The sequence below is a fragment of the Lagopus muta genome, chromosome 1 (genome assembly GCF_023343835.1).
Source record: "Lagopus muta isolate bLagMut1 chromosome 1, bLagMut1 primary, whole genome shotgun sequence".
NCBI lineage: Eukaryota > Metazoa > Chordata > Aves > Galliformes > Phasianidae > Lagopus > Lagopus muta.
In genome coordinates this window covers 37,472,291-37,616,469 of record NC_064433.1, presented here as the reverse complement: position 1 = coordinate 37,616,469, position 144,179 = coordinate 37,472,291, and the positions used below count along the sequence as shown (strand labels likewise).

General features: G+C 41.9%; 2 protein-coding genes across 12 annotated transcripts; both read left to right on the top strand.

Annotated features, from left to right (window-relative positions):
* The first annotated feature begins 37,349 nt into the window (after positions 1-37,349).
* On the top strand, positions 37,350-118,399 carry OSBPL8 (oxysterol binding protein like 8). 11 transcript variants are annotated; one of them, XM_048938825.1, is made up of 25 exons: positions 37,376-37,469; positions 53,941-54,038; positions 65,463-65,566; positions 69,941-69,977; positions 73,603-73,740; positions 90,412-90,482; positions 93,962-94,042; positions 94,927-95,028; positions 96,206-96,409; positions 100,902-100,986; positions 101,980-102,151; positions 104,045-104,279; positions 105,443-105,627; positions 106,426-106,507; positions 107,070-107,168; positions 107,656-107,752; positions 108,103-108,201; positions 109,464-109,561; positions 110,862-110,951; positions 111,462-111,598; positions 111,866-112,051; positions 113,302-113,389; positions 113,792-113,894; positions 114,308-114,413; positions 114,677-118,399. In XM_048938825.1, exons 3-25 carry the CDS (start codon positions 65,525-65,527, stop codon positions 114,810-114,812), a joined length of 2,673 nt encoding a protein of 890 aa, XP_048794782.1. In that variant the 5' UTR covers positions 37,376-37,469; positions 53,941-54,038; positions 65,463-65,524; the 3' UTR covers positions 114,813-118,399. The 11 variants fall into 11 exon arrangements, with proteins under 11 accessions (XP_048794797.1, XP_048794778.1, XP_048794782.1 ...); XM_048938840.1 differs by lacking the exon at positions 53,941-54,038 and having other exon boundaries at positions 37,350-37,469; positions 73,606-73,740; XM_048938821.1 differs by lacking the exon at positions 53,941-54,038 and having other exon boundaries at positions 37,350-37,469.
* Positions 118,400-118,544: 145 nt separating this feature from the next.
* Positions 118,545-123,485, top strand: BBS10 (Bardet-Biedl syndrome 10). Its single transcript, XM_048948233.1, has 2 exons — positions 118,545-118,720; positions 118,793-123,485. The coding sequence occupies exons 1-2, from the start codon at positions 118,545-118,547 to the stop codon at positions 120,654-120,656; spliced, it is 2,040 nt and encodes a 679-aa protein (XP_048804190.1). The 3' UTR covers positions 120,657-123,485.
* The last annotated feature ends 20,694 nt before the right edge of the window (positions 123,486-144,179 follow it).

Genomic DNA, 144,179 nt, shown 5'->3' with positions numbered 1-144,179 from the left:
CTCATGCATTTCTTTACACTGCTACTTCACTATGGAGTAAAGAAAGTTTCTCCTACCACTTTTTGGCATCCTGATTTTCAAGGCCAGAAGAAAAGTAGGAATCAAAGCCTGGAACTGAAGATTAATTAGAAAGCTAATAAACATACGTAACGGCCATATTTGTAAGGCTGAGAAATTGTTTGTATGTTTCTTTGCACCTAAGTGCAAAGCAGATGAAGTTTTTCAGGATACGAAGAGGATGAATTAATAGAGATAGGGGCAGAAAGAACAAAGTATGAAGATATGCAAAACTCTTTGCCATCCTGTAGCTTGTTATTCTGTAGTAAAGAGACCGTGTAAGAGATGAGCTTGGCCTGTGTTATGCATCACAACAGCAGAAAAATGAGAGGAGCATTCCGTTATCTGTCATGAGTTAACAAGACGAAGGTCAGCAAGAACATGAAATGAATTTTTATGAGAATACTGGACATTTAAAACCACTCGATCTCTTGCCTGGATTATCTCTCTGGCTGTTTTTTCTGTATTTATGTTTTTGATTTCTGGTGGGAAAAATTAAGAAGAAACAGTAAGCCTCTGCTGTCCTGACATAAAATCTACAATAAAATTCAGCCTCTGGAAGAAAAGCTTAGAATCCATCAGGGGAAAAAAATACATCCCCTTGGTAATTGCTTAGCAGAGGCAGAACACTGAGGACGCTCTAAGGATATGAGGCATGAGATTATAGATCTAATAAAAACGTCTGTATAGTAGAAAGTAATTGAGATGTTTTAGAATATATTCAGCAACCATGAACTGACACAATAGGATGAAAATCTATCAGTCTGCTTGAAAGAATGGAACCAGCAACCTTCCAGTGTTCCCTTCAAGGACAATAGGGGGAGGGCATTTTTTCTGTTATACCTTGGAGGAGTTTCCAGTTTTTAAAGCACAACAATGCTGGAGCGAGTTCTGTCAAACATGAATAATTGAATTTGAGTGGAAATGCAGAGACTCTCAAAACACAATGGAAGACTTTTGAAGGCATTCAGAGGGAAATATACGGGCTAGGTTTACTACTCCTGATCTCATTTGTATTGCTAAGCTTGGCCTGTTTCCAATGAAAGCAGCGAACTTACACTGGTGCAAAATTTCAGCAAAAATAGCTGTGAATCAGGTTCAGTATTTGCAGGGATCATTTCTTAAGGGAAAGGAGCAGTGAGTATTGTTGGTACCTTTGCAAGCACTGAAATAGAGAGTATGAGTCCATTAATAGCAATAGGATTATTGAAAATTTCCATCACTCCGTACACTGTGAACAGCCTTTTCTCCCATCTTCCTCCAGTGGTGTTATCACTCTGTATTTGTGCTTACTGCATTAGACACTAAGGAACTTCAACACTTTGTCTACAAGGACATAGTACAGATTTCTGAAGTCTACTGGCTTCCCAAACCGTTCCTTCTTTCAAGAGTTCATTCGTGGAGTGAAGCCAGGTCCTGCCCTTTGCTCAGAGCCTTGTCTTAAGTTGGCAGCAACCTTGATATAGAGGTAGAGATGTAGAAATAGGAACAGAGTAAGCCAAGGTTCAAAATGAAAGAGTGGGTGACTGGGAACACGTGAAAAAAAAAACAACAGAAAAAGAGCTCTGAGTAGAAAGGAAAGAGCATGAGTCAGTAAAGATTTAGGGAACAGAGAGAGAATGGCAGGCAGGGGGACAATTTACCGCCCAAAGCAGGCAGTAAAGATAAAGAAAGGAGGTTATTAAAGAGGCAAAAGGTAGGTGAAGGGAAAAAAAGCGGCATTTCTTACTCACTATCCCTTGAAAAATGTTTAATGTTAACAAGTGTTGGTTAATTGTAAAGTTGCTGTTATTTAATCTAATTTTTGAGTTGTGCTCTATCTTCTCACACACGATGCATACAGCCTATAGGCTGGGGCAAGGGAGCAAGGAAGCAACAGGGTCTCATTCTTTCATTGACTAAGCAGTATTTGAGCTTTTCTGACTTAGAAATGTCAAAAATGGCATCGAGGTTTTGGTCTGTTTCTAGGGTTCACAAATCCCAGGCTCTCAAAAAATAGAAAAGAATTGCCTTTCTTCCCCAGAGCTGCAGAAATAATGTTTCCAAAAACAGTGCAGGCAGAATTAGAAAATCAAGCAACAGATCCTCCTTTTTACCCACGCTTGATGCTATCAAAACTGAAGACTGTGCGCACAGTGTGTGGTTTGTACCATCTCCTGAGAAGTGAGTGATTAAGAAGAGCTTTACGCTCCACGTGTGAGCCTTTCAGAAGAAGGCCTCATGCAGACAGTTCCTTTTACGCGTCTATGTCTGCATTTTTTACTCTCCCACGCTAGGAGAACAAAACATATTTTCTTCAAATTCTATTTACTCCTGTGGGGTAGATTTATTTCACATGAATAATGTCAGGTAGGTGGTCTAAAGGTACATGAGATGCAGAAAATATTCTGCTCCAGCCAGAAAAAGGCCCGAAAGTTTTCCTAATTTGAAAAGTCATTGATTATTGATTTGGGATCAGTAGGAATGGAAGCCAATGCTTCATGTCACAAGAAGGCTAGTCATCCATCCCATCCCTCCAAAGACGTATAGCAGTTTGTTTTCTAGGCCAAGTGCTTCATGAGATTTTGAAAATAAAAATCACATTACTTTTGTTAACATCCTCTCTGCTCACATTGATTCACTTCAATTCTGACCAGTTTTTAATGGCTACTGCCTATATATAATTAGGTTGTCTCATAAGCAGATAGAAGAAGATATATCCACATAAGAGAAAACTAAAGAGTAGCAGAGAGACAGGAGAATAAGACTGAAAAGGGTGACAAATCATCTGTCTGAGCTGACCTGGTGTGAGGCAGAGTGTAGGGCTGGAAGGAAGAGGGAAGCTCCAGGGTCCCTGAATGCAGCTCGTCGCAGTTATGCTGTGATGGTGTTGACATTTGGCTCAGGTGGATCCTCTGAGTGTCTGCTGCTCCACCTGTATCACGTACCACAGAGTAGTCTCTGATAGCATGTAGAAACTGCAACGCCATTAGTACAGCAGGCAGAAAGCCTCAAAAATTCACTGTTGCTCAGAAAGTGAACAGAAGACATGCACAGCACTGCCATTAGCTGAAATATCCCCGGAGAATTTCGAGCAGATGGACTCCGCATCATGCCCCAAAGGAAAGGAAAAGCTGTTCAGTCTCTGCCAATCTGACACCAAGGAAAAGATTAATCTTTACATTAACCCCAAATCTGTCAATTTGCTTAGCCCGAGGAATATGAACAAGATATGGCAACTGGCAACCTGAGAAGTCTGTCAGATTGTTGCCCTGACCTAGCTCTAATTGTGGCCAATCTATGACGTGTCTAAGAAAGCAGATCCACAGACTTTTCTCTCTGCCCATACCTGGCATCACAACTGCCTAATATGCCTAATAGAGGATATTAGCAATATGGAACTCAAATTCTGTGACATATACAAGATAAAGTTTTTCTTTGTTTGCCTCCTTCTCTCCTGTTCAAGATCTGACATGTGAGCTGCAGCGCTCTCATAAGGCTAGCAGGGGAGTGGAAGATTTGTGCTTTGGCCCCAGAATCTTGTTCTGGTGAAATGATTGATGATGCAGTGACTGCTGCACCAACACTACACCTGAGACAGTCTGTGTCCCTTTCCCCATCACCTAATTGGTCATTTGGGAGCAGGAAAGCTTCCTAACAGAGTTCTCTCGAGACTAAATTGTGGCAACGCTTACCCAGGAGTCTTCTAATTCAGATATCGAAATCTACCTTGCACACCAATCCCGGCCAACCCAAGCAACCCAATAAAATAAAACCAGCCCATACTTCTTTTATGTACAGTCACAGCCTTTGGTTCTCAACATGCAAAACTGAAACCATAAGCCCAACATCTGTCTTCACCTTAGGCCATCATTCCCCACCCATCACACCTGTCCAAGTAACATATTCCAGTGCTCGCCCTTTAATCCAGTCTGAAAACTGCCCAGCTTAAGGCTGCTCTCCTCTCTTACTGGCAACATCGTCCCTCCAGCTCCAAAGGCAAACACACTCTTGATAGGTAACTTCTAAGAGTAGTGAAAAAGGCCAGAGTCCTTTCCAGATCTCCAGATTTGAAAATATGAAAGTTTGAGAATCAGACAGACCAGCCTGACACCAGCCTACATTTTTCTTCCCTAAATTGTGGTATCCAAACAAGGACAAGAAAGATGAATTGTTGGTTACAAGTACAGATGAATAGAAAGAGAATCAGCATGCAATCACTTTTCTGACTGAAGTAAAAAGCCAACTCTTCAATGGAGCCAAGATTTCACTTGTATGGAATAGCTCAAGCAAGTCTATGTTAGATTTCAGCTATGATCACAGCCCAAGGTGAAGTATCACTTCAGTAATTGAGACAAGGATGTCTTAATTAATAAACAGACAAGGATGATGCTGTACTAGAGTTTGGTTTTATTATAAGAACTTGAGAAATCCATTTTTTTATCACAAAAATATCAAAGAATGCCAAGATGTGATGTAATTTCATGTCACTCTTTACCATCACCATCCTATTTCCAAGCAGCTTGCTTGCCATTAAACACATTTATGTGGTCTCTCTAGATTTATTTTCTTTAGCAAATTCACTGCTCAAATTTACCGGGCACACCAAGCAAAGCAATAGAGGAGCTGGGCTCCCAACGGGGAGCAGTTAATAATGCTAGCAGACAGTTAATGTCAGTTCTGCATCTGGTGAGTCCCGTAGCCCTACTTGGAGGTAGCCCATTTCTACCAGTTCTGTATTTTAAGGAGATATGTATGTTTACTTAAAGGAAGGGGACCAAGAGGAAATTGATAGGGTAGATGAAGAAACCAGTGTTACACTTCCTGAAGGACTTCTGTTATCTGCTTTCCCAGGCAATGACCTTTTCTACTCAGCACAGAAATAGATCTCCATTGGAACGCCTGCTAGATGCACTGCCCTGTCACTGAACAGAGAAGAAAATCTCAGAAATTAAAAAGCATAAGAGTGGAGCTGGAAAGGAAAGGAGGAAGTTGTAGCCTGAACATGAAACTCTTTATTTTAATACACTCTGGAGAAGTAGAATAAGTGCTTCCTAATTAACTTGTATTTCAGTTGTCGTATTTATGGCTGTCAGTGCACAAGTAGACCAATACATGAAGCATTTTACTAAAGGGTCTCCAGAGAAAAGCATCCAAACCTGCCAGCAACCATGTTTCAGATGTTTAACCTCTCCAGCCTTAATGGTTCAGTTAATGTTCTCTCTCCATGCATGCAGATTACATCATCCTACTGAGCAAAATGCATGCTTGACTCAGGTAAATACCTTCCCTATTTAATATACAATGTTTTCTATTTGTGGTCATGGTTTATTTGGTTTGCTCATAAAAGTTACCAAGTTAAATAAAGGTATGGTAACAGAAATGCTTAATGTAGCTGTTGAGTAGGGAAATTAGATGCAGCCAGCCACAGTGCTCCTGACCAGAAGACAACTGCATACTGAGGAGCTGGTGGTCCATGTAAGAGTTTGCCTGAACAGGCAGAGGCGTGTGCCACACTGCACTCATCTCTTGGCTGCAGGACAAGCTGAAGACAAATGACTTTACCAGAGGAGCCTGCAGACAGTTCCTCCACTGTACCCACCATTACACCACCTGCATGTCCTTCCCTTTATCTAAAACTGCAGCAACACGTTCCGATGTTTTGATGACAATATAGAAATGATGAATAGGGTTGTTTTCTTGTAAGAATATCATGTAACTGGACTGACTGGCTGAAAACGGCGTAACTCGTCCGTGGTTGGGGTCTTTATGGCAGATCAGAGTCCTGTTTGATGCTGCACAGTTCGGAGCTTCCAGCATCTGAAGGGACATGTGGTTAGCTGTACTACCTTCTCTTTCTTTATACTGTTAACTCTAATAGGGAGACTTTCATTTTGGATTCATAAGAAACTATCATCTTCTGGTGCAAAACAGCAACTAAGAAAGTAATATCCATGTCTCTGTTCTTAACTATGTACAGGACTGTTGTCCTTGTGCCTGCACTTTTCTTATCAAAGGATAAATAATCAGACTGGGAGAGTTATATCTTGCTTGAAGTGCCTCTCCATCAGCAGGAAGACCATATACTGGAAGCACCACCCAGTATGACTTCCACACTGAATTTTTGGTAGGTTTTGGTTGCCTTATTTCCCCCAGTTTAGCAGTATTAAGACACAGTACAACCCTAGCAATCTCTCCTTCTCTCCCTCTCAGGTGTATTATTGTTTGCAATGACAATTCTTTGGATCACAGATCTCCATCATCTTGCTGCCCTCCTTGCCAAAAAGCATGGTGCTTTGCTAATGGCTCCTCCATTCTCCATGGATATTCTTGGTTGCACAAGAGCCTTTTCAGCACTGATAGGATGCTCTGTTTTACTCTGAGAGTGAACATTTTTCAGTCTGTTTCTCCTCTTATTCTCTACTAAACTGGAATATACAGACATTAGATATTTGTATCTGGCCCTAATTAGCAAGTACCACCCATCAGAGTCGCTAAACATAACCTTGTTTCCAAAACCCTGTGGAGGGTTTCTGTATCACTCCATGTAAGCTCTGTGTTTTCCTTCCAGATTATTCCTGCATTTTCTCCTGTGGTGGAGCATCATCTCTTTTAGCGCTTGCTTTCAGCCAGAGATCCCCTTAGGGAGTCCCTCAGATGCTCCTTCAGAAGTCTCTTGGTGCTGAGCAGCCCAGTGGTGCATGTGTGCTGCTGTGGACTCAGATCCAGCTGCATAGAGCACATCCTGAGTTCTCACTGGCTAATTAGCTCTGCTGAGAAACCAGGTACATTAAATCTCAGCAAACAGCACCATACTGCAGATAAGTGCTTCTAACACCTAAGCATAGTGCATTTTTTCCCTAGGCAATAAAAGTTCCTACCCTTTGCTTGCACAGATTTTGGTGCAGTTTGAGCAACTACTTGTGAAAACATGCTCTGAATATTGTCTCTGTGCTAATTATTCCCAAACCCACCGGTATGCATTGGACCTCTCCTCCAAACTGAAATATTGTTTTTGGGGAGGGAGAGGTTGATTTGTTTTGTTCTGTTTTTGTTGTTGTTGTTGTTTTGTTTTTTTACTATCTCCTCATGAAGTACCTGTAGCAAGAATGTGATCAAAGTAGCCAATGCATTTTCTCTTTCTCTTGCTGGTTGCCATTATGAACATCCCAAGTGATCTGACAAGAAAATTAGAAGATACCACTAGCTTTGTTTTTCCATTGCATTAGCTCAAGAAAAGGGGAAAAGAAAATACTTACAAAGCGTTACTAAGCAATAAACTGAAAAGATGGCTTGGTTAAGAGGTGACCCAATGTAGCAGAAATGCTGAGTCACAGCCTGAAGCAGTGACTGAGCACCTGGTGGGAAGGCAGGGCCAACCCATGGGAGCTCAGGTGCATGCAGTGCACCTCAGTGACCAGAAGGGGTGGAGTGAGGATCCACCCCATCCCAGGCCTTGTTTAAGAGTTGGCAGAGGAGGTGAGGTTATCTTGTTACAGATCCCTGTGTAGCTGAAGCATTTTCAGGCTAAGAAGAGGTTTTTCTTTGTTTCTGTGTCCACTGTTGTATTTAAGCATGTTGTCACTTGCTGTAGCTTAGAACTTTGCTGCTTTGCTGTTATTGCTGCACTGGCCATTATAGTGTTATAGTCAACAAAGAAGGCGTTAAAGATCTGAAATGTAAATAATAATAATAATAATAATAATAAAACAGCGCTTTTTAAGCTGGGGAGAAATTAATGGAATCAAAATGAGCAAACTTCTTGGAACCCACATGTAATTAATATACCATTATTTGTACATGGTAAATGATGACATTTCATTGCAAGAACTGGGAAACATCCAAACTGCTTATTGCAAGCTGTAGTGGCTGTGTACAAACAAGAGATGAAAGATTTCTGCTTGTCATTCTGAAAACATACCATGAATCATCCTCAAGTAAGCCCCATGCTGACTAAAGCAAAAAGGGGAATGTAACCTGAATCTCCAGCAAAGAACATGAAAAATGTGCTTAGAACTTCTACCTCTGGCTTTGGCTTACTGCTTATATTGGTTTTAAGGACCTCAGATTAAGGATTGCTTCCTCGGAACAGGGAGAAACCAGGGGTGCATGGAGATTTATTTTTGCTGAAAGGATGGGAAATATCATTTATTTCATAAACTGAAATAAACCATGGAAATGTTGAGTAAACTTTAGACCTCAGCATCTAAAATGAAATGTGACTGCGTGCAGTTTGAGAAATCACCTGACGAAGTTTAATCACATGGGTGGCTCTGATAAAATTGGATGAGTGAGGTGGATCTGTGCTGTGCATGCACAGAGAAAGCAGAGGGCAGCCCCCATCCATAGCAAAGCTAGCAGTCTCTTACAATGATACCAAAGCACCTTTGTTAACAACTTTAACAACTAATTTACTTTTTTTCTTGTATTTTAATAAAAATGGACTTAGTGGAAATTGGGAAAAAAATAATAGAGGAGCACTATTCCAATAAAGTCATTATCTCAAATCTCAGAGTAACTCTTTTTGTTATAACTCAGAAGCAATCACCTAGTCATGTTATTATGTTAAATACTATTATGTTAAATGTCACTGACCATGGTACAAAATTGTATTTACTAATGAAGAGCAATTCTATAAACAATGCAGATATTGCTCTTCAATACTGTGTACTTAATTGGGGTCTTGGTTTGAGAAGTTCTCCAGCTGATAGTGAAATAGGTCCAGCGTTACCCTAGACGGAACTCCACTGCATTTTAACTCCTGTTAAAATGCCAAGGATTTCTTCAGAATCTCATCTGCTGCTTTATTTATTGTATTAGATAGGCTGGAACACAAGCACAAGCCTTGGTAATGGAGAAAACTAGAAGAGCCAGCACCACCTTACAGAGGATCTGCATACGGGGGTGAAATTAAACGATCTATTCTGATGCTGTATTTAGGCAACTCTATAAGTGGGCCTAGATAAAATTCATCTGTTATTGAGAGAAATGTTTGCAAGAAACCAAGGATACTTCCAACAAATAAGGGAATAAAATCATTGTTCTTTATTTATTTACCTGTAATTAAAATCAGTGTGCACGTTGAAGGGGATCCAGCAGTGAGGGACTTTCTGACAGGATGGAAAAATGGAAGTACATCTCAAGTCACAAGGGACCTCTGGAGGTCACTTGGTGCAATTGCTGGCTCAGGGAAGATAGAGTAAGAGCAGGCTGTTTAGGGTACTATCAGGTCTTGGATATTTAATCACAGAATCACAGGATGGAAGGGATCTCAAGGATCACGAATCTCCAATCCCCCCCCTACAGGCAGGGCCAACAACCTCCCCATTTCATACTAGCCCAGGCTGCCCAGGGCCCCATCCAGTCTGGCCTTGAACACCTCCAGGGACGGGGCATCCACAGCCTCTCTGGGCAGCTGTTCCAGCACCTCACCACTCTCATAGTGAAGAACTCCCCCCTGACATCCAACCTAAATCTTCCCTCCTTCAACTTAAAACCATTTTCTCTTGTGCTGCTGTTATCTACCCTTTCAAAGAGTTGACTCCCCTCCTGGACATCTCCAAGGACAAAAGCCCATAACACTCAGAGAATCTGTTCCAGCGCCTGAGTACCCTCAGCCTCAGAGTGCAGCACTGTTGAGCCCAAAGCCTTGGGTGAATCCAAGGCTAAGTCCAAACCTTCTGTTGACTGCAGCCTTTCCATGTTACTGTGATAGCATGAAGAACTTTGAGTGTTGCCTTACACTGTTCTCCCAGTTAGTTTTTGTTATTTGTATGGTGTTCGTCATTCTCAAGACTCCAACCTATGTCTTTTGCCTCAATACATATGGACAAGGAAAAGCTTAACTAAATGAATCAAACTCCTAATTGGTCATTTCTGCTAAGGATGGGAGTGTGTGGGCACTCATTTCCATTGAGGCATCATTGAAATCTTAGTAATTATCACATCCTTACAGCTGTGGGATCCTTTCCTTCTGGTATACATTTCACCAGGAGCAGAGGGGCAGCAGATCTGCATCAAGCTGTCTGGAGACACCACTTCTGTGTCTGCAGTAAACCTGATGACTCCAAAACTGCTGTTCTGCAGCTGGTGAGTGTTGATAATCGCACTTAGCAGCCCTTCTCCCGCTGGGCCTAGATCCTGGCAAGATGATTCACTGACCCTGGGCATTAATTTACCCCTGGCAAAGGACCTGAATGTGGTCCCCTCTGCTCTCTATTGGTTATCCCTTGCTGCTGAGCACTGTGGCCTTACAGCTGACACCAGCCTCCCCATCCCTTACAGCCTCCTGCTGACAAAACAGCCTGCCTTCTGACTGCTATCTGGAGAATGGCATTGGTGCAAATGCCACACTCTTCCCTGTGCATTAAGAACTCCACTCATCCCTCAGGACAGCCTGCACCCAGCACACACTTACCTGTCTCTGTCTCCACCTCAGAGGTTGGCAGCAGCCTGAAGCATGGATCCTATGCAGAGCCTGGTCCCCGGGCTTGTACTGCCTGGCCACAAGTCCATACTCCCTGGAGCAGTACAGGCACTCACTCACTGTGATGGGTAATGCCAACAGCCACTCTCACCTTTTCCTTACAGGATGCACTTCTTGGCTTTTATTCACCTCAGAAATTCTCCCATTGGTGTAATTCTACAGGTTACTGATGAAATGAAGCTGTATAATTCCCTCCCCCCCCACTTTGCAGTTCTCACACTGTGAGATGTAAAAAGCGTTCTGCAGGTCATTTCATTGTTGATCTCTTGTTCCATTCCTTGGGGGATCATTGCAGAAATGTCCATCCCTTGTTCTCATCTCCCTTGGTCCAGATTTGTTCAAGAAATCACTAGTTGGATTTATCAGGCTCTCTGAGGCTTTCATGCATATTTTCTCAGAGAAGTCCAGGAGACAAGCACTGCTGAAGGAGGCAAGGCCACAGGTTTAAGCTTAGCATAGATATCTTCTGAACGTGAAAGTTTCCATACTCAGAGGAAGGAAGTGTTGCCATATCCTGGGACTGCCTGTCAAGTGTGCGCAGTGCTTCCTAACCCCATGTGCCACCTCTCTTGCTCCTTACAGAAAGGAAGGAAAGAGAACAAGGGCTCACAGCAACTACAAAACAGGTCCAGCTCACCAAAACCCTTCCTGACACAAAGCCCCCACTGCTCCTCCCCCACCTCCATTCTTCACACCACTGCTCCTGCAGGAGGGTGTCTCTGCTCTATCTGCTGCTCCTCGGCACAAGGGAGCATCTGGTCACCATCATCTGATGAGTCACATGTTCCAGAAAATTAGAGCAACCTTTCTTGCACAGATCTAACAGCCAAAGGCACGGAGGGTGCAGCTGAAATGTGACACAGAGACATTCTCCAGTGAACAGAAGTGCCTTTTGGCACCATGCTTACAGCTGGCTTTTAGTTGTCTGAGTTATCAGACTGTGTTTAACAGCAACAGTGGTATTTGTAGTAGTCAGGCGGTTTCTGTAGCTGCTGCTGTAGAAGTTTGCACTCAATACTGCTTGAATGAATACCAAGTTTAAATTCAACCCAAATTCAACTAAAGCCGTGGGTGAAGACCTAAAGCCATCATTGCTGAAAACACAGTCTGCAATGTCTTTAGAAATATTCCAGCCGGAAACTCAGGAGTCACCTTAGGCAGTGTAATTTCAAAGTGCCAGAATGGCTGGGATTGGCAGAGTCTCTGTGTCCATCTGCTCCAACCCCTGCCCAGCAGGGACTCCCAGAGCAGGGTGCCCAGACCCATGTCCACGTGACGTCTGAAGATCTCCAGGGAGGAGTCATTGCAGCCTCTCTGGGCAGCTTTTGCCAGTGCCCCAGTCCCTTGATCTTGGTGGCCTTCCACTGGTCTCTCTCCAGTATGTTCATGTCTCTCTTGTACTGGGGCCCAGACCTACACACAGTACACCATTTTTCTGCAAGGTTACCTAACATTTTTCTCCAATCTGTCTTCTTTTCCTCCTTGTTTAGCATTAATTCAACTCCTCCAATACTATTTACCTTTATTACAGCTTTACTCCTAGTGTAAAGGTGTGACAATGGGGTTCCTAACAGATACGATGGATGGGGACCTCAACAACCTGATTTAGTACTTGATCTACTGTCTGTCCACCCTGCCTGTGGCAGGGGAGCTGGAAGTTGATCCTTGCGGTCCCTCCAAGCCATTCCATGATTCTATGATTTGGAATTTTAATAAGGTTAATATGGTTAGTTTTTTGAACCATTCTCCCCAGGATTTCTACCATTCTGCCAAAATGCTTACTCATAACAAAAGCCAAGATGAACCACAAATAACCCAAAGTAATTTATTAATCAGTGATTAAAAGCTTGGATGACGCAAGGCTAAATTGCCAAAAGTAGTATTTTGTACCCTTCCAGAAAGTCGTGGTAACGCAAAAGTGAACATTTCAGAAAACCAAGAAATCAAAAATGAAGTGTCAAATCCTAAATTCAGTAACTCATCCAGATACCTACTTTAAGGTATCCTACATAAGAGGAGAATATGCAATGCATTAAAAATACAGAGGCCCCAGTTCTCTATGTGGTCACACCAATAAATTATAAAAGCTCCTGGCAGCATTCTGCTGCCATAAAACCAGCACAGCTTTGGTAGGCTTGAGAAATGTCTCTCATTAGCTGCATGTTTTCAACTAAGTTTGCCATTTGGCTCTTCTTTATACATCTCTGCTAGTTAAATACCGCTGTGCTTTACTCTGTTGAGCACACACATCAGCTCATTCCACCTGTTGAGCCACGCGTTGGCCCAGCAGAGGCCCAGGCAGCAGTGGCAGCAACCTGAGTGCCAGACTTCACTCAGAGGTATGGACTGCCATAGGAGATGCTGCCAAGCTCACACTATCTCTGCGTAATTACAGCTTTTAGTGCAGTGGGGTGTGATTAGCTCAAGCTGTAACTCATTTAGTGCACTGTAATTACGGTGCACTCAGCTTCATAGTCAGTTTTGACCTAGAAAGGATGCATTTCTGGGGTTATTTTTAACAAACTGTCAGCAGTGCTCATAGGTACTGCCAAGCCTCACAACAAAAACATTTGAATTTCGACAGGCACTTGACAGTCTTGTTAGCGGATGCCAACGTCAAATGTGTTTGGACATCCCTGAGTACTGGGAAGTACCCTTGTTGCTCTCATTTGTGTGCCTTTACCTGTCATTTCAAGACTGTGTCTTCTATCAGAAAGAGATTCCCAGTGAAACAAACCCAAGTACTCTGTTGAACACTCACTGCAAAGGGTTCGACTTTCAAAAATTGTGTATAAAAAAGTGATTTTGTTTAACTCCAGCATTGAAGTCGCTTGCCAATTTTTGATCAGAGTTGTCAAAAAGATGAACACGCAGTAAGTGCTGGAGTATGGAAAACAGAGCCATTATGGGAGCTGCACTTGGGAAAAGTCTCATCTCGTGGTGGGATGCAATTACTGCAATGAGAGCAACTGGTGCCTTCAAAAAACACAGCTTCCACCAAAAAAGATTATGTTACTTTCCTAGTATAGGTATGTATAAAAGAAATGGCAGGAAAGCCACCCTCAAAGGACTGTCCTCTTTTGTTTATTTATTTTATTGCATTTTTAATATTATTATTTATTACATATTTCAATGAATGTTACTGCACAAACATTACCAATGTGTAGGACAGCTGCCAGTTTACCACATTTACGCTGTAGTGGTTTGGTGATGCAGAACCCCACGTGCCAGTCACAGGGAAGGATCTCTCCTTTATTTGTCTATGCTAAAAAAAGTCTTCTGGACAATCTCTCTCCTCTGTGCTGCTTTCACCAGGTATTTCTGGGCATGCGAGTGGTGCTAGAATTCTTCTGCAGGACCAGAACTGCTTTCCACCTGCTAGGAAGGAGGAATTGGTTACTTTACCTAGAGGAAAAAAAAAAAAAAAAATCAGCTGGTATTTCTTTGATCAGTAGGAAATGAACATTCTATATTCAGACTAATATGGAGAATTGGTCATTGCTTTAAATCACACATAACTGAAAACAATGACCTGAAATATCATGAAAGCCTGGTGCACTTCCTCTTGTTGCTTTGTATGTCTTTGGGCTGCAGGCAGGGATGCAGATGGACCGACATGGATGGGACTGAGTTTGTCTGCAGCAGAATGTGTAACAGATACGCCGTGCTTCTGTTTCAGAAGACAAATACTGCACCTCTGCTGACATCAAAAATCTCCTCTCCATGAAAGAAGCGGTGCTGAAAATCTACTTTGCTGGAGGTGACCTTACTGTAGCTGGATGTTCTCGGCTGGTGGGGAAATGGGAGAGCTCAGATGCACGCCCACTTTTCTTGCAGTGTGATGCAAGGATAAGCAGCTTGCCCTGGAGGCAGCAAGCAAATCTTTCTGATCAGTAAGCAAACTGTGCTCAGTTGTGTGCCCTCTAAGTGCTCAGTCCAGAAGAGTGCAGAAACCTCTCAGCAGCACGGCGGAGGTGTCCAGCATGTCAGCAGAGCACTGCCTGCACCAGGCCATGTCTGCCTTAACCCAGGGTTGCAAAGCCAAGCTGCTGTGCTTTCCTGCACAAACAAGTCAAAAGAGTGCTGTCAGGCAGCCTGCCAGGGAACCTGAAATGTGAGCCAATGACCTCCAGAGCGCCTCTTCAAGCTATGTGTGCTTGTGCATGCTGAGCTGCCTCTCCAGCTAACCAACAGCATCAGTGCTGCTAACTGCAGTGGGAAACCAGTGTGAGCATGCTGCAGTGACACAGTGATAGATGGAGGCTATGGGAGCAGTACTCACCAGCCATCCACCAGCATAAACACAGTGGCTACTGTCTGTACATCATTATGGCACTATTACATGTTCCAAAGAGTAGGAAAAGCTTCTAATCAAAGCTTGTCCTACTCTAGCCCAGCATCTGCTGTTTGAGACATCTCTCAAAGAGGCCAAGTAGGTCTCCTGCAGTTCAATGTACGCATCATCATAAGCTCAAGTGTGCCTCTGTTTGTCATGCTAGGAAATGCTGTGAGCAGTCAGAACAAAGAAAAATTAGGCTTTGGAATCCTTATCACAGGATGGACTTGATTCAAAGTAATAATAGATTAATTCCTCCTCTCTGTTGTTCCCTTTATTCTTCCATTGTCACTTCCCTATGCTACTACTTCACAAATTCAGTTTCTAAAGCCAGGACAGAAAACTGATTACAGCACTGTGAAACACTGCACATGGCTGATTTTATTGCTAGAGGTCCCAAGCTCCCACTAAAATGAATGAATAACTAAACAGAGAGAGTGTGGTTCTTCCCAAGAAGAGAATAGAACAAGGCTAGGTATTAAAACACCAGTGTGTGTTAATTCAGACAGTGTCACCCACTAGATGCCATTTCAATGACTTTCCATTGACTTTCAATGATGGATACTCTTAAGTATTTGTAGTATGAGCTGTGTTCGGTACAAGGTGGTGCACTGAAGTCAGCAGAAGTTTTGCTGGAGTGAAGCGGTCAGCTTCTCAAATATCTGCAGCACCTCTAGAAATGTGGTTTCTGCAGTTTCTGGGCCTTACGCAGATGCACTGAGGTGTCTCTTTTGAACAGGCTGCCCTGAGTAAATAACTCTTCTCTAGAAGCGTTCACAAATCTGTGTGCTAGGACACTGACAGCAAAATAAAAACATAGAAATGACAATTAAAAAGATTCTCTCAATTTTCTTATTAGAGCTGAACCAGCAAGCATGCAGCAAAGATGAAGAAACCCAAGGCAGGGAACCAGAAAACAAGAGAAAACATGAATCTGTTTGCATGAAAAGAGGACTTGATTTGAATGGTACAAAGACAGGAACTCACTTCCTACCCATCTTTCTCGTCTTTTCTCTATTTCCAGAGAAAAGGATAATTTTCATCTATGTTGTGCTCCTCTTAATGAGTAAGAGGAGGGTACCCAAAAGTCAGGTTAGGTGCCTGTGAGAAAAGGGAACCTGTCCTGGCATTAGGAGAGAGCTGGCATTTCAGGAACACTCCCTGCAGTGTGTAAACTTGTGGCTCTCTTTTCTTCAGCCCATCTTCTTAGCACACAGCCTTCTTATTCCATTTCTGAATTTCCAGCTCCTCATTCTGAGGGCACATGTTCCTTACTTCAGGCATGGATTTGAAGATCTGCCTCTGAGTTTTGTGGATCCAAGGTCTTTGAAGTAAGAAGAAATACATAAAAATGACAGACTACTTACTTAGGAGACTATCAGGAGCCATATTAAAAGCAACTTTCATCCTCTTTGGCCATCCTGCCATACATAACACTGCACAAAGGCCCTCATAACGTGTAACTGATGAAAGCAACTCTTCCCCATGTGAGAATAGTGGATCATCTCAGACCACTGCAGACTGACTACTGTATTTCCTGCAATCCTTTTTCTTTGAGTGATAAGAATTTTCCCCTAATAAGGGAGGTTAGTGCCTAGTGCATCTGCACTCATGCAAATTGCCTTCTCTTTGTCACCTTTCTGGAATACATTCTAGCTACTCGCTCAGTTTCCACTGACTTGAGTAATGAGCAGTCTTATTCAGCATCTTGTCTGCTCTCTGCCTTGAGTTTTGCTTTTTAATGAGCTGAGAGGGTCAGATGATTAGCATGAAACTGCTCCAGTTGCTGCTGTGACTATCCATACCTTCTAACAACAGCACTTCACTGGTGCCAATTACAGATGTTCTCCTAATTTTCTCTTACTTGCCACAGATACAGACAGTATCCCACTACGTGCTGACTTCACAGAAAGCTCCTGTGCATATCTCTCTCCCCAGCAGTTCTGACCCAATCATGCATTCTTCCCCAGAAAGAGTCCAACACCTCCATCTTATGAGCTAATCACTCCCCAACTTCCTTCACCACATAATGAAGTCATCCTTGCTCCCTGTCACATGCAGGACTCAACCCAGGCACTTGCTTCCCTTGCTCTGCTCTGGAGAAGGGCAGGCACACATGGCGTGGATGCTGCCCTCTGTCTGCAGAGAAGGAAGCCTTTAGCCCTGGACTCAAAAAGTTGACACAACAAAGAGAGAACGGGAAATGAGAACCTCCTCCACACCCCCCAGATAAAGACTTAATTTCAAATATGAGGCAACAAAAAGACTAAAAAGCACAGGCCTTTGTTAGACTACGATTTGAAGTGTCTTCTAGCTTGACTTTCCTTTTTTAAGTCTTTCATCGTCTATCTACAGAAACACCCCCAAATTCAGAAGGGGTTAGAAGATAATTTGTAGACCACATTAAGTCATCCATTGATTTTCTGTACTTATACTATAATCTTCTGGGCATATTGGTTTTAGTCTTGTATCTGCACTTGAGCACATGATACCCTTCCTTACTCACGTCAGAGGTGTAACTGAGCTATCCATCAGTGTCACATTTGCTTATAGATCTGGCTATCACTCAGCCAAATGTGCTCCAAGGAGGCATCCTTTTGGCAGTTACAGCTTTTCTTTACTGACTGTGCCTTGGCAAAAACTTGCTGCTAATTTAGCAGTAATTGTTCCTTTCAGACATATGTGTCTCTAGTTTATCTTTCCACTGTATCGCATCTTTCTTAATCCTTGAAACCTATGTAGGCATATAACTGAATATGCACTTGTAGATTTGTTAACGTTCTCTCTTTAGAGAGTAGAATAACCACTGCATCCAGAAGATGCTGATGATTTAAGCTGGTTTCTGTGGTAGATGGAATATGGTAGATGCTTTGGGTTGATGCATAATGTTTAGTGACAAGTAAATTGTATGGTCATAACACAACCCAAACAAGCAAAAAAACAAAATAAACCAAAACAAAACAAAAAACAAACTGAGATATTGATTAAGGTGTAGGTGGCTGGACGGGAGAGAACTGGCAATATTAAACAAACACAACTTCCTCTGACAGAGTAATGTAGTCTTCAGTTTCCAGACAAGGAGGAAACGTTAGTAGAAGATGGTGCTGCCAGACCTTAGCAAATCTAGGTCTACTGCTTGTTTAAGCCTGGAGAGGTCACTCAGCGATCTGCCAAGAGCACCACGTTGCTCTTTATTAAATTGAAATGTACACAAATTCTTGTCTTGTCTGTACTGAACATCCAGAGATTAATATCAGATCGCAACCTCATAGTTGTTATTGTAAAGCCTTTCCTCCAGAAATCAGAGAGCCTCAGAGGTACTCATGGGTGAGACCTGACTGTATTCCTCTGGCGGGAGGAATGAAGGAAAAGTGAAGTGCAGAAGCAGCAGTGAGCAGGAGCACTGTGAGCTTCTGCTTTCACTGAAAGGTGTGGTGGATCTGCAGGTCCATTTGCCGTTTCTCACAGAGGCCTTTTAGCAGCAGCAAACAAAACAGCAGCTGCAGGAAAAGGTGCCATGCTCTGATATACTTTCACAACAGGAACACTGCTGCTTTTGAAACCCTACTTTTGATCTTGGGCTGTATTGCTCCATCCCTATTCTCTGCTGTACGGGACAATGTTGGATTCCCTATGTCCAAAAGCACAAACAGCTGAGCCTGCCACAAGGAAAAAAGGCTGAGCAGAAGGCAATCTCACATATAAGTTAACCACACAAACAGTACTGTTTTGGCAAGTCAGTAGCAGAACCTCATTTTTCTTCCACATATTCCACACAGGCACAATTAGCTCAGATGCCCACTGTGAAGAAAATACGTATTTGAGAATGCTGGGGCTCTATTCAGCTTGACTTTGTCTCCGGTTGAACCAGTGGGCTAGCAGCAAGGATGAATCTTCTTGTGGTCTCACACAGGGAACAACAGAGTGCCAAATCAGGTCGTTACATGCTAGAGTCCATTTTCACTTCTCTCTTTGTTCTTCCCTTTTCATTCTCCACTTCCCCCTCCATCTGAGCAGTTAATTTTGTTTAGCCCTTCCGCAAAGAGCTCTACACAGAAAGAGTAATGAAACTACCAGTAGCCTGTTAATTAAACTCCCTTCCTTTGTTCACTGTGCCTGGAGCACTCTGAAGTAAAGGGAGAAATCTGGTGATTTTATTGATGACTGAACATTACCGGTTCCTCTACATTGTTAACACTATAAAAGAAATCACAGGCATAACTGTCCTACAACAACAATTAATGTGGGAAGCTGGAGGGCAAATTCTTCTAGAAAGAACAGTTGTACAAGAGAAGATACTTATGTAGTACACTCATGTAGGTGTGTAGGAGTTTGCTGTTTCTGGTTGTACAGCAGGTCTGTTAAGGGCTCATGAGAACACTTGTCATCTTTGTGTTTATTTTTACTAGCCCTGACCGGTCTTATATTTTAAATTACTTTCTTATTCCCTGTTCCCTGCTCTGCCTCTCAGTATCCGGATGCCTTGAGCAACATCTTTACAGCTCTAATTTCTTGCTATTCTGACTTCTGTTTCTTGTATCCCCTACTCTTTAATTTCCATTACTGTTCCATTAAAATTATTAGGAATTTTGCTTCCTTCCCTTTTTAAAAGTTTTAAAAGCTTTTTGGTCTTTCACTGTTACATAATTACAGTTACTTTTCCTTAGGAAAATCTGTTTTCCAGCATTTCAGTCTCTTCTGAAAGCACCTGAAAGAGCCAAATTCGTTATCTTTTCCATCATCTGAATGTGTTGGCCTTCTTCCCATAGCTCCAGTCTTCATTCTCATTGCTGCCCTTTTTCACTCCTCTCTGCCATCTCCTCATAACTCCTGGCTGTTCTCCAGTTCTTTTCCTGCTTCTGTGATTGCTCCAGGAGAAGGAACACAGGTAATCCCTGTGGGATTGCTCGGCCCTTGTTGCTCCCGGCCCTGGTGTCAAGTACCACAGAGCCTTCATCAATCACAAGCAGCTGCTGCAGGGCTCTTAGTCTCTGTGCTGCAGCTTGGGCAACATATGTGCTTGCCGCAGATCGCATTTCCTGCGAGCATGGGTACCAAGCTCTGACAAGTCTTTATGGAGCACATATTAGCTGAGCTATCACAGAGATTTATAACCTTTTCAAAATGGGCTGTTGTCAGGAGCCATGAAAATGGCACATTTTTGACATGAGGTCATCCTCCTGCCAAATATCAACTTCCATCTCTAAAGCAGGAAGGCACCAGAGAACTTTTTATTTTTAGTACGAACCAAAACACATTTTCCATTATTCTTGTTCTCAGAAATGCGCCTCGCTGATTTCTAAAGTACTGTTGAAATTGTTTACATATTCGTGCTGCTTTGACAACAGAGGTATATAACTGGCTACTTGACCTCCCCAGATCTTTAGGCAGCATAAAACTTGTCTCTGTGCTCCAATCTGGCCTCACTAAGTGCTCTGCCAGCATTGCAGGTCCCTGGCTATCTTATACTAGTTTCTTGAGGCTTTGTCAACCCAACTAATGAAAGCTGCTACAAGCTGCTTGAGGACATGGAAACCGTGCTCAGGGAGATGGAAGTGACCGCTTTGGAGCTCTCAGTATGTTCAGTGCTTGCTGCACATTGCTGTAGATGGTATCTGTCACGTTTTGTGGTCACTAGGCTACACCAGGGTCAACGTCCTCAGTGATACCAGCAGTATCCAAGTTCTTCTTTCACTGAGGCCTAAAAAGGCAGAGAGACTCCAGTGAGGAAGTATCCCTGTGCACAACGGTAAGCTGTTCCAGTGAATATCAGCAGGCATGATGGAGACAAGGCCCAGGAGACAGCAGGCCTCAGCAAGACCTCTCTGAGGTCTTCTCACTCATTTTATCATCTTCTCACTCAATTTATCTCCTTTTCAGAAACACACTCCCCGATGCCTTCCCATCTTCTCATCACAGTCACATAAAATCTCATCATTAGGATATAATTGGTTGGTGGTTTAGTAATGTACCTCAATACCTAGGGAAAATAAAAGTGAGCACTCAAGTCATTCTTTCTGTGCATGGCTGTATGGGAACTGCTGAGTCACAGCCTGAACCTCTGATTGATCACCTGAGGCGAGCCATGAGTCAGCCAGAGGAGCACAGGTGAAGGCAATTCAGCTGTGCTGCCGGAAGCGGTGGAGCCTGGCTGCCCCCCTCCTAGACCTATTTAAGAGCTGGCTACCAGTGGGGAGGGATCTTGTCTGGAGATCACCTCTAATGGTGTTTTGTGGTGAGCTCAGCATAAGGGGAAGCCTTCAGTTTGTTCTCTTTTGTTATCATAGTCCGCTTTGCCTAACTCTCTTGTTTATATTGTGATTGTAACATCTTGATATCCATTGATTATACAATGGCCAACAACTTTTCTATGAAACTTGGATCTGTGAATCCAGCTGTGGCAGAGAAGACCTGAGAGGAATGGCAGCTTCCTTCAGCACCCCACCACATGTCTGGCATAGGTCTTGGGAGGTGAAGCACTGAGGGAAGGAGTGCCTGGATGGAAACTATGCATCCATGGCTAAGAGAAATCAATTCAGTACATCAGGCCAGAGCAAAGGTCACAGAATCAATAAATATTATTTATTTTTAGAGATATTCTTCCCAAGTCACTTCCTCTGATCGCTCTGTGAGCTCCTTCCTTCTCCCTGCCTCCAGCTGTATCCCCAGGCACAAGAAGACACACCTCCAGTTCCTCATTCCCCCTCTTCTTGTAGAGAGCATGGTTGTGCTCACAGCTGTTGGGCCCAGCAGCAGAGGGGTCAGCGAGTTATCTCAGCAGTGGGTTATGCCCAGAGGACACAGCAAATCCACTTTCACCCTTCCTCCTCCTGGTGAGGAGCAGTAGATTGGTTTTTATTTGTTGGGTTAGCTGCTCTGGCCAGACAGGAGATCCAAGCGGAGCCTATGCTCTTCCCTTTGCAGAGATGGAGGCAATTGCATTAACAGCTCTGGGCATGCATTAGGTCACAGCAGTGTCCTTCAGATCATACATGAGCTTCACACTTCCCAGCACAGTCAGTATATGGCTTCAGTCATAGACCAGCTCTGCATCTAACCCTATCTGCAGGTCTCTGAAGCTGTTATCTCCTGCTGTCTGCCAGCTCCCATCAACACCAGCACACAACAGAAGGATCCAAATGTTGCTCTTGCTGTTGGGGAAAGCAGCAAAATCTTCTGGGGCACATAATTGCTGCTGTAGGTACAAAGGCAACAGATGGAAAATAGGTTTAGAAGCTCTGAGGATGTCTGTGATGCTCAAGGGATTGCAGATAGCTGCAAATGTTTACAGTAAAGGCAGCTGGAAAATTACTCAGGGCCTCTTTACCTTCCTAGAGCTGACAGAGTGACTTGGCCACCTCCTATACATTACCCTTGGCAGATGGTTGAATATCTATCCACTCAGAAGTTGTTAATATAGGGAAGAGTATGGCAAACCCTAATTTGCAAATTTTAAGCATGTACAAAAGATAGAGAGTAAGGCTCACCCAGAAACAGAAGAGCATGAACAACACCTCCACATCCATAGAGATGAATTAGTTCTTCCTTACCCTCACCACGTACGGCTCAGTAGAAAAATGAGGGAGCCAACTTTCAGTGAGTTTATCTCTGCTCCACTGACCTTGGTTTTGAAAAGAATGCACGTGCTCATGCAGAAACCACACTGCCTTGTTCAGTCCTCTCTGACTGCCTTCTTGAAAAGTGGGAAAACGTTCTTGAATTTCCATCTATTTTAAATTCTGCTTGCATTGAGAGAGCACAGACAGAAGCTTTGCCTTTCATTGAAGTTTCAGCAAAGCTCAGACTCAAAAGCTGAAATTGCCTTCTATCAGGCACATTTTCTTATCTGATATCCCTAAACTGCATGTTAAAGCTGGGTGGGAAGACGCTGTCTATGGGCTTTCGCTTATATTCTGGAAAAGATAAGACATGTAGCTTAAACCTCAGCTGCACAGACTAGTGCTAGCAGACATGCCAGGTACGCTGCACATTTCTTCCAGCAGCTTAATTTTATTATCCTAATTCCCCTAGAATTGCAGGAATCTACAAGTCAAAAAAGGCCGGAGATAGCTTTTCAGAAATAAGGATTTGGGTGATTTTTCTTGCTGTTGCCTGACTGTAGCTGAGAAAATCCTACCATCTGCTGGAGAAAAGAAAATCTGCTCCAGTTTCCATAACTAATTTCATCTTCCTGAGTCTCATGTGCCCTTGTCTCATTTTTGCTTTGGTTCTCCTTTTCTTTGTTTCATTATCATATGTGCACAGCAATTCGGTTGTGTCATTCTGTGTCAGTGTCTCAGTTATTCACTCTACACTTTAACTCCTGCTGCTGTTCCACAGTGAGGCAGACAGCCTCATCTCATTCGTACTAACTAGAAGTTTTGTGTGGGGAGAAAAAGCTGACTTCATCATTTTTTTTTATTCTTGAAATATAAGGTGACTTGATCCAGTGTGTTTCTGACAAGCAGGCTTTTTGTGCTGGCTGGAACAGGTGATGGTCGTGCTAAGCCAGGCCTGCCAGCCTGGTGCCTCAACATAGTTCATATGATGAGAAGAAAGAGCACATAATGGCAATCCCACCTTAAGACATCAAATTTCATAAACTGATTATAAAAAGCAGAAGGCCAGCATATTAACCTGGTTTAGTGCACAGTGGTCACATCCTACATTAGACATAGGGCATGATTCTCACATGCAAGTATACACCCATGCCTCCAAGCTTGTATGTGCATCATGGCTCCTGACAGGGCTTTGATGGATGCACTGGTAGGAGCCAAATCAACGATTCTGACCCTCCCTTCTCCAGGAGTATCATCCTCACTTCTGCACCAAGACCAAAAGCAAGGGCACAACAGGGGTGGGGTGGGGCTGCTGGAGTCTAACTGAGTTGTGCAGTATTGCAGACATTTGGTACAGCTCCATCTGGTTTTTATGCATGTAAATCTCCTTGGTGTTTCCCCTTACATAGAGCTAACTTTGGCCTTTGTGCTACAGTAACAAACCCATCACTGACATTCCGGAGAGAAGCTTTCCTCTGTTCCCCCTCAGTTTCACTACTCAGTGAGATAATATGTCATATAACATAGAATCATAGAACTGTAGAATGGTTTGGGTTGGAAGTGACCGTTAAGATCATCTAGTTCAACCCCCTGCTTACAGGCAGGGACACCTCCCTCTAGACCAGGTTGCTCACAGCCCCATCCAGCCTTGAATGCTTCCAGGCAGGGGCACCCACAGCCTCTCTGGGCAACCTGTTCCAGTGTCTCACCACCCTCACAGTAAATAATTTCTTCCTAACATCTAGTCTAAATCTACCCCATTCCAGTTCAAAATATATATAATCCCGAAGTCTGACTCGTATCTATTTAGACTCACAGTTTTCAAATGCTATTTATAATCAATACACTGTATAAAAGCCCAACTCTTCCAGAATTCTGTAAGTCACAGGTTTAAAAAACAAAACAAAACATTATTTATTCTACTGTGTGTAAGTAAAGAAAACAAAAGAAAAGTGACCTGTATTTTGAATACTGTTATTCTGCTTTCAGTATAGGCAGCAACACCATCAAAAGAAACAGAATGATAAAGCCTAACAAGTAGCTGTCTGCATAATGAAACAGTAAAACAAAAAGCCAGGAAGGTAGCAAAAATATCTTTGATCTTATATATTATTTACCTCTTTGAGTACATAAAATAAAATAGGAGGCTTTGCTCTGAATTCTGCGCATTTTATAACTGCAAAGGGACTAACAACCCCAAATCCTTATTACAAAAAGGTGAAAATCGTCATCAGCTTGTTCCTTCCTGGACAGGCAGGGAAATATCAAGGACAAGATCAGCTCTACAGCGTATCCAAGGCTGCAGAATTTGGCAGATTGCTGAGTTCACGGGGTATTTTCTAAATAAAGGAAGTAGGAGCTGCCAGAAAGTGAGGTCTGTGAGAGGTTTTGTATGAGGCCGTAGCCTGCAGCAGTGTTTGTGGGGCACACCTGATACATGGTAGCAGCCACCCAGCAGTTACCACAACCTTCAGACTGACTGAAATGTATTGGGCATGAGGTAGAACATTCTTGTTACCAGTTTGTTCCTGCTGCTGTAGATTATAATTTTTTTGCTTCGTACATCCAATAAGGATTATAACGCTGGAATCCTGCGATGCTTAACGTTCTAGTGGAAATGAGCTTTTCTGATGTGAAGCCATACACAGGGATGAAAAAAGTGCTAGGAAAATATTTGTTTGCACCAGAATTAGTCCCTCAGTATGCACAAGGTAGGCTAAACAAGAGCATCACACGTTTTCTCAGAGACTGTCAGAAAGCATCAATGCGGTAAATAATTTAAATGGCATATGCCTAGTTATGAGATGCTGTTGTATATGCAGGAGGGTGTGTGAGAGATGCAGGAAAAACAGAACAAAAAAAGCCTGCAAGAATTATAACACATAATTCCCATGATGTTTGAGAATAGAAAATTCACACTTGAATCTTGCCTGCTGAAACACCCCTATTAATTCAGCTAAATTGGGATGTAAAATGATTAATCCAGTGTAACACTCCTCTACAGACACCCACATTATTTAATCAGTTGTCCTTTATCAATTATTTTCTGACTTTTTTTTTTTTTTTTTTTTTTTTTTTTTTTTTTTTGTCCAAAGAAACAACTTAAGGATTTCTGCATAATGGCCTGCACTGATCTTCTCAAACTGCATCTAAAAATGTCATCAAATTCTGTGCATGGTTAAGATTTAAAATATCTCACTTGAATGTAAGTGATCAGAATAGGAAAAATACTTCTGATGAGTGCACCTGTATCAGTTCCATCTTTCTGGAAACGAGTTAGAGAAAAATGGATTTTGTTGCCAGTGCTCACATACCTCTGAGTGAAACGACTGTAAGCACACTGATGTTTCACTGCTAATACAAGACTTACCATGTAGAAGTGAGAGAGGGAATGGGCTGCATTCATTTCAAAAATCATGGAATCACAGAATATCCCAAGTTGGAAGAGACTCACAAGGATCACCAAGTCCAACTCCTGGCTGCACACAGGACCCAAAATTCTACATCTGAGAGTGCTGTCCAAATGTTCCTTGAACTCCTGCAGGCCCGGGGCTGGGATCTCTTCAGACAGCAATGTGGTGAGCTGTGAGAATGTATCTCCCATGGCCACTTTGTCCAAAAGGTACAAAGAAGCCAGAAAGCTTAATGCAAGATGAGAAGCAAGAAACAAGCCACAAAGAAACCTGTGTTGGGCTAAGCGCATGTGATGTGCTTCACCTCAGCCTGGGTTAAACCTGTCTGCACACTGAGTGAGGGCGCAGCAAACTGCTGACAAGGAACAAGTTCTTATGGCACTTCTTCAGTGAGAAAAACTCTACCATCAGAACACAGGTCTCTGAAGGACCAGGAGTTTAAAAAACAAACAGATTTTTAATGAATAACAGTGATCTGATCTCAGAAAACAACTGTGAGAGGCCAGAGCAACTCAATCTTGTCCTTCATGGAGAGATTTTTTCTTGCCATGGGTCACTCCATCAAACAAAGGAGACCAGACTGATGTGACAGCTAGCAAGCCAAGGGCCATATAGATGTATTCCTCTTCCCCTGCCCTCACCGTGTTGCTCCTTGAGATACCTGGAATCACACTTATGCACACAGGGCCAAACACTGCAAACACTTGTGTCAGAACACACGTGCATGGCAGGACATGGCCTCTACACAGTGTAATTTCAGATCAGACTTGTGTCTGACGCAGCAAAGAGGACATACCTGCTCAGGTATAAACTAGCAGTGAGCAACAGCAAGTAAACTTTCAAGGGTCAAAACAAGGATATCTTAATAAGCTACATATTGTAGTAGTGACATTCTGGCACTGGAAACCTTCATTCAGCTTCCAAATCGACTTCAAAAGATTAATGTCATTAAAAAACGTGTAAAGCTTTTTAATTAGGAAATACACCCATAAGCAGAAATGAGAATTCTCACCTGAGAGCATGCTCACCACTTCCCTGCGGTCACCATTGTCCACAGCACTGTGCTTGGCTGTGCTCCATCAAGAAATGTCTTCCTCTCACTCGCAAGCTCTTTTCCTCCCAAACCCTCAGGGTTTCCGGTTAACTCTCACTTTTTTTCCTGTAGCCTTTTCTCTCTCAGACTGCATCAGCCTGTGTTGCTCTCTTTCTGCAGCTGAGCCTGTTTGAGTGCTTCCTTCACCTGATGTCTTGCAAAGCCCACAGCCAATCTGCATTTATTATAGTCATTATTATAGAAATCTAAAGCAGAGCCTTGAATGCTTGACAAACAGCATGAAAATACCTACTTATTGCCAGCAACTAAGAAGCTGCAAATGCTTTTCTTTCTTTCTTTTCTTTCCTTCTTTTTTTTTTTTTTCTTTTTTTTTTTTCTTTTTTTTTTTTCTTTTTTTCTGACAGGACGTTATTTATAGTAAGCAGGAAACTGGGGACTGTAAGTGACTCTGGGCCAAGCAGAACGATGGTGAAATCTGTCAGGATTTCTGTGCTTGCAATCATTCTCTCTCACTGTGAAGTGCAGAAAAATAGGGAGTGAGGATTTCTTGTCTGATACCTCAGGCTCTCAAATAGCCTGTTCTCTACCTTGACAGGAGTTTAAAATAAAACAGGCATTTCTTTCTGCAAGAGAATCATCAGCAAAATGCTGACGCGTGTGTTTTCCTGAAGGTTGAGTTCAGTGCCTCGTGCTATTTGGCAAAAACCATTGCAGCTTGGGATGAGCTTCTCTGCTACCTCCTAATGAGTTATAATGCCCAAGATGCAGAAAGAAACAGCAGACAGATGGAACTAGTGATTTATGCATAGTCAGGAACAGAAGATAAGTGAGAGTGTTTATTGGAGCCATCTGCAAGCTTTATGCGCTGATCTTACAGTCTATTCATTATATCTTGACTTCACACCAGCAAGAGGATTCTTAATACACAAGTGGCAGTGAGCAGAAATGTAATAAGGTCAGTAGTAATGAAGATTTTAAGTTCCCTGAGAAGCGTAGCACACCTCAGTTTTCTGCTGAAAGAGGAAAGTCAGTCCTGCAGAAGATGCCCCAGTGTATGACTCAGACATGCTTATTGGGGCACTGTTTTCCTATGCTTCTGAAGGCAGGGCATTTTGGCAGCCAGTGACCAGCCTCAGACAGTGCCAGGGCTCCCTCGTCAGTGGAAGGGAGATGTCCTTGGCTTTGGGATCAACAAGGAGGATGTCTCTGGGGCTGTGTGGCACCAAGGAGGATGAAGGGTGAGTACTGAGGAGGGCAGAAAGCAGCCACCACACTGTCTACCCTGCCTACCATCTAGGATGACTGAGTGTAACATGAAGCACAACAAGAGGCTGTACGGGGCACGGAATGTTGAGCAAAGGAAAGATGTTTCCCAAAGTGTTTGTAATGACTTTTTTCTCCCTGTACCCAAATCAGTAAGAAGTTAGTGTTAAAATCCCCTGAGTGGAGTGCTTTACCTGCAATGAAACCCAAATAAGAATCTTCAAACCTAACTCCCTCACCTGCTCCCTGCAGTTCCTGGAAGTTCAAAGTTGCTCTGTGCCCTGCCATCAGTTAATCCCAGCAATGGATTAACTGAGATTCACAAGAGTGGTCCCTTTCCATCACAGAATCATAGAACTGCTCAGGTTGGAAAAGATCTTAAAGATCATCCATTCCACTTGTGCAGTCCTACCCTTCTCTGACCCTCTGTCAGACAGGCTTTCTCTTCTCCTTGCATTTGCTTTCAGGTCTCCTTTCTGCAGATTTTGTCTTGTGCCTATTCGTATGCCTCCCTCTGCTGTTGCTTTTCATTTTGTGCTTCACAGCTGTATCATTTGTATGAAGTATTGCAGAGCTGCCAGAGCAGAGCACATTCTCCCAGCAAAGGAGCGTGGAAAGTGCTGCGGAAGGGGTGGTCTTTTTTTATTCCACTCACAGTTACATTTCAGTGAATGCACGGGTTGCTGGAAATAATCAGCTAGACTCAGAATCAGCGTTTTTTAGTGATGAATTTCATTATTCAATTGAGCTATTTGCTAAGTTAAAACCTTCATGAAAAATATCAGACCATGAAATTCTGGTTTTCAGCATTTTCTGAAGGCAGTAAGCTAGAATTTGGATGCACTTGCAATTTACTTGTTCAATTTCTGTGATACTGGAGGATACAGAGAGGAATCAGGTTAGAAACACACACTGGAGAATATGTAATAAAGTGTCCTGCTGCAGAGGAAGAAGGTCTTTTTAGCACTTGTTGAAATGAATGTTTTGAACACTTTTACTGAACATGGTCAAGTTTGTTCAAAACTTGAACTGTAGGAATAGTATGCCTATGTTGTGTGCAATTTCACAGTTCCACCTACCCAGCAGATATTCCCAGTCTTCCTTTGCATTCTTTCCATTGATTTTCCTCTGGAACTGTTATTATTAGAAATTGGCTTCTGTTATAATAGCAAAAGATCATAATGCAACGAAACATGTAAGTAGATTTCAGTCTTCTTCCATCCTAGTTTCACAGAGCTAAATAAATCTGGTAGATTTCTGTATGGCTTTCTGTTTCTGGTTGGACTTTGTTCAGGAGAAACTATTAAACACTCTGAACTGTTATAAAAGCTTAATAATGTTTATTCATTTGCATTAGGGTCATGTAATTCTCTCTCTAATTTTATATTAAGCATTTGTGAGATCATTGTACCACATATGAGAACTGAAAAAGAAAAGTATTACTCTCTAATCCCAACCAGAGTAAAAATAACTAGATTCTAGCTTTCACGTTTTTGAAAAGAAGAACTACGCATTTAGGCAAATCAGGTACCAAAAGCTCCTCCTGATTAATGTAGTGATTAACAATAACAGCTAGAAAAAGTCATTTTGGAATCAGAAATGAGGCATAAAACACCCATCATATTCCTGAATGCCTGATTTCCAGATACAGCCTGTTTATCTTCAATCAAGTATGTACTGCAATATTCCTGAAGTAGGAGTATCTTTTAGAGAGGAACAGAATATTTTGCCCCGTCCAAAAGTCTGTTCCTGGACCACTTGAGCATCTAGAACATTTACAAGCTTCACTAGAGTTTTTTATGCTACTTGAAACTTCCAGAAGTGTTTTCTGATGATTTTTTTTTTCTTTTTCTTTTTTTTAATTACAGTTCTTGGAAAGACTCTTTGTTTGAGATGAACAATCACTTCAGTTCTACTCCTGTCTATTCCTGGACTCTGCCTTGTTCAAAAGTGTCTTTCACAGCAACACCTGCCCAGTGGAAAACTGATTTAATATCAATTTGAGTTGTTATTTTCCATAATTTAAATGTAATGATGGAGGAAAATTAAAGCCAGAATAACTGTTATTGCCAGAGAATTTACAGATTTGCTTCAAAAGAAAATATGCAGTCAATGGCATTGTCACGTCTCCTTTCCTTGATCCCACAGGAACCACTAATATTTTTTCTAGGTTTAGAGGTAGCATTATATCTATCCCTTCCTTAGGAAGCTTTATTCAGACTGTATTTTCATACTTTCTAAGGTATTACTAAATTTAAGATCTTCACATTGCTTTCCCATTCAGAATGTTCCTTGCACAGAGGAAATTAATTAGATGTGATTTGTTCTGATGTATTAATGTCAGCTATTGCTCATTACTCTATTACCTTTTGGTGCTCACAAGTAGATAATTTATTCTTCCCTATCTCTAGAAACAGAAGGGGCACAAAACGTAATTCCTTTGGTCAATTCTTCTCACACTCCTTTCAAAAATGGGAACTGTGCCTTCCATTTTCCAAGCCTCCAGAATTTCCTTTATCCTTGACGATGCAATAAATACTCGCTCCAGCAATGCTGTTATAGCTCTGCACACACTGCTGTTGATAGGAAGGCTGGTTTATTCTCTCCCTCACAAAAATCTTTATAGGGAAGATATGCCATAACTTTCAGATGTTTGGGAAGATTTGAGTTACTGTTACTTTATGTTCTTCTGAAAAAAAAAAAGGGGATCAAGTCTTCTGGAATGTGCTCCATTGTCAAGGTTCATGACAACTGTAACATATACAGTGACTACAAGGAAGTGACAGTTCAGATATTCAGATATTTTGTGAGATGGAAATCCAGCTAAATTCATAGATTACAGGGTTTCATCAGAGAGGAATGACAAGAAGTTTCCAGTAGCTGGGCCAGTGATGAGCTTCACACATTGTATTTCATTTGTTTGTAACTATAAAATACATGCCAAAATGGAGGGTATAACTCTCAGCTTACCAGAGTCAGCCTGTCAAGGTCCAGATGTGAAACACTGGCCTTTAATATACGAGAAAGTAATAAAAGTATAGTTAACAATGAAAAGTAGTATTGTATAACATGGAAAGGACCTAGAAACGGATGGGATGATTTGCTTCGGCGTAGATTTCTATATATCAGGCTTTCTTAAGATAGAAATAAAGTGTCAGATAATGGAGGAGCTGTGTGGTACAAGAACTAAAAAAGAGAAACATTGCTTGACTTGCTTTTCCCTGATTAGAAAATGTTTCTGACAGCCTGGAAACCACATAATCACAACACACATTTGCAGAGGTGGATGGAGTCTTTATTCAATTGCCCTGCTAAATAACAATCTCAACAAGACTGTGAGAGAGAATAGAATCATAGAACGGATCATCACAGATACCGGTGTTTTGCTCTGGATTAATGAATTCTTGACTGTGAAAAAAAAATCAAATGTGACAGTAGGCCTTTTTTTGACCAAATCCCCCAAGCACTGACTAGATAACTACCCTGAACGGCTGAGATACTCTCAGTTCAGAGAATATGTTTTTAGTAATGACGTGCTAGAGACCAAGCATTTACAGGACAAGTGAACTTAGCTATCTACCAAGAAGATGAAGGAGCTGAGATGTGCCAGCAATCCATAAGATTAGGATGAGGCCTGGAAATAGAATATGCTTTGAGGATTATGTATTAAGGAAATAAGGATAAAGACATAAATAGTACACACATTATGGGTGTGAATTCAATTAGCAATCAAAGTTTAGGAGGGAGCCTTGTAGCAAGATAGAAGGTTTCGTATGCAATATGCTAAGGATCAATTGAAGTTGCCACATCACCTAAAGCATCAATCTCAGCAATCAGTCACAAAGGGACTGTATTTGTAGCTGTCATGAGCTAGCTGAATGGCATTGCTTATTGCCAACAAGTTTAAAAGCAAGGAGGGCCTTGACTCACTCCAAGTTACAAGCACTCCATTCTGTCCTGAACAGGCCACAGATGGTATTCCATCCAGTATAATAGACAGCTGGTGGAAAAATAGGGGAAAGGAGACAACCCGGGAAAAAAAAAATCACAAAAGAACACCAAAAACCTTGTTAAAAATCCTGTTATTGAGAGAAAAGCAGATACTGCCTACTGACTCAGTGACAGACCAGAAAATTCCCACAGATCTGGAGGTCCCTCACTTTCCCTACAAGCAGATAATCTCCTTTTGGAAGACAGATTCATGACGTTGAGTATGTCTTCTCAATATCCTGCACAAGCTTTTACACTGAAGAAGAAAACAAAAGGGAGAAGTTCTTGATAAAAAGGCACACTTACTAAAATGTGTGCACATCTTTCTTCTTTCCTGCAAAACTGGCATGAGATGGAGGAATTATGTGAATGCAACTCCTGTAACCCTACTGATCTGTGTAGGAATTGCTGCTACATACCGCTGACAAAACGTGCAAGTATGCAGTGAGTACTGGATTTACATTCCTCCCAATCTAACATTCCAAAGATTTAGACTCAGGATGTGGTGAGTAAGTGAGGGTCTATGTGATAAGCTTGGAAAGAACAAATATTAGGACTTCTTGCCAGGAGTAACCACCTGAGATGGATGGAACACGTGGATGACAGGGATACCCTGTGCAGAAGATGAAGACTGCAGAGCCACCCAGGTCTGGTTCTGACTCCCAGCTTTATTGCCTGGGAGGATTATATTAATCATGTAGCTACTTTTAGGCAGAGGAAGAATTCCACCTACGAACAACTGACAGTGATATGTGATGGTGCAGAACAAGCCCTATACTCTCCAACTGCAAAGTTCTGAACTGGATTTATTAATCACTTCATTAACAACTGCGTACCGTTGGCCAGAACAGGTCAGTAGAGCCAACAGCCAAATACAGCTGTACTATAATTGGTAATTGCATTGGTTCTTTTCACCTTCTCCCTCTTTGTTCTTCTCTTCTCCAAGAATCTCCTCAATATGGAGTTTCCAAAACAAACAGTTTCACACCTGGGGAGCAGCTAGCCTGACAGTGCCACTTCGGTCTGATGCATCTGATGTTTGCAGAGAGCCTTATAGAAGACTTGGGAAGGTCATTACTGGAAAGAATTATTTCAAACCCAGGAAAGACCTGACTTTCTGCATGAAAAGTACCTTTACATCTTGCATCCTTTCACATTTTTTTTCACAGTAACAGACATTAACACCAAGGGTTTTGAGGAGGCATGCAAATTACATAGGAGGTAAAATGTGCTTTAGGTCTCCTTGCTGACAAAAACTTCTCAGCAGGATTACTGGATTTGAATCCTACTCATACAGATAAATATAATCTTATCAAGCTCAGCTCAGTGTGCGTGAGAAATGAGAGGTTCTCAACACGGAAGTTGGAGGCTAAAAAGATAACAGCACTCAGAAAGAAAATGGAAGCCACAGAGATGTGTGGAGAGAAGGAGCTTTCCCAAGATAGCAGAGGAGCTGATACAGCAGATGTTTAAAGAGGACTTGTCAGACAAGAGCATACTGAAAACTGAAAAAAAAAAAATACAGACAAAGCAGACCAGGATTAAGAATACTTCAACACTGGGGATGCAAAAGAATAAAAATAAATATTCTGCTACTTGACAAAGTGCCTGAATTGAATTAAAAAAAACATAATGCGTTAACATCATGTCCTAAATAACTAAATATAACACAGAAGAGCAGGACTGACATATTTCACAGAGACAAGCTTAGATCAAAAGGAAGGAAGAACATATGCAATGGCATTATGGAGTGCCAATGCCTGTGACAGAATGAGCAGTTCTAGAAGCTTACAAAAGGAAAAAGTGATCCAACAGTGGAAAAAAAGAAAAACGGACTGTCATATTGTGAATAAGTGGGGAAATTTATGTAGTAATCTAAATAATTTTAAAATTTCAAAGTTTTTATTCAGAAATGCCCAAGCATTACCAAACAGTGTGATGAAAATGATACTATTAATGTTGTCTTCCATCACAGTCTTCCCGGAAACATATAAAAACTCTTTCAAATTTTTAATTCAAATGCTGATGATGCCACAATGCTTTTAAGTTCTCCAAAAGAGCACAAAGGGAAACGCGGTGAGCGGGGCGAGAAGTGCTGAGAGGCAGCAGAACTGAGCTCTACGAGCGATGCCGAGGCTCTCCTCTAGAGGGCAACGGAGGCTGTCTGAGAGTCCTCGTAACCCGGAGGCTAAAAACGTTTTCGGTGAACGTCAAGTTACAAGTCTTTTGCTATTCTGCCTCCGTCCAACCCCAGCTGCTTTTTAGTTATAGCCAAGCTTTTTTGGACTTATAATCAGTTATATCAAGCTTCGCTGTAAAAACCTTTTCAAGCTGAGAAAAACGCATCTATTCTCTTTGAAAGTGCTGGGAAGGTGGAATTTCTAGAAGAGGAAGGAAGAAATAGCTTCCCTGAAAACAGAAAACCATTCTTTCCTTCATATCAATGGTTCTTAATACAAGATTTTTAGTTCATTTATCGGTGGGATTTTTTTCCTTCTAATTTTGAAGGTGTCCACCCCTGTGGATGTGTCAGGAAGCTGTCCTGTGTTCCTGAGAAAGTGAAAAGAAGTCAGGGTGCCACAAGCTCCCTTGTTAAGACTGCAAAAATCTTGCTTTACTTCAAACTCTGCTGCTGCTTTGAGACTTCCTCTGTTTTACTTTACCAGTGAAGCCCCATGCGGTATGTGTTACCACTAGATGGTATGATGACCCTTAAAAGGATTACAATGAATTATCCTCTGGTGACTTTGCGAGTATGCTATCGGAGAATAATGCAAATTTCCTTAGCTTCTTTTCTTTACAAAACCTGTTTGTGCTCCTGTGCCATCTACCATTCCTAATCATAGCCCAACCACAAAACAAAGCACTCTGCCCTCCTACTGTTCCCCTTACACTGTAAAGTGCTTTATCTTGTTTTCCGAGCAACAGCAGAAGATACACAAACCTAGAACAGCAGAAATACCTAGAAAAACCTAGAAACAGCAGATACACAAACAGCAACAGCAGAAGATACAAAAACCCCTCAGGTGGGGGCTGCTTCTGCCCCCAGATTTTATTCTATGAAACTGAGCCCTGGCTGTCAAAGCTCCTACCCTGCCAAGTGTGTTATCCCCTTGGGCACCCAACTCACATTTTCTTGGGGAGCAACCTGCTTGTACTCTTCTCTGACTATTTCAAACACTAGGCCCACCCTTAAATTCTCTGTATCCTTGCAATTTCAAAGGAAAACATGCCCTAATCAAAGCCTGGTATCAAAGATGGAACAGAGCTTGTCCAATTTTACACAGCAGTTTCCATCTCTTCTTTCCTCTGCCTCCAGCTAAGAGCGTTGGTAGCTGTGGCCTTCCTACAGGAAAATTGGTTCTTTTCTTTCCTACTGCCATTCATGATTTCCAGGGACATGCAGTGTGGGCAAATGCTTTCACCACTCAACATATCAGTGGTGCCAGTCATGTATTTCTTCCACTTGAAGCCCTAATGACTGAGATACAAACTCCTATTATCCATCAGCATTCTAGGTCCTCAAACATGAATATACAATAGTGCACAGTCATTACCTCCTTGCTATAAGAGGCCAATTACCACAATTTCTGTGATGTAACCTAGGTTTGCACAACCTAATGAAACCTATGTCAGCATTTATTCAGTTCAGTTGACATCATGTGATCAGAGAACTGGGCTTCTCCATAAAAGATTGCTGTTTTGGCATGCTGGCAGCCTCCCCTCCTATTGCAGACTGAAATACAAGAACTGTAATGCTAAGAAAGCACTCTAGGAGATGAGTAAGAGGAGTTTACTGGTGACCTCCAGGAGAGGCAAAGAGTGCGGCATGGATTCAGCTGGTATGCTCTCAACACAGACCAGTTCCTAGCTGCCCGAGTGCCTGGTGTCATGTTCCTCACACATCCGACACCGTGAGCTGCCCATGGTTGTCCTGTGGGACTTCAGGCGCCCTGTTTCCTTTCTACAGCTCTCTTAACATGACGGGGCAAACATGATGATTCTGAAAGCAGCATTATAAGAACTGCCCTCTGCCACAAGGCCAGAGGTGATTGAGTCACAAATTGCACACAACCACCTCCCGCTGCCAGAGCCAGCCCATTAGCTAGGCCACAGCCTTGTGAGTTAAAGCTGAACGGAGAGAGCCTGCGTGTGTACCTCTCATCAGTGAGAATAATCCCATCCTGGTGCCTCCTTCAGCAAAAAGTGGTGTTCAATCATAGAAAGCTTTGTGCAGAAAAACTCCAACTTATTTCTGAGAATGTAAACAATTGCTTGCTGCATTCTTCAGCATTCTGTACCTAACAGTGGAGGGGAAAAGCAGTGTTCTGCAGCCGGAGATGCATGCGTGTATTTCTACAGACCTACGTGAAAGAAAAAGAAATGCTGCTGGAAGAATACTCAGCCTTTAATTAACTCTGCCTATTTGAGGAACAGAACAAAAAGACTGTGAGTGGAACATTGGCCGGAGATAATGGACTCCCAGTGACACTGACATAATGAGATAACACTGAAAAACAGATGGAGCTGAAGTTGTACTTTCAGGGTTGGAAGCATTCATCCTTTGGCCATTGCTGTGCCACTAGTTAGCTGGGCAGCACTGGAGGCACCAAACGTCTTCTGTCTGTACTGACAGCAATTCCTCTTGACATAAGTGGAAAGAGGATGCTCAGCATTTCCAAAGTTACTCAGCAGTTCGCAGCTGCTCCCAGTTATAGCAATTGGCAGGCGATGAAAACCCAAGGTACAAATTTGTTTTATTTTAAATATGGCAACATGTGCTGTGGGTTTATATTACCAACACATACACAGCTAAAACTGCTATGAGAGCACGCTGAACTCAGTTCCATACAAACATGAAGTGCTCCTTCGCTGTGGGGGTGACGGAGCACAGGAGCAGGCTACCCAAAGAGGCTGTGAAGTTTCCCTCTGTGGAGATACTAAGGCCTCGCCTAGACGCCTATCTGTGCGACTGCGGGGAGCGCACTTCAGCAAGGGTAGGACTCGATGATCTCCCGCTCCCCGTTACCAGCCATTCCCCCCGTGTCCCCATGGCGCGGGCAGCTCCCAACGCCTACCGTCGCCCCCCCACCCCAGCCACCAACGGCACTCGCATGACAGGCCGGCGCGCGCGTGCGCTCGGGCTGTGGCGGCGGCGGCGGATGAGCGGATCAACCGGCGACCGGGCGCGTGCGCGCGGCGGGCGGGGCTGCAGCTGAACGAGAGGGGCGGGGCGGCGCGGGGGCGGTGAGGGGTCCCGGTGCCGCTCCCGCTCCGGCCGCACTGGTTGGGCCGAGCCGCGTCTCCCGCCCGGACCCGGCCGCGGGGACAGGTGAGCCGGCGCCCCGCCGGGGTCGCAGGGCGGAGGGGTCGTCTGCGTGGCCCCGCGGTGCCGCCCGCTCGGCCGGGGGTGGCGGCTGCCAGGCTGCGGGGTGGGCCGGCCGTTGGGGCGGTGCGGGGGTCCCGCGGGGGTCGGCCGCGCCGGGAGTGCCGCCTGCTGGGCGGGCGGAACCGCAGCCCCGCGGTGTGCGGTCTGCGTGGGGCTCTGCGCCCGGCGGGCCGCTGGCAGCTCGGCGGTGACCGACACCCGGCGACAACCAACTCCTGACGCGGGCTGTGCCGCTCTCGGAGCGCGGTCCGAGCGAAACGAGCTCTCGGGGCGGAGGGCGGGAGGCCTCTGCTCGCATCTGGAAGTTTTCCTAACTTCAGTCATTTAAACTGAAGTACAGAAAATATAGATCTGTTTGGTCGCCGTTACGCAGTTGAGTCGCTGCTGGTGCTTGTTCGATATTAACCTAACGTTCAGAATTTTGGGGAGACAGCCGTGGGTATTGAATTGAAGCTCTCAGCCAACGTCAGTGTAAGAGAACTGGGCACAGTGCAGCTCCCATCACGTCTGCCCTACGGTGAGTCCGGCGCTGCTGCAGCGCTGCTCTGAGAGCAGGAGGAGAATGGCTCGGTGCGGCTGACACCTGGTACCTTCCAAAGGCACTGAAGCAATTCTGCGTGCTGCTCCACTTCAGAGTTCCCTGACAGCTACTAAGGGTGTTTGCTTCTTTGGTTTCATAGTGGTTTTGCGTTGCTGCTCCCGAGCTTTGAAGCAGTTTGTTTCCTGAGCAAACAGCTTTCTAGAGCTCCTTTCTGAGCTCTGACTTAACGCAGTCTGTTTCAAAACTGAAGCACTGATCTGCTCACTTGTGGGTGCTGGCTTAATTTTTGTCTTGTTGGGGAGTTGCTTAGGTGCAGTAAGTAGAGTGAGTTGCTGAGACTGATATAACTTAGAATACAACGAGCAATGTATGTTTTTCTTTTCCTTGGTCAAATGTGGTTAAAGGAAAGGGCTCTGTTTAAACATGCTTTCATGTCAAATTACTGTAAAATGAACTTCTCAGAAAATAACCGTGCAGCTCTCGTGTCTACACACAGCAGTGAACTTCTGGGGGTACTTCATGTTCTGTGCTTGAATTGTCATCAATGTTTGTTTAAAGTTGTTAACTTTTACTATGGAAGGAAGAATTTCCCGAGGCTGCAGGAAAAACTGTTGGGCTTGTGTGCTTCTTACTGGGAACTGAACCAGGGTGAAAGGCAGGCTGATCTACTAATGGTTTTTCTTTAGATCTTACTGTATTGCTTCAGGGTTTTACACCTGGGGGAGCTGAAGTGCTGGAATTAGTAGAAAATGGAAGTTTAGGATTGCTGTGTTTTGGGGGCGATAAATATTCTGTTGAACTGGTCAAGAAGGGCCAGGGAATTACACGTAATGCATTCCACTTTTTTTTGTCTGTTGTCAAGCTTTCAAGGAAATGCTCGTGCAGCCACCCAGTACAAGAACCTATGCACACTTGTGCCCTATGGAGTTGTGCTCCAGCTGCCTCTCCCTCTGGTAGATCTTTGTGTGGAGCACTTTGCCAGCATTTAATCAACTGTGCTGCTGATTTGGCTCTCCTCTGTTCCCTGGTGGCTGTTCCACCACCTGCCTCCCTATTGCATTTCACACAACTGTTCTCTGACACCTCTTTGGGTAATTTTCAGTGGGGGTTTCTCCCTTATCCCCCATGTGTATCCCCCATGTGCTACAAAATCTCTGTCATGTTAGGCTATCCTCCAAGCAATTCCTCATGTTTGTCTCTTGGGCTTTTGTTTTGGAACAGAAAATAAATTTGATACAGAAAACACATGACATCATATAGATAACTATTCCAAATGAGCCAACTGGCTTTTCTTTTTGAGCCTATATCAAGCCCTGAGGTACTCAGATTTCTGATTAAAAGCAGAACAACTTCTAATGCACAGCGGACATGATATTAATAAAAGAGAACAGAAGAAGTCCATCAGTGAAGAAACAGAGCTGTTTTCTAGGAATCAAAGTAGTTAAGACTAGGCGGTAAGTTACCTGAAAGTGGGGATTTTTCTGATGTAGCATTCAATGTAATGAAGGCAGTACAGAGGGTATGGTTGTGTTCCCAAAATGGTACAATGTAAATCTTGGTCAGATCTCGCTTCCATGGCAGGTGTGCTTCTAAGGAGATGGGAAGCAGCTGAAAGCTTTTTGAGATGGGTCCTTACGCAGCCCCTGCTGTTACATGAAACCAAGCAGTGCAGCTCTTCACCTACGGGGATTCAGTGAATTGGTGAGGAAGTAAGAAGCCCTGCTGCTAAATGTCAAATGGTGCTGTACTGAGTGACACATTGTTTCCCCCCCGCCCCCCTTTCTTATTCTGTGCTCATACTGATATTGAATGAGACTGCCTTTCTAGTTAACTTCTATTACAAGGCATGTAGCAATAGTAGTAGTAATAGTTAACAACACATAATTGATAATTATATGTTTCAGCAGTCTGTCTTTGAGAGATGCACAGTCTTAGGGGTCAGAAAGATTTTTCTTGAAGGCTTTGTTTTCTTTTAGAGGGCTGCTTCTGGATTTTGCTTGAGTGATTTATTTTGCTGTTATGCTGTGGATAAAGTTGATAACCTCTCTGTTTACTGCCAATAGTTTGCTTCCTTCCCTCTGCTGCTACAGCTCTTCCACTAATGCAGAGTGAAGGGCTTACAGCTGGAGCCACTTGAATGGGCTCTTGCTTTCCTTTAAAAGGTATGAGGAGATATTGAGGCTAGTGTGGCTTTTACAAGTTTTTCGGATGTCAGAAGGTCTAATTGTAACCAGAGAGTATATTTAAAAAAAAAAAGTTATTTCCTCTGAAAAAAATAGTATTCACTTTCACGATCTTTGGAATTAAATGGAAAATACGTTGTTACTTTGTGCACTTGCTTTGAGCCCAGACTTAAACAATCTGCATCATTTTGGAGATGTTTTTTATAAATCAATTTCTGATCAAGGAAATGGTTTCTCTACCTAAAAGGTTGATCAATTTAAACTCAGTAGAAGCTGCTGCTTCTGGCTTTATCTGCAGAAAACACTTGGCCAATAGCAAGTTGCATACTTTTCCAGTAGTTTGTCTCAGTTAATTCACTTTTTTGTCATTTTGTACTGTAGACTTGAAGGAGCTTGGTGTTTTGAGGACTAACCTTCACCTCTAAGAGGAAGGTATAAATGCAGCACTGAACATTATAAACTGAGGGATGTTTAGGAAACAGTTCTTGTAATAAGGCGCTGTTTAACAGCAGATATGTTAGTATGAAGTGTTCTGTTCAGAGTAGCTGGTTCTGGATTGTACACAGTTTGAATTCTGCACGGTATTTTGGTATGTTTGTTATAAAACAATGTTTTATTCCATCTGGACTCTGCAACAGGAAAATCTGTTGCAGATGTAACGTATATGGTAGCATAAAAAAAACCTCTTGAGAGCAACTAGAAGTGTCTGACAGATGGTAAGAGGCATTTGAAAAGTGAGATTTTCATTTTGAGGAAGTAACGTGGACTTCTGATACAAGATGAAGAAATAAGCCTCATTTTCTTCACGCTGTTAGCAGTAGATGCGAGTTTGAGCCTAGTTTGCCTTTTCCCTCAATGTGTAGTGTTGATAGTGCAGTGAAACCGTTACATCTGTGTCTTTGCAAGCTCCTGAGTTTGCAGTGACTTTGACACAGAACTGAAGTGTGTGTATCTGACCTTCCTCCCTTTTTTTTTTTTAATTCAACCATTTCCCTGCACCGTATCTCATTTCATGTTCTCATAGCATCTAGGCTTGAATAAATTCATGCACTATCTGTACGTTCGTGTATTTTCCAGTGCTGTAATCCTGTCAGCCAGCATTTGTATTGAAGTAATGCAGAAGATGTTGATATGGCTGTTCAGTTGAGGCAAGGGAAAGCAGCTTGGTTCTTTTTGTTATCTTTACCTTGCCTGCAAGCAGAAGCTGTGCTATTCTGAAGACCAGCTGATTGTTTTTGTTTTTTAAAAGGCTTGGAATTCACAGGGTGGCATGTTACTCCTAATTTAAACACATCATTTATTTTTTTAAATGAAAGTATTGTTACACAACTTAAGGAAGTGTGTTTGTTGAAGGAACTGTGCATCAGAAGATAAGTTGGTTTTGGTGCTCGTTGGTTTGAAGCTGATAGCAAGCTGATGCCCAGTATACTGAAGAGGATACTTGACTTGGTCTTTGTCTTTCCTTAGGAATAGCTGCAGTAAGCTCTGTAACGTTTTCCCCTCTTCCCCCCACAAAGGTAACAGTACTCATAGATGATTTACTTGACTCCTCAAGTGACAAATGGCAGAACCGTCATTCCAACACTGGGATTTTCCAAAGTACAGGAGGCTTTTTTATGAATACCTATGGAGTGCCTCATCTCAGCAGCTGGCTTATTTTCCTCAGAAAAATGTTCTTTACATATGTGTTTATAGATGATTTGGAGAGCTAAGGCAAACAGCGTGTTACTTAAAATAGATATATTAAGTAACATGGGCGTCATTCTTAATATGAGATTTGGGCAGTGAATGCTGGTTCAGTTGCTATCTAATTTGTGAATACTGACGGTTCTTGGCAGCATCCTGTAGGAGAAATATGATTCATTTTAAGAGGCATGGACACTTTTTGACAGGTACACACCAGGTTCCTTTGCGTGAGATTTTCTGTGGAATTTTTTTTTCTAATTACTGTTTCAACATGTAGTAATAAGGATAGTTCTGCAGGCCACGTGAGCACTCTCCTAGGCAAAGCACAGGCAGCGTTTGTTCAGGCAGTGCACTGAGGGTTCTTTCTTGCTTTTTTTGGTTAACGTGCTCAGATTGTACATTCTTGCAGTCCTTGCAAGTTTACAGAAGTATGTGATGATGCCATAAATGTGTGATTAGATACTCATCAAGTGGTGCTGAATTAAGAAACATACGTTTACTTGAGAGCTTAGCTTCCCTCTTCCAGCGGTGAAGTAATGAGGAAGATCACTCAGTATGGGGATTCAGTGATAGAAGACATTTGCAGTGCTAAATAGCAATTTTTTTTCCATTATTGCTGCGTGTTAAGCTGACCAATGGAAGTAGCTGCTTGCAGGTCACAAGCAGAGACTTGCAGAGACTAGAGAGCTCTGCATGGTGCACATCTGCAGGGACATCAGTGCTGTAGGACTGGTCTCCTTAGCTGAGCCAGGGCACTGACACATCACACTGCTGCAGCCCTAGGGGCTGCTGTGTGGCAGGTAGCTGGGCAGGAGGCCTGCTCTGTGTGAGGTGGGGCGTGCGCAGAGAGCAGAGCAATGCGGCTCTTCTTTCAGTGTGGCCTGCAAACCTTTACCCTTTGTAAAGCAAACACTGTTCTTGAGCGTGGCAAGCATAGCTAGGATATTGTGTGGACATGGAAACATTTGGGCTAGATAAACTACAGGTCTTTGTTTTGTAGTTGTGGGGGTCAAAACTGCACTGCTGTATTGTACCAGGGGAATGGGTTTACCATTGTTTGTTGTTGAAGGACTGCTCAGAGTGCGTGCGGCCTAAAGGCAAATATTTAATGTGGCCTGGAAGATCACCAGTCTTCCTCCTCACATGACATTACCTTTGTCCGATAAGAGCTGCATTGTAAGGCCTTCAATGTAAGTTCCTTTTTGCGTTGTTAAGAGCTCTTGTGATGTTTCTCTCTGTATTTTTCCAATGGGAAGCCATCATAAGAGTTAGTTTATCTGTTGCCTGCTGAGAGCTGAGATGGTTTAGATAAATGTTTGGAGTGGTGTAAGCAACTACTGAGAATGGGTACTAATAATATAGAGAAAATGCTAGTTGTTTAACTTTTACTTTCCACTCATTCCCACTCTCAAATGTATCATGGAATAAAGGCAACCCCCATTTACTTACTGGGTTCACTTTGTGCTTTGGTCCTTTTTAGAGAGTGTAGCAATGTGCTTCCAGGCTTGTAGAAGGGACTCTCAGCAAAGGAGGATGGCAGTGCTGTCTGCTTCCTATCCACATTGTCTACACTCTGTCCACTGGAAGGATGCAGCACTTATGCACATGCTTTGCTCAGCACCCCTTGCCCTGCTTTGCAAATGGTTGCTGAGAAAATGGTATCTCTGGTCCTGTAGATTGATGGGCAGGGGCAGCTCTGTTGTGTTGCAGTCCTGCCCAACAGAAGGGAGCCAATGGAGCCAGCTGGGCGTGCTGGAAATGGACTTCTTCTCCCCTAAGAATTGTCTGTGTGCAGTTTCACTTTTTTTGGAAGAAGTCACTTGCTCTGTGCTCTAAATTTTAAATCTTACTTTCACATGATGAAGTTCTTACAGAGCCACAGGACTTCTGTGCAAATAATGGCTGTGCCAGCATTGCTTCCACTCTGCCACGCACTTGCCCAGGGTTGTAAGGTCTGAAGAAGCTGTGCAAGATGTTGGGTGGAGATGTCAACTGCATGATATTTGCTGTTACTGTGTGAACTTCTTAGAAAACAGCATGATGGTCATTATTGAGAGCAGTGGAGACAACTTTTGGAGATTTCGCAGAAAACTTCAGATTCAACTCTGTTATCTTTTTCCCAAGCATTCTGTATTTTGGCCAGATGTACTGCATGTAACATGTGATCCAAATACAGGTTATATTCTGAACGCATTTCCAGTGCTGTTTTTTTTACTGCTTGTGCATGTTCTTGTGCATGTTATACATCAGATGTAAAATCGTTAGAACTGCTGTCTTCTGAAGTGCTTAGAAAAAAGGGAAGGCTGTGACAAGGGAGAAGAAATTAGCTTGTGAGAGCACTGGTATACCTGTGTTGGTGTATTTACCAGTTTGTGAGTGCTGCTGCTTTGATGATTTTGGCATAATGCTATGAAGCTCTTTGTCTTCAGTGCCAACTTTGCTGCTGTTGGAATTTGGTTACTCAATACTTACATGTTTTAGAAATCGTGTCACTATTGTTCTTTTTTCCCGACCCCACAGTATGCTTTATAAAATTGCCATGTGTTAATTAAAGAATCTCATAGTAGTGAATGAACTAAAAATACATATGCAAATAATTTCAGTGTAGTTGATTATCTAAAATGAATCCAATTAGTCATGGGCATTCTTACAGATTCTAGTATCTCATCTACTCAGTTTTGTCAACTACACTTGATTACAGCCTGTGTAATTAAAACAATAGCAAAAAAAAACCCCTCAAACCAACTGAAAAAACCACTCATGACAGAAAGCTGAGAACAGTGACTGACTGGAAGGCTGTGCTGCCATTCTGGAGATCTGGACAGGCTGGAGAGGAAGTTGGCCGAGGTTCAACAAAGGCAAAATGTGGAGTCCCACACCTGGGGAAAAGCAATTGCATGCATCAGTACAGATTAGGGGCTGAGCTGCTGGAAAAGAGCTTTGCAGAGAAGGAGCTGGGCGTCCTAGTGGACAGCAGGTTGGCTGTGAGCCAGCACTGTGTGCCCTTGGAGCTAAGAAGAACAGTGGTATCGTGGGGTACGTTAAAAAGAGCATGATCTGTAGGTTAAGGGAAGTTATCTTCCCTTCTGCTCTGCCCTGGTGAGGCCACATCTGGAGTGCTGTGCCCAGTTGCCCAGTTCAAGAAAGACAGGGAACTGCTGGAGAGTCCAGTGGAGGGCATCAGAAATGATGAGGAGCCAGGAGCGTCTCCCTTATGAGGAGAGACTGAGGGAGGTGGGGGCTGTTCAACCTGCATAAGAGAAGACTGGGGGTGGGGGTGAGGGGGGTTATCAACAGTTGCAAATACCCAGAGTGAGCAGGGCCAGGCTCTTTTCAGTGATGCTCAGCAACAGGAAAGGAGACAACAGGTCCTAACATCCTGCAACACAGAAGTTCCATCGCAGCTTGAGAAAAATCTTTACTGTGAGCACTGAGCAAGCTGGCCAGAGAGGTTATGGTGCCGTCTTCTCTGGAGATGCTCAAAGCCTGCCTGGACATCTTGCTGTCTAACCTACTGTACGGAGCCTGCCATTGCGGGGGGTTGGACTAGATGATCTCCAGAGATCTCTTCCAACCCCACAGTTCTGTGATTCTGTGAGGAAAAACAAGTCCCACCCAAGCAAATAAAACACAGTTAAGTCCATTTTTGCAGTTTGGCAAAAAGAGTTGTTGCAATTCATTTTGTGTAGGTTCCTTGATGAAAACAAAGTATCAGGAAGTCTTTCCAGTCAAGATGAATAAAATTTGTGAAGTATGAAGCCTTTGTCATCTTTTTAAATAAGAAATTAAAAAACCCCTTTGTATTAGATTAGTACTAGCGCAGAACACAAGCAGATAACTGTGAACTTTATACTGTGGAGGCCTGTAGGGGTTAGTGGTTTCAGTATATGGCATATGTAACTGCAGCAAAACTGGTGTAGCACAGTCCGCACTAAATAGCGCACAGAGACATCCAGGTGCTACCTCAGAGGAAAGGGTTTGTGCTTTATGTACTGCCTTACAATGGGATGGGCTGGTACCAGCCATCTTTTGCTGTGAGAAGGCTCGTGGCTTGTACAAAGAGTAGAGGTGCTTTGCCTCAGTTTTTCAAAAGATGAGGAAAAACAGATTAGCTTATAAGTGCCTTGTAATAGGAAAGGTAGGAATGCCATCTATACTTCTACACAAAATGTTTTTCAGAATCTGTTTGGGGATAGAAGACTAATGCCATTGTGGGCCTGCTTTTCTACAAACCTTAAAAGCTATGGTTCTACTCTTTGAGAGGTTATTGGGCACTGAAGATTTGTTATTATTGTAATACCATCTGGAAGACTTAAGAATACGTATGTACTTGGAAGGCACTTGATTTTTTTAAATTAAGGTGCAGTCCAAGTGTAAATGAAGAATACAATACGCAGAGATGTTATGTTGGTATGTGGAGTGTGGTAAGTAAGGGAAGTTTTATCTTTTCCTAGTATACTGGCCTAAAAAATACGGGAGTATTCCCAAGATGAAATACTAGTGTGATGAAAACATCAAGAACTGAAAAAAAGGGACACAGCTGTTACTCCTTTTAGCATATAATTGTCACTAATCTTTGAGCACTTATTGTTTGGTTCAGGTCTAGATGAAACAAAACTTGTGCATGAACTAAAGCAGAGTTAAAATAAAGCTTAAACCAAAAAAGACTTTCTGAAGATTCAAATAATAGCTAGTAGGATTGGGAAGAAAAATTGCAAAGGAGTTCTGTGGGTGCTGGTCAGGAACATGGACTGGGTGAGAATTCGGTATTTCTAACAGACTGATCTCTTTTCAGCTGACACTGACATAGCGGAGCACTGTTTATTGGCTGCCCTGCTAAAATGAGGGGCAAATACAGTGGTAATTTGACTTTGGCCAGTGTGCCAGGGATTGTTACATGTGCTGTACAGCCAACATGCCGTTATTCTGAGTGTAGTAGACCAGGTTCGTTCCAAATTTTGAAAACAAGAATCACTAAGGTTGGAAAAGACCTTGAAGATCATCCGGTCCAACCATCCACCTATCACCAGTAGTACTCACTATACCACGTCCCTCAACACAAAAACGTCTTACATCTTGTTATTGTGGGTTGTATGATTGAGTAACAGCTTGCATCATCAGAAGTTAATACAGAAGACCTTTGGGAAAGAGAGGGGTCTGTGTGTTAGAAGTCGTACATGTCATGTGTGAGGTGTGCAAGAAGAAATTTCAGGATCAGTGCTGGTGTTCAGATTTATGTGTCTTCCAGTTCTCTAGATACCAGTCTCTAAGATGTGCTGTTTGCTTATGGTGAGAAATTACAGTGCTCTGTCCTCCTTTGTGGCATGTTACCTTTTTTGTCTTTTCTGTTTGGAGCTGTTATGAAAGGTGGGCGACAGAGGTGGGGGCAGGTGGAGGATAGAGCTGTAAAAGCCGTACCTGAGGCAGTGTGTCTGTCAAGGCAGTGTGACTGCCCTCCTGACCATGCTGCTGGTGGCTGATACGTTTAATACTTGAGGTGGATCTAGCATATGTGTCACAAATGGAGGAATGCCATTTGTCAGTGCAGAGTTGCACTTGATACAGTGGCTGCACGCACACCTGGTGGACAGTTCTCTGCCTGAGTTGAGATGGCTGTTTTGCTTCTACTCTCCTGCTGCCTGAACAGGATGCTGAGTGTCTTCTGCATGTTAGTTTTAGTTAGGAAAGGACATCTGGGATGGCTGCTTACTCCTGTGGTGTATGTCCTGTCTACTTTCTCCTGTAGTTCCATCTAAACTGCCTGCTCTGGTTTCCTTGATTACTTCTCATCTTTCTTCGGCCTTGGTCTCCTGCACAGATTGTGGTTAAATGGCTGCAGGGAGATTTTTGTCTTATTTCTTCCATCTCTGGGCACCGTATGACTAACCGTGGCCTTAGCTATTTTCAGAAGGATATAGCTTTAGAAGAGGGAATAGTCATAACCTTGTATTCCCTCTGGACAGCTCAGACACTGTGGAGGGCTACTGGTTTGAAGTGAGGGTAGATTCAGTTGTGTTTTTGTTTTTTCTAAGGTGGTATGCTTGCAGGTGACATAGTGACAGTGGTATGTGCTATGTGCCTGTCAAACAGACAGTGCATGTGAAGCATCTGCCTAACTGCAAGGACTTGCTAAACCTGTAGAACATAGTCTGCATGTAGGGGTGCATCTGTTTACGTGTGAAAGGGAGCAGTACTGGTAATATATCAGAAACAGATTCCTTTCTGTGAACTGACTGTCATCTGTTCAGAGCCGTTGCCTTCAAATAAGCACAACAGAGCAGTAGGGGTAGGCTACACCTGAAGTCCTTCATATTCTTTGCAGCTTCCTTTGGAAAAATGAGGCTTTTGTGTGGGTAAGCAGAGCAAATTTGTATAACCTCTCTGATGCAAATTGAAGACTTCGCAGATAACTCTTTGCTTTGATTCGTGTCTCTTTAAAAGTCTAAATTGAGTTTGCACAATATGCACGAAATTGCAATTCTAAGCCAGTAATTCTGGATTCAGAATTTATGCTGCAATGTTACTAGATTGACCATTTTGATCTGTTGGAGGCTGAAAGACTCATGTAGCATTACATTTCTCCTGTACAGGAATTACAATTTTTGTGATGTTTCTTTTGTGATCAAATGAATATCTCGTCAGGAATAAAAATGCAGCCTTTGTGCTTGTGGAGAGAAGCCAATATCACATGAAGCATGCTTTGTAAGTTTAATTAAAGGCTCCAAGTATACCTTCCTATGAGGATGTGCTGCTTGGCGTTTGTCAAGATAGTACTGTGATTCAAGATTGGATTTATATGGAACTGCCCTGACTGTGCTGCTGTGACAAGAGTGGATAAATCTCAGTGCAAACAGCTACCTTATAATGCCTGTAGTAGAAACTCTTCAGGGGAATAAACAAGCTTCGGGCATATGATCTTTAAAAGAAAAGTGCAGGTTCTATTTATTTGAATAACTCACAGAAATACTTGTAAGCGCTTTAGCCTGATCTTTGAAATCAGCAACCAAAAATAATGTTTTTCTTCAGAAAAGATTCTCCTATCATTAAAAAGAGGAGCCTCACTGCGGTAAAGGAGCTCCACATAGCACGCTTATGCTTGCCAAGCAAGGTTAAAACAAAAAACAAAAACCAGAACGAAAAGCAATAAGATGCCCTATGAAATTAGAGAAAAACTGATGGAAATAAATCTGAGTGCACGGACACACTTGTCATCAACTCCAACTGGTTCTCAGCTTGGAACAGGTACACATGCTTTTACTTTATGTAAAGAAGGAAGTGTAAGGCAGTGAGGCTTGTGGTGCGTGGGGATGGTTGGTTTGTTCTTCATTTGTAGAGGGTCTCTCATTTGGGCACTGCCAGCCTTTCAGCTCACAGGTTACAAATTGTGTTGCTTCACATGTAAGAAGCATTTTTTTGATGAATTCTAGTTTAGTACTTTTTTTCAGGTTTTGGCATATCTTTTTAACTCTGTTTGTTAATTATTCTATATAATAAATTGTGGAATCTTCCTTTCTGTTTGTATGTGCACAGAATTCTTTAGATCTCTGAAATTCATACCATCTTGGCAGTTTTCATGCTGTGAATACTTAACAAGTATATTGCAAGTTCTTCAGCAGAGCTTGCAACAGTGATTTGTTCATCAGGTTACTGAAGATCCGTCTCAAAAATTAAACTTCTCTATGGCTTATTCTGCTTTTTGAAAAAGACCAGTAACTTGTCAGCAACATAATTGCAGGGTATTGCTGAGTAGGAATGGGAGCCTTAGGGCTCTTGAAACTTTGAGTCTCTCCGTTTTGCTTTTAGTTTTAAACTTCAGGAAGGCTTTGCTGCATCTTAGGTTAATGGTATAAAGGGTAACTCAATTGTTATTCTTGAGAACTATGGACTGCAAACTGAGTTTTATTTTTTTACTTTTAAATCTGAATGTGGAATGCTGTCTGGCAGCTGACCTTTTGCAGAAACAGCATGTACAAAAGCACTGGTGCTGGTAGTCACGGCAGAGGAAAAGGAAGCTTGAGTGACAGAGAGCTGATGTTACTGCCAATGTACTCCCAGTGTCCAGAAGTGATAGCTGAAACATCTGAGACATTGCACGAAATCCCAACTGTTCTTCATTGTAAACATTTTTGAGGGTTTCAAAAGTAATGCTTATAATTCCAGCACTAACAGTCAACGTAATTTCATGAGATTAAAAAAAAAAAAAAGTTTGATTCCTGTGGGTGAATGAAATGTAAACTGTTGCCTTAGAGAATATTTCTGTCTTAAATTCAGACTTGAGATACTTAGGTTGTCTCTCCAAGGATGAGTAGCGTCTGTTGTGATTCATAATATTTAAAGATGTTGGGGGATGTGTTGTAGAAGCAGCCTCTTCCCTCATAACGTGAATTTCTGAATGTAGCTCAGAGTCTTCATTGAGGTGACTGTTGAATTTCTCTCTTTATCTGTGAAGTCTTGGAGGGAGGGAAGGAAGTGTGACTTGTTTCTTTGTTTGCTTGTTTTTTCTTGTTATGTTGGGTTTTTGTTTTGATTTTTGGACTGAACTGCTCTTTGCTTCCAGTGACAGTTTACTTTTTAAGGAGCTGGAGAGTTCATTGCAAAACATCCCAGAGTTTGCTGGGAAGGCCACTGCTTTCTGGGAAGTATGTGCCAGGATTCCAAGCACACTGGAGACCTAGAGGATTTAGATCATCATAATAAGCTCTTTTTGGCTTTGGCCAGCTGAAGTGAGATGTCTGAGGATGCTCAGATCACGTACACAGGAACAGTCTGTGGGTCTTGTATGCAGAAGCTGCACCTTCTTTCACTCCAGGGTCAAACATTGTGAAGGATGTTACCTCAGCTGCAGTAACTTAAATTTCTGTGATGGATCAGCATCGAGGTGCAGGTCCTTCCTTCCTCAGGGGAGAAGGAACTAAGGTTTTGCTTTTCAAATTGATACATCTTGTATACTTATTATGGACAGTAAGTTCTGCAAGTGCTTAGATTGAATTTTCTTGCAACAACCTTGCAGTATATCCTATATATTGCACTATTTAACTAAAGGTAAAGAGGTGAGTTGCATAAAGTGCTGCTATCTGCAGCACAGCTATGTGCATTAGATATCAAGGATAACTTGACAGCATTGAGGACTGCTTAGATACACACACAGATTAGGGGAAACAATATTCTGATGGTAGAACAGAGTAGTAACTTTTAAATGGTGATAAGCAGCTCAGGTTCATTGCAGAATTAGAAATCACCTTACCTTGCAGAATTAGAAATCACCTTACCTACTTTTCCTTCTGTCAAGAGAGTTATGTCTCTGCCTACTGTTTTAACTGCAAAAACAACAACAACCATGAATTTAATTAGTACCAGAGTGAATAACAGTGATGATTAATGAGAAGGAATAGATGTAATGTTCAACTATAAAGATACACAGATTTTACCTCTCTGATTGTAATGTGGCAGCTTCTATACAGAATAGCATGGAAAAAGTTGTGATGTTACTAAATGAGCAGAATCTCATGCCTGGTTTAAAATCTTATAATGTGAATTTTGAGCTCAGGTCACGAAGGGTGGAAAGCAGGAAATGATAGCGATTTGTTTTTTAAGCAAAGCTACAGAGTGCTTTTCTCCACCTGTGACAGTATTTGTATTTTGACATGCAAAATAATATTTGGTCAGGTCTGTAGACTCTGAAATGCTTGTGTAAGCATATGGGCAGCAGTCTGTTATAAGCTTTTGTTTGCTTCAGTGCTTAGGGATATGACTATAATCTTTGATTCCCTTCATTATTTGGGGATGTGGTAATAGAATAACATACAGGTTGCTCCAACTTTGACAAAACTAAGGGACTGGAAAAAAAAAGCCTTAAGCTACAGCTGCAGATGCACAAGCATCTGAATTTCATGGCAAGACAACGTTTGGTTTATGTTGTTAGAGGAAATATGACATCCACTGTAAAGATCCTAAAGATACTTTTGTCTCGATGAGATCTAAAAAATCCTACCATTATTTAATAGAATATTTTAAAACTTCAGAACCATTTGTAATCAGCTTAGAGCACTGTCTAAACTGGAGTGCTGCCACATTCAGAAATATTCTTGAAAATGAATGACTGCGTGTGGTTTGGGATGTTTCTGTTATCTTAAAGCTAGATGGATTACAGAAGTAATCTCCAAGGAGACTCCACCATTCTGAAATGTTGTTTTTTAATATATTTCTAAGAAGCTCTCAATATGTAGGCAGCTTTTAGCTGGCTGTGAGGTCTGCCTGAAGCCTTACCTTGCAGTTGAGCACTGTAGCCCAACATTTTCTATGCTTTTCATTCAGGAAAGAGCATCAGAAAAATGAAAATTTCAGATCCATTTGTCTGCCGTGCTGTTCTGCTCATTTAAAACTGTCAGCCCTAGAAAGGCCGTTTCAGCAACATAAATCTTAAGTATCTTTCCTTTTCCTTTTGATCTAGAGGGCAGAATGAGTAAGGGCACCCTGCTGGGGAGAATGAAGTTAAAGGCTAAATGAAATGCAGAGCATGCTGTGTGAGCTGAGAATGAGCCCTTGGCCCTTATTGATACAGCTGATGTCTGTCATTACAGATAAGCACAAAAAGACAGCATCAAACCTTGTGACTCACTGAACTCTTTCCTTTGTTTCTTTGCCTATATATTTTTTTTGTTAAACCTTCAGTTTTGTTAAGATGGGTGATCTGTATCCCTGCATAAATCTTAAATGTTTCAGGGTTCTAAAGGAGATCTGAAGAGTTGTTCAATTATTTAAAAGCATGATGTAGTTAAGACTTTTGCTTAAATAACCAACAAATCCTTGATGCTGACAATTGTACTTTTCATATTTTTATTGAATGCAGTATGCCATTTTCTAGTCCCAAAGTGTATAGACTACTTAGCATTTTAATTGGTTTTCAAGATGAATTCAGCTTCAGTGTTCAAGGCCAGAGACAGGGTTATGAAGGTTAATTACACTTATCAGCGTTTGCAAACAGTCAGTCTCATTATTTACGACGTATTGGCACAGAACTCATGGTGTGGGGGATGGTAAATGGCTTTTATTACTGAATACACGAGTGTTTGTGTTGGTTAGGTGGTTTGGGTGGGTAAACATCTTGGTTATTTTACTGTCAGTGCTCTTAAACAGCAATTTCCAAACAGCCATTCACTTACAGTCTGGAATTTATGAATTTAATAGCATTCTTAGAGTTACCAGATTGTAATTCCATATTGCATGTGGGTAGCAGATAATCTGGACATGAGAAATAAAAGCTTAATCTGTGAACATCAGAGAATTTGTGAAAGCTATTGTGGGAAAGCAGAACATGGCATTGCATTAAGAGCTACTGATTTATCTTGGTTTATTTTTTTTCCCCAAGTTGTGATCAATAGGAGGAGAGGGCAGTTCATCTTTCTGAGTTCTGCTGAGGGCTGCAAAATGGAGGAAGGAAATACTTTCTCATAGGAAAAGTTACACATGCCAAGGTGGTTTTGAGAATAAAGGGCTCTGTATGTTTGCTGCTTTCATTAAAATGAATATTACAGGTACTTTTCCATGACTACTTGGGGGGAAAAAGAGAGCATGTTCATTATGAAGCATCTTAGAGAGATCAGAGTACTGTGTATCTGCTGAACTCAACAGGTCTGTATTTCTGACCACTGATTTTGAATACTCAGTCTGGGCTCTCAGTAAATGAGTGAGAATGCAGGGTGCTACAATTTTCTGGTTGTCCCTTTTAGCGCAGCTCATGACTGGAAACGTGTGGTTCCAGATATATAGCTACCTCTGCAGGCAATCTAAACTGATACATTTGGTTTTCCTTCTTCTGACTTGTCAGTGCTGTGTTTGAAAATAAATGTCAGACATTGTATACGCCCAAAGAAATGGAAGCTCAGCTCTGCCTAATTCAGGCCACATGTTTCTTGTTGAGTTATGTTTCTGATACCTTAGCTGTTGCTACCTAGATTAATTTGCATCACGAAGAATGGAAATTAGTGTTTTATTCTTCTCCTAGGTGCTAGACTTCAAAATACACGTGGAGTGCCCTTTGCGGGAATGTGAAGTGCAATGTGACACTTCCAGGTGCAGTTAACTGCTGTGGCACAGATACAGGTATCAAATTGCTTTAAGCTAATATTATCTTGGTAGTTAAGCAAATGTTATCTCAGTAGTGGGTGCAATTTTCTATATAAAACTAAACAATGACATGCTATTAGAAACTGATTAAGAACTGATGGAAACAGATCTGACTGGAGTCCACAGTCATTGCAGCCTTTTGTCTGGGTGTTTGTGTTTGCCTTCAGTCTGTCCCTGGCCTCCTAAACAGAAAGGTATCTTTCCAAAGCCCACCCCACGCTGTTCTTATTTTACTTATCTAGCTAACTAATTAATGATCAATCCATTTTACGGCAGAACAAATTCCTACTATGTGAGTAGACTAGATGGAAGGGAAGAAGGATGTTCCTTGTCCATTCAAGATTCCTTGGGCCTTGAATTGAAGAAATGCTTCCTTTTCTTTATTTGTTTTATTCTCTGGTGCATCTCAAAGAACTTCCAAGGAAGTCTCAAGGCTTCGTTTTCCCAATTGTGCAGCACAAAGCAACCTTGCAACCATACTCAGGTTGTAAAGGCTCAGAACCCTGTTATCCCAACCATACTTTCTTTTCTGCTTGAATGTATTTAATATCTTCTGCATAAGCCCCTAAGGGAGAACATCAAGTGTGTTCTGATAATGCTGTGAAGTTGTTGCTACTTGTTGCTATTTTACTTCTGTGCTTGAGGATTGGCTTTGAGCTCTGAAAGACTCTGAAAGTTCTATCTTCACCATTGGCAAAAGCTGTTTTTATATACTTATTTGTTGTAAACAATATGAGCAGTTGCCTCACTTGCATTAAAAAGGAATTCACCTCTCCTGTGAAGAAAGGTTGAGGGAACTGGGCTTGTTTAGCTTGCAGAAGAGAAGGCTCCAGGGAGACTTCATTGTGGCCTTCCAGTATTTGAAAGGAGCGTATAAGCAAGAGAGGCAACGGCTGTTTATGAGGATGGATAGTGATAGGACAAGGGGGAATGGTCTTAAACTGAGACGGGGAGGTTTAGGTTAGATATTAGGAGGAAGTTTTTCACACAGAGGGTGGTGATGCACTGGAACAGGTTGCCCAAGGAGGCTGTGGATCCCCATCCCTGGAGGCATTCAAGGCCAGGCTGGATGTGGCTCTGGGCAGCCTGGTCTGCTGGTTGGTGACCTTGAATGTAGCTTGGGGTTGAAACTGGGTGATCATTGTGGTCCTTTTCAACCCAGGCCATTCTGTGATGTTTCTATGATGATGATGAGAAATATCAAGATGATTTCTGAGGAGGACTGTAAATTGCAGGTACATTGTCATTTGATTATGCTTGTATCTCTTCCATTATTGCTTTCATGGAAGATTCAGTACTTCTCATCACCTAAAGAAATTCTATGGGGAACAGGCAATTTAATGGATAGAAGTGAATAGGGAAACAGGAGGTCTGTCCAAGAAGCAAGAGCTGGGCAACTTGACAAGGTCTGGAATGCCACAGTGTGGTAAGCAGCTGCATCACTTATTTTGTATATACTATAATTGTTGTTAGCATTGTTGCTTGCTCTTCCATTTTTGTCTTGTTAAACTGTCTTTATCCCAGCCCATAAGTTTTGCCTTTTTCTGACTCTCTCCCCCATCCCACAGTGAACAGCTGTGTGGTGTGGAGATGCCTGCTGGCTTAAACCACAAAGCCAGCTTATATTGTGCCGTTAGTTGATGTTGTCACTAAAGGATGCATGACATTCATGAAGTGCTTCTATATGAAAGTTGCTCAGTTGCTTCAGAAAGACAAACTTGAATTTTTGGCACTAAAAGCATTAGTTCTGCTAAACCTATGCATAGGCTATTTGAAATATTTGTTCATGACTTAAAAAATAGTAATGAAGAGAAACCCCACAACAGAAAATAAAACTGAAGAACTCTATGACAGATCCCAAACCGCAAGCAGGTAGAATTGCACTGACACATAAAGACCCAGAAGTTAGGTGCATCAACTTATTTTAATTAAGCAAAGAAAAAAAACTTGGCATAAACAACGGAAATCTAAATTAGACTTTCTAAATCTTTTTAATAAACCATGATGTGTAAGCGAGATGCTATCAGATGTGCAGCGAGATGCTATTGAACTGCTGCTACTTTAAGTTACAATTTCTAGGGTTTTTCCTTTTGCCATGCTCTTCTCTGACCTTTTGCTCTTAAATTCTATTGTAGGAACTACCTTCTAGCACTGGCTTAAAAAAACCCAAAGGAAGGCCGTCTCTTATGTCACTGACTCTATTTTAATATCAAGAAGAGACACTGCTGCTAAGATACGGAAAACTAAATTGTACCAGAGAACATGAGGTTCCCGTTTGAAATGATCACCGTGTTTAATACTGCAGATCATCCATCTCATGAAAACCTCCTTCACACAATGTAACTGTATTGCAGCTATGCACAGCTCAGCTGAGATGTGTGTTGAGGCTAAAAGCATGAAAGAGGATTCACACCTTTCACTGATTTTCTCTCATGTGTGTCTCATTTTAGATCTGAAATTAGGATCATAGCTGATGTTAATGGAATCCCTTGGAAGTTTATGGTTCTTAAAGCAACATCCACAGACGTGGTTAAACTAAATCCTTAGGTGTAGAAAGGTAATTCTGTACTGGTAGGTTGGGTAGCTCTGGGTAAGGAAAGATGGATGGTCTGTTTTTTTATTCTCTTTATATTAAAGCTATTCCTTAACAGTGCTTACTAATAAGGGGAACAAAAGAAAAAAAAGAAAAAAAAAAAAGAAAAAGCATTACCACTGTTGGACTTTTGGAAGCCTGTAGTCCAGTGGTATTTCGAAATGAATGCAGTGAAATGGCAGCACACTCCAAGTTACAGTCGTCGTACTCTTGTTGCGCGTGTGTCAGTGAGTCAGCTAACGTCATTTTGAGGGTATTTTCACTACATAGAATCACCCACCCACCCCTTCACGTCCTTTTGTGAAGCTTAGTTCCCTTTTAACAGGGACAGAAATCTGTTAGAAAAAGCGTTACAATGGATTTGTCATCCTTTTCTGTTCTGGGAAGTGGCAAAATACACAGTGCAGAGGAAAGATGAAAACTTTACACTGACTCAGTTTTGGAGGAATATTATTCATTTTATGAATTTCGTTTTCTACTTTTTGCTGTAATGTGCATTAAGATGATTCTTCTCCCTTAACTTTCTTGTTAGTCAACAATTACTGCTTATATTGCTTTGAACTTGAGAAGCCTTGTTGCGTTTGGATCAAATTGAATTTAATAGCATACAGATAAAGAACAAAGAAATAGTTTATGCTCTAAGGAGCCTACAGTCAAACACTGACAACTATTAGTTAAGAGATGCAGTAAGAAAAGTAAAGATTGTTATCTTTTTCTGTTAGTTACTCTAGTTACTGGGAAGGACCTCGTGTACAACTGAACATATGATACTGTAATTCATTTCTAGTTGATTCCTTCTACATTTATGCTCTTTGGAAAGGATGTGTGTATGTTCATTTTTTTTTGGTTACTTTTTAAGTTGAGTATGTTTGGCATATTCTGAGTTTCGGCCTTTGCAGCAGGGTGATACTCCTGGCTGTGGTATTAATCTGAATTTGCTTTAGTTACACTGAGTCATTGTCCATTGTCAAGAGTGTACTGAGACAGATTTGATTGGCTTTGTTTTCTTTTGAGGAGAACTGCTGTCCTGTGTTTGAGTTATCTGAAACTCCTGCAAAGATGCATGAGAGGCTGTGGGTGAGAAAAGGATGATTCTCCTTAGGTAGAGGATTGTGTAACAACTTGGATGCAGACTTGGAAAGATGCTCTTGTCCATACTCCAGCAGTACAGATTTTTTAAAACATAAATGGTATTGCAGTGTAAATAATACATGTTCTAATGTCTGAGATAGTTGCTTGGTGTTTGCATTAAAACCGTAAATTAACTCTTAGGAAGCAAAATATGTTGTACAACTGCCTGACTAGTTATGCTTTCTGAAATTTTTACAACTGGAATCCTGCTTGTGTTTGCTTGAGTCAGGTCAGAGAGAAGTGACACTGGAATTCAGCTGTGATAGCTTTTGTTATGGTCCTGATGATAAGTATTTGTCCAAGCAAAATCACTTCCACTTCAGAAGGACTGAAACTTCAGTGTAAGTTGTCGTGTTTTACTTCATTTCTGCTAGGTAAACAGCCCTCACCTTGTCATTGTTCATCATGCAATTGGCAATTCTCTGTTCTGCAATGTGATTCCTTGCAATTAATTGCATGTAAGAATAGTTTTCTTTGAAGCTTTATTCCTTATGAAGTCGATGATACTGTTGACTTTCACATGACCCGTAAAATAGTTCTGTATCTATGATTGTATTGTAACTGAGATGCTTAGAGGGTTTCATCACTGAAAATAGTATTCTGCTTCTTTTGAAGTATTAAAATAGACTTACAGCATCCTCTCGTTGAGTCTTTTTCAAGTCTTATACTTAGTATGATAAAAGTAGTTTTCATAGGTTTGGAATAGTAGGTACCTGTCTTTTTAATTTTTGGCTCTGTACCTGACAGTTATGTCTGTCAAGGGAAAACCAAAAACAAAAATCCTTTTAGGAGAAACAAGGTTGGATTTTGTTTTGGGAAGTTCCATGCAAAGGAAACTCAGGTCTGTCTCAGTTTATCAGTATGGTGACTGATTCCACTTTGGCATCAGAAACGGAAGGAAATATTCAGTCCCCTATCCATCTTGTCAATGGAAACATCTCTGCTGACTTACCTTTCTTTTTCATTTCAGAAAAACCTTTCACAAAAACACTACTTTTTATTTTCCAGTGGCTTGACTCCTTTTGTTTCCTCATTGGTTTCCAGCCAGTGTTGGATGGGTCTATAGCTGTAAGCACAGCCCACGTCTTCACGAAGCAATGTGGCAGAGGCTGAAGCTCTGTGCTGCTGCCATGCTGGATGTACAAGCAGACAGGCATGTAAAAAGTCACTTGCCCTAGCCCTGCTGAAGTTATCTGCCTGTGTCTTTAAAGCAGTTTGTCATGATGTGGCTGGCTGGGCTGGGAGCACGTCCTGTGTATGCAGGCCACTCTGGAAGCAGCCATCAGAACCAGCCCAGTGTGGAGGGGGAGTTAGCTTGGAGACTTGTTCCACTGTGACCACAGGGGTTGTCCTGCTGCAGCCTCATGCAGGTGTCAAAATGAGAGATATGAAGACATAGAAAGTACCAGTCAGCATCAGCACAGTGCAGGATGTACTACTGGGAGTGTCTTGGCTTCTAATGCAAGCCTCTAAAGAGATGAGCATGAGTTGGGTAGCTAATGTGTGTGTGGCACTAGGAGTAACTTTACAGTTGGGAATGAGAATTTCTAACACTGTTAGAAGAAAGGCAGGATTCCCTAAAATTAAAATGATTGAACTTGTCACTCTCCTAAAACATTTTCTAACTTGTCATCTTTGGGCAGGAGAGACGCAAGGCCAATGTGCCCCAGGGTGGGGTTCTGAAAGGTAAACAGCTTGAAAGGTGTCTAACCGTTTTGTCAGAGTGCATCTTTTTTTCTTCAAAGGCTGTCCTTGAGCAACATAATCTCTTTTAAACAACGATAGTAGTGATAGAACTGTGTCTGCTGTAAGGTCGGTGTGGTGTCCACTTGGTTATTTTGCTGGTTGGTACTGCAGCATCTTGGCATAAAAAATAAAGTAGTAGATTTGCCTGTGAAAGGTGTGATTCAGCCTTCTTTCCCTACATCATCACAACAAAGCAGGACAAGTCCTTTGGATATTTTATAAAGCTTCATAGATGGTCTCTGTTTCAGTTTTAGTAAATGCAAAGTACTAATAATATTGCCTCTCATGTTCAAAAACTAGATTTAGCCCTCGATAAAACTGCCTTGTGGAGGCAGTGGGACTAACGCTCCGATAACTGGACATGCTTATGCAAAGAAATAGCCATTTTTACCACCGAGACCAACAATAACTTTGAATCTTGGGAGCAGTCATGCAAAATGTGCATCATGAAAACTGGGACAGGCTGGGGAGCTTTGAATAGCTGACATAATATCTGAGAGGATGTTAGCATTGTTTTACCAAAACAAGTTTGCCTGTGGGATGCCTGTTTAAGGTCGTAATTCATTAAAGTTGCAGTGGCTGTTCAGAAGCTTGGTATCCTTTTCTTGGCATTCATTGCCATCTACCACTAACAAAGTATAGCTGAATTATCAGAACTGTGCATCTACTTTCCAAGTTTTTGCTAGATGAGAATTTTTTCAAGTCTTTCTTAACTGTTTCACCCTTCCTGTTTTCTTCCTTCTGAAAACAGCAATAGAGAAACAGGGGAAAGAGCTTTCTTTGCACGAGTTGTTTATTCAGGAAATGAGAAGGCAGGTGATGAAATTGACAGTGGAAGGAAGCATTTCAAAAGAGTGTATTTGTTGACTTAAAACTTTACATGGCCACAATATATGTGGGAGAGCACATTTGTTGAATTTGGTGTTTAAACTTTATTTAAAGTTGTGGTTCACAGGTAACCATGCAGTTACTCATGTACAACTTCCCCTAGATTATCACTAGTTTTGTCAAGCATTTGTACTTGGCCTGGCTTTACAGTAAGAGACATGGAACTGCAAGGTTAATTCATCTCTCAGATTTCTCTTTTACAGAATCGCAGAGTAAAACCTCTCTCTAGTTCTTACAAATTCTTGTTAGCATGCATAATGTGTTTAATTTGGTAGCTGAAGAAAATGTGATTTATTTTTTTTTTTAACAAGGTCTTCTACTCACTTTTGACCTTTCTGGACAGCTGCCATTTTTACTCAACTTCAGTTTCTGTTTTCTCGGAACTGCTCTCAACAAACATGCGGTCCTTGGCGTGTGGTGACATTGTGTTACGTGCAAGAAGCTGGCCTGGTCTTGTTAATAGTGCACGCTCAGTGTGCACTCATGAACTGAAAGAGCTGCTGTGTGGTCTTATGCTGCTTCCAGGGTGCTGTATTTCTTCTGCTGCACTGAATTCGGACATTCAGATGTATATCTTCTTCAGAGTTCAGTGTTCCTGCATGTCTCCCACTGCATGGACCAGAGTGGAAATGCCTTCTCCCTGCCATATGGCTGCTGAAAGATACTTGAATTATTTTTAAGAAACTTATCATTATTTTTTTTAAGCACCTATACTGTTCTCAAGGGTACTGTTTTAAGGTTTCATACAGGCTTTGCTGAACTGAACCCGCTGATAACCACAGCTGAGAACTGCTTATGTGGGGCTACCTGGTGATCCTGGTGGACACCAAATTTACTGTGAAGGAGAAGTGTGCCCTTGTTGCAAAGGAAGACAGTGATGCTCTGGGCTGCAATAGAGCGCTGGTCAAGAGAGGTGATTATTCTCTACCACTCAGCACTGAGGCCATACTTGAAGTGCTGTGTCCAGTTCTGGGCTCCCCGGTACAAAAGAGGCATAGACATACTGGAGATCAGCAAAACTCCTCAGAGGAGGAAAAAGCTGGGAGAGCTGGAACTGTTCATCCAGAAAAAGACCTCTTGGTGATCCTGAAGGCAGGATTCAAAGAGGATGGAGCCAGGCTTTTTCCAGGGTGCCCAGTGCCAGGACGAGAGCCAGTGGGCACAAACTGGAGCACAGGAGGTTCCCTCTGAGCGCCAAGAAGCAGAGCACTGGCAGAAGCTGCTCAGAGAAGCTGTGGAGTCTCCTCCTTGCAGATCTTCAGAATCCACATGGACATGGTTCTGGACACCCTGCTCTGAGTGTCCCTTCTGAGCAGAGGTTGGAGCAGATGGACTCAGGGACACTGCCAACCTAAATGATTCAGTGATTCCCCATGGAGTGTTTCTTAGGTGCTGTTGTGACTGCAAAAAGGACTTAGGTCAATTCTTACCCTTCCTGATGCCAATGCAAACAGCTAGGTTTCATTTTTTCCAGTGTGCCTGTCTGTGTTTGTTGCCACAGTGATCTTTGAAGTCAAGTAATTACACCCGTGTCATCATAACAAAATTTAGAATATACTGTTAGCTGATAACCATCTTGAGCATTAGAAGTGCAGTAACTTATTCTAGACCTTAAAGAAAGAAGGCAGGTGTCCAACAGATTAGCAGGTCTGTTTTGAGGTCAGAGCCCTGGAGGATACTTCCCCCTTGGGCAGGCCAGAGCAGTGCTGGGTATCCATTTCAGCATGCACTCTCTGGGGCCCATTAGCGGGTCACAGTCGGGGCTGTGCACTTGTCTACGAGGTACTGTGTTGCAGTGTAAACCCTGATACTACAGCAGATGAGGAAGCAGCACAGTGCAAATGGGATATCTAATGACTGCAGGTGACAGTACTTAAGGACAAAGCTAAAACCTACCTAAATATGGTCTGCAAAGATTCAAATAACTTGGTCCATTGATGAAACAGCAATGGAAATGGAGTAGAGGTGTTAGCGTGACAGGTTGTTGGTTGTGTGCTAAGTTGGATCTCTCTTTTTACTTGAAATGTTTACTTGAAATGTATGCTTCTAAGCTAATCACCCTAGATTATTTTCACAGTTGGAGAGAAATAGCTTGTTTTATAGCATAATTTGTCCAACTGTTACAGCTGCTTTAAAATGAGCAATGCCTTTCTAAATGCCTGTTTGAATCTGTTGTTTATAAAAGAAACAGGATTAGCTGGGCTATCATAATATATTTATCTTGAAACAGTTTCAGTTTGTGAGCTCTTCTGAATGTTTAATCTCTTAAGAGGTGTGATTATAGAATGAGAACATCTGTAAATTAAAAAACCCAAGGCAACCAACCGGGCAGAGAGATTGTCAGTGTTGGTGTACATGAAAGGGTGGTGATTTAAAATTGGGGTTGTATTTTCCTTTTTGGCAATATCCTTTTGCTAGGGATCCCTTTTCCTGCTTTGGTATTTACTTTGGCACATTCAGAACCAATGTTGTATGCTTTCAGCCTCTGTTTTGCCAAGAGAAGTAAGTGTAGCCCAATATCTGCTGATCTGTGAAACAACGTGGGAGAATGCAGTCCTCTAGCAGTTCTGCACCTGCTCTATTCTTGCAACTGTTCCAACGTGGGCAGGCAAAGCCTTCCCTCCCCGTAACTCCACAGTGGTGCACTGGGCTGTGCTGGATTGTCTGCTGCCTGGCCACCACAAAAGGCAGCAAATGCCAATAAGTGGATATGAGGGTGGGTGTCATGGGTACCACCTTTGGGACTGAAAGGAGAGAAGGTGAAGAAGGGGCTGCAGTTTTGTGGGCAGACAGAACCAGAATGCATCAGGAGTGTTACCAATAAAAATCGTAAGTCAAAGACATCTGGTAAAAATAGAGATCTGTTTAAAACAGCTTTAGGGTGAATGTTCCAGTGTCAGGAAAGATCTGTTTATTTGGATAACTGTGCGTGGCAGCCAGTTCGTGCAACTCAGACAGCTGACTAACTGCTTTAGGTATCAGTGTGTACATCTGTTTGTAGTGTCACTCCTTTTTCATCCTGTTTGAGAGTGCTTAGCGTTTCCGTAAATTGAATGTGTGTGCAGCCATCCTGGTGCTGTTGAATGGCCTACTAATAATAGAGCCCCAAATGGGTGTGGGGTGAAGAGATGAAAAGGAGCGGCCTGCAGGAGCGTGAAGCCGTTGTGCCTCAGTGGCCTGCACCCCGGCTGCCCCTGGGGAGGCAGCACCGCTGCGCCTGCTGCTCCTGGAAGTAAAGCTGTGGGGATAAGTTCTGCCCATGGTAACATTATCTTTCACCTCAGTAATGGCGATTAATCCCTTATAATAATTTCCCTTCCAATGGATCGTGTTTTTAATTTAAATGTGAACATACAGGCGCACAGTTCCCAGTTACGTGTCATCTCAGTACTTGCTGAGGTCCATGAATAACGTCTTCCTTGGTTCTCGAGCTGAGTCATGGAGAACAATAACCTTTGCAATTTCTTAAGCACAATGGCAGACTATGACTTTGTTTAAAAAAGTTATCACTTTCTTTTGTGTTTCAGTGGCGTATGTTATGGTAATTTAGTATTTCAATTTGCTATAGTGTGTTAATTCTATTTGCTCTGCCTAAGGGAGTTCTAATTCTAATGTGCTTTATGTAATACAAGAACAAAAACTATGGTAATAATGGAACAGTTGAACAAATGCTTGTTCTTTCTAGCGAGATTTTCTTCCACAAGTGTGTATTTCCCAAGGCAGGCTTGGAGCTGCACAGCCAGGTTGGTGTGCTCTCCCACTCCTCTTTTCCCATCTATCTCCCTGTTCTCCTGCAGCCTCCAGCTCTCAGAAGGCTGTGGGAGCACCTTCCTTTCTGCTCAGTTACTCTTTCTGCTATTGCTTGAGCTAAAGCTACAGCTTCATGTGTACCCCAAGCACAGTGCGCTAATACTGTAGCTTAAAAAAAATTCCACCGTCTTCATGCTCTTCTTGTTGCCCAAATGTTCTGCGTCTGGCTTCTGACTCAGCTTCTTCCTGCCCAGCCCTTCTTAGAAAGGAGGAAGAAAGTGTCCTTGGGCTAATACTCTGCTGAGTGCTTGCTCTGGCGAGAGGGCAGGCAGTGTGAATGTGCTTTGAGGCTGCTTGGACAGCTGGTTGTTCTCCTGTGGGATGTTGCCTTCCTCTATTCTGTATGGGCTGGCTTGCAGCCCTCACTTCTGCTTCTGTCTCTTCTCTGAGGCCGTGGAAAGAGGGGCAGAGCCGTGGGTGGAGGTGGGCATCTCTGTGCTCATCCCACCTTCATCTGCTTCCCTCTTTGAACCCACTAAGCACATGATTAAGCCTTCCCAATGAGTTCTGTTTCCAAACCCTTTTCTTGTCTCACTGTTGACTTTAAATGTGATGTAGTACTGAGGTTGTTTTTTTTTTTTTATAGCTTTTGTTCTCTATCAGAGAAGTAAATAGGAAATATCAAGAGAATGAGGCATTGTTTGGCAGATTCCAGGGCAGTGACCATGAGCTGAATGCCCAGGCGTGCCACAGAGGTGCTGGCTGGCTTGAATAATTTGATTTCTCTGTTGTGGTTCCATGAAGTCAAATGTGGCTGTTTCCAAAGTTAATCTGAGAAGCTCTTTGTCTCTGCTATTCCAGAACAGCTCCTATATATTCAAACTGCTTATATGTGCTTGTGTCTGCAGGGCAGGAGCGGTGTGCTGCTGCTGATGTCTGGAGTGAAGGAAAAATACAAGGGAAAAACGAAGGATTTCCCTCTATCTAGCTTTCTTTCTTTTTTTTTTTTTTTCTTTTTTCTTATATTTTTGCAAGTGTGACTAAATGTCAAGGCTTGCCTTTTTGAGTGTATCTGGAATAGCTTTTGTTTTGGCCATTTTTTCAGAAGCTGACCTCTCCTTTCACTCCTGAAAGGCTGAGTTTTACAGGTAGTGTGTGCATTTTGCAAGGAACCGTAATACAGAGGGCATACAGTAGAAGACTCTTTGTTCTTTTAAGAGAGAATGTGAGAGATTTTTAATGGATTTCAGACACTGGGCATTACTTTTTGTTTTGTTTTGTTTTCTCTCCAGGACATTGTGTGGCAGGATGGAAGAACTGTAGCTGAAGGAGAGACACAACACGCTCTTTCAGCATGGAGACTGTTCTGGCTGATGGGGAACTTGACAAAAATTCAGTGAGTAACTTAAATGTGGCTTCATGTATTCAAATGAAAACAAAGATGTTTTTCCTAAGAGAAGGGTCAAACAGCTTGAATTGTTTCTGTTGAGTCAATACTTTTCTGGTAAATGCACTTGGTGCATTATGTCCTATCCACCACAATTTGGTAGACTCTAATGGCAAGAGGGCTGGATGTCAAGAAATGTCTGGTTCTTGAATTTGATACTTCATGCATCTGAATCCCAAAAGAAAAATATGCCTGTCAGTCTCACTTGTTAACACTTTATCAGTTGCTTACTATGGACAAAAAAAAAAAATATTTCTCAGTGGGATGAGGGGCAGAAAAGAAAGGGAGAGAGGTAATTATGTATTTTCAGGCTCATTTCAGGTACAAAAGTTGGTTATCTGTGCAGATTATAAATGTTCTGAAGCAGTGAATATCCCAGCTCTCTTTCTAAGCACAAGTTAAAAACAGGAAAAGCACAGAGGGTGCTGTGACACTTAGTCATCATCAGGCTGTCAGAATTATTTAAGAACTTATTTTTTTCCACAAGCTACGTTCTGTGAAAGCACTCTAATAACTGAAGTAGGAAATGACTTTTTCCTTCCAAAGTTGTTATCTGATACAAAGTGCAGCCTCCAAAGGGCAAAATTGGATTCTCTAAATTGAGGTGAATATGAGGTTTTAACAATTAGGAACAAACTTTTTTTTGTGATGGTTCAACTACCACATGAAGTTATTCATTTGATAAGATAAAGGCAGTAATAAAATACTTTTGAGAAATCATTTTGAGATTGTATTACAATGCACTTAAAAAGTTGTGGGTTTTTTTTCCTGTAGTTAAAATTTCCCTGAATTGTGCAGGACAAATATGTGTACATTCCATGCACGTAAATACAGCAGACATGCACAATGCACTTCAAGTATTATCTACCAACTTTCTAATAGGACATTTTATTAAAAAAAAAAAACAACCATCAGTTCAATTGCTGTGCTCCTTAACCTAAAAAAAACTCACTGTAATGTTGAAGGTAATAGAAATTTCCTACTTCTGTTTTTATGACAGGCCTTCACAAAAGCATGTTTTTTTAAAAAGGTGTCCTGAAGTGAAGCTGTGTACATTTTACTACACAGAAACCTGAAGTTGGGCAGATCCAGCTCAAACTGGGATAAAAGTGATCATCTTATATCATACTTTCATTAAGCGTTAAGCCTGACTTCGATCAGTAAGTACTTCAAATCAGTGGTAAATTTTTATTCTAGAGCATTTCAATAGGAACTGCATGATTTGAAGCAAAACTGTTTGCTGCATTGGAAGCCAACAGGCTATATCTGAAATCAGGAATATGTACTTTTATTTAAATGCATCAGCAGATGGCAAAGTAACTTCCCCCCCCCAAGTTTTAATTTATTGGTCCTTTTTACTGATCAGCTCTGCAGGCTGGGTTAGTGGTCCTGAATTTAATTGAAACATGACTAATAGTGATTTATATGTAATAAAGACAGCTTCTTGAAAATGTCTCTCTTCAGCAGGCTAAAAATTCTAATTTGGCTTTAAAATACGTGTTCAAACTCTATTAAGAATTTAGTTGTAGGTTTAGATTGTAAGTTTAGTAAAGATTTTTAACAAATTGATCTCTTACAGTGTTAGATTGGGACACGCTAGCGTGACATTTGCTTTTGGCTAATCTTCAGCAGGAGAAGGATTTCATTTTATAGGACAAGTTGGCAGATGTAATTTTAGGCTTAGTGGCAGTTATTATAAGCTTTATCCTAGAGAAATGAATGTCTAATAATAATGCTTTTTTGAAGCACAGAGCAGCTTTTGTATGAAAGTATTCTTGCTGCTATTGCATGAGATGGTCAGTGTCGCTGTTCTTCATTCCCTGGTATTGAATAGCTGAAATGTTACTTGGAGGAGTGCTGAGCTTTGTATGGTTTGGTAGAAACATTTTTAATTGAATATGCCTCAGCAGAAACTAAGTCATTTAATGTGGGGAACCTCCCTTGTCAGAAGGTTTACTCTGTAACTGAAGCGTGTCGTCATTTAAGTAAATGTGAAAATACAGTGGGCTGTGTCTCTGGAAATAAGTGCATATTGATTTCTCTTAATTCTTTGTATTTAAAATAAAAATCATGGGAGATGAGGAACAGGAATGCCCTGAGGGTGCATTCTTTTCAAAGCAGTCACCAAGGTAGTAAAACGATCATTTTTTGTTTCCTGAAGGGTTTGAATTGCTGATCTGCAGGGATAGGAATTACAAATCATTGAGGTTCCAATAGGCTATTGGAAAAAATAGAGGTCTTCTTGACTGAGATAGTCTCATTTCAGTATTTTAATGTCTCACATCGTGTTCAGAATATTCATTTGGTTTTAGGTAAATGCACAGGCCCAGTTTTTTCTAGCGAAGGGAACGCTGACCAGCAAGGAACGTGGTTTGATGTGTAAACAGAATGTTTATTGGGGAAGATCAGAGTTAGCCAGGCTTGTGTTTCAGTCCCTGGCATGGGAGCTGTTTGTACCGGTGCATAGGATTAACCAGGCAATGCTAAAATATTTACGCAAAAGTCCCTGCATCGTCTCGGGTGACCGGTTGCCCTGCTCTGTGGTGTCATGTTGTATCTTGGGCAAACTGCTTGAGAAGCAGGCAGTGAGGCAGAACCCTCTGCTGTGCTTTTTCTCTGTGTTTCTTCAACACGTAAGTATGTGCTGTTAGCAACCGTGCATCAGAAACTTCTGATCTGTGTGCCTGTTAGTAATTTATTTTTCCAGTTCTATTCTCTTGCTTTCTGACTTGCAGTGTGAAATAAAGCAAACCAGCACTGAGCATTGGCTTTTCAAGTCCTTCCATCAGCTGCTGGATCTGTTACTACATCTGTTATTGCTCTCTTGTCAGTAATTCTCTTCAATCTGTAAACAGCGTAGGGTAGCACAGTTACAGTCCAAACAGAAGTTTGGTGTACATTGCTAAAAAGCTGTACCTTGAAAACTGTTGAGTTCTTGTATGCATTTCATATGCTGGTACTTAAACTTGTCTGGTAAGTTCATGGGTTCCTTTAGGAGTGTTTCCCTCTGACCTAAAGTGTCTGACAAGGGGCAGAAGGCTGTTTAGCAAGCACACTTTATTTCAGCTTCCTCTCGTTCAATCACATCTACTTCCATGAAGTGCAACATTATGAAAGAAGCGTTCCCTCATCTGTCCAATGATTTGTCCTGCAGTTTCAGAATTCTTGTTGCAGTATTTTAGGTTTGCTTGTCACTGCATGTTGCAGTGATGATTTAATGCCCCTTTGCAGCTGTGAGGAATAAAAATCTGTGTTTTAAGATGAGGAGTGATGAGTCTCCTGCTTGCAAAGATTTTTACTTCTTTCAAATTTGCTGTTAATTAGTCCTGATAACAGAGAAGTAAAACTGAATGCTTTACAAAGCAGGACAAAGATTTCCTTTCTAGATGGAAATGGAGCAGAAGGTTTTTGTCTGAAGTATAGTAGGTACAGCTTTTTTGGATTTATTTTGGTGTTAGAAAGGAAATGGCATTTCATGCTGGTGTGCTGGCTTTCACTCCTCTATGTTTTTTGTGTGTGTCTCAAAAGTAAACCTTTTGAGACATGGGTGGAACTTATCTTGTCTCTATACTGCTAAGCACAGAGGGATCTTAAGCCCATTGTGGCTTTGGGTAGTAGTGACTTTGAAGTGATTCCAATTCCAATGTCAGAAAGGTGCCCTGACTGTTAGTATGTGATTGTTCTCCTGCAGTAGCCGCATTTCATGTATCTCAATGGAGGAAGATAATGTTTTAATGCAAGTTAGTTCTTTGGGTATATTTTGATACAAAATGTGGCTTCTAGGTCAGTGTTTGCCTACTGAAGCCATTGGCGTGGATATGGCTTTAGTGCTTTTGCGCTTGTTTGCACACTAACGATCAATTAAGAGCTTTTTTATTTCTGAAACACCTGTCTGAAAGTGGTCCAGTTTTGGAAATAAACGTTATTTCAACTTTCTTGCGAGCTTTAGCCTTCTGAAAACGCTTCAGCTGGAAATTTCTTAGTGTATGTTATATATAAGTCATAGGAGCAGTGGGAGATTCCACTCAGAATTAGCAGCATGGTCAGTTGCTCATCATGTACACTAACCATACACAGCAACGACTTCTAATGGCTGCTTTATTAGTATATGTGTCAGTTTTGTTGCTTTGACTTTTCTAAGCTGCTAATTCTCTTGAGGTCTCGCCTTTGGTATTGAGGTGCACGTTGTATTTTAGCCATGAACTAACTCTGTTTTCATTGTCCTTCTTCTTTCCCGCTGCTGCTGCTTTTGTGCACTTGCTTCTTCCTGGCCTGGATCTTTTTGTTTGCTGTTCTTCGTTCTTCAATTGTATGTGTACACAGCATCATGGTGATAACAGAGACTCTCATGGACCATCAAGTAAGTGAACACACCTTTACTATGGTATTTTGGACATATGTGCATAATAGGTAGTCTCTTTCATTGTAAGTGAGCCCCTAGGCTAAATATTTGATTTGCTTCTGTCTTCAAATCCAGAAGCTGAGATACAGTGGAAAATATACTGTTTTGAAAAAAAATCCTTCAGAAGCTACTGTAGTGTGGATAATAAAGGCAAGGAAATAGTGGTTCAGAGATAAATTCCTTTTTACAGTTTTATGTTTATGGTGCTGTATGGTTTGTTTAATTTCACTAAGTTATTTCAGTAAGTCATCTGAAATCAACTGGTGCATGAACTGTAATACTCAAAGATTGACTCTGCTGTTTCAATAGAGAAAACTTCTGTGTGTTCATAAGCATGCAGTCAAGGATCGACCAGTGCCACTGCTTCATGTGCATGATTGGCAGAGTAATTTTGCTTGGGATTTAGAGTCTCTGTATGTGAGGGAGGGACAGGTGCAGGCATGAACTTTGTCCTTTGGAAAAAATCTGTGCAGAAGCTATGATTTTAATCAGTTTTTGTGGGCGGTCCATGTACCCCATACAGGTAGGGGTTTTCCCTTTATGAAGAACACATTTTGATGAGGCACATTTTTAATATTAAAATGATATTTAATCATTGAAATATTTATCTTTTTGACAATGGAAAGAGTTCTTCTGGCATCCGACTGTTCTTTTTTCAAATTAATACATGTTGCTACTTCCTGTGATATTAGATGTACAAAATAAACTTATTTGAGGTTTTTAACTCTGTCTTGCAGATTAATGTACAGGCTGCTGCTGGCCTCTTGTCTGATTTACGATATATAGTTAATGGCATCCACAGCTTCTGTGTCTTATGAGCTGTAGATAGCAGGTACAGTCTCCCAGACTTTGACTGCAAAAAACCTCACAGTCTAATGTAAAAATGTGCAACTTTCTCTAAGCGTATCTGCTTGAGCAAGGAGATAGAACAGATGAGCTCCAGAGATCCCTTCCAACCTTGACTACTCTGTGATTCTTTGAAAAAAATATGAGACAGCTGTGCTACATAAATGTTTGATCTGAAAAGCAGGCATTTACTAGAGTGTACTCATGTACATGCATAGAGTTCCCAAAGCCTCTTTATCCCACATTTGGAAGTTAGTTTCTGATATTTTTTTTTTTTCATTGAACAAAGTAGCCATGCTAGGTGCTAGAAAATTCCTGAACAGAGTATTTAAAATCTTACTGCTAAAATAACTACCTAAATAATACTTTTAATTTACCAATTAACAATCTTCTGGATTTTCTGTAAGTGGAGCTACTGTTGCTACTTAGTAAAAACTACTGCAGAACTGAATTTGTATAAACCTTTTCCTATATCTCATGTTCTTGTATTGTTTTTAAGTGTGTAGGCACTTTGATATGATATGCTCATTATGGAACAGAAGAATTGGCAATCTACCACTTCAGTTATTTTTTTTTCATAACTTTATCTGATGAACTGAACTGGCTGTAAAGACCTCAATTTGTATTTCTTCTGATACATAAATCTTACTGACAATCTATAATTAGTAATTTGATTGCTAGTAGTGAGAAATAGAATGAAGTTTGAATTATCATCCCTAACAGTTCTGTTGGTATTCAAATGTGCCCTCCAAAGATTCACAAAGAGACTTTGATGTTTACTACTTGATGTTTCTTTTCTAAAATAGCATTCTGCTTAGCTTCAAGGAGATAGATCAGATGAGTTTAAACCCGTTCAGGTAAAGGATTGGGTGAACTAAGATCTTCTCTCTTTTGAATGAGTGCTCTGAAGCCTGAGCTGAAGTCTAAAAATACATAACCACTTCAAGGCCATTGAGTGGAAGGAATGGTTGGCAATGCTATTGTAGTGCATGCTGAGTATGTATCTACTAAATCTATTTCTCAAGTTGCAAAGATGACATGAAACCTAAGAATTAAATGATATGTAACTTGGGATCATTAGAAAAATCAGATTTTGAATGTCCTTGCCATAAAGACCTGATTAAGAAGCTAAAGCCGTACTCTCTAGAAAGTTTGAGTGCTTTGAAGATTAGTCAGCATTTGAGTGTGGGTTTTGAGACTTACAGCTGTCATTAGTTTGCCAAGATTTTACTGCAGATACATGTGGACACCCAAGTTTAAAACTAAAAGCTTCAGTTTGGTATTTTGGGCAAATTAGAAATAACACGTTTGACTAGGAACATCGTTCATTCATGGTAAACTTTCACAAGTGAGCAAGACACCAGAGTAAATGACCATTGCTCTTTTTATGAGAGATAAACCTACTTTATTTTGTGAATTTACTGAAATTGCAGGATAAAATCATTTTTTGGAGGAGCATGAGTTTAAATGGGGAATCTGAAGCTTGCTATGGGTGTTGCTGAGATAATATCATGGAATTTAGTTCGTGCTTTTCTAGAACTTTACTGCAGAGCAAATATCATCTGAAAAATCATTGCATCTTGATAGTTAAAAAACCAACCGAACAAATCTGTGTAAAAACCTTTGTAAAAAGTTAAAAAGGGACACGTTTGAGCCCTGAACTAGGAAAATGAGCTTTTTGCTTCCTTTTCTATCTGCTGACTTTTCTTGAGCAGCAGACATGTTATAATTTATCTGGAGAAGAGCTCTAGATGGTTTATCTTAGATGGATATCTTAGCATCCTTACATTCATCTTAATGCCTTGTGGTTTTTTTAGGCTTTGCTCGAGAAGCACATTTGAGCTACTATAATAATAGTAGTAACAAAGCTAAGGAGACAGCCTCTATACCTGCAGGTTCTATCTAGAAAATTGAACTTATTTTGAGTACATATTCTTCTGGACTTTTAAAACTATTTACAGGAAAGCTGGGTAACTCTTTAAAGTGAGCAGCATTGTAAGTTAGAATTTTTTAGGCAGAATGTTGCTTAGCAAGCATCTTCTGTTTTTTTTTTAATCTCCTTTTGCCCATACATCTAGTTCCAAAGGAGAGATGTTACTGAGTCAGCCATTCTTCCCCTATCAAAAAACTTACAGTTCTGTTATGTGCAGCTTAAGGATAAGTACGAACAGCATAAACAGGATGGCTGGTCTAACTATGAATAGCTAGAAGAGATCAAACAAATGCTTTTCCAACTGATAAGGTTCAAGGAGAGAAACTGTTCCACTTTGAACCTTTCTCTTGATATATTCTCTACATGATCTTTATTAATAAGATGCATTTCTTTGATGTTTATGTATATATTCATTCATCTTAGCTTTCTGGGATGCTACTATAGCTTGACCTAGCAAGTTGTTTCCTGGGTCAACTCTCTTGTGACTAGTTAAACCAAGTATAAAAAGTAGCAAAGAAATCCTAATTTCAGAATTTAAGTAACAGCTCAGTGCTGTGTCTGTATTCAGTAGTAGCCTGCAGCTTTCATACATCTACTAGTTTTTGTTTCCATCTTCTGACTCATATCTTAGACCAGTCTTTCTGGCTCCTTTCTGTCATCCCCTCCCAAGCAAATCTCTGGTTTGAAATCTTCATTTTATAGAAAGAAGTATTTCACAAGACAGCATTCAATCCCTGTTTCATGAGAAGCATTGAAGTTGATATAAATCTGCACACAAGATTGAGCGTCCATTTTGTATTTCAGCAGTGGTAACAAACAGTGATGAATCGCAGCTTTTAACTCCAGGAAAAATGAGCCAGCGCCAGGGGAAAGAAGCTTATTTTACTCCAACCAAAGAGTTACTCCAGCCATCTCTCAGCCCAGCAACTGCTCACAGCCATGGTAAGACAAAGCTTTTTCTTTTTTAACAGAGATTTTGAAGAACCTAAATGCTGACATTACCTATTTCAAATATTAGTTCAAAAACACTGCCCTCCACAGCAAAGAAATAAGGAAGAAAGTGTATTAAAGTATTGCAGGTAATTTCTTTTGTCCTTACATGTTAATCTGAAACAGAAAAAAATTGCCACATGATGCAGTACTTTAATGAAGTGTGCTGTGACCTGCGAGAGAACAGCCCACATGATGGAAAATCATTATCTGTGTATAACCCTGTAATTGATGGTCACATTAATATCTCTGGTATGCAGAAGTGTTACAATGCATCGCCTAAGCCTGGAGCCCTTGTTCATTAATTACTTCTCTAAGATCCTTCTCCATTTGAAAGGTAAAAGTCTCAGCTCTGCCTGCCTGTCTTCAGCCCATTCTCTGCTTTGCTAAACCTGTTAAAAACAAACTCTCAGTAAATCTGTGTGAACTGATTGGATCCACAGTGAAACATACCATTAGACCTGATGTGCTGATAGGTTGTTTAAAAGCAAAAATAAAAAACAGCTGCAGTTGCTCTCCTTGTACTTATTTGAATTTGAAATTGTTTGTCTTACAGGCTAGAATATAATTATAAATGTTTGTGGTGGTGTATACAATTATTTTTTTTAATTGATACTCCTTTTTGATCTTGTCAGCTGTGTTAATCAGCTATGATTACTCCAATTATCAACATGAGTAGTGTTTCTGAGTCGACTTTGTAAAAGCCTCCCAAACTCCTCTAATGTGATTTGTCCAAGTAATGATGTTAGTCATTGTAATAAAGCCTGATTCTGAGGCATCTTTGAATCGCTTTGCTGTTTTCCCATTCCATGTCATTGACATAACAGGGGAAGTACTTTTACATCAAATATAGTTGTTACTATGTTGAATCTAGTAGGCTTTTGTTGTATTTTAAGAATTACAGCAGTATTTCCAGTGATACGCATAGCTAGCTCTGATACATTTTCTAAAAGCTGCTCTTATCTCACTGGAGCAGCGCTTGATGTTTTCTGGCTTACACCGTGCTTAGTCTGGAAACATTTTCTGTAGCATATGTATATGTAACTTCTTTGTAACATTTACTGTTCAAATAAATGTTGTGTTATTCTGTGTTCTGTGTCAGATCCCTTACTTGAAAAGCGATGCAGTTATTTTAAGTTTATTTATGTATTATGGTAAGTGCTTTCTTTTACTGTATAATACACCCATGGCACTGTGTGATGAGGACATGCAGAAATATAGGAAATGTTTAGATACAGTTTTTACAGGCATTTCTTACAAACTAAGTGGAGACACGTCTGGTCAGTTGTACCTGAATGCACCCTTAGGAGAGGGTAATCTAAACAAACAGTCTGAAAAGCTTACTAGGCACAGCACAAAAGAGAATCAGAAAATGTGTGATCTGGTTGAATATATGTAAAGGGAAGCTATGACATGAGTATTTTGGCTTCTGCTGCTGGATGGTTTATCCACCATTGCCTAAATTACCATTCTTACTGCCTGAATAAAGTCATTTTCATGGCAAATCCATTTTTTTATAAAACTTGTGGCTAAAAATGAATGAGTTGAAGCAGCTAGTAGACATGCTGGTATTAGTGGGCAAAGAGGAACTGGTTGACGAACACGATGTGTGTCAAATTCTTTGGCCAACCAGCAGTGGTCCAGGGAGAGGAGTAACCTGGTGCTTGTCCTTGGCAATCTACTGGAACTAACTTGATTTGTGTCTTCTGTTCATGTCTTAAGATCCTAATGGTAATGACTACAAGTGTAGTTAAAATCGACGAGAAGTTGTATCTTGATATATGGGAGCAGAGGTAAAGATTTTAAATGTTCAGTTATTTTTAGTCATTGGCCTCCTATTTGGAACAAAGAGTGAGCAATATCACGTACCACTGTGAAGTTTTAAGTGGTGTATATTTCACAATTTCTAGTACTGTCCTGTATAAATACTGGGTCTTAACTTACATGAATGTCATTCTTGATTTCAGAAAGTTTCTTTTTTCCTACACTTGGCTTCTTAGTGTGAAATACTTCGTCCTTCCTCATTCCTTTCCAGTGCAGATCTGTTTTGCTAATGTGACTGTGGGAGTTATGCCTGCATGATCTCATCAGTTTAAACTTCAGAAACTTCTGAGTTTCAGTGCTGAAAGTTTAAGTCAGCTCTATGTAGCCTTGGTCCTAAGGTTGACTTGTAATTTTAATTAATATGGATTCGATTTCTTTCTGCCATGCCCATCTTGCTATCTAGAGTGTCAGAATAAGCCAGTATTGATTGGCTGCAATTATATTTTGTTCTGGAAGTATTGCACCTCCAAATGTTGTGGCATTAAGTTGCATAGTACACAAAAGCCAAGTGCTATCCAGCATAAAAAATGAGACACTCATGTGCTGAGGTTCAAGTGACATGAAAACAAATACAGAAACTAGCCTGTTGCCTCTATAGCATGCAAGAGATGGTTTAAGTCTGGAAAGCCAGCAATGCAACCTGTTGTGGGAGCTCTAAGCTCAGTTGCACAGATGAAGATATTCTGATTAGAGACATTCTCAGCATCGTGACTCAGGAACCACTTGTGACTCCATGTGGAGTTGATCTTGAAGATGTTTACTGATTTCCACCCTCCCCACCCCCCACTTTTTGTTGTATATGTTTAAATAGCCATTTCTAGATTCCTTCATTCAGCAGCTTGCTCAATAAGGCTACATTGCTTCTGAAGTCAAGGTGGGAAGTGATCAAAGAGAGAAAAGGATTTGGTAATTATATGCACGACAAATTTTTTAAAGCAGATCTTTTTTTCCTTATATGATCTTTAACAGTGACTTTTGAAGTCTGTGTCTGTACTCGTCCTTTCCTAATACTGCCACATTGGCCCTGTCTGTGACTTGTCAGTGTTGTATATGGAAACTTTGGGGTTTTTGCTTTCTTTCTTCTACTGAACTATCAGTGCAATAGAAAGGAATCTTTGACAAAACTATACTATTACAGTTAAAAAGGAGCATTAGAAATACTGAGTCTGGGACTGCATTTTCAAAAACTGTAAATCAGAAATGCACTCGCTGATGTAAGCTGTTTATGTTGTTACACAAATTATCCCTGCTAAATTGGATTCTTGTAAATCTTGTTAACTCAGACTGACATCAGCATGCCCCTTTATTTCTGTTTGATAAAGGGGACTAGATAGAAATACAGATCTTTTAAAATACATGAAAAAATCAGAAGCCTCCTCAGGAAGGGGGCACCTTCCAACCTGTAAATATGCAGTTAAAACATTTCAGACTTCTTTTGAAAATAAAATACATACAGCTTAACTGATAAGTTGTTCTTGTGATAAAGAGAGAAATTTAATTAAGGTAGCAACATTAAGCATTCCATAAGGTGTTTGAAAATGTCAGACTTTTAAAGGAATTATTATTGTCTCTCTATGGCTTTATTTAATGAGAGCTGTGCTGTTGTTTTTTGTGTACCACTGAGTGTATGTTACAAAGCATATATGGTGAAAAGAAATGTTTTTTTTTTTGTTTTGATCATGCTGATTGCATTCATGTGTGTTTATTTACTCAGGAAGTAGTCTCTGTGTTTAACTTCTAAGAATGTGAGGAAGTGAAAATCCACAAAGAGGAATACAAAATTCACTGCACCCATTTTTGGGAAAATTTACCATTATGGATTTTAGTGAATTTGAACTCTTGCAGGTTGAACAACTTGGAACAACTTGCAGGTTGCAATAATGGGAGCATCATCCCAACCTGAACAATAGCAAATACCAGTGGTGCTTGTGTTGACAGTGTTCTAAGTTATACTTTAAGGCTGTCAACTCAGCAGATGATGCATTAGGAATTTGGAGCTCAGATTTCTTTATTTCCTGTGGTGAACAGTGACCTGTGCAGACAGCCTTCCTGGCTCAATTTAATTGCATCAACACTCAGTATTTCTGTTTCTGTAGGAGGCATCAATGAGTGAAAATGTGAGTAGTATCTAGGAAAAGTGTGTTACCATGATAAAGATTAAGGAGGAGATATTTTACAATAATGTAAATCTTTGTTCTCGATAAACAGCTTCCTGCTCTTTGTTTGAAGTCTGCTGCCTGCTACATTATTTCCTGGAGCGTGTAGTTCATGAAGAAGTTGTTTCAGTTTGTTGATTAGGAGTGAGGGGAGAAAGAGAGAGATAGCACTTTGTGTTGGATTTTAAGGGCTTGGTTGTTTTAAAGTGTTAAACTGACGTACTGTAGGACTAAGTGAATGCTTGTCACATAAGGATAAGCCCTGGACGAAGGTGTCCAGAAGGAGCTTGAACTGAGCTAAGAAGCAGGATCCGCTCTTCCTTTCTAGTAGAGTAGTAGTAGCTGTTAGTTCATTTTGCACAAGGATGAATGTGTATTGTGTGTAACTGAGAAACAGATTGGCTTAGGTGCAGGGAGATGGGTTGATGGTGGAAACAGAACGTTTGGGTTGTGAGTAATGATGATGATCGTAATGAATAAAAAGGAGACGTTGATGCTCCTTTCGCGGGAGAGTAAGAACATTTTTGGCTGTGCAGAGCTTGTGCTAAAATACTGCTTGCTCTCTAGTAAATATCTAAAGGACGTGGTAGGATTTTAATCTGTAGGGAGCTTTGGAGAAAAATTGGGAGAGAAAATACAAATTTCATTCTATTTTATATGAGAGAGAAGATGGTGAGTGAAAAATTAAACGTTTTCAAGCACTAGTTGCTGAACAACACTTGCTAACTCCTGGAGGGATGAGATGCCTTTGCAGCTATACTGACCAAGAGAATGTAAGACTTACACAAATTGCTGTCTACCTGAGCAGCTGACAAGTTAAAGGTGGTTCACTGTAAATCCATACAACTTGCAGCTTTTAAAACCATTTGTTTTCAGGTGGGTTGGCTCAGCTGACAGCTTGATTACATGGCAAGAAATACGTGGCACTCCAGACTTGGGATCCCACGGAGGCGACTGTTGTGACCCACCAGCAGGTAGCGTCAGGAGGCTCTTGAAATGTAGCATGTGGGTTACTGTGATTCAATGGAAGGAAAGGTTCAGTCCTGTGTTATCTGAGTTGAGCCTTTTTAATTCACTAGCAGCTATTTCTGAGATGGGTGCTTTGTTTTGGACCTTTGGGCAGGTTGGTGAGAGCTTGTTCATGGGCGTGCTCAGAGTTGAAGCAGCAGCAAAGGCGGTCTGTGCTGGAGTTGGAGAGAAAAGTCCTCTGTGCCCGTGTCTCCAGGCATATCAGAATACAGGGATTGGGCTGGATAACCTCCAGAGGTCCCCTTCCAACCTCTGCCATTCCAGGACTCTAAATTCTGATCTCTGATTGAATGACAGCTTCTAGTTTTCTTTCAGCTAGTGCTTTCAAAGTGTTAATACTGCTTTTTGAATATGATGCTTGCAGACGATGGATCTTCCCCATCTGCCTGGTTCCAAATCAAATTGCTTTCTGGGCAGTGGGGTTGTATTGAATGGTTGATAATGATTTCTGGTTTTCTTCTTATGTTTCCTTTGATTTTTCTGCTGTATATCCAGACAGACTTAATCATGCAAATAACTTCATGCAGTCTCCTGTTTCACTCTACTGTATCTATCCTTTGAACAGAGAAACTGAAGAATGACTAAATAATTGATTACAGTATGAGCAACTTATTATCAAGCATGTCATGTGAAGTTTTTTGTTTGTTTTTAAACTTAGTTCATCCTCACTTAAAACTGACTCAGCACTAACAAGGAAACTGCTAGAGGTTTGGTGAGACTCGTTTTGTTTGTTTTAATTTGTTTTAGCAATTCCATGTTAACAGCAAATGGTACTTCTGATGCCAAGCACCTTCTCTTTTGTATAAGTATAGCTAACATCTTAGAAATGTGTTCTATAGCCACATGATTATTTCTGCCTAAAATCTTTTAACCCTTAGTACTTTGTCTTGGTTTCTCTTGCTGTAGTTTGTCTTACTTTGTCCTTTGATGCTGAAGAAGTGTTTTGTAATCTGGAATGTATAGAAACCACGTGGACTGGTGGTTCTTCAGGTAGTTCTGGATTCGTATCTGTATATTGCTGCAGGCAGGCACAGGTAACTGGCCTCAGTGACATGAGTGGTCATTCTTCAGCTTTGTGCATAGCATCATGCAGGTGAAGCCTCTGCAAAATTGCACCTCTTACTTGGAGTAGCTTCACTGATACTTTTGTCAAAGAGGATGTTAATATGGCTCTGTTCACAGTAAAGAGGGGGAGGGAGTTTGACCCTATGTAATTTGTTTTCAGTTTATGTTGCCAAACTGAAGGTGAATATGTTTGTGTGCGATTAGTCTTCTGAATGTATTATCTTGATGTCCTCCTTTCTTACTGTAATGCACGCTCTGGCACATTCCTCTGCAAGTCATTGTGTATTTAATAAAACTTGCCATTTCTGAAATGCTGCTCCACCCAGCATTTGTGGCTTGGGTAAATTATGTGTGCTCCTTTCTCTGTGACTTATAGCTTTGTGAAAGAATAGTGCTGGGTTTGAAGGGCACAGTAGGGCTTATTACTATGAAACTTCTCAGACGAGTTCTTTTCCTCCATGTAAATCTCAGGAAAGCTGGTGTACTTGAACCTGAACTGTGACCTTGAATTTTGTAAGTGCTGAGATGAAAAGTGCTGAAACCTGAGCAGCGAGTGAGCAAGGCTATTTGCTTTGAGTGGGAGGAGCTGAACAGGAGCCTTAGCAAGCGATGAGGTGGAGGCAAGTACAGTTGCCAGCAAGGCGCTAGGAGTCTTGGTGTTATTTCATAAACCATTCTTAGGCACGCCTCTGGAATTACTCCTCAGCTAGACTGCACTTGACCTGGAAACAGTAGAGAACAAAAGAAGATTTAGTGAAAGACATTTGCCACTGAAAACTGCCATCACAACGTGTAGCCTCATGGTTCAGATGTCATTTTTATTAGTCAGATATTGGTATCTGAAGGCAAGTACATCTTCTTTTTTTTTCTTAAATAGAAGAAAAACACTTTTGCTTAAAATCCACGTGCAGAAATTGTATGTTGGATAAAAGTTATTTGTAGGTATGGTAGCCTAGCAGTTTGCTCTTACTGTTTTCTGCATACTGTACAGAATGTGCATATACTACATGTAGAAAATTATTTACAATGTTTTCATTTGCTGGACTGAGAGGAGAAGCCTGCTGGAAACATCATGTTGTTGAGCTGTCAGAGCAGATTATTGTCAGACTTGAAGAGTGAGTGTAAAAAGCTTCCAGCTTCTCTGCTGTGCTATCAGTTTTCCTTTCTCTTTCTTCTCCCTTCAGCTTTTACAGAGTTTGGTTTTAAGATTTTTGGGCTTCGCCTGCACAACTCTAAGAGAAAATATTTTTTGCTTTGCATCAGTAGATGTACTCAGAGTTGTGTTATTACAGCAGTATGAATTTGTTTAAAATCTTCATTTTAAGTTACTAACATCTGTGTAAAAAATAATTGTTTACAGTTCCTCAGTACGATAGTTTAGAATATGGTTTGAGCTTTAGAATTCAGCTTTCATGGTTGGCAATTCCTACCAATGCAACTCCAAGGAGTTTTTCTGTAAGTCTGTGTTTTATTTCAGCACTGAATATTTATTTTTTTAATAAATATTTTAAAACTATAACCATGCTTTATCAAAAGTGCTCATGTGTTGTTGGAAGTGCATGCATTGCTTACTTGCTTTTTAGAGTTTGTGTGTTAAGATTTAAGGCAATATCCTGACAGAGTGCCTTAAGCACAGGACAACAATGTTTTCAGCCAGCATTTACTAGTAAAGAAGCTCTGATTGAGTAGCTGATATGAGAAATATATTCTGTCCTTGAGAAAATATGAACAACGCATAAGTTTTCCTTCTCTGAAAAGATGTTCAATGGTTTATGATTAGGAATGGATTTTTTGTTTTGTTTTTCCCTTGAGATAGATCAATGAAGTATTCCAGTCATGGACTTTCTCTTCTTTCTGCTGATGTAGCTATTACATTAAACAGAAAACAGAAGATGTTTTCTCCCTTTAAGTCTGCTTTTATGAAGTGCTTAACTTTTGCACTGGCATGCACCTGAATACATTTAGACCAGAGTGTGGCTATTTTCCTGTTTACATAGACATTGATAGTTATCTACTGTCTGCCATTGGTCTTGACTGTAGTTCTATTTGGGAATATTTGGAAACTGTTAAACTTTCAAGCTTTGTATGTTAGTGCATTTTCTAAGTATACCATTTATTAAGGCGCTATGCACTGAATATATCAAAAGAATAGAAGACTTCCTGGGATGTTAGTTTAATGAATGATGCGAATTCTGTTCATATCAATAGATTGGCTCATTCTGTATTAATTTATGTTTAGGTTGGAAACAGGGAAAAAAAGGATTTTGTTTAATATATGGTGGCTTATGAAGTGCGCCTTGCTGTTGCTGTATACAGAATGTGCAGATAAGAGTGCTTCCAAGCAACTTGAAACATCTTTGCAGGCTCTTTCAGGAATAAAATTTGTTGCAGAGAATGAAGAGGGTTTCTGGAAACTTAGAGTGCTGAGTGTCTGAGGAACAGAAACCTTTTTAATACTGCAGGCTGATTCCCAAGAATGATAATAAACTTTCATTTACAGTCACGCTATAGAGAAGAATGCTCATTTTTAATCAAAAGTTATAGATTTCTTTTGGTCTAACAGCCTTTTGTTGTGTGTCAGTTATCTGCTTCTGCTTTAAAATAATTGGCCATAAATGTACAAGTATTAGAAGCCATAAGAAATCACAAGCTGTTCCAGAGGTGGAATTTTTATAGCCAAAGCCTGATATGAAGTGTCCTACTGCTGCATGAGGAAGTGAGATATGAGGATGAATTGGCGAGAGGGAGATGAACTACTTTTTCCCCTCTCTGTTGTAGTGGTGAGATGGTCACCTTTTGACAAAAGGCTCAGAGCCTGCTGCTCCTGTGCTGCTGTTGGATTAAAGCAAGAGCTGCTCAGTTGCAGCTTCTTTGGCTGGGAGGAAACTTCAGAGAGGAGAGATGCAGCTGTAACATTATCACAATTGGAAGGCTAGCCAAAGATTTTAGTTTTCCTTCTAAATGGAAGAAAAGGTGTACGGAGAAAGGTTTTAAACTGTACTCTGATACAGCTTGGCAACATGAAACAGTGCCAAGGGACTGAGACAATGTGGCTGGAAATGAGGGATAAACCTTCAAGATTTTATTGTTTCCCCCTGGATATCTAGCCACTTCTCAGTAAAATGAACATAATGCCTAATTTCTCTGTTCACCATGCCCATAAGTTTTTCACTTCCCATACAAAATAAGTGAAGGTTACATATCATGTTTCGTTTTTCTTACATTGCTTGAAATATATTGGAACATTTTTCTGGTAAGAGGCATGAGGAAATTCTAGCAGTTCATAGCATCCCGGAAGCTGCTATGCTTCATAATCAAAAAGTTAGTTTTCAGAGATTTCTGTATGTATTTTAGTATATTCATAGGTACAAATACACAAACATTCTGCACAATTTAAACCTGTCATGGAATTAAAGAATGTTTCTGTCTACTGTATTATCTTTAAGCCAGTGCAAACAGAAATTGCTTATCTGCAAATACTACATTTCTTTACACAAACAGCTGGATTACACAGGATTATTTAAGAATTAGTGGAATTCACATTACTGATTTGATTTAGGGTATGCGTTTCACTTTGTGAGAAGAGAAGACCTCCTGTACCAAGTAAGGGAGCACATGAGACTTTATTTCAAGGCTATTTTTAGCGTTTTATTTTTCTCCTTTCCAGCTAAGAAAGCAGGTTTCAAAATGTAGTTTGTCAGAAGTACGGTGTGAGTCTGTCAGATCCAGGTGATGGAAGAATGGAATTAGTGGAAGCATGTGGAGCAGGGCAGAGAAACAGCCAGTGAAAAGTGGGGTGCATGAAGGAGATTAGGGAGAGCTTATCTAGCTTCATTCTGCTACCAGCAGTGAACAGTTTGGATCATCTGATTCGTAGTCTTGAAGCATAATTTACTGGAATTATTTTTGTGTTTAAAATTTAGGATGATTAGTTTAAGTGTTGTATTCATTGCACAGAATACTTGGGCCAATGAAAATAATTGTGGAACTTATTTTGTGCAGCTCTTCCAGGAGTCAGACATTGCATAAATAAATGTGGCAGTGTGTTAGAGAAGAATATGCTATCACTTCACCTTTTAAGTAAAAGTAAGAGATGAAGATGTAGAAGCCGTAATAATCAGCTGATGAAAATTAGCTAGGTAAGTGCCTGAACGGGGGAGTTCAGCATGGCTGCATAAAGCAAACATTGGCTTCCTTGTTAGGTTCCCACTGTGTACTGAAATATCAAATAGGGAAGCCACATTAGCTCCTAAGTGCAATTTCAGTTTGGGACTTGGAAGACAAACATGAAGAAGATTTGATTTAATGAACCCTTAAAACCTAAGTAGTGGTTGTTTTAGTGCTCTTAGAAAGCAGAGATGAATAGGACCAAAGCTGAGATGTAAAAAAAATGTATATGTGGAGAAGAAAAGCTGAAATGCAGCTGTTCACCTTTAAATGTGGAGAAGAAAAGCTGAAACGCAGCTGTTCACCTTTAAATGTTCTAATGGATTTGACGAGAACAGTATAATATTGCTTGGCTTGCTGCTGATTTGGCAGCCTCTGTCTCTTCACTGCATTTTTCATGTATGCCCTTCGTTTGTTTTTTTCCTTTTGTATCTTACTCATCAGAATATGAGGTAGAAGGCTGTTACTGCAACACTCTTGTTCCAGCCAGCTAATGCTAACCAGCTTTCACAGAGAACATAATCCTTGTACAAACATCTTAACTCATGAAGGAAGAGGGTGCACTGCGACGTAGGTTTTCCTCATGTGCTGGGATTTCATCTGTGTTTTCTTCAAGAGCTGATGGCCGAAAACTTGTCCGGAATGCTTCCTTTGGAGGATATAATGAACTCTCACCTGCTTCACCAGGTTTGTTGTTCTTAAAATGTACAGAACATAATATAATTTCCAGTACAGATTTTTCATCTTGAATGAAAGTAGTCTACTGAGATATTGGTAGAAACTGTTAACAGAAATCAGAAAGAATATTGTTTGCGTGCATTGAAGTGACAGCTCTTTGTAGTAGCAAGAGCTGTTGTACATAGGCAAGCAAGGTAATTTATCCTACAGCAGATAACTGTTTAAAAGTAGTTTGTTTACTTGATACATCATGGAGTATTTTGGTTTGGTTGGTTGTACTGTGATTTATAAATCCCTTTCTTGTAGTATACGTAGTGACAAGATAGAGTGAGTTAAGTCTAAAACATAGCCTCACTGAAGGCTGTACTGCAAGACTTCTTTTAAGAAATTTAGCATCCGTAAGGGCTTGAATCTCTTTTTCCTCAGATTTGTTGTCTCCTAAAATCAGTAATGGGATACTGAAGTGAATTTCTAGAGGTTCGTTGTCTATCATGTGTCTTGCTGATGTAGGTACTTGAATTTCAGTAGTTTACTTCATGAAACTTTGATCCTTGGAAATACAAGGTCACCTATTTCTGAAAAGCAATGCTGTGAAAATTGCACATTCTTACTGGAATTATTCTGCACGTGTGATTTGTCTTGAGCCTGTGCAAATGCACAGTTTGTTGTGGAGCTGGAATGTTGGGAGAAAAAACACTTTTCTCTTCTTACTGTGTGCCTTCTAAGGAACAACTCACTCAGTTGTTAAGCTCTGCCTCTGAAGCAATGAAAAAGAGTCAGGGTGCAGTGCATGCAGGAGGCTGTGGGCTGCTGATTTCTCAGCTCTCCGCACCACTGGCTCACAATGGCTTGCAGAATTGCTGGAGCGGCATGCTCAGCTGCTGGCAGCTGGGTGCTTCCTCAGAACACCATGTTCTGGTAGCCCTCCTGGTAGCCCTCCTGTTTTACCATAGAAAATGTCCTTTCCATCTGCATCAGGAAGTGGCCAGTCTTCTACCGGGAGCCTTGTTAAAGCTGCTCAGGAAATGAAGATGTCAAACCTGGAAAGCATGGAGTTGGCAGATAGGCAGAACCTCCCTATCTTCAAAATGAATTAGATAAAATGGAATAGTATTCTTACAAGTGTTTGCCAATAAGCTGCTGAAAATCACTCAGTCAAAAACGCTGTTGTCTCTGATGTTTGAATCTGAAACGACTCTTGCCTTTTTTTCTGCCTTGTTTGTTAAATAATGCTGGTACTTCTGTCTCCCACAGATTGTAATTCACTTCGTCCTTTAGAAGCATATCCATTTTCAGCTCAGGAACTTTTTTTCAGAACTGTACATTCATGCCAGTAATCAAATCAGTCTGTTTCTTGCTTTTCGTTTGCAAGTCAGTAATATTGTTACTTGGCTTGCTGTTTGTGATCTTTTTATGCATTCTGTTACTTCTTTTCGCTTGTTCTTTGGGCTGTTGGGAACAAAAATAAGCAACAAACAAACAACTCTTCAGTCACTAGTTATTTTTTTCTTAGGTTTTTAATAAAATAGTATTAAAAAGTAACATTTATTTTTTTTCTTTCTCACTAAAGTATCCTAATTGTAGATGATAATTGTTGAGAGACACGATACCAGTACTTGAAATGCAGAAGATGTTGCATGGTTGTTCTGCTTTTTCTTTCTTTTGGTTGAGGGACAGACTGTAGGTATGACTTCAAACAGCCAATACATGCTGTGCTTCAAAACTGAAGTATCTTAAACACGTTGGTTTTAATTGTACCCTACTAAAGGCTTCATATTAAAGATTCTTGAACACTAATCTCGCATCATTCCTACTCATTATTTTTTGTCAAGGGTGATATTTTGGGAGATTTTTTTTTTCTTTTAGTGTTGACAGTGTGCTGTAGCTCCATCTCTGAAGAGTTACAGAATCATAGAATGGTTCAGATAAGCAGGAACCTTAAAGATCACCTAGTTCCAGCCTCCCTGCCAATTACTGATCAGTTTTGTTGTGAGGACAGCTTACATGTATGAATTTCTGGTTTTTCAAACTGTGTGCAGTTGTCAGCCTCCTCTCAGGTCCTTCTGAAAGTTCAGTGTGAGTTTTCATCTGGACTTGCCATGTGCCCTCAATAAGAATGTAGTCCTGCAAAGTTTCCCTTGGAGTCTAAGATCAGATCATGAACCGTAGCTTGCTTGGTTTTGGATCAACTTTCAGAGTACGGGGCTGTGATGTTAACAAAACAAAGCTTGCAGTGGGAGAAATTTATTAAGACGGTGTTGCTCTGGATACAGTTTCTACTATCGAAAACTGCTTTAGAGGCTACAGCAGAGAAACTTAAGATTAAAAGAAATACAACTGCAGGTGCCTTGAAGAATACTGGGTGCTCAGTCTGCAGCTCTGAAGGCTGATTCAGACTGCATTTGCTTGCAGTTTTACCTGAAGATTGCTCTAATGGGTTTAAATAGAAATCCGTAGAGAAACTTTAACTGCTATCAGGAGGGGGGAAGACTTCATCTTATTTCTGATTCTATGCATATAATTGTTTTGGTGGTGTTGACCAAATATTTCCATGGCAGAGTGTATATTGTCCTCAGTTAGGACTCATACGTTGCTTTTGGTGATGTTTCAGTACAAATCTGACACTAATTAGTCTCATGCTAATGTCAGAAGAATCAGGACTACTTGGGGCCTGAAACACCTCTCCAGTCTGAGGCAGCTGGGCTTGTTCAGTCTGGAGAGGGGAAGGCTCTGGGGAGACCTTATTGCAGCCTTTCAGGACCTAAATTAAAAAAGGGCCTACGGGAAAGCTGGGCTGGGACATTTGCAAGGTCATGTGGGAACGGGACAAGAGGTAATGGTTTTAAAACTAAAAGAGGGCAGATTGGGATTAGATATAGGAAAGAAATTCTTGGCTGTTAGGGTGGCACAGGCAGCCTGGAGAAACTGTGGATGTCCTATCCCTGGAGGCATTCAAGGCCAAGTGGGATGGGGCCCTGGGCAAGCTGATCCACTGGCTGGCAATGCTGCCCATGGCAAGGGCGTGGAACTGGATGGCCTTTAAGTTTCCTTCCAAGTCAAACCATTCCATGATGGTGACTGTACATGGGTTCCCTCATCTTAATGAAGATGCAGGAAGGCTGTGTCTGGGCTAGCACCTGAATAATGCTCTGTTTATTTATTTTTTTTTTTTAAGTCATTCATGTTGTCTTACGGCAGAAGGGCCTTCCGTCTAGTCTGTGTTGGCTCATTCCTTCCACTGAGAGGGGAGCAACAAGGATAGCACAGGATATGGATCTGACTGCTTGGCTTTTTGTCATAAACTAAGACAACGTACTGCAAAGTGACCTAGAGCCTGCAGTGCTGTGATTTCAGCAGCTGGATTCACTAGCAAGCCCTCCAGCCATCATTTTGCTGTTTATGTGACCAAGAGAGGGAGCGCAGTGACATATTGTAAAGCAGCAAACGTGTGCATCTCTCAGGCAGGAGGCTCTGGGAGCAAGAAGGTGCAATTAAGAGAGACAGCTTTGGTCTTTGTCTGACACTCCGACTATAGAGCACTCCTTGCTTTATTAGTGCTTGGTGATACCAATGCAAAGCTTGTATATGAAAATAAAAATGGGCATGTTAGATAAGGATGTGCAAAGTCCTCAAAGTCCTTAAAGCTGTTGTACTGCAGAAAGTGAGCTGCTCTTCTGTAATCCCAACCCTGATGCAGCACTTCCGTGGTAATTCCCATCACTTTTGTGTCTGTGTTTAAACAGATAAACGAAACACGGAAAGTGATTAAAATATCCCTGCATTACCTTTTCAACAGAACTTAATTCCTAACTGGTGATTGCTTTTGGCTGTGGGATGAGGAGAAGACATTGTTATTGTGATTGTAGTGCATGTTTGACTGCCTAAGACTGGTATCAAGTATAATAACTTCTCATTGAACTTAAGTCTGTCCTCTAAGACTTGAGGTCACCTTTGTTTTCTTCCAGCACTGTGGCTTCCAACTTCTGGATCCTGATGAATCTGTTTGTGGTGATTTTTTTTTTTAATTGTTTTTATTATTTTTTATTTTTTTGCTGCATTGTGTAGAACTACATATCTTCTGCATGTCTAGGTGCTTCTTCTCTGAGGTCAAACAGCCTGCTGGATTATGCCTTTTTTTTTCCTTTTTTTTCTTTTTTTTTTTAACTGAACAAATTCCTCACAGATGTGTTAGGAGAATTTCATAAGGAAGGGTTTAATGAACTGTCTGCAGAAAGGCTTCTGTAAAGATATGTGAAGTTTTATTTGGGTTGACACAAAATGAATTGTATTGCAGTGCATTTTTTCTTTTAATCTGATCTTCAGACTGAATCTCTACAAAAGGTAATAAAGTAAAAACAAGAATAAAAAAATAGGGCTACTGAAGCAAAGCAGGAATCTTGGATTCCTCGCAGAGCCTGAAGATTGCCCTAATGTCTCTAATAACTCAGAGCAACTTCCCAAGGTGTGTATTTGTGATACATGAATCAGTGCTGTGTTAAACTTCTGGGTTTAGTGTGAATTGTGGAAAGGTGAAGATACTATTCATAAAAAGAAAAAATAAAGTCCCGCGTTAAACAAAAAACACAGCTGCAGAGACTTGATGAAAGTTCTCTTAAACCTTACAAAGTACCCATTTCTGTGGCAGAACACTGGGCTGAATTGTAGCAGGGGCTCAAAGTAGCATCTGTCCATCCGTCTGCCCCATCTGCCGTTTCTGCGTGGGTCTGGTGCCCTCTGGTGGGCCGGGCGGCAAGGCAATGTCATAGAACCATAGAATCCCCAAGGTCGGAAGAGACCTCCAGGATCATCCAGTCCAATCATTACCCACCACCAATATTTGGCCACTAAACCGTGTCCCTCAGTACAGCATATGAATGTTTCCTGAACTCGCTTTTTGCCGTTGCTTTTTGCTGTTTTCTTTTTTCCTGATATTCACTTATGCCCTTATGTCTGAAGGGCTTGTCAGCGGTGACGTTATAATAAAATAAGTGCAGTGAGGTATTTGTTTTATTCCCATTTATAAGTGCCTATGCTAGAGCCAACTTCTTCAAAGAAAGCAAATCACTGAGATGTTGGCTCACTTTGCTCTTTGGATACTGTGAAAGTGTGGGGTTCACATTATGCATCATTCACAGAAGATAAATATAGAATTTTGGTGACAATATAAAGCCATGTAGTTACATCTGTGCAGTGTGAAGTCCAAAGTATAAATTCAAGGCAAATGTGGGCCATCTTTTCATGTACTTGTGACAGATTGACTGGCAATCTCAAGCCATGTTATCTATTTGCTTTCAATTGTATGGATTTTAACCATTATTTCTGGCTAAAGAAATGAACAAACCAATCCCAGCTTTCCTTAGTGTTCCGCTGTGTTCATGCCTGCATATGCAGACAGCGGAGGCTGAGGACATAAAAGGATGACAATTTGCTGATCATGTTTTCAGTTGGTTAGATCTCTGAATTGGGTGCAGCACCATCCAAATACAGTGGACTGTTCTCACTTCTTAGCAGGTATTAAATCAGACTATGCTGTGGTAACTCATTTTCAACTTACATGAAGAACTAATATATATGAGCTGTTTGAAAATCTGGTTTGCTTGCACTTTTCAATGGTAAATACTATTTGCAAGTTTATTTCAAAGGCTAGCTTGTGTTAAAGCTACTGCATTCAAATAATGTGCAACAATGCTGTCTTTTCTTTAAGGTTTTGACAAAGGGAAGGATGATGCCTCACAAAGCAAAGAGGATACAGCACATTCTATGTCCAAAAGCAAGGTAAGGAAAGCTGCCTCTGCCTGGCTTAAAAATGTCAGCATGCAAAGGAGTTGAGTGCCTGCTTTAACAAATATATTAGACTTTCATTCAAATTCATAGTTGTATTATACTGATGGTAGAACCCTTTTTGTCTCTGAGAAAAAGGTTCACTGAGATGCAGTGAAAAATGAGAACACACCAAACTGGGAGACAGCAATCACCAAAAATATAGCATATTGAGATGGCTGAAGTTTAAAGAGGAAGAAAACTTGAACTGCTTCAGCAATCCATAAAAGACTGTTGTTGTGTAGTGATCCCATTTTTTTTTCTTTGCAGAGTTTTGTTTTGTTCTAATCAAGTTTATCTACATGAACACTTTGCAATAGCATCAGCATTCAGAATAAAGTGTTCTTTTCTGCTGGTCCTGATGTAGAATGAACCATTTGTGTAAAAAGTCATAGTAATGCAGAGAAAAATCTTCCTTATTTATTTATTCCTTTCTTAAATCCTTTTAAATCTGTGCATAACAGTTAGAGAAGCTTTACATTTTAAGACATCGTATGGGCTGCTCCGATGCTACTTTCTTTAAAAATTGTATTATTGTAACTCTTGGAGTGCCTGGCTTGTCAAAGCACTACATTTTCATCTAGTGGTCTATATATATTTAGAATGTGGAATTCCAGAAAAATATTTTTAATTGAGTGTCTTACAAAACAGATGTCTTTTTCTCATCAAAACTTTAAAGAACAGGCAGATGCCATTTTGTGGAGGAGAAAGTTTTGTATGGTTTGGTTGCTGAATTGAGTATCTATGTTAAATTGGTTTTCTTATGTAAGCATCACCACTGGCTAGATTTCAGATCTTTAAATGATCCCATTACATGGCTGTGTGGGGAGGGCAGCGGCCAGGAGCGCAGTGCTACCACAAACGGACAGGGTGAGCAGAATGAGGCTGGTAGTGTAGGCCAGGCTCAGCTGACAGCACCAATCTGTGGGGACAAGGTAGATCCAAAGCCAAGCTGGGGGCTGAAATGGGTCGGCTGCTGGGTCTGTTAGCTGCACAACTAGGCACAGCTTAAGCTGGTTTGGGCTGGGACCAGGGGCTGGGAAGCAAGCTCCTGTACGTCCATCTCCTGGGTGAGATGGGGAAGAGGACTGCCTCCCACTGAGCTCCCACACAGCTCTACTCTCAGCATTCTGATCCAAGATTCCCTGAGCTGCCCCAGGCACAGGCAGCCTCAGCCAGAGGAGAGGGGGAGTGCCATCCAGGCCTTCATAGAAGTTTTTCTGCAGTGTTTCGTATGTCTGAGTCTTCGAGAGAAACATCAAACAGGTGCTGAACAAAATCAAGCTGATGTAAAGACTATGGTAACATCCCCTACTTAAATGGTGTGTTCAGAATTGCATTCTGGAAGAGCAGGACTGTGATTGGTACAATTCCATGATGTCACAGCTGAGCAACCCTTGGAGTCACTGTCATCCACCTAATCTGAAGCCACAGAACTGTGTCTGTAGGCTTTAACGTATCCTGATCAAACAGATCAAGGAAGCATACTTAATCATCTGGCTTATGTCTGGTCAAAGTATTTTTTATTGGTCCAGAAACCTCTAAATCTTTTTCTGTCTTGGAAATAAGTCAGCATGGTCTGTTTTAACCCAGATGAATTTCAGACTCTATTAATAATTTATCTTTGACTAACCAATTTGTGTTTTCTCTTCCTTCTATTTATTTTTTTTTCTTGGAGGGGTTCTTTTTATTTCCAGAATCATAATTCTTTTCATGCTTTACTGTTTCTTTTGTGATTTTCTGCTATTCAAGAGGAGACAGATACTCCTACTTCTCTTAATATATATAGTTCTTTATCCTTATTTTTGCAATGGAGCTTGTTAAGAACAATAGCTCCTCTATACCCCACCAATAAGCTTCAGGCTAGTAGAAGACAGTTACTGGCTGTCCCAGCTATGGAGGTGAAGCAGCACTCTTTGTTTCTAACTAAGGAGGTTTTTTCTTGTAAATTTTGATCCCACATGCAAATGAGAAGATCATTAAAAGTATCCTCTTCACTGATCTGTCCATAATCTGTTGGATAGGCAAATACGGACTTTCACTCAGTGTCATGTTAGTGAACTTTATAACTGAGAAAATGAGTCTTTGTAACCTGGGATATTTACTGGTTTGGGCTTTATATGTGTGGACTTTAGATTGCATTAGCTTTCTGCTAGTGAGCAACTGGAATATTTATGAATGTTTCACTTGCGTTACCCCATTATACCTTGCATAATGACTTCATTAGCTCTTATGTGACAGTGATAAGCATTTTTCCTTTCTCTTGTTATTATGTTTAAAGTACTATCTTTAACTTCTAGGCTGGAATTAAATTTCAAGGTGCATGCTTATCTTATATTTTCGTGTTAAGGATATAGCTTTAATATAAAATGAAGAGATTACCTTCCTTCTTGCAAGATGTACATGGAAGTTAAGGAACATTTACTTACTGCTGAAATAATTTTGATTTAAAATTACTTTTTGCCATTTGTTGCACGTGTGTTTTTGACAATCCAGTTTATATTTCCTTGCACAAAGAAATACAACTATGTAATTTATCTGATATTTTTGTACAGTGGGGTTCCCATACAGTGTTCTCTTGAGTTGGAATAGAAATGGTGTGTGATAACTCAGTGTACTCTTCTTGTGTTACAAAAACAGCCCTGTAACCCAGGGTGAATCTTTGGTGTCTCTAGTTCCCCTACAATTAGTAGGCAATAGATGCCAAGAAGTAAACTTTGAACCTCACAGGAGGTGGGGGGGAGTGACAGAAATCACGTGGTGCTGAGGCAGCATATTGTCCTGCCATGAATGAGGACTTGGGTTTTATAAACAAACCTGAGTTGCCTTCTGCCTATTGCCATGGTGAGCTTCTCTGAGATTATTTGCAGAGTAACGAGAGCGTGGCATTAGGGAGGAAGCAGGAGAACAAGTGCCAGCAGTGGTCAGTAGTACTCTGGTAACTTGCAGAGCATTGAATTCTAGGTTGAAGAGGCTCTGTTTTCCTTCATGGGTCATGGGGTAAGTGCCTCTATAGCAATCTGTTTGGAGGAACTGTGAAGTTAGGAAGATGTTGAGATTCACATGTCAGACACAGGAATGACTCCTGAGTTTAAATAGCAGGATTCTCCTGAAACCTTCTTTCTCTGCTGAAGTAATGCGTACCTAGTCAAGACTGTGACATGTGAAGCAACAGGATACATGGCCTAAATATTTACTGTATTTACTTCAACTTCTGGAGGAATCTCAGATTTGTTGCCCACAAAAACTTTATGAAGAAAAGACTCTGTGGGTGATGAATGTTACTGTTACAAGCCTTGTTTTACTAATTGGGATAAACAGCAGAAAAGAGGAATGGGGAGTTTGGAAACATAGCTGTACACTTCAAGCACTGAAATAGTAATATGGCCTCATATCTATTATCACGTGTTTATTCTATGTTTTGTTAATTTCAGTCTGAATCCAAGCTTTTCAATGGCTCTGAGAAAGACATCTCATTATCTTCAAGCAAACTTACCAAAAAGGAATCTCTCAAGGTGAATTACTGTCTAAAAACTTCTAATGGACTATAAACATGCACAAAGTTTTATCGCATTCTTCTGATGAGAAGAGAAATGCCAATCAGTGAGGAGACTTCTGTGGAATATCCATGTTGTGTGAGAATTAATGTTGCTGGTTCTCTTGGGTTTTCAAGCCTTACTGTACTGTTACGAAGTATGGGCTTTCATAATGTAGTCTTTGAGAATAAATAAGATTATAGGATAGCTGAGAAGCTTATAGGATAATTCAACTTTGCAAGGACCTCAGGACATACACGTGTGATGAAAAGACAAAGTGAAATAACAAAGCTATGGTTTGCATGCTTTACCAGTGTTACTTACTGATTTTTTACCTCTCTGTTGTAACAAGACTAAAATTCCTCTGTTTGTTAAATACCATGTCAGGGGAAACAAAACATTATTTGCCAGTAAAAGAAAAATATATATTACGTTGAATTTTTGCTGTGAGGGAAAGTGAGAGATGGATGAAAATTGATCACACAAAGTGCCAATAAAAATCTGAATCTAGCCCTAAATTTGCTTTTGTACCATACATTTGTAAAGGAAGAGTATTTTTGTTTGTTTAGGTTCATTCCATCCCATCTCACTCCATGATTCTAAGAGGAGTTTCCCAGTTCTCAGTATCAAAAACAAATTGTAGAAGAGTGTGAAGTTTTTATGTTGGGAGCAGCTTTTGAAACAGTATGGAATGGTTGTTTAGACTTTGGGTTCAAATACTCTTTTAAAACTGCTTATCTCCATCTTTCTTGCAAATTCAATTTAGCAGTTTTTACCTCAGTTTGTACTAGTAGGTGGCTTTTTGTGCTGTGATTACTTGCTTTTGCCTGTGGCATTATAAATATTTTTATTATTATTTACAGGTTCAAAAGAAAAATTACAGAGAAGAAAAGAAGAGAGCTACAAAAGAATTGCTCAGCACAATCACAGACCCATCAGTTATTGTTATGGCTGACTGGCTGAAGGTCAGAATCTAAATGTGAAATCTAAGTTGAAGATACAGCAGCTGCCCACTGATTTCTGACCAGAATAGAAAAGGCTCAGCAACTGAAGTTGCTGTTAATGTTTTTCTACAAACAGCAGATACTAATTGTGACTTTGTGCTTGCTTCCTAGGGGAATAATGGAGGAACCTTGCTCCCACTTACTGCACTCACCATAGTCACATGTGTCTTGTATGTGCAGATTGTTAGCTTCACATGAGCTGGCTTTATTATTCCGATCTTGTCCTTTTTATTTTGCACTTTGAATTGAAGCTCTGTTGTGTTTGTTACTAACTGTGAAAGTAGTTTGGTCATATTAGGTATATATTTATCTATGTTTCTTTCTGGCAATTTTCCTTTCCTCTCCTAACAGTCCACTAATACTTGTAGGGAAAGTAAGAAATGAATTTATTGAAGATGGCAGTCAGCATCATAATGCCTTGAACGTGTAACATACTACGTGGAAATCCTGCTTTTATATTTAGCTGCAAACAATAGCTTATCTAGAAGAAGTTTCTCAGTGTTTTGCAAAATCAATGTAAACAGGTTGAAACGTTGCTTACAAGTTGTTTTGGCATTTAGTCCTACAGACAAAAGAACCTAAATCCAGAGTTGATTAAATGATGCAAGTAGTTTAATCAGATGTGCGGAATTCAGGGACGTGAAGGGGTCTTATATAGCACATGTGGGTTGAAATTAACAGCTCCTTGTGAGAGGTTTTATCTAAGAAATTTAGATCTAATTTAAATAATTTATTTTGTGAACATATCCTATTTTTCTTATCAGATGTCTGTCCTGTTTTCAGAACTGTGTTTCCAAAGATTATCCTCCCTACATACTAGAGATAATGTGTGTTTCAAATAAAGCAACCCATGAAGTCAGTTTCAGATGACTATCCACATTTCACAGATCTTGATGTGTGTATATTCTTCTGTAAAATAAGTACTTGTCAAGACAGAGTAAAAGGATGAACACTTAAATTATGCCTTTTTACTACATTTGATAAACATGGATGAACTTGAATAGACTTTTTGTTTTATTGGAATAATAAAAAAAAACAAACACTAATAAACATTTCTAATTTTGATTTCTGTTTTGTTGAAGGGGATGGTTTTTGTACTGAGTTCACTGGAATGTAACTGTAACTGTTTGTCTTCTAGATTCGGGGTACCTTGAAAAGCTGGACCAAACTGTGGTGTGTCCTGAAACCAGGAGTGTTGCTTGTTTACAAAACACCCAAGAATGGCCAGTGGGTGGGAACAGTGCTCCTGAATGCTTGTGAACTCATTGAGAGACCTTCTAAAAAAGATGGCTTTTGTTTCAAACTTTTTCACCCTTTGGAGCAGTCCATATGGGCCATAAAGGTTAGTGGTAGCACGTGTGGTTCTTAAGGATGACCAGTAGTAGCTAACTATGAGTTAAGACAGCTGTAACAGAAAGTTAAATGGTCTGTTATAACTTTCAATGGTTTGTTTATTCTGAATGTAAAATTTGAGCACGTAGTTTTCTTCACTGCAAAAAAGCATATGCTTTTTTTCTGCTGTATATACTAAAATAACTTACAGTGTGCAGAAGTGTGCCACAAAGAGGATAATGCCATCATGGTAGTTATGTAAGTGGAAGGAATGAGTATATAATGTTGTATTCTACATCAGTCTAATCTAGGAAATTAAGGAGGAAATTGACTGAAAAAGATGAAAGTATTCAGATGCATTATGAAAATTTCTTGGCTTCCAGCTCTATATTCATGTAATGTCAGCCTGGTTCAATTTGCTTGTGATAGTAGAAATTCAACTAGCTTCCTTATACAATAATAGCATATATTGCTAATTGTACTCTTTGGATTTGGCTGAAATTTTACAAAGATAAATGTTTCTCTTCAGTTCTGATGACTACTTGCTTTGTCAAACGTGGCACAATGTTGTTGGTGTTAATAATCATGGTGTGTTCTGCAGAGCAAAGGCTTATTTCAGGTTTCTGTAGTTTTTATTTTAACGTTCACTATTGCTCATTGTTTACTAAACTAACTGCTGTAGTCCTTGTTCTGTGTTTACACATGGAGAGCAGGCGTGGAAGCACAGCACAAGTGATCATGTTTACCTCCTGAATTACTTTAGATGAAATCATGATAGTGTTAGAATCCTTGTCATTAATTAATTGTGTTCTCTGCACCATCTCAGCACAAGTACTAATTGTGAGATTGTATTGTATGAGACGTTAATACCAGTGTGGTGCTGTCACATCTGGAGAATATGCTGCAGTGTTTTTTGTTTCCTCCTTATCTCAGAGTGGGAAGTAAGTCAGCTAGTATGATCCTTGATATTTGTGCTGTTCTTGCTGAAGAACTGTCATTATCGGTATTATCTGAATCTACCAAACTTAGATCAAATCATTTGTCGTGCCTTTTGAATGATTTCATTTCAGTATTGATATTTATTTCAGTATTAGGAGGACTTTTCCCTAATTAATTGTGATCTCACATTAGCAGAACACAAAAGTCATATTCTTTTTCAAAAACAACAGAGTTTGGTGTTAATGTGATTGAATTACTTACGAACTTGTATGTGTACATTGCAAAGTGGTGGCCTGTCTGCAGAAGATCACAAATCAATCTTATATTTCTTTATTGTTTGGCAATGAGAAATGGATTTGTTTGTTTTTTTAACTAGATATTTAGAATTTAGAGGACATGCCCCTCCAGATTTTTACTTTTTTAAGGTAGGTCATATTTTGAACCTGAACAAGTTGATATTGTCCATTTTAAATGTGCTGAGAGCTGGAGTGGCGTTTGTTCATTTTGGTATGGCTATTTGCAATTGAGAATTACTGGACTTAATTAGATGAGAGGCCTTGAAGTTTGAAACTATTTTCTGCCTTGTGTTCCTAGTCAATTATAACTTTCTAGTAATAAATTTATTACTGTAAGGTAAATTTTCATGAACATAAATGGCAATTGACTGAATTGCAGAGTAGATAATCCAGAACAAGGTTGAAGTCTAAGACAAAATGAGTTGTGTTTGCCGTCAGTGTAGGAAGATGACATTGCAAGAAATATTTACACAGAGATAAGTACTGCAGGACATTTTCTTGCTTAAGCACACCTTCTGTAGGGTGTCCTTCTGGCAGCTTGTAAATTCTCATTGACAGTAGTTTGCAGTCAGTCACTTACTGTGCTCCCTTAAGCCTATTGTTGTGGTCTGTGATGTTCCTTCTGCACTTTAAGGTACTTGATGCACTGAACCTTCTTTCCTCCTCAGATGCCCAATCCTAATGCCATTTCAGTTGTTTACAATGTTAACTGGAGAAGTTAGCACAAATGACTTCTCACGAACAGATTTAGATTTTAGTGTGACTGCCTGATTTTGTTGTTTTCTATGAATATTTGTGGCACTTGAGTTTAGTTGGCATGAATATTCTGTTGAAAGTAAACTTCAAAGTTTTTTAATCTAGTGGAATTTTTAATTTGCCCATTACCTCATGTTCCAGTAGTTGTGCAATCAGTTTAAATGCAGTTATCTAATGAGTGAAAACTAACTAACATCTGTCTTGGACACTAATACTCTGAAAATTGATTTTGAAGTCACAATGGCTGATAACAATGAAAATGTCAAGTGCTTTTGAAACAATAGCCAATTAAAAATGCACAAGCAAATATTTCAAAATTAATCAACCTACTTAAATGTTCAGTCAAATGATTAACTCTGTGTTAGTCAGTACATTGTGCAGCTGCCCATGGGAGTATAGCTTTCTCATACGCACTAAAATGCAAACCATCATTTCTTTATTACATCTGTTTGGTACAAAGTGATACATCCTGTATGCCCACAGCATAACCTTAAAGTTCTCAAGGGAGGAGTGCTGCCCTTTGTATCCTGTAATCGGGCAATTTTGAGGACTTGGGATAGTGGAGGCACTTGCTCGGTACACATGTGCCCATGGAGCCACAGCACAGTACCATCCCCCTTGTGCAGTACCCAGTGATCTCTCCCAGCCCTTCTCTCCCCAGGGGTGCAGTGAACTCTCCCTTGCATCCCCCAATGTTCCAGACCCTTAGTGACCCACCCTCAAAACCAGGAGCGCTCTGCATAATGTCTCCCACGGGTCTTGTTAGCTCCAATCCTCACGTGTCACCTCACCAAACACCCTGCATAGATGAGCCTCTCCAGTCACTGGAGGAGGCTGTAACATAGAATCTTAATTTTAACACCCAAGTGGCTTCTACTCTGTATGCATTCAGAAGTTTCTGAACATTGTTTACCAGCACCAGCTCGTGTGTACGGGTATCTAAGCACCACCAAGACTCCTTGTTACCTGCCTCTCACCCTCAGAAATGTTCTGGCTGTTTCATACGCTTGCTTCTAAAATATCTGCCATTATTTGCTTTTGCTCAAAAATTCTGCTGGCTTTCAAATTCCCTCTTCCAAGCCTTATATTGGTTTTCATTAGGCTTCTATGGGGAAATCAGTCAAGGCCAAACTGTGATAACTCATGAATTAGGCAGGCTTAACCCAGCTTTCAACAAGCTTCAAGTGTGTTAAATACAGCCCTCTTTGCTCATCACTTACTTTAATGTTCCCATGGGTAAATGTTTTGAAGAGACATTTAAATGATTGCTTAGTATTTTATTCCAAAGCAAAGCTTTGGATTTGTTTTAAATTCCAAATGTGAAAAAAAAACTTCATAATGAAAGTTAAACTTTGGCATTTAATGTCCTGTGTGTTTCTTTTGGTTGAACTCAATTCTTGGTGTCCTGCTGATTCTCTTTGTAGAAGGACTTAAGCATCTGAATGTCTTTTATGGACTTAGCTATTATCCTTATCATTTTAATTTTTTTTTTTAAGCACCAAGTCTACAGGTAGGCATCTAAATACAGTTAGACACCAAATTTTTTTTAAGGGGATTTACTGACTGTTGGGTGATAGAGAGGTTGAAGGGAGAAGGTGGGAGACAGGAAGAGTGGGTTCCTATTGCAAGACGTAGTGTTCAAGTGGGAACAGTTAGCTCAATTTTGTGTAGATATTGATCGACTCATGTCTTCTGAAAACAGCAGATGCCATGCAGTTCTGGAGTGTAGGATGCAGTTGAGATAACAAACATGTTCTTGTGTAAAAGAAGCATGAAGTGGATCACTGAGGAGAGCCTCCTGCTCTCTCCAGTGGTTTAGCTTGCTCTTCTGTCTTTTGGGGATTTCTGAACCATAGCATCTTCTTAGGAATTGAGAGGAATCTACTCACATCAAGAGAGGATGAGGACCAGAGGGGAAGGGTTAGTTGTTTACAGATGTGGAGTCTTCTGATAGACAGCTTGTGTTGTAAATCAACCCTCTTAAGATACCTCTCCCCCCCTCCCCAATATTTTTTGTTTCATACTTACCTGTTTGTCTGAAACGCAGAGTTGAAGAGAAATAACTCATCCCTTCTGATCTCTCTATGCCCATCTGCAGTCCCTTAAAAAGTGAGGGTGACTCCCCTTGTAGCATTCATTTTGATGCTTTTGTCTTTTTGCTTTAAGTGGCATCAGCAGAGCATTTCTAAGCTACTACACCAAGTCTGATTTACCAAAAGCAAACAAGCAAAAAAAAATCCCTCAAATGAATACAAAATAAAAGCACCAAAAATTATTTAAATCCTAAAGACTGTTCTCTTTAAAAGAAAGAGGGTTGAATTGGGAGCTATACTTAAAATGATGTCTTTGAAGAAGAAATCCAGTAAAAGAGGGCTGTCCATCTTTCCATTCATATCTTCATTAGATGTTGCTGAGTGACAGTAAATAGCCAGCAGTGTGTCTGCTTGTTACGTGAATGGTAAACTCTAAAACGGAATTAAAATATATGATGCTTGTTTTGTGTATTTCAAGGGTCCAAAAGGTGAAGCAGTTGGTTCTATAACTCAGCCACTACCCAGCAGTTACCTGATCATCCGAGCCGCTTCAGAATCAGATGGTAAATAGGCACTTCAATATTTTTTCACCAAGACAGCAGTCAGCCGTTAGAAAGACATTGCTTAAGTTGTCTTACTGTCTATTACAGCCCTGTGATTGCAGTTCCATGCTTGTAAAGGCTCTTCCTTAACTTGGTACTTTGTTGTATTGGAACTAGCAATTTTTCATGTTTATTCAAGGAGAGTATTGAATTGAAGAAATTGTCATTGAGCTCCTTGCAACTAGTTCCTTTCTTAAATGCTGCTGTAGACTCTTTCTAATGAACGTGTTTGTGTATTATAAAATTCAGCAGTTTTACAGAGCTCTTGTAGTAGAAATTCCCTCAAAATACACATTTTTAATGCTATCGCTTAGCGGAGATAGGGATTAATATTGATGCAACCATCTTGGAAGGTTAGAAAACAAAACCAAAATTTAAGATCACTGTTTAGACTTCTTAGTAGCTGCTTTCCTTCTACAGATTAATTAAACATACCCTTGAAGTCCTTAAAGTTAAGACTCGTATTTTCCTTCAGATAATGATAGAGTTACTTTTAAATACAGTGCATAGAAGAGAAATAAAAGTCACATTTTTGTATTATTTAATCACCCTTAGATGTAAATTTGTACTATCTTCATTGTTATATTTTAAATGCTTTTTTTATTGCTTATGAAAAACTATTAGATTTGAAAATGAATTAAATGCAGGAAAATAAATAAGTGAGGAGTGAAAAGAGCACGTAATTTTAGAAAAACTGTATTGGAATGTCCAATATTGAATTGACTTTTATATTGTAATTTCCATACTGTAACTGTATAACATGAACAAATTCTGCCAAGTGATGCAATTATGTAGTCTTCAAAAGTGGAGTATGTCTGCAAGCACCTTTAGAGGAGTTCAGTAGGTAGAGCCTTCATGGAGCCATTAAGGAAGAAATGCTAGAATGTGCTCTAAGTGAATCATTCACCTTGGTCCCCTACCCAACAGCATCTCTAATATTAAATTTGTCTTCAGGCAGGTGTTGGATGGATGCTTTGGAGCTGGCTTTGAAATGTTCAAGTCTACTTAAACGTACAATGATTAGAGAGGGTAAAGAACATGACTTGAATTCTTCAAGTGACAGTGCTCATGTCTCTCTCTATGGCCTGCTTCGTGCTAACAACTTAAATAGTGGAGACAACTTACCGTAAGTAAATTAATTACTAAACCTGATTGCTTTTCTGGCAGAACCATATAGTAATAACTTCTCCAAAGTTATTGTAGTTCTTTGAAGAGAGGATCTCTCTTTGCAGTTCTGCTCGCTTCCAAATTCTCTCTATAAGACTTAATTGCACTGTGTTTTTATACATGAATAAAATGAAAAACACGTATGCTTTATTTCTTGAGCAAAGCAGATACAGCGGGCAGCTTGGCCCAAGGAACTCAAAGCTGAGTATTACACCAGTAAGTTAAAGCACTCAAACTGTTACAGTTTAATTTTTTTGTATTGTGAAGTTGGTCTCTCTTGTTTGTTTCACCTGAAAAAAGTTTAGTTCATGTTATGAAAGTAGGCAGGTGTGAATATAAGTTGCTTTTCTTTGGTCAAATTATAAATAACACCAAAACTATTTAAATGGTTGTCATTTGCCTCATGTTTGAATCGTCAAGTTAATCAATAATGCTTCCATCAGCCTATGAAATTAAATAGTACAAAAATTGAAATCACCTGTGTCAAATATTGGAGGGCCCTTGAGTCACTGTTCATTTCAGTAAATGCTCTCATCCAAATTTTTGTGAGCATGGTCTTTCCTGAAAATACATCATTAAACAAGCACGGTGAATGTCTAGTATTAAATGTGGAGGTTGGTGGCCCTGCATGTGGTCGGGGGTTGGAGCTTCATGATCCTTGAGGTCCCTTCCAACCCTGGCCATTCTGTGATTCTGTGAATGAATGTGCTTTCCAACACTTCCAGTTATGGCATCAGAGTGCATTAGAAAGATATAAAAGATTTAGTCATTTGTTTGAAATAATTTGGTCTGAAGCTTGGGCTTTGCACTGTTTTTCTCTCTTATCTTCCACCAGTTGAGTATACTGATAGACTGACATAAATGTCTTTGAATAATCCTTCACACGCATGAATACAGCTGCCCACATCTGTTCTGGGTGGGTGGGGCTTTTATACTGCTGTAGCTGAGATGAAAGTACAGGCCTGACTTTAGATAGTCTGAAACACTGAGAAAAAGCAGACTATTGCCTTATTGCCTCCAGTCCAAATTCAGGGCACTATCCTGATGACCAGGCAATATTTTGTCCAGGTACAGTTTTGCTCCTTCCACAATCCTAAGGAAACAGTGAAACTGCAGTGTACAATTCAACTGCAGATCTGTAGTCATAATTTAATATCATCACCTGACCGAGATTACAGTCACAGCAATTAGCTACAATCGTTATGTCTAATTAAGAGTAATAGTTTAATTAAGTAGATCTTTGGATGTGGTGTATTGTAAGAGTATTCAGTGTGTTTATCTCAACTATAGACATAGTTTTAAAGGGGTTGGCAGGAGAGGGAGAAAACATGAAAGCAGTTTTAACTCCAGCTGGGAGCTAGCTTTTTACATTTCTCAGTGATGTCACAGCACAGGATGCCTTGGTCCTTCTGGGAATGTGTACAGCTGTGTAACCTTGAGAAGGAAGCATGCTGGGGAGTTAATAAGGAGTTTAAATCAGTATTTATTTACACTGCCTTAATGAGGGAAAGGAAATAGTGTTCTATACCTACAAATTACTGCCTTGTGTGAAGTATCACTTCAGTTATGGAATTCACTTTATCGTTCTTCATCCTCGGTATGTAGTCTCTTCCTCACCTCACTAGCCATAGCCAGAGAATATAATAAACATAAATGCAAAGTAAATCTGGTGCATTTTACAGTTCAGTGACAACACCGCATCCTGTATATTTCCACTGAAGCAAGTTCAACTTTGCTGCTAGACCGGGGTTCATGCTGGCACCTAATTCAAAGGATTATTGTGGGATTTTGGTTTGGAAACATGAAATCATGGGGTGAAGCTGAAGATTTATTTAGCTTTTATCTTTTGTAGATTAAATGACAGTGAAATCGAAAGGCATCACTTTAAAGACCAAGATATGTACTCTGATAAATCTGATAAGGAAAACGATCATGAACATGATGAGTCTGATAATGATGGACTGGGGAAAAGTGAAGAAAGTGATAGCGACACATCAGAGCGACAAGATGACTCTTATGTTGATCCAGAGCCAATTGATATCAAAGAAACAACTTACTTAGAACAAAGTCATGAGGAACTTGGAGAGGTAAAAGTACTTTTCATGTAGTAGGCGGGTCACTTTGCTGAATGTAAAGCTGATATTTTAGAGGGTGTGCTACATTTGACAGCTGCTGTACAGGATTGACTTTCATGTGGTCAGTAATCCTGAGGAAAAAAAAATTGTATCCATCCATGTTCTGCTCTGCTACACCACTTCTGTGCTTCTGGGAGATACGTTTATTTAAAAAGAATGATCTCTTTGTTAAAGATTATTTGGGGTATTTCTCAGAGAGAAAGTGCTTACTTTAGAAGGACCACCTGCAGCAGAAGTTGGCCATGTCTGCCTTTCTTCTTGTTACTAACTCTGTTTTTTTTATTAAATTGTTTTGTATTTTTTTCTTTAAGTAAAAATTTTCAAGTTGATTTTTATACAAACTGACAGCTGTTTTTCTACTGCAAGAGAGAAGTTAAGTAGTGCTGGGCTTTGCAGAATTCTGTGAAAGACTTGCTATGTTTTCAGTGTTCAGCTTGCATTCTATTATGATGCCCAGAGTTACTGCTCCATTTCTGTGGGTCTTCTTTCACCCCTACACAGCCAAATGTGAGAGGAATATGTATGTATTACTTGCTATAATAATACCAAAAATCTTTTTAATGGAAATGGAGAGAAATAGAATAGTTGTGACTCTCCTCTTTTTCTCAAGTGCTGTGAGGTTTTTTGTTGTTGTTGTTGTTTGCTTCATTTTTATATACCTACTGGACGTAAAAACTTTGTGCTTTGTTGCTTTCCAGGATTGGCTCTAGAATAAACAAAGGCTCAAGAAAAGTTGAGGGTTCAAGTTAGCAAAAATGCATTTTAGAATAGTTTTGGGAAGAGGCATGCTTTTCCTATAGACCTTGTTTTTCATTTCAGGAACTGTAAGAAAGAATATCTCCACTTTTCCTTGACCAAAAGGAGCACATTGGGGTGTTTTTCTGTTTTAGGGTTGATAAAAAGAAATGCAGTTTTTAATGCTGAACAGTAAATATGTAATCATATATATCATATATTAAATGTGTACTATATTTAGAGAAATTTTCTATCTCTTCCTCGGAATGTTCCATTTCATGTGTACATTTTGTATTGTTATGGCGTCATCAGAATGCGTTGAAACAGTTCAACTTCTGTGTTCTTTATCCTTTCTGTAAGCAGTTTTTAATTTATCTTAGGCAGGGGAGGCTGCTCAGACAGAAGTAGTGTCTGAAGAAAACAAAAGTTTGATCTGGACACTTCTGAAGCAAGTCCGTCCAGGAATGGACTTATCCAAGGTTGTACTGCCTACGTTTATCTTGGAACCTCGTTCTTTCCTTGACAAGCTATCTGATTACTACTACCATGCAGACTTCCTATCCGAGTGAGTCAATCCTATCACTGGTTTTCTTTCCCTTTAGCTTCCTTTTAAGCTAAAATAAGAAACCAGTAAGATACTGAAATCTTTATTGTCTGGTCTGGTTCACTTGAACAGCATCATAGAATACGTATCTGAATGTTTGTCTGACAATCTATCAGTTGTCAAATATTCTTGCTTTCTGAAAATTATCAGCCTAAGAGCTCGGCTGGTATGTCTCAATGCCTGTCCCCTCTTAATACTTCAATAGCAATTGTGTTGCAAACATTTCTGTTGTGGATTTTAGGAAATGGTTAAAAGACTTCTCAAGATTTAACAAAATTAGTTTGTTTTTTCCTTTTTCTTCTTTTGGATGCATATTTATAACGGTAGGATAGCAAGAGTTAGCCTTTTTAAAGAAATTATTAAATACTGTTTTGATTTAGAATTTATTTACCTGCTCAAAGAAAGCTAATGAATTAAAACCTGTACATAGAGATATTATTCAACTGTGCGTGAGTATGCCAATTCTCTGAAGCATTCTCTTTCCTAAATAAAAGGAATTGGAGGGGGGTGTTTAGCAGGATTTAGTGTTTCAAAGTCCAGACTCCATTTTGGAGTAAGCATTTCTGATTTTTATTTTGTTTGATTTCCATGTTCAGAGGATTCTGAAAGCTTAATTTCAGGCTGAAAGTTTTACTACTGAGAATCACAAAACTTCTGTTTAAGTGAGCTCCTAGATAGAAGATATATAACAGCAATTGGTAGCATCTCATAATTGAAGCAATACTGACATTCAGTCTGTGCTTTCTGTTTGTTTCACAGAGCTGCTCTGGAAGAGAATGCTTACAACCGCATGAAAAAAGTAGTGAAGTGGTATTTGTCTGGATTCTACAAAAAGCCAAAGGTGTCCTTTTACTCATTATTTTGTCTTTGTTTTGGAAGTTGTGTCTAGTTTGAGAGCTCAGGAATGTGCTGGAGTTTTTGTTTCATTATATTGTTATGCATTTTTTTCTAAAGAAGGTGAAGTTTTCATTATTTACATAAATTTATCATAGATCTTTCTGGTCCCCAGCCATGCTTAAAGTAGATTGTGCACAACTGCTTTTTCCCCTTGAAGTAGAAATGTAATGAAACATTTTTACACAAAGTTGAGCAATATCTTGTTTACTGTTCTTCAGTGATAGCGTTATGTATTTGGAGGAGTAAAATTTCCCCTACTTCATTTAGCTTTAAACTCAATATTCTTTATAAGCAGCTTGATGGGAAATAGTATTTAAAAATGACACTATTTACTGCTTCTTGAGCCTAATATTCAAATGATGAGATTGAGGCAATGTGCTTTAGCATATGCGTTATGCTTGCTTGCTTTTTTTTTCCTTTCTCTATCTTTCAGCGACTGACTGTTAAAAATATTCTGTGTTCTCTACATGCTCTGTGTGGTTACTGTCTGTTTTGGTTCTATTCAGGGACTAAAAAAGCCGTACAATCCTATACTTGGTGAGACTTTCCGCTGCATGTGGATCCATCCGAGGACGAACAGCAAGACTTTTTACATTGCAGAACAGGTAGCTGCCATAAGCAGCATGAATGTTTTTAAGAAAAATAAATGTGCTAGGTTTTTCTGTGTGTGCTAGATAAGCAATATGGCAGCACTAGAAAATATATTTGTATGTATGTGTAGTATCCTAAAAACTCTCCTCAGTATATTCTTAGAAAGACAAAGATGTTTCAGTGTTTTTGTTCCGTCTTCCTCCAGTGAAAGTCAGACACTAGTTTTCTTAACTCTTGTAATTCAGTGAAAATGTTTGCTTGGTCTTTATCTCTGAAGATTAAGGTTGTGTTTGGACAAGGCTGTCAGACATACAGTTTGAATTTTGGGTGGTCCTTCGTGGAGCCAGGAGCTGGACTAGATCTCTGTGGGTTCCTTCCAACATGGGATATTCTGTGATCCTATGATCTCATATATTAATTGTATTCTATTCTGTGTAGCATGAATTTTGCATTGTCTTTATGAGATCAAGGTTTATACTACATTGCATGTTTTTTCAATAGGTGTCCCATCATCCCCCAATATCTGCCTTCTATGTTAGCAACCGCAAGGACGGTTTTTGCCTTAGTGGTAGCATTCTGGCCAAATCAAAATTCTATGGTAAGTAATGTTTTGGGAGCTAAGAGGGTTGGGGTTTTTTTTTGGCTGTGCTTTTATCGAGGAGTGTAAAATCAGTGCAGGTGTTTTGATGGTGAAAAAGGGCTTTTAGAAGAATGGTTGGGTTTGGATCATTGTATTATAATTGCCTGACAAAATTTTTATTACTGGTCTTAGCGTTTTAATTTCTCTTTTACAGTACACTTTAATTTTTGTTTGGAGATGCTGTGATTATAGTGGCTTCACTTGGAAAGATAGATTTCAATGCCAAATATGATCATTTTAATTCTGTTTCTTGGTTATTAGGAAATGCTGACTGGTGTGAAATGTGCTTCTCTGTGTTTGAATTCCAGGGAATTCATTATCTGCCATACTAGATGGAGAAGGACGGCTGACGTTCCTAAATAGAGGAGAAGATTATGTAATGACTATGCCATATGCTCACTGTAAAGGTAGAGTTCATTATTCTAAATACACTGTTGTTGAATTTAATCTTGTCATCTGAGTAAATTTCTCTGAACACAGGCAACGTTGGTGGTTCTAGGCTCCCGTATACTTTACCAAGATAAGAAGTATTATTGAAGTAATCATCTGGCTTTGGCACAGCAGAAGATTTTTTTTCATAAATATTAAAAGTGTTTAGATAGCTATCTGTCATTACATGACAGTAATTTATTGCTTAAGTTGCTTTCTTTTCTGGAGAGGACTCTGGAGCTTCTCCAGTGTTTTCCTATTGGAAATATAATAGTGTAGTCTCTACACCTCATGTAGTTTGGGTGTAAATCATGACTTTTTCTTTAGTTTCACTACAGGGAAAATAGTCAGTAGTTCCTTTCTGAAGGGCTGGTAGTTGTACAGAATACATTGCAGCATTGCTGGGATTTTTGCCTCCTTATTTTCTGCCAAAATTCTATTTCAGAACTCTTGTAATCAGCAAGTGTAAGACTTTCATACAGATGCATGACAGATGAGTTAGCAGAATTATGTAACTTAACATGAGTTTGGTAGGCTCTTCTTTCCTTTTTTTTGGGGGGGGGGGGGATATTTTTAATATTGTCGGATTTTATGTTACCTTTTATATGACTTTGGTGACAGAAATAATGCTTAACAAGTAATAAGTACCTTAGGTGTATACATACATACAAAACAGACAGGAAGAAGAACTAGAATGACTAGTGATACTGATACAGAGAGAGAAAGGTGGAAGAATATGTGGGGGAGAGGGAGGGGGAAATGTGCATGCTGGAAAACATATTTCTGCAGGCATCCATTGTGTGTAAAATACACTCAGTGTTTTAAATGCTGGATTGCAGGGGAAAGACTGTGACTGTGGGAAATATGCTACGAGTTGTCAACCTTTTTGCTTCCAAAAATCTTTGGAGAGGTGATCAGTGATGTCCTGTACTGGTTGTGCGATTTTCTTTACTGCGCCTGCTGTATCTGTTTGAGGAAAGTTGTTTTCCTATTGATAGATCGTATTTCCTGCTTAAGTAACTCATTTGGATGCTTTTCTTTCTGTTTGGGTTATCTTACTGGGCAGAAACATCACGCTCATGGTTAGGGAAAGTCACCTAAAGAGAAAATAAGCAGAGCTGTTGCTTTCTTTTTGTTCTCTGGCACAGATGTGTTTACCCCAGGAATAGGGACAAAAGAGTTTAGGTTGTTTTTGTCTTGTCCAGTTACAGATTCTCATGTTGGCTCTTCCTTCTTGCAGGAATTCTTTATGGCACAATGACCTTAGAGCTTGGGGGAACGGTCAACATCACCTGTGAAAAAACTGGCTACAGTGCAACAATTGAATTCAAACTGAAGGTTAGTAAATGCTATGAGTGGACACGAGAATGAGCATTCTAATATTAAAATGTGTATATTATCAGATCATACCATAGATACAATCTAGCCACCTGTGGCTAGAGAAAAAAAAAAAAAAGGAAAGAAACATAGGACAATATAATTCCTTTTTTATTTTATGTTTTCTTCTGGGTCCAAAAGTCTTGACCAAAACTTACAGCTCTGTCTTAATCTCTGCTCGTAAGGATGCTTCCATTGCAGTGCTTGCATATTGCCAGTTGTGTGAACCTTACAAACAACTTAGCTGGAGGGGTGACAGGAGGAAGCAACGGTCTGTCTCATTGCCAGCAGTGGCATCTGCATGTGTCTGGAAGGTGTGCAAGAACAGGGATTAGTGATCTAATCAGCAACTCAAGTATTTTGTATCTTGCTGAGTGTATATATATCCCATGGAGATCTTTCATTCTCTGAAAACTTTTGAGTGTCTTTTTAAACTTCTTGAGATCCCTTGAAGAAGAGCTCAAGCTCAGGCTCCCCTCTTCCATCCTGCATGAAAATTAAGTTGTTCCTGGCACATCAAACGAAGGTAACAGAAGGGTTTTAGCTAACATTCAGATCAGTTTAACGTCCAGCCTTACGAGCAATTATGTGTACTATTTTTTGCAGCTGTCTTTGCTATAGAAACACTCACCAGGTGCAAAGGCTAAGCAAAGGTTTCTCAATGATGTATAAATGGCTGGCTCTTCTGAAAATGTTCCTGCTGTTTTTGAGACAAACTGATTTAAAGCTAAACAGTCACTAGGGAAAAGTGCATGTGGAGAGAAACTGTACTCAACTGAGATTGTAGGGGAAAATTGAAAGTTAGGAGGCTATATCAATTGACGTTTTGCCTCTTCAACGCATGGGATACATGTGTAGACTATCAAAAGGCTGAAGAAAATTTCTTGCTGTCATTTTTCTTGTTTTCACAAGAGTTAATCTCTATTAACAGAGTCTTTGGCAAAGTGGTGAGATTAGTAATAGCAAATGACAATTTCCTTCTAGATGCCATTCACATGACTTGCATATCATCATGTTTTTACATTTTTTGCCCTTTTCAGATTTCTTACCCAATCCTAATAATTTTGATCAGCAAAGCTTTTGAGAAAATAGAGAGAACAATTTAGTTGTGGTACTATTAGGCAGAAGTTGTAATGTGGAATGCATTCAGAGCTGTTTACATCGGATTTCATAAATGCATTTTATTTCATAACACTCAACATACGTGCAAATATTTTTTGTTATTAAAACATATATGAAAGCATTTCTTTTTATTTTGCAGCCATTTTTAGGTAACAATGACAGTGTTAATCAAATATCAGGGAAAATTAAGCTTGGCAAAGAAGTTCTGGCTATTTTGGAGGGCCACTGGGTAAGTAGTAAGTATTAAGTAAATTATGAGTTAAAAGAGGGGAAAATAGCATGTAGTTACAAAAAAGGCTCATAAAAGAACAGGAGTTGAGTAAATGCCACTTTCAGTGAAGTGTCCTTTTGTGGTTAAACAGTCCTCAAGGGTGACTTTAGAGTCAAGGTACTGTTACTGTGGAGTATGCTTGAGTAGTTCCTGGTGAGAATACTTTGTATACATATTAATACTTGGAGGAATTGTTGCGGCACCAGGATGAAATACTGAAATTGGTTTCAGTTCTGATGACACTGGCACTGTTGTTTGACAGCGATGGTCCCACTTCCTCTCTATTCTGAGTTAGAACCAGTGCAGAATGCAGAAATTGGATTTTGAAATTAGCATATGTAATTATTCTTGTCTGCGAATCTGAAATATTTTTGTTTACAAAAGTAGTAATTATTCCTTCAGTTTGCATTATTTTTTGCTCTCTGTGTGATTATTACAGTTAGGATCACTAAATTATCTATGTTACAGGACAGTGAAGTTACTATTAGGGACAAGAAGACCGATGTTTCGGAGACGTTCTGGAACCCAACTTCTGATATCAAGCAGCGTAGATTACCTAGATACACTGTGAAGTTTGAAGAGCAAGATGACTTTGAGTCAGAGAAGTAAGTGCTCTTTAGAAGCACAAATAATTATTCTGACAAAATAGAACTCATTATCTTCTTCAAATTACAACATTAGCTGGCCAGTAGCTGATGGCTTTGTTACTTCCTGAGTTTGCTGATATTGACCTGTACAGCAAGAAAGCAGCACTGTTAAATACAGGCTCACTACTTAGAAGCCTTACGACCTCTACTAAGCCTGTAATTAGAGAAATGCTTTCAATTATTTTTATAACCAGATTGTTACTCTTGATATTGCTTGTTTGTCAGGCTTTGGCAACAGGTGACTAAAGCAATAAATAATAAAGACCAAACAGAAGCTACTCAAGAGAAATACGTTTTGGAGGAAGCTCAGAGAAAGAGTGCCAAAGAGAGGAAGCTGAAGGGTGAAGAGTGGACGTGCAAGCTGTTCGATCAGGATTCAGTCACGGGAGAATGGCACTACAGATACGCTGAGTGAGTGCTGGAATGCTTGGAACAAAACTGCCAGTTGAATGCTCGCAAGTATCTCTGAGCCTCTTGCTGTGCTTTCAAGAGCAAAAGCTGAAAGCATGGAAGCATGAAATTCGCAATGCTACTTGATTACTCCAATTCATGTGTTTTAACCAAAATGTGTAACTTTGTAGCGGAACTAGTTATCCTTTTAGCAGGGACTGTATGTAATTTTGAAAAGGCAGGGATTACTGCAGCAGGAAACTATGTTTCAAGCACTTATTTCAATGGACTTTTTCTGTGTTTTGTTTTGTTTTCCTTTTTTTGGAAAATTCACTTTTCTGTGTTTTGTTTTCCTATTTCTGGTTATGTGCCTCCACAGATTGGAAAGCACTGTGTGTATTTTCTGTGTCTGTGAAGTTTTATGATCCAAGTGTGTGCCACAGAAGTGTTACTGTATGTTAGAAAGCAGTCTGTGGTGTCAGTTGTCATTGGAAGGAATTATTGATTCTTTTTATGAATGTGAGGCCAGCTCACCACATGGTCTGCATGAAGAGCAGAATATTTTATGCTTACTGTGAAAAATGCATTCAGTGAACTGCAGCATTTGTTAAGGTACCTAAATTAGATACCTGGATTGTAGTTGTGAGAGACCTTTGGGAGAAGAATGCCTTGTTCTTATCCAGTTACCTTAGACAACATTTAACTCAAGCCATGTTAATCTAAGATGTGAATGCAGGTCTATGTTCACAGTATCCAAAACAGCTGCAAATGTTTTTAAAAAGACACAAGAAGAAATGAAAGAAAACCAGTGCTTAATCTGCACTCATTAAAGCTGTGCATGATAATGATCTTCAAGCAGCTGACGAGGTTTTTGTCATGGAAAGCCTGTGCTTCATGGGAACGTGTGTCTTTACCTTTGGCAATTTGTGTTCTCTAATGAGCTATGTCTTTTGCTTGTTATTTTTCATTTTATGTCAGTTTGTATTTGGAAAAGCACTCTTAAAAATCTGCACAAGCAAATTGTATGTTGCTCATTACTGCCTCTTGAAACTATTGCAGGTTACCATTAGCCACTTTGGAATGAAAGTAGTTCTGAGGCAACTGGATCTTGTGGCTTTTCAGGCTACATGTGGACATTTGGATCATGTTTTCAGTGTCTGACTTCTACACAGGGAGAAAGATTGTTATTTCGTTACATACGACATAGTTTCTGAGCAATAAAATATAATTTAATCTCTGTGATATTAATCATTTGTATTCATTTTGTCTAGTACCAGGCCGTGGGACCCTTTGAATGATATGATTCAGTTTGAAAAAGATGGCACAATCCAAACCAAAGTTCGGCATCGGACACCAATGGTATGTTCCACTTTTGTTAGTAGGTGCGGCAAGCTCCAGGGACTCACATTTATTGTGTTGTATGTGTGAAGGTCCTCAAAGCATGGGGAGGGTTAAAGAATACCATTGGTACCCTGCAAAAATGTAGATTAGCCAGTCCATAGTCATTCACTTCTGTGATGCATCCTGAGTGGTAGAGATGATTTAATTGACTAAGAATGTGAAGTGATGCCAACTTGAGGTCAGCAATTCAACACAGTTCTCCCTTAATGGAAAGATGCACAAACCTTGGGTTGCTTTTATGTCAAAAATCTTCATTTGGAAGTCTGTGAGATATTATGCTTTTTGCTGTTACTGACAGAATGTGCTGCTTTGCTGCAGTTCTGGTTCTGTGGAAGTAATTTCTATGTTTTACAATTGTAGGTTAGTGTTCCGAAAATCAAGCGAAAACCAACCAGCCAGAAAAAAGGGGAGTGTGGTTTCTCATCCCCTGAGCCTGATAATCAGGATTCCTCTGGAAGTGAAGGTAGGAGAAGATATGTTTACATTCCAACATAAGAAATTTACTTAAGCAGAGTTCTTTAGTCACACATACTATTATTATTTCAGAATGTTTTCATTGCAAAGCAAGACACATTTTAGATAGCACTTCAGTGTGACGCATGTTCTGCTGTCTCTATTGAGTATGTGGAAACAGATTTTTGTTGTTGAGACTGTCTGCAAAAATTAAACTACACCTGGAGAGTTTTAAGATATTCCTAAAACTTAACTTGCTTTCCTTCTGAGCTACAGTAAATTTGTAATAAAACTTTAGTTTTCAATAGAAACTCACTTAGAAAACTTCCTCCTTGGTTTTGCAATCTTGTCATTCCTGCTTTGTTCCATTTTGGATTAAGGACTTCCTTCTGGGAATTACACCCATCTCTTCTATTTTTCTAGCACAACTTATGAAGCATAATACAAGAATAAGGAAAAAAGGGGCAGACCTTGGTGAACTGCAGAGTGCCATTGAATCTATAAAGGAAACACAAGAAGACATTAAGAGGTAGTACTAAATCTAAAATGGTTTAAAATGACAAAGAATACTGATTGCCCAGCTGTTTTGGAGGCTTATCTTTCTCCTTTTAATGCCATGATGTCTTTGAAGAACTGGGAAAATTAGTTCAACTACCCTTCTTCTACATGTTAATTACTTATTAATATTACATAATTTTCCTCAAAGTTTGTATTCTGTGGGGAGCCCCAACAAACTAGGAATGTCAGATTGTCTGGGTGGTGATTTATGAGATATTATTCTGTGTCTTACAGGGACATAATGGCTCTACGAAATCGAGTCACTTCTAATTCCCCACCTGTGGACAACCAGTTTTTGCAGCTGAAGCACTATATCTTCATTTTACTCCTGGTTCTGCTACAGCTTATCATCAATTTCTTGTTCAAATAGGAAGTGTGAACAGGAGCCTTTCTGAACTGGAATGATCAAACTCTTACTGGGGACCATGTTTTAAGCTGGACTTTAAATGATGCAATATTATCTAAAAGAGCCTTGTAGCAACAACTTGCAGAACTTTTTTGCCTCAGAGTCCGTGGTTCAGAATCATCCTCCCATCTACCCAGTTGAAGTAAGACTCGTGTAAGTGCCAGTACACTCTTGCTCCTGGTGTGTGCCTCTGTTTCAGACATACAGCATCAGCCTTGTGTTTTTTATTACGTCACATGCTGTACTGATGAATCTTCACCACAGAATAGATAAATTCAAAATTCAGAGGGCAGGCTCTGTAGGTTGGACCTGATTCCTGTTTTGGTAGTGTAATAAACAGCAGACTTTGTTACATTTAAACTTACAACTTTTGTAACAAAGTAACTTTTAAAGTAGCAAGGCTTACCAACTTTTTTTTTTTTTTTAATGGTGTTGGGTGTTTGGATGTGAACTTTTATTTGAGGTCAAATGAATACATTGTTATACAAAGGTCATGACTGTTAGGAACTGGCGAGTACAAAGCTGAAGTCTCTGGGAATTCTGCAATTTTATGTCCTTGATTTGTTTTGGAGGTGTGACAGTTTTTGTCCTGAATTACTACAGTGGCTTATAAGCCAATTTTGTGTTTTTTTTTTAATATATATAATTTTAAAACTTCAGGTTCTTCACAAAAACATTCCTGTATCTACTGTACAGAGCACGTTTTTAATAGCGCAGCACCTGGGCAGGTACTGTGTTTGTACATTCACACTCATGAACTGCAAATACTGAGGTATTAGGGTTTGCTTTTTAAGTCTTGATAAATCTGTAAGTGCTGAATTTATACTGGAGTATGGCTGTGTCTCAGTAAGAAGGCAGACTGCCGATGCCAGGACTCTTTCTTACTTCAGAAACAAAATGTGAAGATGAAAAGTTACATTTAGTATATAGCATGAGTTGAGCTTTCCAAAGGAGGGACTGTGTGGAACAGGATTTGGCCACTGTCAGCAGATCATCTGCAAATGAGAATGTGTGTTTACAAGGGAAATGGCTTCAGAAGTGGTGGGACGGCTAACAAAACAAATAAGAACAAATGATAGCGAAACGTTGTTTGTTACATTCACGGTGTATATATGCTACCTAACTGAATACTCAGTGCACCTGTTCATTATCTGCAGCCATACCAATTGATGTGAACTTTAAATTTCAAATTAAAACTGGAGCTTGTAGCATTTTGTTGGAAGAACAACACGCATGTACAGCACTTACAGCTAAAAAAGTGGTACCAGTGTTGATCTGGTGAATTCCTTCTGGCAGTCAAGCCTTTCCATGTACATGTATCAAGTCAAAAAGTAGCCGTAGTGTTGTAAAGCTACTTTCAGCAACCCAGATAAGAAAGCAGGAAGACGGGAGACACAGAGTATGGCCAAGTTTGTTTTCAGTGGGTCCTCTCAGAAATCAAATGGAAAGTTTGGAGCTGCCATGGCCTTGGGCAGCCTCAGTAACTCTTCAAGTGATCTCACATTCTGTTCTGTATCAGCCTTGTCCAGCATTTGGTGAAAATTCTATTTACTTAGTCAAGCTCATTTGTTCCCATGGCTGACATCTTTGCAGCACTTCACTTTCTATTTCATTTTACTCCTTCTTTGGACCTCAGCTGTGTGAAAGTTCGTTGCTTAAGCAGTCACTTCAGCTTATTTCTTACAGCTTCGTACTAGCATAGCTTGTTCTGGAATCAGAACATTTTGGAATGTGGACTCTATTGTCTGCAACTGATGAGGTGGAATTTGTGAATATAGGAAGTTTCTTACTGTTAAGTTTTGTGTCCCTAAATTAAGTCTCCAGCAGAAATTGAAATTGTTTGCCATATATTAAATGACATAAAAAAGCAGAATACTATAGTATTAATTTAATCTACTCAGCATGGAATTGGGCCATTTGTTACAGTGCTCAAATGTCAAAGCTTCATCTGTCATAACTATCCATTACAGGTTCCTAAGCATGCTCCATGTGTGGGAGTAATATAAAAGGAAATGAGTGAGGTAAAAATAAAATCAGAATTTGAGCAATAACTTTAATCCCCTAAAATAGCTCTGCTAAATTTGGGGTGCTGAAAACTCTTGACTGACAGTTACAAGCTTTTTATCTGCCTTGTAAATGGAAATGTCCTTCAGCTCTTTTGATTTTAATCCTTCTATTTAAGATCAGTCACTAACACAGACTGGATGTATTTTTACATTCACTGTTCATGGATTTGACCCAGCTAGCTGGCTGGCAGCACAGTGTCGGGCAGCATCAGACTAAACAAATGTTCCATATGTGAAATTGAGCTTCAGCTCAAGGCAAGTCAGAGTTGAACGGAGTGAGACAAAATGCCTATGCTTATGTTCCTTTTCAGTTTATTTTTAGAGGTTACTTCTGTCATAAAGGTGGTTTTAGTCGTGGTCCAGGAAAGTAAAGGATATATGATGAAACTTTTAAAAAGAAAAACTGCAGACTTCTGCTTGACAGAACGATTGGATTTCTTAAATTCTAGAAAGTACATTAGAGTCCAGCGTTTTGCTGGATGATGTTCCCCCATCTGAACAGGACGGCATCATTTCCTGCCTGATGCTTGCAGTACAGCTGCCCGTGGGCCTGGCGTGTGAGGGCTTTTCCGTGGCACATCACGATTGTCTGCTTGCCCACAACATGTGGGTGATCTTGAATATGAAATATCTGATGCTGAGATCTGTGTGAGTTACAGAACGGGCTGTACAGCCTGCAGATAGATGTGTGAGGGCTGTAGCTTCCCAGTTTGTATGATTAAACAGCACTAGTTTGTTTTCACATTTGATTTAAAGATCTCAAGGGGGTGGTTGTTTTTTCTTGTACAGGAAATACCATCAGAAATTGTTGCCACGTGGTTTTGTTGTTCTGTTTTCAAATGCACTCTAAGCCTTTAATTTGCCATTAGGTACAGATTGCCTAGCTAGGTGCCCATAACCTAGGCTAAAAGAGCAAATATGAGATGTCACAGGGCACCATTTCAGCAGCAGGAGATGTCCTACATTTCACGTTGGATGTCTTTTAAAGATGAGGCATCGCTTACTGAGGGCAAAGCCTGCTTTCCCACCCCCAGTTTAATTTTGTCAAGAAGTTGTCTTATAGGTCTTCCTCCCAGATGGTGGTTTCTCTTTCTTTCCTCTTTGTTTGCCACCCTCCTGTGCCTTTGGGATTTCCTTTTTTTTTTTTTTTTTTTTTTTTTTTTTGCCAGACGTGTTTATGGAGCACTCTGGGTTCAATGTGTAGCGTGTTAAGAGGCTGTTACTTCACCACTCTATCTGTAAATAACGGATAACAGGGGTTCTCTGTACATCTGTAAGTTGTGTTGGTTCTTAAGGGTACCCTCCAATCGCTGAAAACTGAGCGGATCGAAGCTTTGTAAACAGTGCCTTCCCGAGGGGTTTCTTGTTGTTCCCAGACACGGTTTGTCGAGTTTGTGCCATATGTAACACCCGACCTTTCGTGAAGGCTTGCGTGTTTGAAACTAGTTCCCCTGCTAGTCCCTCCGGTTACAAATAAAAATGTGAACTACAGCCCCTGGTCCCGCCTTGACGGCATTTCTCGGGGGAGGGGTCCGTGAGGGGCGGGCAGGGAGGCGGGCTGTCGCCACAGGGCCTCGCCTCACGCCGCCGCCCCGCGCATGCGCCGCGCTCCCCTCAGCGGACGGTTGCCATGGCGGCGCTGCCCGGGCTGCGGCAGGAGGCGGCGGCGCTGGCGGGCGCGGTGCGCGGCGCGTTGGGGCCGCGGGGCGGGCGGGCGCTGCTGGTGCGGCCCGATGGCCGGGTGCTGCTGACGCGGGACGGGCGGCGCCTGCTGGAGGCGCTCAGCCTGCAGCCGCCCACGGCCAGGTACGGCGGTGGGAGGGCCGGGCCGAGTGGGGAAGAGAAGGGGGCCGGGCCTAACGCCCCGTGTGCCCGCAGGGCGATGGCGGCCTGCGCCTGCCGCCACCAAAGCGCGACGGGGGACGGCGCCAAGACCTTCGTGCTGCTGCTGGCCGCCGTGTTGGGCGCGATGCGGGAGGGCTCCCCGCGGCGGGCGGCGCGGGCGCTACCGGCCTTCGAGCGGCGGGTGCTGGAGCGCGCCGTGGCGAGGGGCCTGCGGCCGCACCTCCGCACCGCCTTCCCCGCGGGCGGGCCGGAGGCGGAGCTGGAGGCGGCGGCGCTGGAGGCGCTGCTGGAGGCTTATCTGCGGGGCCGGCTGGGGCCGGGCGAGCGGCGCGCCGTGGCGCTGCTGGGCTGCGAGCTGTGCGCCCGCTGCGGGGCGCGCCGCCCGCCCGCGCTGCGCCTCCTCTGCCGCCGCTTCGCGCAGCTGCACGCCGCCGCCTCCGGGCTGCCCCTCGCCCGCTCCAGGATCCTGCCCGGCGTCCTGCTCCGCAGGGACTTCGCCGTCTACTGCCCGGCCGGCGACCGGCTGCGCGCAGTGCTGGTCACCCGCTGCCTGCGGCCCGTGCTCGCGGCACCCGGCGTGGAGTGCGCGGTGCGATCCGAGCTGCAGCACCGGGCCGCGCTGCGCTGGTGCGGCGGGAGGACGGAGGCCGTGATGGAGCGCCTGCGGAGCTGCGGCGTGAGGCTGCTGCTGTCCGGCGTGAAGCAGCACGAGGAAGTTATCTACTACGCGAAATTACACGGTGTGTCCGTGGTGGAGTGTTTGTCATCGGAAGAAGTGGCCCTTATCTCTGAAATCACAGGAATCTCGCCCTATGACCCTGCCGGTGATAGCGTGCAGAGGGAGATCACAGAGGCTGCAGTGGTAACCTTCTGCCAGCCCCTGCTGCTGGGCTCCCAGCGGTACGCGCACATTGGCTTCAGCAGCGCGGGCGCCTTCCAGCCCCACTGCCTGGTTCTGTGCGCTCCTGTCGATGCCGTTAACGAGCAGCATGCTGCCGCTCTGCACGGGGCCTTCACCATGCTGCTGCAGCTCTTCAGAGAGGTGGGTCAGGAGTGCGGAGATGAGAGCCGGAATGGTGCCTCAGGTGTTGGGAGCGGGTATTGTTCAGCTACTGAAACGCAGGTGGTGATAGAAAGTATTGCTTGTGGCAGCAGTCAGGTTTCTGAGCATCAGCTGGGAGGCTGCAGGGGTGAAACAACAGCACAAAGTTCAGATTTTGCTTCACATGAAAGCGAACATCCTGATTGTACACCACCAGCCTCAGCTCCTGGCCCACACAGCAAGGAGCTGAATGTCTGCACCGGTGGGACTGACTCAGCAGGGACACACAAACTGTGTGAGTGTGCAGATGGGATGAACGAGAGCCACCGAAGGCACCCAGTGGTGTGCAGTCACAGGAATCACAGCACTGCTGTAGTCAGCACTGCTACCCTGTGTGAGCACCTAGGTGTCGATAAAGGCTTAGAGAAGGCTGGCAGTGGTGTTACACAGAGTTGTCCCTGCTCCGTCCTAGAAGCAGGATCAGTTCTGCCAGTAGGAGGTTACTTTGAAATCCTGTTACATTATTATATTCGGCATTATGCAAAGCAGGTTCAGCAGTCAGCAGTTATTGTCATATCTAATGTAGTTGCTGATGCTTTGTTAAGTATTCCAAAGGCCTTATATGGAACAGAACGGAACGGCTTTACCAAGTTTTATCTTGAAACCACAGAAGCACTCAGGAAGAATCAGCCCCTGCCTGTGAATGAGAAAGGCTTGGAATCAGTGTATTGCAAATACCAGCTGGTAACTTCAGTTCTTCATTGTGCTACAGAGCTTCTCAATATTGATTTAATCATTGGTGTTAAGCGGCCACCACAGAAAATTGAGGATAATGATTCGGATGACGATTTCTGAAATTGTAAATAAAAATGTTTTTGATAGCGCGTTTCCCTGCATCTTCTTCTCAAGTGATCTCAAATTTCAGTGCTGGAGACTAAAAGATCTCTTTTTAGATCCACAGACCTAACGTACTTCGTAGAAGTAGAGGCTGACAGTTGGGATCTGTGTAGATCTATCTCCCTGCAGCCCGTGGGCACTGCACAGGGCAGATCTCCACTTGCGCCACGGAGGAGCCTGCAGTGCACCAGGATGAGGCCTGAAGGAGGCACTGCCCGTAGATGCACCCCTGCAGGAGCACCCTGTGCTGGAGCTGCAGCCTGTGGAGAGGGGCCCGTGGTTGGGCAGGAGGGTTGGGGGAGCCACCGCTCATGGGGACATGGGCTGGAACAGTGCACTTCTGAAGGTGGGCCCTGTGTTAGGGGCTCTGTTGGAACAGAGCTTGGGGAGCTGTGGCCTGTGAGAAGGACACCTGGAGGCAGGCAGGGAGCGGCCAGGCCTGACTGGACTGACTGCAGCCCTGCTTCCCTGCACTGCTTGCAAGGAGGAAACAGTAGAACGAAGGCTGAAGCTGAGTGAAAACGGAAAGGGCTGAAGGTGTCATCAGTTTGTTGTTTTTTTTGTTGTTATCGTTTTCACTGTCCTGCTTTGTTATTAATTGGCAATAAATTAAATTAATCTTCCTCAAACCAAGTCTGTTTTGTACGTGACAGTAATTAGTGAGCAGGCTCCCTCCCTATAGTCCCATGGTGTTCCCAATTTCTACTCCATCCTGCTGAGGGAGCACCTCGATGTTCATTGAAGAGATTTATTTAAGGAAGAACAAGGGACAGTAATTTTTTCTTCTAGTAGAATAATTTCTGATATGTGCAGAAGAGTGGGTGTGGAATTAAACACAGAGGAGAGAAAATTACACTCCTGACAGCTCAGTAATGCAACAACTGGCCCAAGCTGAGCCCACAGAGCTCCCTGCTCAGACAGGCCCAGAGCTGGGAGCTGCTTGCTGGCATTATTTTATACCATTATTACATCTGCACAATTACATAAAACTTTTTTTTTTTCTTTTTTTTCTTTTTTTTTCTAACAATTCTTTCATCTGGCACCTGACCCATCTCTGGTAAAAGCTCTCGAGTCTGATGGCTCTTTGAGTTGAGTGCTGTATTTCATTGACTTCCCTGCTATTTTCTATTTGTGAATGATCCATTCTTACTTTTGAACCACAGTTTCCCCAGTTTTTCTTGAGAGTTCCCAAAATGGTGCTCCTTTTCCTCAGAGAATATCAGGAATAGTGTCTTTGCTGGGGTGGTACATGTTTGGTACGTGGCCTTTCAGTTTCCAGCCCTGGGGTCTGAGTTGGGTGTGAGAGATGCTCCGGGGGAAGAGCAGAAGAGCAGGATCCCTCCTGGAGCCAACCCTTTCCCAAGGCAACCTGCTCAGCCTGGGCACCCTCTCACTGCTTCTTGGTACCTCCTCCTTCACTGCAATTCTTTGTGTAGCTCTTCCAAATTTTAGAGCTTTCTGTAAACGTATTCACTCTTTGAGAGCTGACGTGGAGATGATTTTAAGACTGATTTCTTGATGTCGTGACAAGGACAAATTCAAGACCCAAGGGGCCCCTGGGTTGGGAATTTGGTGTTTCAAAGCCACAAGAAGCAGTATGTCTAGAAGTGCACTATGGTCAGATCAACCTTATGGGTTTTATTTCTGGTACCATGGCCTAGAGAGTTTTTCTGTTTGTGGTTGACTGTGGATTTGTGTCCACACGAACTGGAAGGCAGGTCCGTGCTTGAAATACAAGCAAGCACAGAGAGAAATAATGCACAGTGACACTAGATCCACGTAGCAGTGGCTCTTGAGAATGGGCGCAAGCGGTTCACCTGACGGTGCCATCTGTCATTTGGTGCTCTGGGTGGTGGTGGAGTCTCAGCACACTTCTGCGGGTGGCAGTTCCTGTGCTGACAGAGACAGGCCTGTGGGACGGCACTGAGACTGCCTGTATTCCAGCAGCATTCCTCCATCCCTGCTCCTGCTGAGGAACCCCAGCGGCACGGCCAAGCACAAGTTCCCATTTGGGTGGCTTAGTGATGGCATAAGCCGTCAGCCGCATTCACCTGTTCCTACGTTTTAACATGTTGAATATGCCTGAATAGTTTAGCTATAAAGGTGCATTTTTGTTGCCTTTAAGCCGAAAGCTCCGAGGTTAACTTAAAACAGCACCAAATGTCAATGTGGTGTTTGTTGTACTGTGCTAACTTGCTATGGTTTCTGTTGTTATCTTTGTAACAGTCTTCCAGAGCCGACAGGTGGGTGATTAATGGTACCACATGAGGAGATTAAGAAAGATTATATTCTTCACACGCATGCATCTCTGTAACTGAGATAGAACTGTATTCACTTCACCCTACTAGATTTGCTTTTTGTATAGCAGATCTGCTATTAACCATAGAAACTTCCAATTTTTTTTTTTTAATTGATAAATTTTCTATCAGTGTTTAGGTTAATGTGTGTCCTCGTGTCTCTTTTTTCTTCAGCTTTATATCTCAAGCTAGAAACTATTTTGGTATTAAAGCAAGGAGCTGTTTGCAATTTAATTTCTTTACATCTAAGGAATAGGTAAATATTTCAGCCACCATTAAGAACAGGTGTCAAGCATGAACTTTGCTTACTATGTAATTTATCTCACTATTACTATTAAGACTGAACAAAACGAGCACTAATGTCAAAATTTGTAAACAGCAGCTTTGGAAACGTGTTGGCTGCAATTAACACAATTAAATTTAGCGTTTTGTAGCGTTTTGTGAGGCAGCATTTGTATCTTGTGAATGAAGCTAGAAATAGCCGCTTGGATTGGAGATGAGACAGATTGCTTCCCTGTGGGAACGTCAAACTAATAATTGCTTTCAGGAATAATTGTAATGTTAGCATTCCAAAACCAAAAATGATAAAAGTGAGTATGTAATACAGTTAATAATAACAGCTTCCTCTTACGATGTGATTCAGTGGAGGAAGAGACTTCAGAATCAGTTCTGCCTGCAGTAGATAGGAAGGCAGGAGGTAAGCGCTGCCCTCTGTTTGAAAACACTTCTGGCAAAAAGAGCAGCAAATAGTTTTCCTACAGAAACCGCTGGTTCAGCAGACTGTTTATCATGAGCAGATGAAAGCACCGTTACGCTGAAGCTTTGATTCAGTGCGGGATTAAGGGCACATCAGAAATACTGCTTCCTGTGCGGCTGCGTCCTAAGCCACCAACAGCAGAACTCACTGTAAGGGATAATATTTCCACTTAAAGTATTTGCAGAATGTGTTGTTTTACAGAACAGAATTTCTAACCTGGTTGTGTTTTGGATTTCCAGTGAAACAATTTAGCGCTGTGATCTTCCTTTTCGGAACTATCATGACCTACTTTCAGTGGGTGTCTCCATTTTCCAGACCAAGCATCTGATCAAATCCTACCCTGAAATGTAAATGCAGAACGAACACATGGCAGGGATTTCTCTGGGTATGCAGGAAAAGGCAGCTCCAAATGAGAGTTATGTCTGCTGAGATTTCGCCTTCGGAATTGATACATGCCTGGCAGTGTGTGTGAGGATTAAATTTAGGCTTTTGAAGCAATGAAAGCCATAGTAGAAACAGCTGGATTGTGTTTGTGAGGCAAATAAACCACACAGAGCCATTTCCTAAAACTAGGAATACTCTGAGACTCCTGTTACCACTGTAGTGCAGGAAAAAGCGTACAGAATAGTTACATAGTGCTGCAGAAAATACAGTGTGTTATCAGCGTTGGCCCTTGTTGCCAAACATAATTAGTTTTCAATTATTGGGGCAGCTGTAGGCCCCTGCTGCAGGATGCCTCTGCCTTCCCTGGTGTGCTGGAGCAGCTCTGCGTGGCTGTGGCCTCAATGAGACACTTTTCTGGTGCAGCTGGCTCCACAAAGCCTGTAGCTGCCCTGTGACCAGCGCATTTATAGCTCCCAGAACACAGTGGAGGGCAGCCTATTCAGTTTCTTGATTGATGACTTTGTGCATGTGAAACCTTTCTTCATAACTTACACATCTCAAAAGAACAGTTTAGAACTGTGATGCTTTAAGGTCAATTCTTGGTAAGAAGTACTGGTACTTGCCATAATGAAAGTCGATTTTCAGCATTTGCAATTCAGCCTGAATAACCTTTTTGGCTGAAATTTCCCCACACTGTACAAGGAGTGACTGCTTCCTGCTGACACATGGAGAATTTTGGCCGAGCACTTCAGTTCTTTTGGAAAAGGAGTTAGAAAAGTACTTTGCTTTGCCTTCATTTTGTCTGGTCTTTTATTTGAGCTTCTCTTCGGTCCCCTTGCTGGGAAGACAGTTCTCCTGTTTCTTCTCTGCTGGGAGAGCTGGAAAGAGATACGAGCCAGGTAGCAAAAACATTCTGAACCCAAATCCTTCTGTCCTAGGTCTGATATCAGGTGCTGCTGGGCTGTTTCCTCTCATGATTCATTTGGGGCTGAAAAATATAAAAGCTGCTCAGTCGTATCCAGGAAGGGTCCTACTGTGCCAAAGTCACATGCAGCATCGTGCAGTTTGCTGTAGTGCTTATCTCTATGGATGAGTTTGGCCATCTTGCATGCTGCCATGTGGATAAGTGGGGAGGTTTGGAAATTACTGGTGCTTGTAGTAATACAGCAAGTGTTAGAAATCAGAATTTGTGGTGCATTCCCTGTAATCTGAGGCATTTTTATCACCCTGTAAAATTAGAGGCACTTTCTAACCCTTGATGGTTAATAGGAAGTGCTGTCAGCATCTCTATATCGTAGGACTCCCTTCTATTTCAGAAGTTTGCCACTTTGGCTGCAGTCCTAAGTGCTGCAGAAGATATCTGGCTTGGATGTATGAAAAAGAGCCAGTCAGTAAACAAGCAGGAAGGGGAAACTTTTCACCTCCTGTATCGCTGGGTCGTTGCTTCTACTCTCTGACTATAGAAGTGATGAGTAATGCAATGGTAATTGCATGGATGTGTGGGTGGGGAGAGGGAGGAACCAGAATGAGAGAAGGCAGAAGATAGTAACACCCAGTTCAAAGGGAAGAGAGAGGGAAAGACAAAAAGAGAGTGATGAATGAATTGTCATTTGGAAGGAAGAATATAGAGTCTGGTGTACATAAACAGGAGAAAGCAGCCACAGCTTCTGTATTGCCTTCCCTGGCTATGCAGTAGGAAGGGGAATACACTATGTTCTCGGAAGAGTGGCAAATGGGGAAAAAAAAATCCCTGAAATAAATTTTCTCCTGTGCTGGAATATACAAATAGCTGCCTTGGAAAGCCTTGGGAGGAGCCCTGCAGACAGCCTGTCCACACATACCCTGCCAATCTGGGCCATAAACTTGCAACAGCCTGTGAGAACAATTCAGAGGTTTGATACTGAGCTCAAGGAGTCAAGGGATGGGTGCTGAAAGGACTGGGTGTGTGTTAGATTTGTTGAGATAGAACGGCCTGTCCTCACTGGGGTGGTTTTTGATCCTTAGGCACACAGACACACACTGAGGCCATCAGCAGTAGTTCTGCTCCCTGGCCTCAGTGGCAGGGGTTCCTGGCCTGAGCTCATGTGTCTGTGCTTGGCTGGGGGCACTGGGTAGGTTCATGTTGTGGGAAGTGCAGCAAGTAGCACAGGGATGCCATGGGAAGGCGTGGAAGCTGCTAGATTTATTGCTTTGGAAATAATTTTACAAACTCTTATTGTAGTCATAAATCATCTGATAAATTTGGCACTAGCTACGCCTCAGATAATTAATCTAAATTTACTTGTGTTAAGCATAGAAAGCACACCCAGGACCTTTCAGATTATTGTACATAGCGAAATATAACAGGAGCTCGGTACTTTTAGTCTCCTTATAGAATTATAGGACATAAATCAGCTTTCTTACAACTTTCTGAGTTCTCATTTGTGTGAAACGTTTTGAGAAAAAAAAATTACTGTGAAACTCATCGTTTTCTGGGAACTCATATACCAATCCCTCTTATTGCCAGTGTTATTTAATAACTGGCACTCGGAATCATGAAAAGAGATCCAGTGGTTCATCCCCACTGAGTATAGCAGTTCTACCTCTGCGTATTCAGACCCAAACCTCCAATCCAAATGTATTCAAGTGACTTCAAGCCAAATATACCAAACTTACAGAGAGCACACCAGTGTACTTTTTTATTATCTATGTTATTATTATCATAGAATCATAGAATTACAGAATGGCTTGGGTTAGAAGGGACCTCAAAGATCGTCTGCTTTGGGCCGGGATGCTGCTGCCATGGGCAGGGATGCCAACCACTAGATCAGGATGCCCAGTATTGTTATTATGTTACATAATTGTACAATCTGTTTCTGATTAGTAATTGACATTGTTTTTCACATTAAAATGAAAAGTGGTCAAAAAAAATTATTAACAGGATCATAACATGTTACCTTGTTTTATATTAAACTTATCTGCGTTCTAACCTCTCGCTCTGTGGCAACTGCGGGGTATTACAAACATGACTAATATCTCACATTTAACACTGTGTTTTGACTCACAACTGCTGACTTTGACTGTATCATTTCAGCTGCAAAGATCAAATTGCAATAAAGATGTGGGAAACACCTCTGAATATCTTGGAAATCTTTTACCAGGGACCACTGGGGAAAACAGTGAATTTGTATTCTGGAGTCCTATAGCAATGTATGCCCAAGGTCAGAATTGAGTTGCAGAGCAGCAGCATCTGCATGCTGTATTCAGTAACTTGGCAGCTGTAAAGCTTTTCAATTTTACCTTCACATTTTGGTACTGCTCTGTACCAAAGCCTGAATCTGTGTGGAAATGCAGAGAAATACATTTCTCATCACTGCGCCCTCTGGATTGCTGTGGTCAGAACGAGTGGGTGTTACCATGAGAAGATGGAATAAATGTTGCCGCTTTGAAATGCTGCCTCTACAGCTCCCAGTGTTACTGCACTTGTCATCATGAGCTTTCTAAATGCTCTTCTTTTCAGCTTCCAGTAAATTCATTCCACTCACAGAAACACCCACATCTATAGCAAGACATGTATGTATGTATTCGCCTTTCCTTATTTTCCAAATTGTGACAGTCATGTTTTCCCTACCCAGCTCTCCTTCCTTGCACTGTTTTGTCGTGCCACGTGACCCCACTCCGTGGTTATGTCCATCTTTTTCCCCAAGGTTGAGTGTTGTCATGTTTTGTTAAACTCTTCATCGCCAGAATATCTCCTGACTTACTGCTGATCAGTTCACGTGTATTTTAATTTCCCTGTTCAAAAATTATTTTAATACAAGACTCATTGAATAGAGAAAAGCAGGTTTGAATATTTCATTTAAAGGCGGCAAGTGCTGAGGAGTTTTCAAACTTTTCACCATAACGAGCTGCACAGAATTAATAGCTTTGGCTTAATAATAGCTGAATTTTATTTAGCAGCAATTTCCAGAATGGCTGTCTGGAGCAGGATCAGAGAGACGTTATATCTCGTTCTGATTTTTACTTCTGACTACTGTGGTAAAATTTAGATGCTAGTAAGGAAGCAGACAATGTCTTCTGTGCCTTTCCCTTCTAATACAGGAGAAACTGGCTCACAGAAGAAGGGTTTCGGCACACAGCCTGGGGATGCGTTTACAATGCCATGGTTTTGACAAGCCTGGCCCTTCCACTTGCTGCAGCCCTGAGCCATCCAGTGTGGCTGGAACCGCAAGCAACTGGGAACACACTGTGACTGCAGTATCTGGCACAAACACGCCTTGGGGAGGAACGCTCCCATCTGCTGCATTCAGTGAGGAAATGCAAACAGAGTGACACTGGACTCTCGACTCATCTCCTTGTTCTCTGTTTCAGGTCCCAGCCTGATAGGATCATGGGGCAGGCGCCAGGCACAGCCCTGGGCAGAGATGCTGGCACCCTCCTGGCATTGCATGGTCACCCCTGTGCCACAGCACCAGTCCCAGCTCCCATCGGGCCCAGCAGGTGCCTCAGAGCCAGACAGAGGGGCTTCAGCACCCAGAGCTCAGCCTTGGCACCCACACCTCACTGCAGTGCCTGGGACTGTCAGGAAGCATATCTGTACATCTATTTTTATGGCTCCAGATGTGGTTTGTGGGTTCCCGTCTCCGCTGAATTATTTGTCTTTTGCTTCTCATCAGCTGGGCCCACAAAAGGGTGTTCCTGCCAGCTGCAGAGAGGGCCTGAGCCACTCAGCACATTCCTATCACACTGCTCTGGGAGCCTGTCTGATAGCTGGTAACTGGCACTGCGCTATGTCTGCAGGGAGAGCCAGCCTGGCCCAGCCTGCAGTACTGAGCAGGTTCAGCTGTCACTGTGTGTGTGTCTCTGGGCCTGTCAGAGAGCACTGCGTGTTCAGCTGTGTCTGTGCACCATGGCTGTGGGAACTGAGCACTGAAAATCAGGAACCTTCCATTGGATTGTACGTGTCAGGTAATTCCTAGATCTGCTCATGTTAATCATCGACAAATGTAAAAACGCTTTGAGACTTTGATAATCCTCGTGAAGCAGCCTACATTTTGGAGGATGTAGCTGCCATCAGAACGAGTCCTAATATCTACAAATTTCTCATTTATCAATGGAATTCTGCTTCTTTCCTCTAATCTCCTCTTGGAGATTTTATTTATTGAGAAAACAAGAAAATGTTTTTACTGATAACAGGTCCAACCCATACCTCTGGTTCAGAATAATACCAAATACTTATCTGAGATCATCATCTGCAGTTTTTCAATTTCAATGCACTAGCCCTAACACTCACAAGAGAAAGAAGCAATTTTATTCACATTTTGTTCCACTGGGCGAAAATCAACCTTGAGGTTCAACATTCAGGATTGTTTTGTTTTGCTTGTTTGGGTTTTTTTGTATCAAAAATGATTAGTGTTGACTGATCCCTACTTCACAGGCTGCCACTTCAATAGCAATCCTGCGTGCTCATTTATAGACTCATAGAATCACAGAATCATAGCACCATAGAATCATTTGAGTGGAAAGGAAAACTTAAAGGCCGTCTAGTCCAACTCCCCTGCAGTGAACAAGGACACTTACAGCTGGATCAGGTTGCTCAGAGCCCCATCCAGCCTGACCTTGAGTGTCTCCAGGGACGGGGCTTCCACCACCTCTCTGATTGACCTGTTCCAGTGCTTCATCACCCTTACTGTAAAAATCTTCTTCCCTGTATCCAGTCTATCCATTTATGGGAAGGAATATTTTAGATGTAGTTGTACTGCCTTGATGCTCTGACTTTGAACTTTGATTTCTGCAGGTTCTTTGCCAGAGCATCCTCACAGCAAGTGAAAGGACAGAGAGCTATGACTGAATAGAAAGACTGACTAATTACCCCAAAGGTAATGTGGGAAAGTCAGAGGGAACTGAATCATCTGCCATTAGCAATCAAAGCCCCAGTGTTCTGTTAAAAAAAGGTTGATGTACATTCCTGCTCGTAGAGGAATCAACAGATTTTGTTTAAAATTCTGCTGTTGCAGAGGAGGTTTCCTGGAGAAACATGACCACACCAGTATGTCACCTGGTGACATTCAGTGTCAGAGTGATGATGGAAGAGGGAGGGAAGGGAAGGGAAGGGAAGGGAAGGGAAGGGAAGGGAAGGGAAGGGAAGGGAAGGGAAGGGAAGGGAAGGGAAGGGAAGGGAAGGGAAGGGAAGGGAAGGGAAGGGAAGGGAAGGGAAGGGAAGGGAAGGGAAGGGAAGGGAAGGGAAGGGAAGGGAAGGGAAGGGAAGGGAAGGGAAGGGAAGGGAAGGGAAGGGAAGGGAAGGGAAGGGAAGGGAAGGGAAGGGAAGGGAAGGGAAGGGAAGGGGGGGAGGGGGAGGGGCGGGGAGGGGGAAGGGGGAGGGAAGGGGAGGGGAGGGGGGGGGAAGGGGGAGGGAAGGGGAGGGGAGGAGTTGGTTGCTTTGCCAGGCCCAGGAGGGACAGAGAGGTCTCCTGCCCTGGCAGTGTGTGGATGGAAAGCTGCCTGGCCTTACTGTCCTGAAAGGGGCCACTCACTGGATCATCCTCACAGACAGAAATCAAACACCAGAGCTCAAGTGGAAGAGATTACAGTCCTGGAGCCTAAGCTCCCACGTGCATTTGGTGAAAAGGAGACCTCTTTTAGGTTTCACGTTTTATTTATTTATTTCCTACATGCCGTATATTCATGGAGGGCAGGCTCCTGTGGGAAAGAGGTTGGAAGGGTTTGGATTTATAAGGCAAAGAGCAATCGGGAAGGGCTGCTCCTAGAATTGTTAGAGCTGACCAAATGCTCGCATTGACTCAACACAATCAGAGATGAGCTATGGGAGGTGGGATGGGGCTGAGGGGGGGCACTGGTGTGAGTCTTGTTCCACAAAAGGCAGGGTGCTCTTTGGTGATGCAGGCAGTTCTGCTGTACTGCCGGGGCTGTGGCAGCCAGAGCTGGCAGGTGCCCAGAGGCAGCTTGCAGTGGGCAGCACTATACCCCGCCCCCAGAGACTTTGCAGGCACTGTGGTTGAGCCAACCATGCTGCTGCTCGGTTTCCTTCTCATCCCCTTCCTCTGTGGCTATTAATATTTTTCATAGCCCAGTTGCCAGCAGTTCTCAGCAAAGCAGCTGGTCCCTCCCAGACTGCTCTGGGTTCCTTCAGGTTTTGGCAGCTGCTGTTTCTGTTCAGTCAGAGGAGAACCAGCTCCAAAGCATGGGCTGGGCTGAGAGGGGATGGGATGGGATGGGATGGGATGGGATGGGATGGGATGGGATGGGATGGGATGGGATGGGATGGGATGGGATGGGATGGGATGGGGGAACAGCTCACATAGCCAGAGATCTGCCCACTTCTCCCTGCAGAGCACAAGCGAGGAAGGACTCCATGCACTGGGGACTGCACAGCAGCCAGCAGTGCAGAAGAGACACACTGTCATCCATAGCTGTGTGTAAATGTGCTGTGTCCCCCCATCTGAACTTGTCTGCTTCTTTTCATGAGTTGTATAGAGCTTTCATTCAGTGTTTTTACTTGCTCCAAGCTGCAGTCCTGGTGGAAACAGGCCACTCATTAAAAGTAATGGCCATCCTGGAAGGGACAGTAGTAGAAGCTGAAGCTTTCCAGCTCTCTTCATTTGCTAATGCTGTAGGGTTGGCAGCTCCTTGTATTGATGATGGCCCACTAAATTCATCACGCTTTTTTTTTTAGACAAACCATCCATCAGAATGGCAAATTACCCCTGAAGTCTCAGCATTGTGCTACTGAGTTCTTCTAGAAGCAACGGTGAAAAGCACAACCTATCTGCTAATTGTTTTACTTCAATGCCTTTTGCTGATATGGAGAGCTTAGAAGAGCTCAGTAGTGGTTTCAATTACTTGGGTATAAATCCAAAAAATGACAGTGGGGTTGGGCCAGATTTACAGAGCTGTAAATGAGATTTTAAGAAATGTCTGCGTAGTTTCCTTTCAGGATCTATATCTAAATGTCTTAATTAGCCTCTCAATTCAAGGGTCTAATTTCCACCACGGTTAATGAATGGCATTTATACACAGTGGCTAAATTATCTTGCCAGTTTTTACGGAATATTTTAAAGACTCTTTATGAGAAAAAAGAGCCTCAAAGTTCTCCAGCTTTGTTTTTCCAAGTCTAAGGACTAAATATAGTGTACATTCCCCAGAAAATGTGAGTGATGGGGATTAGTAATTCATGAGTGATGTGGCCCATTTACAGCCTTAACAGCACAGAGCTCATTGTTGCATGGAGAGGATCAAACAAAACAACTGGGTTGACTTTCATGCATTTAAAACAATGAGGAATAAAGGCTTAATCGGCTAGAACTGCAAATGCTCTCCCCCCCCCCTCCCCGTTTTGTTAACACTGATGAAAATACTGAATCATGGCTAAGAATTAAGCTGTAAAGTGAATTTTAAAAGGCAAAAGGGTAATGAATAAAAGCTCCAAAGTATTAGAAGTTGGGGCTCCAAATGAATTTGGATTATGTAATAAAGCTGTCATCTGATGAAAGAAGAAAAGTCCTCCCCAAACCTATGGTTGTTTCTGATTGCTGTGTTTTTAGTCCCTTTTTGAGAGGTACTGGAGGTAGTAGGTGGTCACCATGAGGAAGTGCTTTGAGTCTGAGCTATTTATCAACAGCTGATTGTTTCCACACCCTTCTCTTTAATGTGAGATAGACCTCAGTGCTTGGCCCCCCCAAAGGGAGGGATGCCCCTGTGCTATAAGCTGGGCCCCTGGAAGGGGTGCGCAGAGGAGCAGAGCAGTGCCCTGAGTGAGGTGACCGTGCTGCAGCCACCTCTGTGCAGTGCTGTCTGTGCAGCCCTCCTGCAGCTCCAGCAAAGGAATGGCGAGCTTCGAATGTCCCCACATTATCAAGTAACCTTCAGATGATGGGCGTACTCCCAGCTCTTGAGATGCACACCACAAGCCTGGCTTTTGTTGCTGTTTTCTTCTGGTTGTTTTGTTTTTGTTTTTTGCTGTGTTGTTCTAACGTAACTCGGTTGCCTGCTAAGACTCGCTGTGCTTTCCAGCAGAGGTAATGAGCAGTCCCTGTGAATTATCCAACAAAAGGACTCCTACTCATGGTCTTAAAATATTGCCTGTTATATCCTTGATTGGAAAGGAGAAAGTGGCCCTTCCGTTAATTGCAGCCACTTTTTATTCTCATCTCTTAGAGCACAGCCTGATATGTAGGCCTGCCTCTGTGCGTTTGTTCACCCCAGCCTTTTTCTAACGCTCCGGGAAAGGCAAAGCTGCTCTGGCTGCACGCTCCATAGCTGTGAGTAGGAGGAGGCATTTGCTGCTTTCTGTTCTCTCACAGAAGTAACCCCACTCACTGCTGGCGCAGGTTTGCAACAGTGGATGCAAGCCTCGCTGCGTGCCTCTGCTTTGCTCCAGGTATACATCAGCCACAGCAGCCATTTGCTGCCTGCCGCATTCCCAGACCCCAGGTCTGAACTGCAGGCACAGGATTTGGCAGCAGTTCGGTAAGTAGCCCTCATTGCTGTGGTGCTCAGAGTGAGCTGGTTCTGAGCAGCAGGGCATGCACTGACCTCTTCTTCAGTTCGCTGAGTCACACACAGCCACTTCTGGCTGGAAGTGTTTCTCTCCCTGGCTTTTTCTTCACTGCAAGAAGAGATATGTTCTTAATAGCAGTTAGCCATCCAAACCACAAATGTAGTGAAGTGTATTTGCCTTGTTGATTGTAGCATTTTAATTCTGTTGTATCTTGCAATGTTAAGGCAAATTAAAAAGGCAGCCGTTCTAGTGCAGTTTGTGTATCAAGCACAGGAGCATGAACTTTGGAAAAAACAAAACCCATCCTTTCTTTTCCAGCTATTTAGGAAGAATCTTTTTGTTCATAGAATCATAAAATCATAGATTCATTAAGTTTGGAAAAGACCCAATAAACCATGTCCCTAAGTACCACATCTACTCTTTCCATGATCACCTCCAGGGATGGTGACTCTTCCACCTCCCTTGGCAGCCTTTTCCAATGCATTCTCACTCTCTCTGAGAAGAAATTATTCCTAATATTCAACCTGAACCTCCCTCCCCTATCACTACTTGAGGCCATTCCTTCTCATCCTATCACTGTTACCCGGGAGGAGAGGCCAACCCACACTTCACCACAACTCCAGGCAACAAGGTCTCCTCTGAGTGCCTCCTCTTCTCCAGAATGAACAATCCCAGTTCCCTCAGCCACTCCCCATAAGTTTTGTGCTGCAGACCCTTCACCAAATTCATTGCCCTTCCCTGGGTGCACTCCAGGGCCTCCAAGTCTTTCTTGTAGAGTCCAAAACTGAACTCAGTACTTGAGGTGCGGCCTCACCGGGGCTGAGTACAGAGGGAATTAGATTTGAGCCTGGGGCAGTGCCCGTGAAGGATCTGCAGCACAGGAGGCTCCATATGCCTGCCATGTATTGGAGCCATTTCACTGATGGAGGTGAGTGCTGATGCCCTTCCTCATCCAGCTCTTGTGCTGGAGTCTCTGCTAGCCCCTCAGGCTGCCATATCTCTGCCATGGCTCTGTAACCATGGCATGTAACCACATGGCAGAGAGCTTCTTGTTAGTAATCAAACTCTTATTTTTTAAATCACAATTACTCATTTATTCCAGGCTTTTTGTCAACTCCTAACTGTCTTGAGCAGGTATTTTCAGCCACTTCTCTTCCCCAACTTTTAATTAAAGATATCAGTAGAGCCACTTTCTCACCATGTCTAAAGAAGGGTTTATCCTTCATTAATTATTTTTTAATCACTATCACTGGCTTTATCCTGGCCTTATACTGGATCAATCTGATCCATTTTCCTTCTGCACCTCCGCAGTTCCCTGAGGTAACAAGTTCATCAGCTGAGGCAAGGCCCAGCTCCTCCATTTCATCTTCACTCCATTGCCAGGCCCCTCCGTGTACCTGCTATGCTTCTGGGATTCTGTAGACCTCATACCCCTGAATTCTCATTCCCTGGCAGGAGATCCTAATCTTTCTCATGCAAAACCCTTTTCTCCTTGTCCCTAACACTGGTTTCCTCCTGACTGTCGCACACTCCTGGGCTGGCTCATTTACTTTGCTGCAGTAAGGAGGCCTTACAAAACCCTGATGTAAAAGCATGGTGTCCCAGGCCTGCCCCTCCTCCAGGCAGCACTTGATTTCACCCCTCAGGAATCAGCCTCTGGTTACCAGCAAGGAGGCTTGTCCCTTTGGAGCAGGGCCAGACGGCGGCTTCTCCCAGGGAAAAATAAATCTTTGAGGCTAATTAATAGCTCCCTTACACAGGCATAAATCTGCTGCAGCCATTAGAGCGGAGCAGCAATCTGAAAGGGTGGGCAGTTGTCTTGGTCTGAGGGAGGGGAAAATCTTTGGAGATTTTTTTCTTTGTTTTGAATCGTTCCCATTTGATCTTAAAATTAATTATTTTTGTGGCAAATAAATGGAAACTTCCGGATAAAATTGGCTTTGTGTGAATGAATCGCTGCCATGCTTTTTTTTCCCCTCGTCTTTAAGAAATGTTTTAGGATGAGCAATGTTCCCCCTGTTGAATAAAAAGAAAATAAGGAAGAAAAGAAAGTGAGATGGGTGGATTTTATGACCCATTTCTGGCTGAAGCAACTGTAAGGAGCTATCCCAGATGTGTGGCTTGCCCCCAAGAATCCCCCTGCTGCAGGCTGCGGGTGCCCACCTGTATGCAGGCAACCTGTCTCCATTACAGGTCGAGGGGGTGAGATCTCTTCATGGGGCCAGAGGAGTCAATTTGGGCTGGTCTGTGTGCCATGGGGTGCCTGCGGGCCGTGTCCCACAGGATTACCCTGAGACCAGCAGCAAGGCAGCTCTGGGCAGCGCTGCTCAGTGGGTCCTGTGGAGCACTGGGTGGGCAGAGGCAGCTGGGGAAGAGGAGCTGCTTCATTATTGGTTTTAGTTCTTTGCTTTTTCTCCTCTTTTCCTTTTATTTTCTGCCTTGTGTGTGCATGGCTCTCCTTTTCTCTCTTTTCTTCTCCTTATCTCTCTTGGCCTTGGATGACGAGCAGATGTTATGCTCTGGGAACTCATCCACAGTAATGATTTTTTCATCTTATGAAAGTGAATCTGGAATAAAGCTGAGGAGAGCAGAGCCAGCAGGACCGCCTGCTCCAAATCCCCTAGGAATGGCCTCACAGCAGCCATTTCTCACTGGTACAACAGCAGTGACAAGACACCTACCTGTGTGTGACAGCAGGCTGATGCGCTCCTGCACTTAGTGTCCTTGGTCATGATGAGCAGCTGCAGGGCCAGGATCTGGGAGAAGTCTGGTCCCTGGTGGCACAGAGGAGATGTAAACATGGAAGGTCTCCAGGGAAAGGTGTTCTTCATGAGGCACACAAGCAGTGTGAGATCTGTGTTAGTGCAATGGCTTGTTTCAGGCAGAAAACAAAGCTGAGGAACTGAGCACTTGGAGGAAGCCTGCACAGTCACAGGGAGACTGTCAGTCTTGAAGTTCTAGTGCTGGGCAGGTGGGTGCTGCAGACTGGCAGGACGAGGTGTTTTGTGTGGGGAGCTCTCGTCCTGCATCCTCTTTGGGTGATAGAGACACAGGTAGGCAAAAAGGGTAACCTCAGGTTTCCTAACTCCTTCCTTGCCTTGCTAGCAGAGGATGTTGCTGCACCACTTTAGTTGTGAAACCTCAGCAGAGATTCAGCCTAGCTGCCTGCAGGCCAGGAGCTGTTCATTAGCAGCTTCGATTCCAACCGAGATGGACTTCAGCTGGCCCTGAGCAACCACAGAACAGATGTGTACCTCTGGACAGCTCTGTACCTGGGCAGCTCACCACCCATCTGGGAGGACGATTCAGGGAATCACAGCTCTGGCTGCCTCTCGTGCACTGACAGTGTGTCCATGAGGGCTTGTGGGCAACCTCTCAGCCTCCCTGTCCCATGGCCTTTCAGCCTCCACTTTCTGCTGCCAGGTTGTCCTCCGAGCAGGGCTTGTCGGCCTTGGCAACTGAGACCTGCAGCCTCCACTGGGTTTCTCTGGGCTACAGAGGCTCTGTAGCCTAGGACAGCTACAGCTGAGCAGAAGCAGCCATTCTGTCTGTCATGGGGCTGGGTGTGCAGCACAGGGACCTCTGACAGCGCTCTGGAGCTGATGTGAAGTCATCCAGGAGGCATTTGGACAAGCAGTTTGCTCAGCACACCTGAGCTCAGAGCTCCCTCCCCCCTCCCACCCCTGGGAGCCCCATCCTGTGCTCACTGAGCAGGCAGGAAGCGGCCCAGGGCTGCAGGGAGAGGTCCCTGCTGTGGAGAACTGGACATGGGGAAAGAAACAGGCAGGTAAGTTCTGGGGCACCAAAGCTTCTCTGTTCTTTCCAAGTGCATCATTTGGTCTAATAAAAGAGATGAGCTCTCCTGTAGACCACGCATGCATGTCCTAGACTGGCAGCAGCAAAGCTGTACTTGGCATTGCGTCACAGAAATCGTAGTAGGAAGCAAAAATGTGGGCAAACACCCACTGGAGAGGAGTGGCTGGGACAGAAGGGAATGCAACTGTAAGAAAGTAAAGAAGAATAAAACCCCATATGCCTGTGCCTTCCCCCTGCTTCTTGGTAGAGATGGCAATCAAAAGAGAAGGGCACTCACTGTGCTCTGCTCCTGCTCTTGTTTTGAAAGCTTTGAACAACAAGTGGTGTTTATTTTTGTCCCTGATAGCGGCTCTGTTCCTGCTCTGAAGTAAGCAGTGTTAAGTTCGAACAACTGGGGCATCCCCATCCAAGCCTGTTTTGTTCTCTTGAATCAGCACAGACCCACCGTCACCCCATGCCTGGCAGACACTGTTGTTGCTTGGAGATGCAGTATTGTGTTTGCGAGCTGCCATGAGGCACTGAGATGCATGTTTCTGTAGGAAAACACTGCTAATATCAAATCCTGGGCCAGGCTGAGACACAGCTCACTCTGAGTCTTTTTGCACCAAAGAATGTTTTTACAATTGCTGGTTGGCCACAGCCTTGCAGATCTCACTGGTGTGTCTGAGCATGTCTGAAAGGGTTTCCAATGAGGATCTGCATGCAAATATTAAAACAACAATCAAAGCTTCTGCCGCACTCCTGTACGCTCACTGGAAAGCAGGTTGAATGCTGGAATTGTTCCAGCGGCGCTCTCAGCATTTTGCTGACATGAAAGAGATGCAAAAAAGAATGCATTTTCAAGGACACTTGAACGAGGTGCATCGGGCTGTGTCATCCTGCCAGTGAAATTCCCCAAATGGAATAAATTAAGATTTATTTCACAGAGCTTGATAGCTACCAGAAGTCTCTCCACATCAGCTTTGCACAGTGTTGGGGCTATTTTCTTAAAATACTTACACAGGGTGGGTTTGATTGTGTTCAGATCACACTAACCTCCAGCAGAAGTGCTTGGTTTGCAGTGTTGTGTCCTGACACAACAAGCAAGCGGTAAGCAGAAGTGTTATACAGGGGATCAATGACCTGACAAACCAGAAGGAACATCACTGATGTGACATTCAGAAAACACACCGAGCAAAGACCAAGCAGCAGCAGCTGCAGAAGCTGCATTAGCACACCTCCAATTAAAGCACTGCAGAGTTGTCACCTGCTGACAGGTGCCAGAGCATGGTGCTGCTGCTTCCCTGTGCATGGGGCATGCAGTGTCTGGTAACAGCAGGACAGTTTTGGCTGGCACGAGCCGTCCCAGTGCCTCAGCACCACGTGCCGGTGTTGAGCAGCAGTGCTAGGGATGCACAAGGGGAGGAAATGGGGTCCAGAAAGGGAGCAAGATCCTGACAGCATCTCTCTATTTCCTCACTGTTGTCTGTTAGCCACCACCAATCTATTTTATTTCTTGTATAAACATAAAGTTTCACTAGTAGTGGCTCTTACCCCATGTGCCAGAGTTGCTCTGTGTGGGTGCTTTAGTAGAAATGCCCCAGAAGGGGTGTGAGGTTACTGCTAGGTTTGCACTGCATGGTTCTCCTGCTGCAGCCTGATAGCAGCCTGCAGCAATGAGGCCCAAGAAACACCTCTCAGTGTGCATCTTGGAAATGAGCTGCTTACAGCAGATAGTATTGAGCACAGTGCTAGAGCAGTCTGCAGCCAAGTGAAGCCTCTCCTGCCATGGTTGTGGTTTTGCAATGGGGAGGAATCAGAGAATCACGGAATGGTTTGGGTTGGAAGGGACCATAAATACCATCCAGTTCCAAGACCTGCTGTTAGCAGGAACACCTCACGCTATATCAGGTTCCCAAAGTGGCAACAAACCTGGTCTTGAACTCCTCCAGAGATGGGGCGTCCACAGCTTGTCTGGGCAGCCTGTTCCCATGCCTCACCACCCTCACGGTGAAGATTTTCTTCATAATATCTAATCTAAACACATCCTCTTTTAGCTTAAAGTCATTACTCCTTCTCCTATCACTACACCCTCTGGCAAAGTCCATCCCAACTTTTCTTTAGCCCTCTTCGGGTACTGGAGAGCCACACAGAGTCTCCATGGAGCCCTGCAGGCTGAACAAGCGCAGCTCCCTCAGCCTGTCTGCATAGGAGAAGTGCTACAGCCCTCTAGATCATGGTTGTGCCCCTCCTCTGGATCCCTTCCAACAGTTCCATGTCCTACCTGTGCTGGGGGCCACAGGTCTGGACAGTACTCCAGATGGGGCCTCAAAGGCAGAGCAGATCCATCTTCCTGCTGCCCTCCCCTGTTTTGATGCAGCTCAGGACACAGTTGGCTTTCTGAACTGCAGGAGCATACTGTGGGCTTTTGTCAAGCTTTCAGTCCTTGTTAAATTTTATGTGCTTTTTTTTTTTTTTCCTCTTCTCTGTGGCTGTAATCCACAGAAAACTGAATCCTGGGATTTTGCAGATTTGCCCTTGTGATCCCGTGCTCTTATGGAAGCTGATGGAAGAGACAAAAGTACTGACCTGACCTCCCATCAGCACTGATACTGCCACAGCAGGGGTTGGGTGAGGACTTCCCACAGCTCTCCTTCCAAGCACTGGGGATTCAAAGAAATGCACCCTCCTTCTCCCACCATGTCTTCCACACTTCTGTACATGAGAACTGCACTTGGTGTAGCCTGAAATGTCTCTTTAAAGGTGTGCGATCTGTCAGCAGGGTGTCAGTTTATTTTGGTTAAAGATAAAAGGACCAAACTGGGATTTCTTGACCAGCTGTACAACACAGACCCAGCCCCTCGCTGGTGCTGGCACCACTCTTCCATCGGCAGTGCCTGCAGTGAGCTGTGTGCCCATGTGGGCTCTGTCTGGGACTCCTAGGCAATGTATTATCAGGGGCATCAGAGACTCTTCTAAAATTGGTTCAGACTATTAAAGGAAAGGCAAAGACAGGGAGAGAAATGGGAAAGTGATAAGTTGGTGACACGTTCATTCAGCTATTCTTTCTCTACAAATTGCCTCAAAAAAAAAATAAAAAAAATTATAACTGAACTTAATAAGGACTGCTGTAAAAAAAGCCAAGCTGAGACCATGAGCAATGATTCACCCAGGAGGCGAGCATCCAGCAACAAGCTTTGAGGACAACAAACATCTCTGGTTGTTACTGGGCTATCTCCAGGCCCATAACAGAGCTGTGCTCAGGCAATGACCCCAAGCAGTCTGCAAGCTGAGCAGGAAAATCAAATGGGGACAGAGATGTCTACATGGCTGTTTTTTCAAAGTGTCTGCACACTGACACTGACATAGGCAGAACGCTCTGCTCCCCCTATGCTCTTCCTCGGCAGTTATTTCTCAGCAGGCAAGCTCAGCTGCCAAATGAGAATGAATAAATGTTACCCTGAGTGAAATACTTTCTAGCCCTTGAAAGACTGCTCCCGCCACTTTCACTTACACAAAGGCAGCAGGATTAGTTGTGTGTCGGAGGGCTGTCGGAGCAGTGCTGGGCCCCTCCTGTTGCGGTGGAAAAGCAGGCACTGAGCAATTTGTGCTAAGACCAGCACTCAAAGAATTGTCTGGAAGATGAGTTAGCCTGCACGACGTGCTTTGGTAAAGGGCTGTAGGAGAACAGAAGGGGTAGCTGTGAGAATTGCATGAACGTAAAGTAGAATGGGTAGAGAAGAACGAGGCTGTGAGGAGCTGGCACGGAAAAACTGCGCTGTGCAGGCAAGCGTGCCGTGCATGTGAGATGGGGAAGCGCCAGCACACGCACTCTGCTCCTTTTTGTCACATCATTTATTCATCAGTAAGAGCTGTTCAGCATCTGCCTCCTAGCTTTGTGGGAATTACCTTATAGCACCTCCTGCTTAAGTAACACTTGTTTCCACCAGAAAGGTGGCAAGGAACCAGGCTGTGGGAAGGCTCATGCTGTCCCCCGCCATGCTGCTCCTGCTCGGCACCATCCATCTCCCCAGGCACATCCCTCCCAGTGCTGCTGCCACTGCAGGATGACGTCCCCCAGGAACAACCCACCTTATGGCCCTCATGGGAGAGCCCTGGGCTTGCTGACATCCCTGGCAATGCTGCCAGCTCCTCAGTCATCAGCATCCTCCTTCACTTCCCTTGCTTCTGAGGCTGCGCTGTACCTGGTTGCCTTCAGTCAGCCTGCCCCAGAAGAAACCTCCAGGAGACTCCTCTTGTCAGGCACTTATTCCTCATTTTCCATTTCTCTCTATTCATGAAGTGAAAATACCAGCAAAATCAGCTTCCTCAGAAAAGGAGAAGAAAAAAGGAAGAAAGGCCAATGGGGGGATGGACTGAAGAGCAGAAGGCTCTGGCATGACCTCACTGTGGCCTTCCAGTGGTTGAAGGAAGCTTATACAGAGCAGGGAGTCTGACTTCTTACGTGTGCAGATGGGGACAGGACAAGGGACTAAAAGCAGGGAGATTTAGAAAATACATTCCTTGGTCGAAATGCTCATGAATAAAGCTTATAATGCAGTATTAATCACAGGAAATTGTCTAATATCCATGTGACTTTTATTTAATTACCAAGCATGACGTTTCAAAAGCTACATTCTCGTGTGGTTTTTCTGACCTCAGTTGATCTGAATCACTGTCAGCAGCAGGGAAAGGGAACAATAAAACGGAGAAGTATCTGGTGGAGCTTTCCTGCTTCAAAAAAATGCAAAAAGGAATAAAACACTGGAAAATTTGCAAAGAAACCTTCATAGAGTGAACTGGTCTCCACCAGGAAAGAGCTTCCAGCTTAGAAAGGACTCAGGACTCAAAGCTAAGGGGGATGTATGGACCAAACTGTGATCAAAAGCCTTCTAGTTTAGTTCTGTGAACTGTCTCCCCCAACAGAGAAAGATTTTGTATTCAACCTCACGTTCTATCAGTGTAGCTGCTGTCTTAACACTCAGGTTCTCCTAGCCTGAAAGGCAAAATGAGGTGGAGCTGACAGGAGTGGATGAATCCCTGCCCTCTCCTGCAAGTCCCTGGGTTTTCTGGGGCTGGCGTGTGACCGGGCCATCCCAGAGGCCTGCCTCAATGGCCAGCTATCCCTCCTGAAGATGTCCCCTCCTGGAGATCACACCTGTCAGCTCTGCCCTTGCAGTCAGAAGATAAACTGAAAATGCAGTGGCAGCAGATAACTTCTGCAAACTACAGAGCTGGCAAATATGTCAAAAGCATTTTGTTACTGAATTTTCACTTGAAATCATTGATCCAAATGAGACTTAACTCGCTCCTTATTAAGGGTTAAGGGCAAACTTAATATTTAGATCTTCATTTGCCCGTGAGTTGGACAGAGTTTATGAATAATAACTGTATGCAGCACTCTCCTGCATCATGCATTATTAAAACCCCAAATCTGAAGGAACAAAAATGGATGGGACTTGTTCACATCTCCTCTTCCAGCTCCAGGGCAGGACCTCTGCATCTTCACATCTCTACATCTCTGTATAACTGCATATCAACATCACCACACATCTCAGCATCTCCACATTTTTGCATCTCAGCAGCTCTACCTCAACCTAAGTTCCTAGCACCCTGCCCTGGTCCCTCCCACCCACCTGGCTCCAGAGGTGCCAGCTGAGCCTAAGCCTCAACCCATGATGGCACAAACCCGTGCTGCCTGTCCTGCTCATTCCTGCACAGAGAGGACCCGCACAGCCACATGGCATAACATGAAGTGAGAAGGGCACACCAAGCATGATCTAGCCCCCTGATCAAAGCCCAGGCAGGTCCCTTGCTGTGGACAAAACCAGTCCCAGCAAGGCTGGGTTCATTCTCTTATCATGGGATCACACATCAGCAGAGGTTGGAAGGCCCTTTGGAGATCTAGTCCCTGCTCAAGCAGGGACACCCAGAGAAGTTTGTCCTGGACTCCATCCTCTGCCTCCTGATCCTCTCTGCCTTATTACTGACAGCTATCAAAGAAGGGAGGCAGTCTTGCTTTCTCTGCCTTTGATGTCTGGAGGGAGGCTGAGGGAGTCTAACAGGGAGCCAGCACTACTGCAGCCACAGGTGTTGTTTTTCCTTTGTCAGAGTCCTTCAAAACAGAAGATAAGGCTGTGGGGCAGCTGAGTGAAGTGGCAGCTCACCAGAAAGTCCTTTTCCTTGTGGCCAGTGCTCAGGCCTACAGAGCACAAGTTGAGACCTGCTGCCTGAGCAACCCAGAGCATCCATCTCTGTGCCATGTCCAGCCATAGAGAGCCACCATCTCACAACTACAGAGGGGTGTGCAGCAACTGCTCCTGCCTCCAGGCTTCACCCCTGCTGTCGGCAAGGTGCCAGGGCTGGAAATCCAGCCACACTGAAGGAGCCACCCAGCTGACATTGGCCAGCTCACGCTGAAGTGGGTGGCCAGGAGCCCTCCCCAGCAGAAGGGGCAGGTGTAGAACATGGCTGCGACATCCCCGTTGTGGCCTCAGCCAGAACACCTTGCCTTTATCAGCTGGCAGAAAACAAGCAGCTGGTGCAGCCTTTCCCACAACACGTGTTTAATGGAAAGGCACGGATTCAACCTCTGTAACATATTTTCTTGTAGCCCCTTTGAACAAACAACTAAATACCTCCAAAAAACCTCCTGTTTAGCACTGACAGCTTTCCATACACATAGCAGGAGAAGGAATGTGCCATCTCAGCCACTCACTGGTAACCGCTGCAACAATTTTTTGCAGACCCAT

Coding starts and splice junctions, on each gene's coding strand:
- OSBPL8 (XM_048938821.1), top strand. CDS start 65,525: ATGGAGACTGTTCTGGCTGATGGGGAACTTGACAAAAATTCA. Junction 105,628..106,425: donor CATGCAGACTTCCTATCCGA/GTGAGTCAATCC, acceptor TTTGTTTCACAG/AGCTGCTCTGGAAGAGAATG. Junction 107,753..108,102: donor GGCCAAATCAAAATTCTATG/GTAAGTAATGTT, acceptor TTTGAATTCCAG/GGAATTCATTATCTGCCATA.
- BBS10 (XM_048948233.1), top strand. CDS start 118,545: ATGGCGGCGCTGCCCGGGCTGCGGCAGGAGGCGGCGGCGCTGGCGGGC. Junction 118,721..118,792: donor CTGCAGCCGCCCACGGCCAG/GTACGGCGGTGG, acceptor GTGTGCCCGCAG/GGCGATGGCGGCCTGCGCCT.